Here is a 144,179-nt window from a genome sequence, read left to right as displayed (position 1 = left end):
AGCCCAGAGATAAACCCACACACATATGGTCACCTTATCTTTGATAAAGGAGGGAAGGATATACAGTGGAGAAAAGACAGCCTCTTCAATAAGTGGTGCTGGGAAAACTGGACAGCTACATGTAAAAGTATGAAATTAGAACACTCCCTAACACCACACACAAAAATAAACTCAAAATGGGTTAAAGACCTACATGTAAGGCCAGACACTATCAAACTCTTAGAGGAAAACATAGGCAGAACACTCTATGACATCAATCATAGCAAGATCCTTTTTGACCCATCTAGAGAAATGGAAATAAAAACAAAAATAAACAAATGGGACCTAATGAAACTTAAAAGCTTTTGCACAGCAAAGGATACCATAAACAAGACCAAAAGACAACCCTCAGAATGGGAGAAAATAGTTGCAAATGAGGCAACTGACAAAGGATTAATCTCCAAAATTTATAAGCAACTCATGCAGCTCAATAACAAAGAAACAAACAACCCAATTCAAAAATGGGCAGAAGAACTAAATAGACATTTCTCCAAAGAAGATATACAGATTGCTAACAAACGCATGAAAGAATGCTCAACATCATTAATCATTAGAGAAATGCAAATCAAAACTACAATGAGATATCATCTCACACCGGTCAGATTGGCCATCATCAAAAACTCTAGAAACAATAAATGCTGGAGAGGGTGTGGAGAAAAGGGAACCCTCTTGCACTGCTGGTGGGAATGTAAATTGATACAGCCACTATGGAGAACAGTATGGAGGTTCCTTAAAAAACTACAAATAGAACTACCATACGACCCCTCAACAATCCCACTACTGGGCATATACCCTGAGAAAGCCATAATTCAAAAAGAGTCATGTACCAAAATGTTTATTGCAGCTCTATTTACAATAGCCAGGACATGGAAGCAACCTAAGTGTCCATCAACAGATGAATGGATAAAGAAGATGTGGCACATATATACAATGGAATATTACTCAGCCATAAAAAGAAATGAAACTGAGTTATTTATAATGAGGTGGATGGACCTGGAGTCTGTCATACAGAGTGAAGTAAGTCAGAAGGAGAAAAACAAATACCGTATGCTAACACATATATATGGACTCTAAGAAAAAAAAAATGTCATGAAGAGATTACTGGTAGGACGGGAATAAAAGAGACTTACTAGAGCATGGACTTGAGGATATGGGGAGGGGGAAGGGTAAGCTGTGACGAAGTGAGAGAGTGGCAGGGACATATATACACTACCAAATGTAAATTAGATAGCTAGTGGGAAGCTGCCGCATAGCACAGGGAGCTCACCTCTGTGCTTTGTGACCACCTAGAGGGGTGGGATAGGGAGGTTGGGAGAGAGGGTGATGCAAGAGGGAAGAGATATGGGAACATATGTATATGTATAACTGATTCACTTTGCTGTAAAGGAAAAACTAACACACTATTAGGAAAAACTAACACACTATTGTAAAACAGTTATACTCCAATAAAGATGTTTTTAAAAATTTTTAAAAAAATAATGAATCACTGTGTTGTACACCTGATACTAATATAATTTGTCCATTATACTTCAATAAAAATATAAATTAAAAAAATACAACTGTAGAGGGAGATCAGCTTGGTGCTTTGTGACCACCTAGAGGGATGGGATAGGGAGGGTGGGAGGGAGGCTCAAGAGGGACGGGATATGGGGATATATGTATACGTATAGCTGATTCACTTTGTTATTCAGCAGAAACTAACACAACAATGTAAAGCAATTATATTCCAATAAAGATGTTAAAAAAAAAAACTGCAGGCAAGGACTTACTGTATAGCACAGGGAACTATATTCAATATCTTGTAATAACCCATAATGGAAAAGAATCTGAAAAAGAACATATTATATATATATATATATATATATATATATATATATATATGTATAACTGAATCATTTTGCTATACACCTGAAACACTGTAAATCAACTATACTTCAAGTAAAAAAAATAACTGTACCTCCTAATGCCTATTTAATTATTTTATTATAGAATTCTATTTTTATGAATAAAGGTGAGGAAATCATGCTGATGTCTGGGCAGAAATTTGTCTTAACCCAGGTGCCATCACTGTGAAATTACTGCTTCAGATTTGTTTGGAGAAATGAATAAATCTTATAAAGGTTAAATCTTCACACTAAGTATCAAGTGTCAGCAAATGTAGATACAGATTTTTTTGGGAAATGAAGAAAAATATTAAGTCTAGGTTTTGAACACATATTTGAACCAAAAAGGTAGCAGTAGATAAGACCAAAGTGAGATGCAAAAGACTCTAGTTGTAGCCACTGATATTCTCAGTTAGATAATTATTATCCTGAGGGAATAAAAGGGGTAAAACCAGCTTAGCCCATCTGTTCAAGTATTAAAAGATTCTCCAATTAAATTATCCTGTGTGAGTCAATAATGAGGTAATTCAGATAAAATCAAACTAATAAATACCTTAATATAGAACTGAAAAGAATTCCGGGTCAAAGTCAAATCTCTGCCTAGTATCCTATTGGTATAATATGTAAGACTAGGTGTGGCTGAACAATAATGAATAATGTATATGCTGGAAGTCCAACTGCTGTACGGATATTCCTAGCAAATAACAGCATTCTTTCAAACAACATCCTGAAGGCTCAACAGGATGATATTTTCCATCCCCACAAAGACGAAGTATATCATCCAAGCAAAAAGGAAAATAATATCCTGGAGGCTGAGTTAGGGATCTCAGCACCAGCGTGGAATAGGAGAGAGCTCATAACTTAGCAGACACAAGATCAAGATTACCACATTGGGGAAAACATGGGAGAAAGGGAAGGGCTGCTCTCCTAGAGGTTTGCAAAGACACGACAAAATGGAACTGTCAGCTAGGTACACTATAAAAGAATTAAAGGGCTATACAGTGATTTCTAATGAGCCAGAAAAGAAACTGGGTGGAGGGAATTGAAAAACAGTATTCTTGAAAGCAAAAAGGGGAAGAGAAGCAATGAAGAGCTCCAGATCCAGAGGCTGTGAATATTAGCACAGAACTGATTCCAAGACCTCCAAATGCCTGAGAAATTATACATGAATGAACTGGTCCTAGGCTGTAAGAAGAAAGTGAAAGAAAAATAGTAAGAACTTCAAAATGAGGATTTCAGAAAAGTATTACATAGTAACTGAAAAGGGAGTCTGGCCATATGTAATTTGGCTTTTTTGGCGCAAAGTTTACTTTGACATTCAAGTATTCTAGGTGGTGTCTTACCAAATCTGGTGGCATTAAGCCAATCACAGTTTCATGGCCACTTAAAAACCTAGAGTCTATTATTTCAGAAACAAATAAAGGATTTTGATGGCAATTCTTTCTGTAAATACAGTATTGTCTTAGATAATAATAATTATATGAAAACCTCTCCTTCTTTTCAGGGGCTAAGCATGCTGTATTGTAATCTACTGCCTGTCAGTTTCACCCAATAGACTATAGACTTCTAGAAGGTAAGAACAGTGGCTTACTTTTTCTGAATCCCAAGTGCCTGGCATATGCTAGGAACTCAATAAATGTTTGCTTCTTTAATAAATGAACAGCAAAGAAAATTTAGCAAAAATGAAAGGCAATGTTAACTTACCCACTGCGCAGGCAGCTAAATTCTGAAAGTGTTTCTTAGTAATGTCTACGTGATGACATTGAAGAAACCAGATGACGACCGAACACTTTCTTTGAGGAGGTTTGGGAGAAAAGAGTTCACAAAGGCAAGGAACCATACAAGAGAAGCACAATTCCTGTGTGACGTTCTAAGATACGATACCATTAAACTGCAACTGGTAACAAGGCTTTTCCCTCTTCCAGACTTACATCCAGCTTCCCCTTTGATCAGCTCCTCCCTGCAGTGTACCTCCTGTTTTCCTTTAGCCACACAATACCACTTGCCTTCCTGAGACAGCTTGTGCACTCCGACTCCTCTGTGCCTTGGTTCATTATATTCACTTTGCCTGGAAATCTCTTGCTTCCATTATCTTCCTGGAGGATTCCTTATTCACCTTTCCATTGCCAGTTTATCTCACTTACCTATTGCTGCATAACAAACTCCCCCTAAACTGAGTGGCTTAAAGCAACCTGATTTATTATTTCCCAAGATTCTTTGGGTTGGCTGGGCAGTTCTGTTGGTCCTCTCGGGGCTCACTTGTGTGGCTGCAGTAAGCAGGTGGGTCATCTGGGGGATGGGCTCAGCTGGGACACTCTCACACCTGGTCCTCTCTCTCCACGTGGTCTCTCTTCCCCCATGGCCTCTCTCTCCATATAGCCTCTTTCCAGCGGAGTAGCCTGGGCTTTTTTTTCCATGGCAGCTGGGTTCCAAGAGCAAAAGCAGAAACTTCTAGTTCTCTTAAGGCCTGCCTAGGCTCAGAAATCCCAGAATGTCACTTTTGCTGCATTTCACCGGTCAACGCAAGTTACACGGTCGGCCCAGATTCAAGGGGGAGAGGAAATAGACTCCACCTCTTGATAGGAGGAGTCGTAGCATCACATTGTGAAGGGACATGAGCACAGGGAGGTATAATTCACTGGAAGTCATTTTTAACAATCATACAACTGAAATGTCACCTCTTTATTCATCATTTGTGTTTTATATATATATATATATATATATATATATATATATGGAGAGAGAGAGAGAAATCACATTATCTCATTCACATTATCTCATTACCTGTGTCTATGTCTGTTTGAAGGAGGCAGGGGTTTAGGAAAACAGCCTGAAAGGACCACTTTCTGTCATCTGACTGGGGAAAACTATACTCACGAGATACAGTTGAAAATATAATTTGAGGCCAGATCGTGGGGGACCTTGAATGCCGTACTAAGAAATTTAGATTTTATTTTGCAAGCATTCAGAACTGAAGTCAAGAAAATCTCTCCCCAAACTGCTTCTCCTATATTTCCTATCTGTGTGAATGGTAGAAATAAGGATTCACATCTTCTACCTAACTTATCCAAATGGCCTCTAAGTGCTGCTACTTCTTACAATTCCTAAACACCTCTTGACTCTGTCCCATGCTCCCATCTCCACTGCCATAGCTTTAGTCCAGGGCCTCCCTCATCATTTCTCCTTTGACCTATCGTCACAGCCTATTAACAAGTTTCCCTGATACTAGTCTTGCCCCCTTGTCCATCGTCCGTGATTCCACGAGAATCATCTGCTGATGTTAGCCCCCTCATTATAAGCCTTCATGGATTTCTATCACTCTCAAGATAAAGTTCAAAGTCTTTGGCACTGATTACAAGGTTCCTCCACAATTTGGTCCCTGTCTAATCTCACTCTACTGGCCCCCTGCCCTTGCCCTTTATATTTCAGCAATACGATACTTCTTGTCGTTCCTCGACTCGTGCCGTATCCCCTTATATCTTGGTGCCTTTGCCCATGCTAGACTCTGTGTCAAAAACCATTGTCCCCTTCTCTGCTTGCGTAACTCCCAGTTTTCTTTCAGGACTCAATCTCTAGGACTACTGCCCAAACCCCCCTCTCAATCTGGGTTAGGTGCCCCTTTTCTGTGTTGCAATATCACCCAGTGCTTATGGCTCTCAGAATAATACTATTTATTGATCACTCATGTGAATAACTCAATTCTTGTATCAACTGTATGAGGTAGATTCTTATAGTGACAGCTAGTAAATGACAGAGCCAGGATATGAACCCAGGTGGCCCAAGGACCTACTGTTGAAAGCACTGTAGTATTTTCTCGCTCAGGCACAGCACTCATCACTCTGTACTGTAACTGTCAATTTACCTATAGGTCTCTCCCGCCGATTGTGAGTTTCTCGAGAATAGAAATTATGTCACATTTATCTTTTTATCCTCAGAAACTAACATAGTGCCTGCCACATAATAGGCGCTCTAAAAATAGGAGTTGAATGGATGGGTGGACAAATGAACGAATGAATGACTCCTCAAATTTACGAGTGATTCTTCTTGCTCTGTTGTTTTAGCTATTTTTTTATTTTTATTTTTATTTTTTTTTTTTGCGATACGCGGGCCTCTCACTGTTGTGGCCTCTCCCGTTGCGGAGCACAGGCTCAGCGGCCATGGCTCACGGGCCCAGCCGCTCCGTGGCATGTGGGATCTTCCCGGACCGGGGCACGAACCCGTGTCTCCTGCATCGGCAGGCGGATGCTCAACCACTGCGCCACCAGGGAAGCCCTGTTTTAGCTATTTTTTTAAAGATAAAAAAATGCTTATAGAACTAGAAACATACTTCGATAAAGACCCAAATTATATTAAGGAAAAGAACAGAGAACTGTTCACAGGTGATAAATTTTCTGTTTACTGATGTTCTGTCAGCAGTTTAAAAAATGCAAGCAAAATAATTTTATTAAGAAAAAATATGCAACAGTCTAATAAAAAAGGCACTAGATAACAGTTAACCGTTTAATTCTTCCTTCAACTCCTCCCCATTAAGGTAAGACATGAAATGAAACCTACTATTAAGGGAAGCTAGAGAGGGACACAAAGGCTGCCTAAGAAAGATATAAGCTTGACCAGAGTAAAGATATTAATAATACATAGAAATATAATACAATAATATACTGAAAGGTCTTGGTTGTAGTAGAAAGTACATACATTTTGCATCCTAATAGATATGAGTTTGAGTCCTGCCCTGGCACTCTCTGTGAAAGTCATTTAAACTCTGAACCTCAGTTTTCTCATCTGTAAAATGGAGATCATAATATCTACCTCAGAAGGATGTTATGAGGTTTTACAGATAAGGTACCATGCCTAGCCCAGTGCTTGACATAGAATGGGTGGACAATAAATGGTAGTTTTACTTGTTATTTACTTGACCTTTTATATGCCTCAAATACATACATACATATTGTTGCAAAGTGAGTTGGGGATAGAGAAAGAAAATATGTCATGAAAACCTGCAGTATACTGTGGAAAAAGCGCTGGACTTGAAGTCAACCAGACCTGGGGCTGAATCCTGGCTCGACCATTTCAGAGCTTTGTGACCCGGGGGAAATTCCCTTAACCTCTCTGAGCCTCAGTTTCCATATCTGTAAAATAGGGATAATAGTACCTACTTACAGAATGAGGGGGTTTGTTCACTTATACCCAGGTCTGAAAACCAATTTAAAAGTTAGTATTTTGGTTTGTGAGCTCTGAAGAAACAAAACTCATACTTATGAACGACAACCTAATTTAGGAGTCACAGTCATCAAAAGGCTCAAATAATTTGGTGTGATCCCAAAGACTTTGAGAAGAAATTTTTGTAAAAAGAACATGAAGTACTCTGTAAAATGTAAAATAAGAAGAATCTACCTACTTATACCTGAGGTGGCTTCAACAGTACTTGGATATTGGAAACACGGTATCATGATGGGTTCACTGAAAAAATTAGGTACTGGATATGCAGAAATGAGTTCTGGATCCAGAATTAAGTTGATTCTCTCTAAAGTACAGCCACTCTGAAAAGCCCTGTTTGGGTGGAGAGCTGGCCTCTTGCCATACCATCTCTACCTCAAGAATCTTTATCAAAAAGCATCAATTCATAAGATTACACACAAACCAAAAAGACTAGCTTAAAACTTTACAATCAGTTTTCATTAAACTAGTTTAGTTCTCTCCCATCAAAAGAATTACTGGACTTCCCCGGTGGCTCAGTGGTTAAGAATCTGCCTGCCAATGCAGGGGACACAGGTACGAGCCCTGGTCTGGGAAGATCCCACATGCCATGGAGCAACTAAGCCCGTGCGCCGCAACTACTGAGCCCATGTGCCACAACTACTGAAGCCTGTGCACTTAGAGCCTGTGCTCTGCAACGAGAAGCCACTACAATGGGAAGCCATGCACTGCAACGAAAAGTAGCCCCTGCTCGCCGCAACTAGAGAAAGCCCGTGAACAGCAACGAAGACCCAACGCAGCCAAAAAAAACTTAAAACAAAAACAAAAAACATATGTGAATGAACACCACAAGCCACAAAAGGATATGTATGATCTGATATCATTTATGTCAAATACTACAATACAATACTATGTATTTTTCTCTACCTATTTAGGTAGAAGTATTTAAAAGATTTATCTGGAAGAATGGGCATCAAACTCAAAAATGGTTATCTATGGGAAGAAAGGAGGGGAGCAAGTTGGGGAGGTGGCCAAGGGGACTGTGATGATCAGTTTCATGTGTCAACTTGAGTAGGCCATGGGGTTGCCAGTTATTTGGTCTAAGGTTATTCTGGGTGTGTCTGTGAGGAGGTTTTGGGGTGAGATTAACATTTGAATCGGTAGACTGAGTCAAGCAGCTTGCCCTCTCTAACATGGGCGGTCCTCATCAAATCAGCTGAAGGCCTGAATAGAATAAAAAGGCCGACCCTCCCTCCTGCCTGATTGTTTGAGCTGCTCTCCAAGCCTGTTTGCTCTCGAATCGGAACTAAGACTGTTGGCTCTCCTGAGCTTCCAGCTTTCCAACAGCAGATCTTGGGATTTCTCAGCCTCCACAATTGTGTTGAGCCAACTCCTTATAATCAATCTCTCTCTCTCTCCACACACACAGATATAGATATAGATATAGATATAGCTATGGATACAGATATGGATCCCGTAGGTTCTGTTTCCCTGGAGAATACTGATTAATACAAGGATTTTACCTGTATCTTTTTTCTTTTAAAATATTTATTTATTTATTTACTTGGTTGTGCGGGGTCTTAGTTGCAGCAGGCGGGCTCCTTAGTTGAAGCATGTGGGCTCCTTAGTTGTGGCATGAGGACTCTTAGTTGCGGCATGACCGTGGGATCTAGTTCCCTGATCAGGGATCAGACCCTGGCCCCCTGTATTGGGAGCGAGGAGTCTTACCCACTGCACCACCAGGGAAGTCTCACCTTTATCGTTTTAATGTCCTGATTTTTAAAAAGGAGAATAGATTCATTTATTACATTTATTATTAAACGTATCTTCAAAGAACCAGAGTATGTCAAGCCTGTATTGTTATTCCCAGTTAACAGATAATGAAACTGAAAGGTTAAATGATGGGCACAGTCCTTCCCCTTAGCTCCCCCCATCACAGTTCGCACTTGCAAAGACAAATGCAACATTATAAAATAACAGTATTTGGAGCTCCTTGTTAGAAATTAAAGGTATTATCATTTCTTGATTTTTCCTTCTCACCTTCTTTTCTCAGGTCTTCCACACCAAAGGGGTGAGCTCACACACATAGAGGAAGAGAGAGGAGGCAACAAATGTCTCATAAACATGGTAATTAACCCCATGTTCCTTTCAAGTTTTGAGGATGTGCTAAAAGTTGTCTGACCCCCAGAGTGTGGAGTGAATACTGCTTTGGAAATCGTTGACAATCAGTGCTTCAGAAACATAATTCATGGGCACAGTAGCTAGACAACAACATTTGCAGTGGAAAATTCCTCTCACTCCCAGGTTAAAGGATGGGGATAATTATTCTGGACTGGAAAAATGTGCTTTGAAATGTGTAAGTAAGAGGAAGGCAGGAAGAAAATTAAAAGGGGGAAAAAACTACACAAATATTTATAAAATATCTGCTCTCTTGACTTTGTTGTCTATGTTGCTAGGGGAAGAGATATTGATATGAAATCTGTGGGATTTTCTGTTTTACTAAGGAGGGGAAAATAAGAATAAAAGTGTTTTTTTTCTGTTGTCAACAAAACCAGAAACCCCCTTTCCACCAAATTAAGAGAAAGTTACCTCATCTTAGATTTTAGGAGGTCTACCTGAATGTCTATAAACAGGGAGATAGAACAGTCTCTCTTCTCCTCTGCCTCGCTCCAAATCAATGACTTGACCTTTAAATTAAAATGTGGGATTAGTTGTTACACAAATAAAATGTTCTGTTATTCAAATAGAATTATGCATCTTTTCAAACCTGATCTTTTATCAGGATACTTCTGAAAGCTGTTTTCAGAATCCTTCCTTTTCCTTGATTAAGTACAACTTTCTTTAAACAATGTAATTTAAATGTATAAACAACAGTATTGTATTCCAAAATGGTTATGTGGACTTCTGGTTTGAATTTGGACATGGTCTCTCAAGATACTGTATATGTTGTGCTTATATGAATGTATGCTAATAATATTTTATTGTGAAGTTTCATTACTTTAATCTGTAGAAACTAATTTTTTTAGATTGTATCACTGAGCTTTTATTAAATATCCAAGTGCATTTCAACTGAAATGAAAAAGTGTTTCTGAATTTCACAGAATCTTTATTTTGCATTATTTGTATAAATATTTAAAACTACAATCAGAATTGTTTATTACATTGGAGATCCAAGACACATACTCTGGCTTTATAATATACCTTTTCATTTCTTCTGCTTAAAACTTCTGTTTTAAAAATTATGAAATGTTTTACAAATAAAGATATATATAGAGAATAACATAATAAGCTTCATAGAGAATAATATAAGCTTCATTGTACTCACTACCCAGCACTGTCAAGTCTTAAATGTTTCCCATATTTACTGAAGATCTTTTTTTTAAAAGAAATAAGACTTTATGGATATAGCTGAAGTTTCCTGCCTCCATTCATTTACCGTCTCCCTTTCTCAGAAGGAGCCACATTTGTGGATTTGATGCCTTTCATATCCATGTATGTTTTCATATTTTTACCACATATGTGTCTATCCATAAACTGTATAGAACATCATTTTGCATATTTTAAGCTTTATTAAATGTTCTCATACAATCAGTAGTAGAGGTAGTATACTGCAGTGAATAAGAGCACAAACATTGGAGCCAAAGGTGGTCTAGAATATCTGCTGTACATGTTACCAGCTGTGTGACCTTGGAAAAATTACTTAATCTCTCTGTGCCTCATTTTTCTCATCTGTAAAATGGAAATTCATAATAATACCTACAATGTAAGGTTGTTTTAAAGACTAAATGAGGTGATACCATACAAAGCACTTAGAACATAATAAACTAAGCATGATGTGTTAGTATTATTCTGCACCTTGCTTTTTTTAACATAACATTTTTGAGATTTATCCATGTTGATGCATGTAGCATTAGTTCATTTTCACCACTGCATAGTATTCTATCATATGAATATACTGCAATACATCTACTCTTTTGTGATGGACATTTAGGTTGTTTCCATTATAAAAAGTGCAGCAATGAACATCCTTGTATGTGTCTTCTTGTGTACATATATGAGAGAATTTCTCTAGATTTCTCCATTTTTAATTAACTATTTCTAGAAAGGTACATTTTTAGGAAATATGGCTCTGATTTCTTTTTCACAGGCAAAGGAACTATGTATGTGTTTTATCCATTCCAGTGTCTTCAAAATCAACAGTGCTTGTGACTTTCTAAACATTTGCAGCTATCCTCTTGAGCATCAAAATCACTATTTGGTTGAAATAATGATGGCATGACAGCAAAAACTGGTCTCATTAATTAATTTTTAAAATTTTCTTTATTTTTTTGGCTGCGTTGGGTCTTAGTTGCGGCATGTGGGATCTTTCTTTGTTGCACAGGCTCTTTGTTGTGGTGCAGGCTCCTGTCTAGTTGTGGTGTGCAGGTTTTGTCTTCTCTAGTTGTGGCATGAGGGCTCCAGGGCACGTGGGCTCTGTAGCTTGCAGCATGCAGGCTCTCTTGTTGAGGCACGTGGGCCTAGTTGCCCCGTGGCATGTGGGATCTTAAGTTCCCCAACCAGGGATCGAACCCACGTCCCCTGCATTGCAGGGCGGATTCTTTACCACTGGACCACCAGGGAAGTCCCTCATTAATTAATTTTTGATTGCCTTTTATTTTTAACATACTGTTATCTGCAAACTGAAGGATAGAACCTGACCTCAAATCAAACAGCACACAATTTTTCTACTATGTATAAAAAATCTGATCACTGTACTTCAAAGGTTTTGAGGTCTATGTCACAACAGTTGTAACTAATTAATGTCTTTTCAAACTGACTGTTTTGTTATTTCTTCTTGGGAAACGACTGAATTGGTCAAGTGGCTGTTTTATTGGTCTTAACTTACTGAATGGTAGGCTGTAAACCTTAAGAATGTTTCAACAACTCATAAAGGAATAAATACCCCAGTTAAAAGTCTCTGATGATTGGGATCTTAGACTACTAACCTCATTAAGTTTCATCTGGTAGTCCTTTTGAAAATGTATTCAAATTTTATCATTTTCTCTTTCTGAAGATTGTAAGAAAGTGTTATGTTTTATAAATAGGGACAGACAACTTCTGATAGCCATTAGTTTTTGCATTTTCTTGTGCTACTAATTAATACACTTCTCCTTCAAGAATACCTAAATGGCTATAATGTTTTGCCCTGTAAAGTGACTTTAAATTGATTCTCAAAGTATTCTCTAAACCATATTTAAATCTGAAAGAATAAAACCTCAATAAAGACTCCAAGGCTGATCTCAGTTTATAATTCGGCACCTAGACATTTGGATGTCTCACCCTCTGGGAAACAAGTCATCTACTTTCATTGTTGGTAGCCAGCTCTTCATTTACAGCTCTAAGAAAATACATGTCAGGTTTTATAGCTTCGTAAATAAATCAAAAGGCATCTTTGAAAAAAAAAAAAGAGTACGCGAAAGGCATTCCAAACTAATGGATGTATCAAGTGCTTATTGAGCACCAAATTTTATTCATTGAGCATCTACTGTGCTAGATAGATGTTCCTACTCTCGGAGGGAGTAGGCATACTAAGTTTGGCCAGGAAGCAGAAGACTACGATCTAATATTTAAGTCGGGTCTGGCAAGTGTGTGCTCTAGTGGTGTAGAGAAGTAGCTCACTCTGTCACCGGACACTGTGCTATAACTGGGGACATTAGTCTCTTGGTCTTCAGTTTCTCCTCTGAAAAATGAGGGGGTTAGTCTGGATGCTCTTTTTTTTTTTTTTTTTTTTTGCAGTACGCGGGCCTCTCACTGTCGTGGCCTCTCCCATTGCAGAGCACAGGCTCCGGACGCGCAGGCTCAACGGCCATGGCTCACGGGTCCAGCCGCTCCGCGGCACGTGGCATCTTCCCGGACCGGGGCATGAACCCGTGACCCCTGCATCGGCAGGCGGATTCTCAACCACTGCGCCACCAGGGAAGCCCTGGATGCTCTTCTATGTACCTTCCACACAGTTCTATGAACTGTAAGGAAGGGACCAATGTGGAATGTGGTATTCAAGAGAGACCTTATGGAAGACATGAGGCTTCGCAAAGTGCCAGGAAGAATTCAGATGCTTGGGAGGCAAGCAGTGTTTGGGCGTAACTAAATTGATTTCTACTGTTAGATATGTGATTGCTTTTAGTTTACAGTGTACAATAAATAACTACAAAACTAAGATAATGTATATATTTACCTACTTTTTTTGGAAGATAAGTTTGAAAGATATTTTCAGGTGATTAGAGGATGACATATTAAAAATATTATTATTGAGTATTTAGCAGCACCAGATCTTTTTGAATGTATCAACTCAGGTTATAAGCAAATTATAATAATAGAAAAATTTCATGAATCTAGACATTATCTTTGATTTTGATCCATGGCAAATATGTTTTAATAATTGGCTCTCCAAGGGAAAAAACAGCCCTGATCTATAGCATTTGCTGATTTTCATGGTGTAAATGCTCTCAACCATGGCTGATTTCAAGCTCTCACTGTGAGGTCACTAACTGGAGCTGGGAAGATATGTATACAATCAGCTCTCGGGAGCTGGTGCTGGCAGGTTCTAGCATGCTACCATAATATATAACGTGTATATAAATAATATATTTACCTTTCTTTCTGAACCATTTGAGTGTAAGTTGCAGACATAATGCCCCTTTTATCCTTAAGTACTCCAGTGTGTATGTATCTCTTAAGAATAAAGACATCCTCTTAAGTAACTACAATTATCAAAATTAGGAAATTAACACTGATACAGAATTATTATATACTCTGCTAGACTGTATTCAATGTTGCCAATTACCCCAATAATGCCCTTTATAGCTTAAAAAGAAAAAAAAAAGTTTGGTCCAGAATCTAATCCAGTATTGTCTATATTTTGGGGATAAAATGTATTTTCTCTGAAGTTTCTATCTCTAGCCCTCTTCCACTTTGCAAATCTCCCTTCATCCTTTCTTCACACCTCTTAATCTTTCCACAAGCAGTTCTAGCATTAATTTCTAGAGTCTAACATTAGAAGTGCTATCAGCATATAACAGTAGACTTGCTACCAATGGTAGACATCAAATGTTGACAGTGGTTCTAGAATTTGAATTTTACTTAATATTCGTAGTTACTAGTAAGAAATACTGCACTTAAATTCAAGGAGTCGCCTTTGTTGCTATTAAAGTTAGTGTCCCTCTTAGTTACTAATATGACCTTGGCTTTATAAATTTGCATGCATGCCAATAAAAGAGAGTCTTATTGGAGGTTCTGGGCAATGCTAAATTTATTCATTTATTTATTTATTTTAAATATTTATTTATTTGGCTGTGCTGGGTCTTAGTTGTGGCTCGTGGGATCTTTAGGGATCTTTAGTTGCAGCATGTGGGATCTAGTTCCCTGACCAGGGATCAACCTCAGGCCCCCTACATTGGGAGCATGGAGTCTTAGCCACTGGACCACCAGGGAAGTCCCTGGACAATGCTAAATTTAACCAAATCACTTTCCGCAATATAGGGAAATAGCTAAAAATGTTTATTTGGGGTGGGTGTGTTGTTCTGCTAACAACAATGCTACTGCTTCCAAAAATTGCTATTTCTATAAAAGTGAATACCCAGCAACAGTTCCACAACGGCAACAAACAAAATGAAAAATAATGTAACCATTAAATGTGTATGGATTTGAAATGATAAATGTCTCTTGAACATATTGAAAAATCCTGCATCACAATAGGACCTTTAAAGTAACCCATAAGTTTGAGTTGATAGGTCTGCCTGTGCCATGATGTCTTTTTTGTTGTTGTTTATTAAATGTTGGCGCTCAAAATACAAGGCAAATGTCATCTGTCTATGTAAACAAGTCCGATGACATGTTTAACTACTTAATACAAATAGCTAGGATTGGTGGCAGCATTAAGTGATGAAGGTATTAGCTGCTGATAGGAATGAGTTATTTTGGCTACTATTTCTCAAATGATTTAAGCAGAAAGTAGTTTTTTCCGTGAAATTTCCAGATAGTCATACCAAGTTTCGATTTTGCTTCCATGGAGATTTGGCCATTCAGTGAAGGCTGTGTCTCTGTATGCGAAAAGGAAAAGAAAAGAAAAGAAAAAAGAAAAAAGAGGAAAATCGAATGGATCATCAAATAAAGACAAAACAAAGATGTTCACTGTAATTATCATCTTATTTCAAGCTAAAAAGCGTATATACCCTATCTAAATCCTGACTACATTTTCACTGCCACTGCTTATTTAGTCCAAGCCCCATCACCTCTCAGACTGTCTAACCCTTTCCAATCTGTCTTCCAGAGACATCTTTCTAAAATGTCAAAATGAGCAGGTGGCTTCCTTGTCTTCCTGTGGCCTGTGGGATACCGGGCTCCTTCTTTAGCGAGGCATTCCAAGGACCCTCTGGGATTGGGCTCCTGCCTATGACCCCAGCACAAACTTCTCCAGCTCTCCTTTCAATAGAGCTCTCTGCCTTCCAATTCCTAGGTGTAAATCAAATGAACTACTTGTAGTTCCAGGAGAGGGTCTCTCTGCTTTGACTTCCATGCCTTTGTTTACCCTCCTCCCTGGGCAAATCTTTTTATATTTTGTTTACCTGATGAATACTAAACTTACTTTGCTTATAAACCCTCTTCTGACTCCTGCCCATATTCACCTTTGTACACACATTCTACTTTGTCAATCTTCTATAATAGCACCTGTAACACTTGATTGGATTTATTTGATCCTGTCTTTTCTTAATAGGTTGCAAGCTCTTTGAGGTCAAGGACCATGAATTATTCATGTTTGTATCATCAGCTCCTAGCCTATTTTGTGTCTGGCACATCGGAGGTGCTCAGTAAATACTGCTGAATGAAGAACAATTGTAACCAGAATTATCTAGATAGCCATGGTCCAATACGTAGCCACTAGCCACATGTGGCCATTTACATTTTAATTAAATAAAATAAAAAATTCAGTTCCTCAACTGTACTAGCCACATTTCATGTGCTCAGTAGCTACTTGTGGCTACCATACTGGACAGCACAGATTATGAACTTGCCATCATTGCAAAAAGTTCTAATACATAGTGTTGATCTAGATAATTCTTTTATTCTCCCATTTCAGTTTAATATAAACATTGATTTTCTACTATATGCTAACATTTGTGCTAGGCATGGTGGTTATAGCAAATGTGAACAAAACATGAACACTATCATTATTTGCAAGGCATTCAAAATCTGGTAGGGAGGAGGCTTGCAAAATGAGAGAGATCATTTCCGTACTGGGACAACGGGGAAGGCTTTATGGAGATTTTCTCCTTTAAACTGGGCATTTAAAGATGAAGAGAATTTGGGAATTCCCTGGTGGTCCATTGGTAAGACTGTGTTTTTACTGCCTCAGGCGTAGGTTTGATCCCTGGTTGGAGAACTAAGATCCCACAAGCTACGACTTGCAGCCAAAAAAAAAGCAAAAACAAAAACGATGAAGAGAATTTGAATGGGGCAAATCTTAGGAAAGGAGAGAAAATAGTGTGAGAAAAGGTATACGTGGGAAAGTACTAGGAAAATGGGAAGTAATTTAGTTTGCTTAGAATATACAGTATATGAGCAGGGAATTGTTGTTTAGTTCATTCATTCCTTCAATCATCCATCGAATGTTTTTTGAGCACCTACCTTGTTTCAGGCTCAATACTAAGCGCTGGGGATACAACAGTGACCTATACAGACACTGCCCCAGCAAAGTTCACAGTTATGAGTGATGAGATGTGGATAAGACTCTGTGGAAGGCACTAAAAACTACCCTAAAGAGTTTGTACTTTGTTCCTCAGGCCCTCACACTCAAAGTGTGGACTTTAGACCAGCAGCGTGGGCTGGGCACGAACTGGGAGTTTGTCAGAAATGCAGAATCAGAGGTACCGCCCTAGCCACAGGCTCATTGAATCAGAATTTGCATTTTAGCAAGATTCCCAGGTAATTCTTAAGCACATTAGTGTTTGCGGAGCATTGTTGTTGGCCAGGTGAGCCAGTAAGAGAATATGTAAGTGAATGAGTTAGATTAAGTAAGGGAGTAAGAAAGAAGCAAGTAAGTAAGTATAAAAGTAAGGAAGTAAGGTAGAGTATTCTAATCAGGATTGGATTGGATGCAAAGGAAACTGGACATAGGACTATTACTGCAGCTCAGACGAGAAGTAGGAAGGGTTGGATGTGAGAGACTGAATCTTTCGTATAAAGATATAGCTTCAGTTCCATTAACTGATACTGGAAATATTGTATGTTATTCAAAGTAAGAAAAAAATTAGCAAATTCAGTAACATAACATTTGAGATGTCTCAGTAGGTACCAGCTATTCATTTTAGATAAGGCTTATTGGTATGTCTAGTTCCTGTTGACACCACAGTCCACAGTCTTCTCCTGAGTATCAAAGTATCAAGCCCTTAATCATGTAAGTTCATAGAATATTGATAAGGATTTCAGAAATTAAGTCATTATACCTCAGTTCACAAGAAGTTGATTTGTATATGAGAAATTCAATCTATTAATTTATAATGGAGTAATTACCTTTCTACTAACCAGAGATTTTTTCTTTTATTACCAGCATTAAATTTTTTATTACAACTTTTTATTTTGAAATAGTTTAGAACTTACAAGAAGCTGCAAAAATAATAGAGAATTCCATGTACCCTTCACACAGCTTTTCCCAATGATAACAGATTATATAACCATAGTACGATGTCAAACCCAGGAAATCGACATTGATACAATACTATTAACTCAAGTACAGACATTTGGATTTCACCATTTTTTAATACAGTCGTGTGTGTGTGCCTGTGTGTAGTTCAATTAAATTATTATTTTTTTGGCCATGCTCTGGGTCATATGAGATCTTAGTTCTCCAACCATGGATCGAACCTGCCCCCCCTGCATTGGAAGTGAGGAGTATTAACCACTGGACTGCCAGAGAAGTCCCAAGTTCTATTAAATTTTATCACGTGTAGATTTAAGTTAACATCACCACAATCAGGATACACAACTGTTCCATCACTACAAAGAAACTCTCTCCCATTACTCCTTAATAGTTACACCCTTTCCCCAACCCTGACCATTGGAAACCACTAATCTGTTCTCCATCACTATCATTTTATCATTCTGAGAATTTATATAGTGGAATCATACTGTGTGGCTCTTTGAGATTGGCTTTTTCCACTAAGCATAATGCCCTTGAGGTCCATCACAGTTGTTGGACGTATCAATAGCTCCTTTTCATTGTTGAGTAGTATTCCATGGTATAAATGTACCATAGTTTGTTTAGCCATTTACCAGTTTATAGACATTTGGGTTATTTCTTGATTTTGGCCATTTAAAGTACATTTGCCATGAGCATTTATGTACAGGTTTTTGTGTAAACATAAGTTTTCATTTCTCTGGGAAAAATGGTCAGGAGTAAGATTGTTGGTCATAGGGTAAGTGTATGTTTTGTTTTTTTTAAAATTTATTTATTTATTTATTTATGGCTGAGTTGGGTCTTTTTTGTTTTTTTTTGAGTTGGGTCTTTGTTGCCGCGCGCAGGCTTTCTCTAGTTGCGGTGAGCGGGGCTACTCTTCGTTGCGGTGCGCGGGCTTCTCATTGCAATGGCTTCTCTTGTTGTGGAGCATGGGCTCTTCGGTGTGCGGGCTTCAGTAGTTGTGGCCCCCAGGCTCTAGAGCGCAGCCTCCGCAGCTGTGGCACATGGGCTTAGTTTGCTCGGCAGCATGTGGGATCTTCCCGGACCAGGGCTCGAACCCGTGTCCCCTGCATTGGCAGGCGGATTCTTAACCACTGAGCCACCAGGGAAGCCCTGTATGTTTCACTTTATAAGAAACTGCCAAACTGTTTTCTGGAGTAATGAGTACAAGATCTTAAAAATTAACCAAGTAATACATGTTCACTGTAAAAAAAAAAAAAAAAAACCACAAAAATTAACATAACAATGTATAAAGTGAAAAGTTAAATTACAAGCCCTGGAACCCTGTACCACCTATTTCCTGAGAGGTATTGATAACATGTTAGGTTTCCTGTATGTTCTTCAGGAATGTTTTATGCCTATACAAGCACATATATGTGTTTATAAATATACATATTCACAAATGGGATCATACTATACAAGCTATTTCCAACTTGATTTTTTTTTCACTTAACCCATCCTAGACATATTTGTGTATCAGGAGATAAATACATACTTAATTGCCTTAATGGTGGGCATAAAACCCTTGTATGGATTTTGTATGGATGTATCACAATTTCCTTAACCAGTCCCCTAATGACGCCATTTCTATCATTGTCAGTTTCTCTTTATTACAAAGCTATAATGAAAATCTTCTACATAATCTCTGTATAATTTGCATGAGCATCTCTGTATGATAGATTCCTAGAAATGGAAATGCTAGGTCAATTTTTCATGTTATAACATACTTTTTAAAAAAAAAACAATTTACACTCCCACCAATGGTATATAAGAATTCTTAGTTCTTCACCAACATTGAGTATTATCAGAATTTAAGGGCTTCCCTGGTGGCACAGTGGTTAAGAATCTGCCTGCTAATGCAGGGGACACGGGTTCGAGCCCTGGTCCAGGAAAATCCCACATGCTGCGAAGCAACTAAGCCCGTGCACAATTACTGAGCCCGTGCTCTAGAGCCTGTGAACCCACAACTACTGAAGCCTGCGCGCCTAGAGCCTGTGCTCTGCAACGAGAAGCCACCGCAATGAGAAGTTTGCACACCGCAACGAACAGTGGCCCCTGATCACAACTAGAGAAAGCCCGCGTGCAGCAATGAAGACCCAACACAGCCAAAAATAAAAATAAATAAATAAATTTTTTTTAAAAAAAGAATTTAAAATCTCTTGCCAGTCTGGTAAAATTGGTATTTAATTTGCATGTTTTAGTGGTGAATGAAGTTGAGCACTATTTTATATATTTCATATATTTACTAGCCATGTGCATTTCTTGTCCAATAAGTTGACAGTTTATATCCTTTGTTCAGTTTTCTACTGGAGTATTTTTATCTTATTGATTTGTAAGAGTTCTTTGTATATAAGGAAATGAGCTTCTTTCATTCATGTAGCAAATATTTCCTCACAACTTATAGTTTATCTTTTGACTTTGTTTATGGTATTTTGATATACATAATTTTAAATTTCTGTGGACTCAAACATATTCATCTTTAGGCTTCTGGATTTTAGGTAACATATAGAATGGTGTTAGAAAATAAAAAATATATATGTATGCTGTGTAAAGTAAGAGACTATCTGGAAAACCTAATTATAATCAGAAGCTTGCTCCATTTACATGGAGTCAGAGCAAAGAGAATTGTGGTATGCTTTATTCAGACTGTAGTGAGACTGGAGGATCATCTCTGCTACACAGTGGGGTACGCATTTCTAAAGAACAAAATATTTTTGCATCAAATACTGTCTTGCCCCTTACACAGTATCAAATATTCTAACTATTCAACTTTACTTTCTCAGTATTTCTTATCAGGCACCAAAAGCTTCTGCCATTACAATATTATCTCATGAAGGACATGCTACAAATAATTAAGATTAAAGCTTATTTTACATCAGTTACATATTTCATTTGATGACATTTTCTCACTTTGTCCTCAAATTCTAAGGGTGCACTCTTGGTCTTTCACTACCCTAGGAAATAAATTCCACTTCTCAGATAGGACTGGGGCACACAGCACTGTGGTCTGCACATATTGAAGGTTTAAAAAATATTTTTTGAATGAACTCTGGAAAAGAAGAGGGGCTACTGTGAAACATTCTCAAATATTGGTATATATTTGCTATAAAATTTCTGATGTTATACCAGTTACACTTATTTTCTTCAGTGGTATTTTTTACAAAATGAAAGTAAGTTTACTAAACAGAGGAACTTTTCAATTTTGTTCAAAGTGTAAAATTGTTTAAATTAGTCTCAGTTGCTACATAGACAATCAGCTGAGAATGTTAATTTATAAAATAAATGGAAAACTATTTGAACCATGTACTATCAATGTGATGTTTGGACCAGAAACCCAGTAATTTTCAGCTAATACTAAAACGGAAATCATTTAATATCAATTGATATTAAATTGGCACAATTGAACTAAATTAATGTAAAATGATTTGGTACAGAGCCCAATTTTTCTATTACTTTAAGTGGAATTTTGCATTAACTTATATAACTGTAAATTTTCCACTACTCCCTACTTAATGTTCTAGCTGCATCATTCTGTGACTTGAATCTGTTAAAAACTGAATAACATTCTACCAAAGATGGTCTATAAAAGAAACGGAAATTTAGTTTGAACAGTATTCCACTCCCCAAAGTTTCTGTGGTAAGTAAAAATGTCTCAGATTTTATTTGTTATTGATATTTAGATGTTTCTGTTTAACTTTCATTGTTCAGTTGATTAAATATACCATAACTTTTTTAAAGTTGCAGAAAAAATTTAAAAAAACAGTGAACACAGTTTCTCTCCTATCCTAAGACACAAGCATGATAAGGATATAATTTAAGGATTGAAAATAATCATTATATTGCATTAGGAATGTTTTAGAAGCGATGTCAGGTGAATTCTCCACAATTTACACGGGGCTTGCATTATTTCTTATTTGGAAAATGTGTCTTGTTATTAAATACATTTTTTCCTTCTATTTGAAATCTAATTTAATATTAAAAGAATAGCTTAACCAAAAAATTTTAAAAAAAGAAACAAACAGCTCTTATTAACTAAACACTATTGTATAAATTTGTAACAGCAAGGGAAACACTGTAATAGGTCACTTCTTCCCGTCCTAGGAAAAGCGACGCTTCGGAGGACAAGCCGTCCCCGAGTTGATCCGCCCCCCCCCACGTTCCCCCGCACCCCCCCCCCCCCTCGTCGAGAGTTTTCGGCGGTCAAAGGTCCGGGACGCTGGATTCGAAACAAACAAAAAAATAAAGTATAAAGACTTAAGAGTTTGGGGTCGAAGGAGCGATAGGGTATCCTTTCGCATTTCAAACATCTTGAGGGAGGGGTGAGGAGGAAGGATAAGAAGGAACCAAAATTCTTAACTAAGTCGCGAGGCCGCCTCCACCCACGCACGCTTCCAGGAAGCCTGTGGATAAGCGGGGGTGGCGGGGAACACCGGGTAGGTGCTCCTCGACTCCTTCTGCCTGAATTTCCATTTCCCTCCACTTCGCTCCGGCCTGTTCCTCCCCTCCGCCCCAAGAGTGGAGAATAAATTGGTCCAGCGCCCGGCCTAGCCTAGTAGCCCAGTTCCCTAAGTCTCCTAGACCCTGGAGAGACAGACCACGTTTTCTGGGAGATGGGACTAGTGTTATACAGAAAAAAAAATTTTTTTTTTAATCCAGTGCCAGGTCTTCCCGGTAGAGAATCAGCTCGCTTTCTCTCCACACCCGAAGCAAAAAACAAGCAAAACAAAAAAACTCAAAAAACAACCCCCCTAAATCACTTAGGATCAGGTGGCCGAGTTACGCGAGTTGAGTTCTTTCGGTGGGAAGGAGTAGGCAGCGCGGTGAAGCGAGGGTCCGGGATCCAGGGCCGAAGGCCCTCTCGCTGGGGCCTGTCACAGAAGTGGACGTCGGAGGGTGATGTCCGACTAGGCTGCCACCTCGGGCTGCGCGGGGGGCGGAGAGGCCCGGAGCACGAGTCCCCAGCGAGCCCAGTTTCCGATTTCCCACAGCACGGGGGCTCCTCCAGACATTCCTACCGCCCTCCCCTCGACCCCCCCCCCCCAATAAAGAAAGACGAAACGCGGCGCGACCGGCGGCGCGGCGGAAGCGCTGCTAAACGAATGAGTAAGTGAGGCGCGGGCACGGCACCTTGTTTACCCCACTCGGCGACGCGCCCCTGCGGGCGCCTCGTTGAGAGGCGGTGTCGGAGACGCTGAACCCGGGAGGCTGTCAGCCCCGATTGGCTGGAGATTGGGAGGAGGACGCTGGGTGGGAGGGCAGGGTGCCAGGCGTTGCAGTGGCGACTCTTTGTCACTAGATGACGCTCCCTCCCAACGGGAGCCGGGCGCGGGTTCGCGGCCGACAGATGGCGCCTGCGCGTTCCATTCGCCTCCAAGTCGCCGAAGAGCGAACACCCCAAACAATCCCGAAGCGCCACCAAAAAAAAAAAAAAAAAAATAGAGAGAGAGAGAGAGAGAGAGAGAGAGAGAGAGAGAGAGAGAGAGAGAGAGAGAGAGAAAGAGAGAGAGAGAAAGAGAGAGAGAGAAAGAGAGAGAGAGAAAAAAAAAAACCCGCCGGATCCGACCGCCACTTTCAAAACCCCCCACCGCTCTAGAACCGCGGGAGCTTCCGTCCCTGAGTAGAATTCGAGGGTGTAAAGAAGAGGAAGGGAAAAATATCTTGTACCAGCCCAGGGGTGAAGAAGCCCCCGGCCTGAGAAAGAAGGAAGGAGGAGTGGGGGAGGCGAACAGTCTCGTTGCTGCCTCTGTATACGCTGAGGGGGGAGGTAAGTTATAAAATGGCGGAGGCGAAGCTTCTAGAAGTTTGGAGGGGCACCCGGAGGGCGCGGGGCCCACCGTGAGGCGCGTGTGGTTGAAACAGGGCGCGAGAGAGGAGTTGGGAGGGAAAGAGACTGGGCACTCTTGCCGTTTAATTTCCTCTCTTCTTCCTTTGCCTCCAGCGGGGCCCGCCGTGGAGCGGGCGGTCAAGTGAAGGCGGGGAGAAGCCTCCTCGTCCCCGCGTAACCCCCAGCCCTTCTTTCTCCCCTCTTCCCCCAAGTGGCTCCCTCAGCACTACCAAGGAACTTCCAGCCCCCCTTCCTCCCTACCTCCTACTCCTAGAGTGGCTTTCTACCGCAGGACTCTTCTTTTCGACTACCTTCGCTGAAGGTTTTCTCTTCCTTCCCTCGCCCCACTCTCCCTCGGGGCCTCTACGGAGACCCCCCCCCCCCAATGGGTGGCCCAAAATGGAGAACGCGGAGCAGCGCAAGATGGAGGCTCTGCTTCTCGGTGTAGTGTTAGATTTAGGTGCCTTTTCTCCGGCAGGCTCTTAAGCCTGGGAGAGCCCGAACTGGAGGTGGGGTGGGGTGCGAGCCGTAGTGGGGGAGGAAGGCCGGGCGGCCGCGGTTGGGGTGGGGGAGAGCGCGGCATCGCGGCGAGGGGAAGGAAGAGAGCAAAATGGTGGTGCTGGGAACCTAGGGGGGAGGGGAGGCGAGGAGGCTCGCTTGTGTATATTTGGGCCTCGGACCGAGGGAGGCGAGGGAAAATCTACTCTGATCACACCCCTCCCTCGTGCCCCCTCCCTTCTCCCTTCCCCTCCTTCCTTTCCTCCCTCCCTCCTCTCCCTCCCTCTCTTCCTCCCTTCCTAGAGAGGGAACAACATTCATGTGACGGGCCCCTCTGCTTCTCCCCCGCCCCATCATCTCCAGCGCGTGGTGGGGGAACTGCCGGGGAAAGCGATTGGCATCGATCTCTCCATCCCTTCCGAGGCCCGACTTCGGTCAGTTTTCTTCGGGCAACAATTTTCTGAATAGGTTGGGGTCTGGCGGTGTTGGCCCCCGCGTGCAGACCTTGCCCCGAAGGGGGCCCTGCCTGCCTGGCATGGGAGGAGGGGGGAAGGGCGGGAGTGGAAGGCTGTTTGTTGGGGGGTTTTGGCGCCACTTTTGTTTTAGTTTTAGTGCTGCTTTTCGTTCCCACCCCCACCCGCACTGTCTTTCTCAAGGCACGAACTGAGCTGATCCTTGCCCCAGGTAGGCAGCTTCTGCTTTTTCCCTCCACACTTTTATTCTTGCTTGGGGTCGACTTTCTTTTTTCTTCTCTTCACGTACCCGGTAATCTGTGGACGGCGATTTTAGGACGGAAAGGGTCGGATGGGCCATGGGAGAGAGAAGGTGTGGGAAACAGCATCAAGTAGTTCCGCAAAACTTTGAGCCCCGTTCTCATTTTCTTCTGGCCTACATTCGTAAACGTATTGTTGATTTCTGCCCTTTTTTTCCCCCGTCGCGAGAATGTCTTGTTTTGCCTTTAGTTTTTTTTTATAAACCGCTGTACTTTCGACATTTAGTTTCCGCTCCCCTTTGGTGTATATGCCATTTTATTTTAAATCATGAACTGTAATGGGTTTTATCGTGTGATTTTTCGTGCTGCAGTGTTCAGCTTTAATTTTTAATATTGCATTAGTAGTTTCATCTGGTTTGTGAGACTTTCTCTTCCGTGGCCTAGAAATGTTTTATATGTTGTTGCCTACCGCCCCCCCTCCTTTCTCTTGGATGTAGTTTGTTAATTGAGGGTCATGGTATTTGATTAAATGGTTATTTACAGTTTACGTGGTATATCTATTAGAAACTTTTGATGTGTAGGATTAGATTTAAGTAAACGAAGAGCTCGTGTTCGTTTGAAATGGTTCCTTAAAATGCGCGGGCCGCCCCCCCCCCGTAGAGCCCCATCTTCCCCTCACACTGGAGTGTAAATTCCATACCCCTTTTCTCCCACGGACCGCCGTATTTCACGGCAGCCACACCCTGTATTTGTCTCTGTGGATTGGGCTCATTATCAGCTTAATTTAGTGACTCTTAAACCACCATGATGGGACTTGCTTAAGCACGAAGCTTCTTTTCCTGTTTAGTCCTAGTGGTTAGTGTCGAAAGAGGAATAATCGAGGTTTCTTGATGAAACCTGGTGCGGTCCAACCTCTGCCTTTTTTCTGTTGTCTTTTTTCCTACTCCGGGCTGTTGGCGGTGTCAGCACCGCTGCTGGGGGCGGGGGTGGAGGGGAGAAAGAGTCGGGTTACCGAAGTGCGTCATTCCTGGCTCTAGCAGGGCCTGCTCGGGAGCTGCTGGTGTTTGTTACTGTCCTCGCAGCACTTTCCTGCCAACCTTCTCTCTCTGCGTATTGGTTAGGAGCAAAAGCAGGAGGCGGTCTCCTAATTCTGTCTGTAGCCTAGCGCGTTGCGTTTAAGGGTATATGTGAACTTATTAAAAAAAAAAATCGGCCCTGGAAAGTGGATACATTTCTCTTTAATGACATACAATTCAGGTAGTTTAGACTTGATTTCATATATTTTCCAGTGAACGGTGGGGTAATTTTGAACATTTTAAACCACTTACGTTAAAATGCCTGTTTTTTTTCCTACACTGATATCAATCTATAATTAGGAATCAGAAGGACCAGTTAAGGCATAAGTGTTCAGCGGTTTTTCAAGTGGTTGAATTGTAATTTTATGACACATTATGTTAGTCTTTTTTTTTTTTTTTAGTTTTGAGCCAAGGTGCTACGTGAATGCAAGCTAATTGTAAATGTTTAAGTTCATTTTCATCACATTTTTATTTACCCTTTTAGATGTTATTTTAAATATGTCCTTGGGATCTTATTGGCTTTATTAGATTCTTAAAGATGGGTATTTCCCTTTTTTAAAAACCGAATTCTTAAAAAAATTTACCACCTAACAAGGAGTTGTATAGGGTGGCTGTACAGTTACATTGTTAGATTCTTGACTTCTTGCTAGTCTTTGATACTTTTTTATCTTTGGATTTTTCTCTGTACATACTGAGCACAGTGTCTTCCTCTTAATTCTTTTCTGAAGATAACTGGGGGAGAGGTGGGAGGTAGAGATGAAACAAAAGTGGCCTTGAGTTGATGATTGTAGCTGGGTGATGAGTACAGGAGAGCTCATTGTACTATTCTCTCTACTTTAGCGTGTACTTGAATGTTTCCATAATTAAACAGAAAAAATTTGGAAGAAAAAAATTCAGATTGTCTTGCAATTTTGGTGTAATGACTTAAGTTTACATTTACGTATTATTTGCCTGGGAAACTTGGCCTTGTGTATAAGTAATTACACAATGTGTGACTTACAAACAAAAAATATTTAAATTGAACCAGTATAGAATAAGCAAGATAAATGGTTATAAATTGGTTGAACTTTAAATGTTTGTAACTTAGTCTGAATGTGCTCTACTTTTAGTTTCTTTTTTAATCCTTTTAAAATAGGAAAATTCCATTAGCAAATTTTGTGAATTCTGCTTGGTGTCTATTTCATTAAGTTGGAGTTCCAGTGAGTCAGTATGAAAGGGATTTACTATTAATAGGAGGGGCTTTGGCAGTTGGAAATAAATGACAGTGGAAGGGATTCGGGTGCCCTGGGGAGCATTCCTGGTAAGAAGATCGAGGTAGGAGTTGAATTCAGTTTCAGTATTTGGTGTTTAATGAATGGGTAGAGAAGAGGATTGGAAAAGAAATCTACTTCTCACCTGTTCTTTCCCACTATGAAATAACTATAGCATCCTAAGGTATCAGAGACGGGCAGTGGGGCTGGGGTGGTTTTTTAAAAAATTGATCTGAAAATGAATGTTTACATACAAAATGAGTTAAAGCTCCCCTCCCCCCACTTTTAACCATCTGATGCTATAAATAGTTAAAGGTTGATATGTAAAATATTCTAATGTTTTATATTAAGAACATCTGACCATTACCCATCAACAGTAAAGTAAAAATGCGTTGCCATTAAAACCTTCAGTCTCCTTAATTAGTGTATTTGTAAATTGCTCCTACAAAGAATTTGTAGATCATTTGAAGTTAAGTGCCTTATTTTCTGCAATTTTATGTTGTTCAGTGGCAGATTTTTTTCACCCTATAAGATGTATTTTTGAACATACGTCAAAGTTTTAAAGGGATCCGAAAATAATGGATATTTAACTTCAGTGTTTGGCGAAGTGTGATCCCTAATCATTATTAAAGCGAAAATTCCACCCTAGGCTGGGGACAGACATTTCGTAATTGTTAATATTAGTCTCTTTGTATATTTCATATTCATCATTTTAGTTTTAGAAGAATGTTAAGAGAAGATAGATTATGTATTTTGAACTCTTGTATGTGAATAATCTTAAATGTTGAGGATTGTGACTTCAGATTTATTTTATTGTGAGGCAAGAGCTAAACTACTAAAGCAACAAATTATGAGTTTGGTAACTTTGAAGTCTTTTTAGTTAGGATTTTTTTTTTTAAAGCCCAAGTACTCGAGATTTTAATGAAATTAAATTATACATTATTTTTTCATTGTTTTCTTTTTGAACCTTAATGACGTCGGTGGTCTCCTGAGAACCTATGAATTAAAATGGGTGGGTTGGGGTGGGGGACAGGCTCAGGTTCAAACTATCCTTTGGGAATATAGGGTTAGATGGGAAAATACACCTTGGACAGTTTAGTAATGCTTAATACTCTGCATGTTTAACTGATGCCACCCACAGTCATGTGTGGGAAGGGAGTAAACAGTGAATAGCATATTCTTCTTTGGGTTCTTTATAATAGATGGAAGACTTCAGTTTTTGATGCTGCAAGTTAACTTTCGAGCTTAAAATTTACATTAGATGGACGCAATGATCTATTACATTTCAGTGGGATAAAGTTCATATCTTTAATGTGACCTTTTTGTCTCATGTTAAAAAAAACTGGTTTTGTATTAGTTCTTTGACATCACTATTAGATTATTCGAAGACTTGAACACAACAGTTTACTGTGTAGTGGAGTACTGTCCTATACCTATTTTGGGAGTTGGGGAGCATAGCAAAGGCAAGGGATAGTCCCAGTTATCTAAGGGTTTCAGTATATATTGAAACACCGTTAATTATCAGAGAGTAAAGAAGAAACTTTAAAGATACAGATTATTTTAAAAGTTCTTTACATGTATTTTATTTGTGTAATTTCTACATTTGATACATATTTAGGACTTTTAATTTGTGGTTCAGTACTGCTCCTGTATAATAATTTTCTATATCTCCGGCTATCATGAGTGGCGGTTATTGCGTGTTCTCTTTGCCAAAGATACGTGAGAAAACAAAATTGTCAGCTTGATATTTTTCAGTCTCCTGAGTTGCCTGCTTTGCATTTAATTTAACCAAATTTTATATTTTGTCCGTGTGAGTGGTGTTGCTTGGTGGAGTCTTAAATTTTGTATATGTGCATTTTAAAAAAAAAACTACATCTCTTTAGCAGCTATGGTAATCTGCTACCTGAACTGTATTTTTTTTTCTGAACTGTATTTTTAATGTATGCTTGCTATAGTTCTATCTTTGCTACTAGCCAGAAGAAACCAAATCTTTACATATGGTTGGTCTAGTCTAGAGATTATTGAAATTGTTTTAAGTCCCACCCCCTCCCCCAAATGAGGGGAGGGTGAATAATGTTGATGGTCTGTTCTTTTTTATTTTAATTGGAAAATACACGACTAGGCTTGATGAGACAAACTAGAGCGATTTCTGTAAACTCTGGATAATCTAATGTACAACTCAAAGGTAAAATTCCTTTATAAAAATATATTGTTCAATCTTTGCTACTGGCTCCCTGCTGTATCCCTTTAAATTCTTCTGGAACACCCAAACACTGGTAAATATAAACAGCTTGTGATCGCAAAAAAAAAAAAAAAAATTGTTCAGATTCTGTTGAATGTTGTTAGAGGTGGGAAAAGTAGGTCCTATTTACACTTTTGCATGAATAACATTTGTTGTAATGGGATTTGACCTATCTGAGATATTCTAAGAAACTCTTAATTTAGTTGCCATTTGAGTGACTTTTAAATGCCAATAACTGTACTGAATGTTTCAACATGTATTGTTTAAACTTCTCTGCTACCTTGCAAGATAGATGGTTGTCATTTTACAGATGGGGAAATTGAGGCTCTCACAGAATAAATGACTTGTCACATGATAATAATTGACAGTCTGAATTCACACCCATAGTAGTCTGGCCTCAAAACCTTTGTACTTTTTTGTTAAACTCAGTAGTTTCTCTTAACTGTGTTAGGTCCTGGGATATCTATCACTAGAAAGCATGTATCTTTTCAGTGTTACAGAATGAAGATTTTTTTCACGTATAGTACAGGGTTAATGCAGATTTTTAATGTAGGGTTAGATGAGTTGCTGCCTGATGAACGGTCTAAATTGTGTTTTATACTAATAGTTGAAATAGTTGAAATAAATCTGAGTTTTAGTTTTGTTTGAGTATGCTCATTATACAAAAGTTTGTGGAATAATATATATATTTGTTTTAGATGGGATAATATGTTAAATTGTATTCTTGATTTTGGGGGGTCATACTATGGTAGATAGAGTGGTTTCACTGATTTTGTTTTCTTTTGTCATTTAAGCTCTATATAGAATGGAGCTAAATATGTCTGAGAATAGTTCCCCAATCATTCAGCATGTTTATCGAGTGATTTGAAAAGAGAATTTAGGTGACTCTGATAACTCATTGCTCTGATTGGTTCTGTAGGGGGATTTTTTTGTTATTTAATGGTACCTTAAAAATATTTTCTTCTAAATGTTAGTACCTTCTCTGATTCTACTTTCTATTCTAGTTCATCTTTTCACTTAATTAAAATTTCTTGTTCTTATTTTTTATCAGGTAGTAGTTAATATTGCTGCCATGGATTATTTGCTTCATTAGTGATCAGAATCTTGGTCTCAGCTTTCTTTGCTTTTCCTCTTTCTCCTTCCTGCTTGTCATAAACTATAACTAGAACTTTTCTAATCTGAAGGAATGCTAGATATCGTATAGCTGGCCTAAGATAAATTAGTGGAGATGGGGTAAAACTGAAAATATTAGTGCTTTTCACAGCCATGAGTCATATTTATATATTTTATGTTAATCATTTCCTTAAGCTTCATTCTGTAAGAAATAGTTTTTCCAGGTGATACTGTCTTCCACCCAGTCTCAATATTGAGTCTTTTCATCCATGTTTTCCCCTTTGTAGTCCAAAAATACCACTGGTGTTCTACCACAGAATTATGCCCCAAGGCATCCATTGTATATAATAAATTAGTTTCTCTCCAGTGCATATAGAAAGATACTAGCTATGTACTGTTCTTGGGAGAATTCAGGAAATTGTCACTCAAATCATTTTCTGAGTTTTGTGGTTAATAACATGAGGAACCCTGGTTGAGAAAGGTTGCTAGAATATTAAGGGACTTGGTTTGGTGCCAAACAGGGTTTTACTTTTCATGGTTTCTTTCCTGTCAGTAACCCTAATATAGCCTCTACTTAAAACTTAGGTTTGATAAAAAGTGAATGCAGTTGCTGATACTGCCATTTCTGTGGGATAAATTGGTCAGTGTTGATTTCAAGCAGTTAGTGCTACTTAGTTTTGTTTTTTGGGGGGTACGCGGGCCTCTCACTGTTGTGGCCTCTTCCGTTGCGGAGCACAGGCTCCGGACGCGCAGGCTCAGCGGCCATGGCTCACGGGCCCAGCCGCTCCGCGGCACGTGGGATCCTCCCGGACCGGGGCACGAACCCGTGTCCCCTGCAACGGCAGGCGTGCTCTCAACCACTGCGCCACCAGGGAAGCCCTACTTAGTTGTTTTAAAGAATTGAATATTGAATGTGGGAAGTTAAATGCATAATTTCATTTGTAAAAAAAGAATATTGTAGGAGCTTTGTTCATTATATTATTCAAAGCCTTTTATAAGACGTCTTTGACAGTGACTAACATTAACAATAGGTAACACTAACTGTACTCTTACTGTGTGCCGGACACTATTACAAATGCTTTATGTGTATTAGCTCACTTAGTCTTCATAACCCTCTGAAGTAGGATGACCATATGATTTTTTGTTCAAACCAGGATACTGTTGAGAGTGAAAGGGGGCACTAACTGGATGGCATGCTAGGATAATAGTATAAACTAGGACTGTCCCAGAGTAACTAGGATGTATGATGACCCTAATTAACAACCTCCCCCCCTCTTTTTTAGAAGAGAAAACCAAAGCATAGGTGGCCAAGTAACTTGCCTAGTTAGTAGTAAGTGGTAGGAAGAGATTCGTAACCCCTATGGAGATTTCTTTGGGCATGAACGTGATATAAATTACTTTACACTGCCATATTCTTAGAGTTTGTTTATTTTTACTCTTTTGGAGGAGTTTTTATTGGTATGGGGTCGACAGTAAAAGACAAGATACAGTGTTTTTAAAAACCCAGTAGAATTTCCAGTTGGCTTTTTTCAAGTGACTCTTAAGACTTAAGTGATGATGTCTTAATGTTGAAAAGCAACTTCTCTGAGTGAGGTCCTCCTAAATAAAAACAGAAAACTCCATGATAACTACTTTTACTGTTTACATCTGTATTTGTTTTCCTTACATTGTTTAGACTCCCTTTATGGGTTTCTTAGGAGGAAATGTGAATTGTATGATATTTCATGGGGGCTCTTAGATGGAAAATTTCTTCTGAGAAGAAAGCTGGAAGAGACACAGTTTTGTGACTAAGGAGAAGTAGTATTAGAAAAGAAAGAAAAAGGTCTAGTTTAGAGACTTATTCGAAGTTAAACTGATTCTGTACCATAATTTGAAAATTAAGTCTTTTGGAGATTGATGTGTCATTTTGTAAAATTAATACTTGTCTTTTCTTTTTGGTGACTTTTGCAACCGCTTTGTATTGCCAGCCTGTTTATGTTTGTGGTACACCCCCCCAAATGATTCAAATATTTGGTGAAATGATTTCAGCATAATCACAGATTTTACTATTTTGTAAAATAAGATTTTTTCCCCTCTTTTTTCTTTTAGTGAGGGTGAGTAGTAGAGAGCTGATCTTAAGAGGACTTCATACGTAGCTATTTTAATATTTCATTGAGGAATTTGGTTTTTTTTCCACTACCCAGTTCACTTTTGTAAGTTTTGTTGGCATCACTATCTTATAAACAACTGAGAGGCTATTAAGTAGGTCTATTCAATTCTTAAAGTAATTTATTTAGTTCATTAAAGGCATCATGAAGTTGGAAGGCCAGAGGAAGGAATTTGTGGGCCGCATAATGACTGGTAAACAAAAGGTTATTTTGTGGATTTGATTTATTACAGAAACTAATACAGTTGGTTTTTTAAAAAAGCTATTGCTGGGTTTTAATATGGGGCCCATGGATAGGGTGGAGGTGTGAGAACCCTGTGAAATTGATGTACAAAATGTATAACTGCGTTTATTCAAGTTCTCAAAAGAGTTCATTTGTTGTTTTTTCAGCTGGGACTTAAAGTACCTTCAGGGATGGGATATACAGTGGTAAACTACATAGTCTCTGCCCTCAGTCAATGTTGTCAGTTGAGTTTTATCACCCCAAAACGGTTAAAACTAACCCATTTTGGAAACATTATGTCCTGGGATTACTGTATATTAAAGAATACTAAGCTAAAACCAACAGCCATCAATGCAGTTTTGATAGTGTCCTTAATTTAAGATTAGTGACAAGTATTTAAAAATAAGGACTACTCTGAAGAGCGTTGGGGGAAAATAACAATTAAGGACTGTTGGTGTAGCGTTGCAGTGCTTCAGTTCAGTCTTCAGTGGTTGTTAATAACCTAAGTTAAAGGAGCCCATGATCATTCCCTGTAAACAGTTACTGTTATCCAAAGGTTGAGACCTTCTAAGTGATATTGTGCTTCTGTGTAAAAGAAAAAGAGGCAATCAACAATCACTCTGTTATATGGGACTCTTGTGTGTCTTTCTCTACCTCAAGTTGTAAATGCTTGCGTTTAAATAGGAACTTAAATTTATCCGTGCTTGTGTTTTGCTTTTTGACTTTGGATTCTTTGTTGGAGTGTTAGCTTGAAATGTCTTTGTAGCAGTATACGATATTCATTAGATTCATTGTCTACATATATATGATGATGTAGGTTTGGTATATTTAAAGTAGTATTTCCATTTCAGGATTGGGATGTATTATACCCTCTTTTCTTGGGTTTCTAACATTTTTCTCTTTTCAAAAGCAAGAATTTTTTCACAGTCACCAATGTATCTCCTGCCTTGTAACTAATTTGCAAACTTTATGGCGATTAGAATGTTACTACAAAGAACACATTTAATATTCTCTTACTAAAAAAGGCCTTTTTTGTGATTTAAAGGAGTAGTATTAAAGATAGTTGGGAACATGAACCTTTGAGAATTTCCCTTCTATGCCAAAGAAGTAGAGAAAATGTAGGAAATATTAGCAAAGCCATAATATTTTTCCTTTGGGATATGTCCCTCCCTGTTTCCACCACTCATTCAGGCCAAAAGACATTCCTCAGACTTTATTCCTGGCAGGAGAATTGAGGAAGTGGTGGTAGCCATGGCTGGCAGGGAAGTAGAAGCTTGAAGGTATGTTTTTGAAAAGCAGATTTGTCGATGACAAATGGATTTTTCCAGTTTGAGTATATGTACTTTTTTGAGTTTTGATTACATGTCAATGCATAAAGTGCTACTATTCATTGAGGAACATTCAGTGGTTGCATTCATATTTGGGTGTTCTAAATATACTTGAAAAATTTCAGAGGGATTATCTGGACAATACAGGATTATATTAGAAAAGATCGTTTAGTAGGGAATTAGTTCCTAAACCTTTGAAGTTAGACTGAAACAGTTATCCAGGTTGCTGCAGAAAAACAGCAAACCTAGGGCTTCCCTGGTGGCACAAGTGGTTGAGAGTCCGCCTGCCGGTGCAGGGGATACTCGTGCCCCGGTCCAGGAAGGTCCCACATACCGTGAAGCGGCTGGGCCCATGAGCCTTGGCCGCGGAGCCTGTGCTCTGCAACGGGAGAGGCCACAACAGTGAGAGGCCCGCGTACCGCAAAAAAAAAAAGCAAACCTAACATGAGAGATTATTATTTGTGTGTATAAATATGTAATGTGTATATTTACAATATTGGTGAATATCCAAACTTATGTCTTACAACTAGTTTACCTTTTTCAGACAAGGGATTACATTTTTATCTGATTTTGAATTCTTGTCTCATTGTGTAATATGTATCATACAGATTCTGAAATGGTAATTAAAACCTTAGATTTTCTAGAAAAGTAACCCTACATTATAATTACATTATTAATATCTCATCTTCAACACCTGTATGTTGGAAGAGTAGTCAGTTAGTTTCCTCTAGTTGGCTTTGCATTAATGATAAACTTTGTGTATCTACAAGATATCATTTATAGGATCTACTACACAGCAGGGCTCCCTAACATTTAATTTTTATTTCTTAAAACAACCATGTGAGGTAGTTGGTGGTATTTTCATTTACTGAGGTCAAAATAGTTAAGTGACTTGCCCAAGTTCACTCAGCTAGTTAGTGGCAGAGCCTACTTTTGAATCCAATTCTGCCTAATTCCAGCACACTTCTTTACACAGTGATACACTGCCTTCCAGTGGGATGATTTATAGACTTGTGTAGTGATAACTTTTGGCCGGGGCGGGGGGAGAGTAAGAGGGGGCAAGCATGCTAACTTGATGAGACTGAGGAAGTTAGACTTCTCAAAGTAGAAAACTTTTGGAAATTAGGTAGGGGAAAGGCTTATTTTCTACCAAGAGCTGTTAGGGAATAAATTATTCTCAGTCTGAAGTTAGATGTGATATGTTTCGTATTTTATAATAAGCATCAAATAACACCTAGAAGAGGGTTGGGTGGGGGAAGATGATAAAGTTTGTTACATTGAATTTGTTTTAATCCCCAGTAAAGTGACATCTGAATTAATTTTAAGGAATTAAACTTCTTATAAAATAAACTATGAAACAAAATGTTATCCAAAGCATTGTTGGCATATGTCTCACTAGTAGTGTTCCTACTAAAGGACAGTAATACTAATGGGAGCAAAATCTGTTCAGGTAAATTGGTCTAAATCCAGATAACATCATGATGCTACTTTTATGTTCTTCTGTTTTGATTTTCATTTTTCTCCGGCACCCCTTTTCTGTTGCTTTTCCATCTCCAGTATCTGTACAATTTCTAAAATTCTGCATGGAAAGTAGAACTGTTTTGATGATATTTCCTTTTTTTACTTTTATGCTTTTACTAATAATACTATATAACTCCATATGCTAGGCACTGAAATAGAAGTGATTTCAAAAATAAACCAATTTTATCCTCCCAGCAACTCTCTGAGGTAGGTACTGCTATTGTTTCCTGTTTACAGGTGAGGAAACAGGTGCAAAACGAAAAGGTAAAATTGCGCAAGGACACATACCTAGGAAAGCGTTGGAGACTTGATGTGAACCCAGGCAATCTGATTAGTGTCCCATGTTCTTAGCACTACAGTACCATACTGCTGATTGTTGACATTAATGTGAATGGTTTCCTCATCTTGGCAGTGTATTTATTTTAAGTCTTCTCCTTAATCATGAAGTATGTTTGCTCATCCTAATAGGAATTTTAGAGGTCAGCAGAGGATTGGGAAATTTTCTGATCCTCAGGTTTCCTAGCTATAAAATGGGTAATCCTGCATGCCTTATGTTATTATGGGGATTAGATAACAATACTTCTCTGAGTGTTTTCTGTATGCCAGACAATATGCCTAGGGTTTTGCTGGCATGATAGGCCCCCGGATAACTGTAATATTTTCATTTATTGAGTACATTCTGTATGTCAGATACTTGATGTAATATACTACTTTTACATCTTACATTGTATAGGGGATACTGTACTCATTTTACAGAAGACTGAGGCCTAGAGAAATTGAGTAATTTGCCCAAATATGTTCTCACCTCTTGGCCGTTGTATTTACTGTTCCCTCTGTCTGGTGCGGTTGCTCATTTCTTCAGGACATTTTGCTCACTCAAGTAATTAGCCTTTCAGTGAAGTATTCCTTGGCCATATCATGTAAAATATCTTTTGCCCCCAACACTTCCTTTTCTCCTTACTGTATTTCTCTTCATGGCTCTTTTCATTATCAAACATAGTTTTATGTGGGTTATCTCTTTCCCCACCTTAGAATGTAAACTCATTGAGGGCAAGAATATTTGACTTGTTCATTGCCTTAACCCCAGCACCTAGAACAGTGGTTGGGACATAGTAGGTTGTATAATATTTGTTGAGTGGATGCATTACGTGGTATCCCGAGACTCACTAGGCTTACTTGCAAGCTGATCCTGAATTAGACTGATTTAATCTTAATGGACCAAGATGGGCATTTTCCGAAACAGAGGTGTGATGAGGATTGTGCTTGGGGCTATTTTGGAGTGGGAGTGGGGAGGCAGTGCAGTCTCATGTTGTAGTTTTTAGAAGTCTGTTCTCATGAATTGCCTTGAATTCCGGGAGGAGTATGTGCCCTCAGGTCAGCTTCTAGGTTCTGTGAAGCCTTTTATCTCTTAGTAGAGGTCTGCTTTCCAGCTTCTTACTGTCTTAACTTTCAACCCCTCATTTTGCCTAAAGATTTGTTCATTGACCATTTATAGTGTATTAGTGTTGTGCGCAGTGTGGAGCTGTGAAGCAGGGAGTTGGCTTCGTACAGGAAGATTCCTAGCTTTGCCATAATATGTACATAAACATGTATGTATGGTAAAAAAAAAACCTGCCATGTACTGAAACTTTAAATAATTGTTTTAGTTAATATTTTGATAGCACATAAAATCATTATTTTCTGATGTCTTGGAATTCATACGTTTCTTTCTGCTTCTCATAAAATTTGTTGCAATAATGTATGTAGTTGGAACATGGTAGTGATAACACTGTACCATGCTCTTGCACTTAAATGGTAGCTGATTTTTGAGAGAAAGACAAAATTGTATTTTTAGATATTTTCAATCTTAAGCTGATATTAGTGCAACTGGAGTTCAGCAGATATAAGAGTAGGAGATAGACCTTAGGGATCCCTGTGCATACTGTGCATTGGTCTTTAGAGGGGAGAAGTTATAAATAAAGAGGAGCAGAAGGCCAGGAGTGAAAACCTTATTATTAACTGGGTAGGAGGAAGAAGTAGGAACATTGATAGACTGGTCAGGGATATAGGAGAAAATCTAGGAGAATGTAGCATAAAATCCATAAGCATCTAAAATTTGAAAAGAATCCAGATGGCATGTTCTCCCATCTGGGAGATGCTTTTAAATTGTATACAGTATAAAAACTGTTGTTTCAATTATGTCAAGATGAAATTATCTTTAAAGCTGATATAATCAATGGTTATCCTTATGTAGATTGTTTTCTTTGTGGCATCTCTTGGGAGTTGGGTTCTTCTTCCACCCTGGGTCCCAGGTTACCAGACTAAGCTGGGAAGTGGTCTGGGACAAGAAGGGAGGGCATATCTGGCTTATTGCATTCTGAAAAGTCAATGAACATTTTACTGGAATTACTTTCTATGGAGCTGTGGATAATCAAAGAATTGATTGTACTTAAATATGAGTGGTATTAATATACTGCAATTTGATGTCCTCTTCAAAATAGCTGTGAAAATTATGATTGGATTTGCTGGAGTCTATTTTGAAAAGGAAAACCTTTTCTTTTTTTCCTCTTTTCTTTTATATGAGACAAGTGTGTAGGCAACCACTTCACTTTTCTTCAAATTTTGTGGAAAAACTATCTTGGGTAGAAATAATGCCAGACGCGACTATCTTACAAAATTTTCTCACTTTTCTGCTTCTTGGGATAATATTTCAAAGAGAAATTATTGTTATCAGTCTAAAAAACTACTCATGGGCTTCCCTGGTGGCGCAGTGGTTGAGAATCCGCCTGCCAATGCAGGAGACACGGGTTCGTGCCCCGGTCCGGGAAGATCCCACATGCCACGGAGCGGCTGAGCCCGTGAGCCGTGGCCGCTGAGCCTGCGCGTCCGGAGCCTGTGCTCCGCAACGGGAGAGGCCACAACAGTGAGAGGCCCGCATACCGCAAAAAAAAAAAAAATAAAAAAAAATAAAAAACTACTCATAATTCTACTTGCTTCAATCCAAAACTTAAAAAAAATTTTTGGTAAAATATAAAATTTTACCATTTTAAGTATACAGTTTAATGGCATTAGTTACATTCACATAGTGGTCCAAACATCACCACCATCCATCTCCAGAACTTTTTCATCATTCCATAATAAAACTCTCGGGCTTCCCTGGTGGCGCAGTGGTTGGGAATCCGCCTGCCGATGCAGGGGACACGGATTCGTGCCTCGGTCTGGGAGGATCCCATATGCCGCAGAGCGGCTGGGCCCGTGAGCCATGGCCGCTGAGCCTGCGCGTCCGGAGCCTGTGCTCCGCAACGGAAGAGGCCACAGCAGTGAGAGGCCCGCGTACTGAAATAAATAAATAAATAAATAAATAAATAAAATGAAACTCTCTACCCATTAAACAGTTCCCTATCTCCCCTCTGCCCTCAAACAGTTCCTGGTAACCAGCGTTCTGCTTCGTGTTCCTATGTATTTGACTAGGTACCTCATGTAGGAGGAAGCATAGATATTTATTCTTTTGTGACTGGCTTATTTCACTTAGCACGTTTCTTTCTTTTTTTTTTTTTTTTTTTTTTGCGGTACGCGGTCCTCTCTCACTGTCGCGGAGCACAGGCTCCGGACGTGCAGGCTCAGCGGCCATGGCCCACAGGCGCAGCCGCTCCGCGGCACGTGGTATCTTCCCGGACCAGGGCACGAACCCGTGTCCCCTGCATCGGCAGGTGGACTCTCAACCACTGCGCCACCAGGGAAGCCCCACTTAGCACGTTTTCAAGGTTCATCTGTGTTGTAGCATGTGTCAGAATTTTCTTCCCTTTTAAGGATGTATAATATTCCATTTCTGTGTATACCACATTTTGTTCATTCATCTGTGATGGACACTTGAGTTGCTTCCACCTTTTGGCTGTTGTGAATAATGCTGCCATGGACATGGTATACAAATATCTGTTTGAGTCTCTAGTTTCAGTTCTTTTGTGTGTATACCGAGAAGTAGAATTGCTCCACAAATATTTGAGTGTCTATAAGTGGTAGGCACTGTGCTGCTAAGCACTGGGGATATCAGTGAACAAGACAGGCCTGGTCCCTGCCCTCAGAATTTACAGTCTAGTAGGGAAAAAAGATATTAAATAAGCAGTTACAGTTAAGTATGGTAAGTGTTACAAAAGGGCAAGTACAGAGTGCCATGTGTATATTTTATTTGGTCGTAATAATGTATATATTGTTAAAGTAAAAAATACAAAACATCAAATGCTTTTTCATATTCTGATATCCCCTGCCGCACCTCACTCGCCAACCTACCACCACATGGAAATTTTATTGTCCCCCCCCCATTTAAAAATTTAATGCATCTGGAATATATTTTTGACTGATGTGACGTAGGCCTACTGTGCTGTTGTGGTTTATAAGCAGTATATATTTGGTCTTCTCTATTTCTGGCACAGAGCTCCCCAAATCCTTCGAATTTCCTCAGTGTTCAGAGTGATAGTTATCTTTTGTTATATAAGTAAGGTGACTTTTAGAAAGCACCTTAGGGTGGGGACTGGTTGGTTGCTAGTGGAGCCAGCTGTGGTTAGAGGGTTAGAACTTTCAGCCCCCACCCCACCCCCACCTCTGGGGGCATGGGATGCAATCAACAATGGCCAATGATTTAATCAATCCCAAAGCCTCCATAAAAACCCGACAGGAAAGGGTTCAGAGAGCTTCTGGTTTGGTGAACTTGTGGAAATTTGGGGAGAATGACGAGCTCCAAGAGGGTTTGGAAGCTTCCTTGCCCTTTCCCTGTACCTTGCCCTGTACAATCTCTTTCATCTGGCTGTTCTGAGTTCCTTTTACAATAAACTGGTGATCTACTAAGTAAAATGTTTCTGAGTTTTGTGAGCCACTATAGCAAATTAATTGAACCCAAGGAGGGGTTCTTAGTGTCAAAAAAAATACACAACCTAAAAGTTGAGAATTATGTTTTATTTGGAGGAATTTCTGAGGACTTAAACCTGCAAGACAGCCTCTGAGATAGCTCTGAGGGACTGCTCCAAAGAGGTGAGCGAGGAGCCAGGATAAATAATAAGAGTTTTGCAACAAAAAAACAGGTAGTTAGAACTTCAAAAGATTACTGTTAGTTAAAGAAAACCTGACATCTCAAGTTAATGAATTTAGCACTTTTCTTGTATGGGAAGATGCAAGAGTCTTGGCTCATTGAATTCATTACTTTGATAGGCACCTTAACTATCTAGGGCCAGTATCCTGTTCTTTCCCATCCTCAGTCCCCTCAGGGTGCACCATCGCTGGGTGACTGCTCTGGTTGAGGGTTTGGCAGCCGGAAGCCCTTTTGTCTCCATCCTGAGTTCCCTCAGGGCTCACTATCGGGGCAGCGGTAGTGGCTGGTGGCTTGATGGCTATAGCATCCTTTGTTTGCTGATAAGGCAGGCAACGTTTTTCATTCACGTTAGGAATCTCTAACTTACAGCTGGTCCGGTCCGTCAGAAGTACTGGTAACAACCTGGACTTGCGACTACCCTCTGAAGTGGGGTTGGGCTGGGGCAGTCCTATAGGACTGAACCCTTAAACCTGTGGAATCTGATGCAGTCTCTGGGTAGACAGTGTCAGAACTGAGGTGAATTGTAGAACTCCCAGCTGATGTCTGGAGAATTACTTGGTGCTGTATGAGATATCCCCACCCCCTCACCCCTGCCCCCAACACAACATTGGAATTGGGACTCAGAACCAGTGTAGCTCTACACATTTTTGTCTTTTTGTGTGTGTGCCATACCATCAACTACCTAATTATTTTCCTTGTTGTACATTTGTCTCTTTCCTCCTCTATTTTAGAAGGCACAGCTTCTATGAGTAACTTTGTTGTTTCCCCTTATCTAGTTATGTCCAGCAGTGGGATCATGCTGTCATTGAGTGTAAATTTTTTGAAGCTCCTTGTAACTGAAGGAGTGTTGTTTTCCAGAGGGTTGTACCTACCTTACAGTCCCACCGTTGCTGTCGTGTATGGTAACCACATTATCCCTGCTTTGGAGATGTTATTTTAAGCAGTTTTGCTAGTGGTATCTCAGATTCCTTTAATTTGCATTTCTTTGATTAATAGCTGGAATGAACATTTCCCCTTATTTTTGAGCAAGGTATTTTGAATGTGACAGCTAACACTTAAGTTTAACCTGAGGACCTTTTAATTATGAGTATACAGTAGTTTTCTGGTTAATTACTGGTAGTGATGGTTTTTAGTATTAAGTCTCAATAGAAGTATCTAATTATTTTAAATTGGATTTGTGTATTGTTTTGTAATGTCTGTTCACCTTATTCGTGGTGTGTGTTCATTTCAGTTTACGAACAGCAGTTGCTTAGGAAACCTGCAATAATCTATCCATCCACTTGTCTAGCCCAGGAGTGTTAAGTTGCATTCAGTGGACAGTTTGTGGATGAGCTGTGTGCTCAAGTGTTTTGTAAACAGAGTATGAGAGAACCAGTGGGAAAAGCCCAGATTTTTTTTCTCACTGCAGTGTAATCTTCTTAGCAATGAAGCCGACAGTGAAATTAAATTTTTATTAGTAGTTCAGCCTGTTTTTCTTTCTTTTTTTAAAAAAACATTAATTAGATTATTTTTGGCTGCATTGAGTCTTTGTTGCTGCACGCGGGCTTTCTCTAGTTGTGGCGAGCAGGGGCTACTTTTTGTTGCGGTGCGTGGGCTTCTCATTGCGGTGGCTTCTCATTGTGGAGCACGGGCTCTAGGTGCACAGGCTTCTGTCGTTGTGGCTTGCGGGCTCTAGAGCGCAGGCTCAGTAGTTGTGGCGCACGGGCTTAGTTGCTCCGCGGCACGTGGGATCTAACCGGGCCAGGGCTCGAGCCTCTGTCCCCTGCATTGGCAGGTGGATTCTTAACCACTGTGCCACCAGGGAAGCCCTCAGCCTGTTTCTTGGTAGTAACGATTATTCTTAGTCATGAGCTGGGTAGATAAAGTGAAATTGGCTGTTCGATGTCATTCTTTTAAAAAAAATAATTACATGATTGCATTAATGGTTGTGCCATGTAGTAGTCAGTCTGCAGACTACTTCCAGATAGTAAGTTCATAGACTTCTCCTATTGAGAATTTGTCAGTGTCAAGGCATTGTGAAACCAGTGGTAAAAGATACTCTTCTTTAGATATCTGAGAATGTTCTGGACTGTCTAACTTTAGAGTGATTAAAGATACATTAGCAGCTTTGTAGTGAAAAAATGTTCAGGTTCAGGGAGAGAAGTTCAGGGCAAGTGGAAATATAGAATAATTTGCAAGCATTTTTGGGGGGATTAGGACTGACTTTAGTTAGGAACATAAAATGTATTATAGCTTTAGTTAAAATGATCATGCATGTTATATTACGTTTAAATGTAGTGAATGGATCCCTGCTCTCCTCTCAACACAGTCACCTTGTTTTATTTTCATGGTAGCTTTACCACTGATTGGTATTTTCTTATTTCTTTGTGGTCTTCGCCCTACTGGAATTTAAGCACCATGGGAACAGGGGCTTTACTGTTTAATGCTGTTTTCTAAGTGCCTGGTCTATAGTAGGTCCTTAAGAAATACTTGTTGAATGAATGAATTATTCACTAATTTAGCTGGATATGATTGAAATATTCAGAAATAAATTCAGTCCTACTTGTGAATGTAACTAAACTTCTGAACTTAAGAATGTCTCAGAGTTTTTTGTTTTTTTATTTTTAAAATCAATTTGAGAAGTGGGAAAAAGATCTGAGAGGCTTGTCAGTGTTACTGTAGAATACAAGAAATTAGAGGTAAGGCTAAAAAGGCACCAGTCTCCAAAGATCATTAAGTAAATTTTTTGCTGTGTGTAACTATGTCTGAACTCATTATGTGAGCTATGACTATTAGCATATTTTCTTATCAGTTTTATCTTCACAAGTTAAGACAAGCTTTTACTCTTAAGCATCTGATATGGTGTGTTTCCAAACTTAGACAAGTTTCTTTTACAAGTTGCAAAAGTTAAGAAACCTGAAGCAGGTGAGAAAGGAGTAGTTAGAAAACTATATTGCCGTTTTGCCACCATCTTGTAGGGGGATTGACAGAGGGGGAGGTATGTTTGCTTTCACTGTGTTCTCTGTGTTGAACCTATTACCTAATAACAAATTCTGAGTGTGCTGGTCATTACATGTGTTAGTCAAATGTAAGAGTAGTGATGATTCCATCATATTTTTAGTGCATTGTAGAGTTTACATAGCACTTCCACTTTGTTCTCATAATAATCCTTTAGGGAGGGAGGTCTTGTGGTATTCATGCTATTTTACAAATGAGGAATTACCCTTCTGGAGGAGCCAAACTACACGGCCTAAGGTCACACAACTAGAATTAGTAAATTAAACACTAGAACATACATCTTATGTGTTCTGGTTCTGTGTTCTTTAGAACCGTAGAATTTTAGATCAGGAAGAAGCCTTAAAGATTCTAAACTATATATATACATACATATATATACACATATATATGTATGTGTATATATATGTATACACACACACACACACACACACACACACACACACACACACACACATGAATTTAACATTAGAAAGCTGATGTGCGAGGATTCTAACCCAGGTCTTCTCCTCGGATCGGATCTGTATTGTTTCTAGTCTTCCCTGTCTTTGATTTTGGAGATGTGTATGCTACTGGATGACCTGGCTGGCTGATAACAAAGGTATTTGGGTTTCTTAATATTTTTCTGATTCACATCTATATTTGTAATGGTGAATAGCTTCCAAAAACATTTAAATGTATTTTGAGGCAGCTTGAGATAGTGGAAAGAACATAAGCCTTAGAGCCTAGCAGATTCAAGTTGGATTCCTATGACTTCTTTCCTCATTAACTGTGACTTTGTGGAAATTACCTAACTTCTTTGTTTCCTCATCTATAAAATGGGCAGGATATTACCTACCTTGAAATAATCAAAGGTAGTGTAGTATGTTAAGTTCCTGACACATGGAATATGCTCGATGTTACCATTGTTTTATTTAGCATTCATACAAATTGATATGAACAACTGTTAATGATCTTAAATGTTAGTGGATATGAAGTTTTCAATATTATTACTACTACCTGTTGATTTTTATTGGGTGCTAGGCACTAAGTTAAGTGCTTGATAAATCTGTCCTTTTATTTTATTTATTTGTAAAATATATTTTAAAATACATTTATTTATTTTATTTTTATTTATTTTTGGCTGTGTTGGGTCTTTGTTGCTGTGCGTGGGCTTTCTCTAGTTGCAGCGAGCAGGGGCTACTCTTTGTTGCGGTACGCGGGCTTCTCATTGCAGTGGCTTCTCTTGTTGCAGAGCACGGGCTCTAGGCACTCGGGTTTCAGTAGTTGTGGCACGCAGGCTCAGTAGTTGTGGCTCACGGGCTCTAGAGTGCAGGCTCAGTAGTTGTGGTGCATGGGTTTAGTTGCTCCGTGGCATGTGGGATCTTCTCGGACCGGGGCTCGTACCCATGTCCCCTGCATTGGCAGGCGGATTCTTAACCACTGTGCCACCAGGGAAGCCCAAATCTGTCATTTTAAATCCTTAAGCAGGAACCACGCAAAGTACAGGTGCAAATCTCCTCACTTTACAAATAGCAAAAAATTGTAGGCATGCACCTTATCTCTAACCAAGAACCCTAAAATAAATGTTGATCTACTTGGATTTAATAATGATAAGATAGGGAATAATTAAACATAAAGTATGCACACAGGAAGCGGTATTAGTTGTAATGAAATACTGGGGTCAATCTTAATGTCTAACAATAAATAAGTAGGTTATAGTACATCACGTGTGGTGGAATTTCATGAAACTATTAGTAGTTTATTACGAATATTACAGAAATGGTAGAAATGCACATAGAGATGAAAAATTATGCACAGTTACATCCATTCTGTGGTTATAGTTTTGAAAATTTTACACCTAGACATTCAGGCATGCACATATGGACAAAGCCTGGGAAGAAAAATGAGAAAAAGTGATTTATTAATGTAATGGATGCTATATGATTATTCTAAACGTTTTAAAGGTAATTTCATGTGTCATTTTGTGGGAACCAAGGTCATATGCTTCCTGTGTAGTGTGCACTGAAGGACATTGATTGCCCTTAAAACATTCAGTGGGTTTGACCTAGATGACAGGGTCCAGTATAATGTTTCTTATACTTTGTGGACACGTTAAGTAATCTCAACTATTGGCTTTTTATTCGTTTAGTAAACTCTCAGCACACATTATCATTCAACCCATTGCATTTTGCAATGGAATTTTAGTTTTTTTTTTTTCTTCTCCTTGTTCTTGAATGTGATAGCCACCACAAGTAGACCTACATATTATATAACTACTTTTGTACCTTAATGGATTTATTTGAGAATCTTCAAGTTCTTGGGCTTTAAACCCCAGATATATGATATGTCCCACTGCAGTATTATGAGGGAAACCATCCATTGTAATCTTTTTTGCCCATTGCTTTTTCTTGTCAATCAGCAAAGCAAATACTTTATTGCTCTCTGCCTTCCGAATTACTTCATACATTTTATGGTTGATATATTTTATGGTATGTGTGGTTTTTTCTGTTTCATTGCTTCCATAAAAAAGACTGGTTTAGGTGTTAGTTAGATTCCTTCTGTTTTTCCATTTATCTGTGAGTACTACAAGAAACAGTGCACCATTGATTCTTGCATTTCTCATTTATATTCTGATTTTAAAACAAGCTTGTTAGAAAGAATTTGCCTGGATAAATGGTATGATGGTCTTGGTGGTTTGAAAAGCTACTAGAATGCTGCTTTTTCAGTTGTTTCCAGTTAAGGGTTGATTCTCTGTGTGTCTGTCTGTCTCTCTTATTTACGTATTCTATTTATTTATTTATTTATTTATTTATTTAAACTATTTATTTATTTAGGCTGCATTGGGTCTTCGTTGCTGTGCGCAGGCTTTCTCTAGTTGTGGCTGGCGGGGGCTGCTCTTCGTTGCGGTGTGCGGGCTTCTCATTGCAGTAGCTTCTCTTGTTGCGGAGCATGGGCTCTAGGTGCGCAGGCTTCGGTGGTTGCAGCAGGTGGGCTCAGTAGTTGCGACACGAGGGCTGTAGAGCGTGCAGGCTTCAGTAGTTGTGGCGCACAGGTTCTAGAGTTCAGGCTCAGTAGTTGTGGCGCATGGGCTCAGTTGCTCTGTGGCATGTGGGATCTTCTCGGACCAGGGATTGAACCCATGTCCCCTGCATTGGCAGGCAGGTTCTTAACCACTGCGCCACCAGGGAAGTCCCTCCCTGTGCCTTTTAAAAATACAGAATTTTTCTGGGCATAGGACATACATATAATTTAGTGTTTCTTATTCCAGAAAAAATGGTATTGTAATTATTTGTCTATAATAAGTTAGCTTATTATTATTATTATTTCTCTATAATAAGTTAGATATTTTTTGTTGTTATCGTGTTGGGAAGTTCATGGGGATGTGATTGAGGGCGTATTTTATGTCAAAAGAATAGACTTTACTATACAGTTGTCCTTTGGTTTCTGTGGGGAGTTGGTTCCAAGACCTGCTGTGGATACCAAAATCTGCGGATGCTCAAATTACTGTGGTCAGCCTTCTGTATCTGTGGTTCCGCTCCCGCAGATTCAGCCAACTCTGGATCATGTAGTACTGTAGTATTTACTGAAAAAAAAATCTGCATATACGTGGACCCGCATAGTTCAAACCTGTGTTGTTCAAGGGTCAGCTGTATCTTTTCAGAGTGAATTGTATATAAGATGCAGTTTTTGTCCTCAAAGAGTCAACAGTCAATACAGAAGGTAATTAAGGAAACAAAAACATTAAAAATATAGGGTCATTAGGAACAGAAAGAGGTAGTGATTATCTGGGAGACTTCAGGGAATGTGCCTTACAGAGGGGAGGATAGTGATTGAGGTTCAGAAGGAGTTGACCAGGGCATTCCAAACCAACCCCCCACCCCATACATTGCAGTAGTATCGAACTGCTCTCAGTTGTCTTAACATACCATGAGTTTTGATGCCTCCATGTTTCTTTGCTTGAGCTGTTTCTAATGTGTGGAATGCTCCTGCATCCAGTTGCCAGCATACTGTGCATATCATTCTAGATTTAGGTCACCTGGAAACCATGTCCGAGCTCCCCTTACCCAGTTAAGAGCCACTTCCCTAGGGCTTCCTGTGCATATTTATGCCAGTGTACTTTCTTTTTTAAATTTTAATTTAATTTTATTTTTTTGGCCACACCACATGGCTTGTGGGATCTTAGTTCCTCAACCAGGGATTGAACCTGGGCCCTTGGCAGTGAAAGTGTGGAGTTCTAACCACAGAACTGCCAGGGAATTCCCAATGCCAGTGTAATTTCTTTCTTTTTTTTTTTTTTTTTTTTGCGCGGTATGCAGGCCCTCTCACTGTTGTGGCCTCTCCCTTTGCGGAGCGCAGGCTCAGCGGCCGTGGCTCACGGGCCCAGCTGCCCCTGCAGCATGTGGGATCTTCCCAGACTGGGGCACGAACCCATGTCCCCTGCATCGGCAGGCAGACTCTCAACCACTGCGCCACCAGGGAAGCCCTCTTTTTTTAAAAAAAAAAATTTTATTTATTTACTTATTTTTTGGCTGCATTGGATCTTCGTTGCTGCACGTGGGCTTTCTCTAGTTGCAGCAAGTGGGGGCTATTCTTCGTTGCAGTGCATGGGCTTCTCACTGCGGTGGCTTCTCTTGTGGCAGAGCACGGGTTCTAGGCACGTGGGCTTCAGTAGTTGTGGCACGCAGGCTCAGTAGTTGCGGCGCACGGGCTTAGTTGCTCCGCGGCATGTGGGATCTTCCCGGACCAGGGCTTGAACCCGTGTCCCCTGCATTGGCAGGCGGATTCTTAACCACTGTGCCACCAGGAAAGTCCCCAGTGTACTTTCATTGTACTCAATTGTAATTGCTTATGTGACACCTTCACTGTTCTGTAAACTCATGAGGTGGGGGGACCACAATGTTTTTTTCATTTCCCCCAACATTTTATTATGAAAAATTTCCAGTATATATAATTGTACAACAGTCACCCATATACCCATCACCTACATTCTATCTTTAACATTTTGCTATATTTGCTTTGTCAAATATCCACCCGACCATTGCTCCCTTCTATCCATTGATCATCCTTTATTTTTTTGATGGGTTTCAAAGTAAGTTGCAGACATTAGTGCTTGTCAACCCTACAGACTTCAGCATTAAGGTCATTAAATGGAGTTCATGTTTTATTCGTTTTTATCCTTTTATTTACATTTTGAAAATTGTGCCTGTTATTTTTATCATCAGGGCTATCGCAGTGCTAGTACAGAGGTGCTGAGTGATATTTGAATTGAAATTCTTAATTTTGTGAACTTAACTATAAGTGTATTGCACTTAAAAGGAGCAATTCATTAAGGGCTGGAGTAGAGAAAACTTAATAGAATAAGGATAATTATTATGGTTATTAGAATAATTTATTGTTCTAAGATTGAAATAAATGTTAGGGAAAAAGAAAAGGGCAGTTAGGCAATGGATTTAGGTGATAGGGTTGGGAGGAATAGCTAAGTTGGAAGGATACCAGGAACTGACTGTGCTAGGATTTTAATTGGGCCTTAAAGAACGATTTTAGGTTAAGTAGAAGGGGGCAGTTATGGTTATAGGTTGGAGAAGCAGAGATGGGAATGAGCACCTTTCATGGAATACTGAAACAAAAATTGTGATTGCAGCTGTAGGTTCAATTTCATTAATGAAAAAAGCATTGGTTTGTGGTCTTTGCAGGATCTGATCAGGATTGCGAAGGGGCTTGGTGGTGTTAAAATATAACAAGTGTCCAAAGAGTGTCCAAATCTTGTATTTTTCTTAAACTCACAGTTTTAAAACTCTTTTTAAAAAAAATTTATTTATTTATTTTTGGCTGCGTTGGGTCTTCGTTGCTGTGCGCGGGCTTTCTCTAGTTGAAGCGAGCAGGGGCTACTCTGTGGTGCGCGGGCTTCTCATTGCGGTGGCTTCTCTTGCTTCAGAGCACAGGTTCTAGTTCTGTGGACTTCAGTAGTTTTGGCTTGTGGGCTCTAAAGTGCAGGCTCAGTAGTTGTGGCACACGGGCTTAGTTGCTCCGTGGCATGTGGGATCTTCCTGGGACTAGAGCTCGAACCCGTGTCCCCTGAGTTGGCAGGCAGATTCTTAACCACTGCTCCACCAGGGAAGCCCCTAAAAATATACTCTTTAATGCTTTTTTTCCATTTGAGTAAACTTTTGTCTTGGGTTATTCAGAATTTCTAGAAACTAGCAGCTCCTGGTGTTTCTGTAGAAGATAGAAATTGGAAAGAAGAAGATCCCAGTGGCAAATTGAAGTCTATATGGAATAAACTTCATGGAGATTTCAATCATGGTTAGCTTAAACGTGGGCAGTATCTTTTAGGAAAGGCACATTTCTTGTGGAAAGAAGAGTGGTATGGTGATCACTGGTGTCTTAGACTTTGGGAAGCTTCTTAAGGACATTCTGGGGGAAATGCATCATTGAGCTGTGGGTTTCTGGCATCTGTGTGAATAAGGTTCAGATGATTAAGTGGCCCAAGAGGAAGGGGGAAGTGTGTTTGCTTTTCTTCCCTAACTACTCATGCCTTCTCTGTCTCTAAAACTGGGTCATTCTGTATATCAGAAGTTGCTTATTCCATGACTTAACAGCAGCTTTTCTTAAAGTGGGATTGGACCCACCTACATAGGGGATTTGTGAGTAATACAAGATGCCTGACACTTGTATACAGGTCTACTGAATGAGTCCCTAGTTGTGGGTCCTGTGACCCTGCATTTAAACAAGCATTTATATGATTCTTACGCCCACTGGAATTTAAGAGAAGCACTCTCTTATAGATAGAATTTTCCATTATTTATTATGTGATCACCTATAAGTATGGTGGTGGAGCTACTGTTCCCCTTTGGGGACGTACAGTTACAAATAATAAGTGCTTATTTGCTTTATAAGATTGATGGTAAAGTGTAGCTGTTGGGGATTTTCTGCTGCTCAAGATTTTGCTAGAGATCATTTTGTGTACACAAGTAAGGAAAAAATATTGTTTTTATTGCATGTATTGAACAAGGTGTGTAAGATATTTCAGGGGTTTCCTATGTGATAGTTTTAGACATTTAAATAAACATAGAGGAGGGAAACTAACACCTCTCTTATATTTGAAATTGACTGATTCACAGGACTTGTAAGAGCATAATCTCATTTGTCTGAAGAGCTGATATGTGGATTATCCTAACAGGGCACCCATCTATTTGTGAAGCAAATATGCAGAAGGCAGGTTCAAGCCCAGAGTTTTATCTCTTACTAGCTGTGTGACATTGGGCAAGACTTTTAATCTTTTAGAAAATAATCTTATGAGTGTTTAGGGGAAGTTAATGATGTGTTATGGAAACCATTTCATTACTTAAGTATTTTGGTAAGAGTTCTGGTCTTACCATGGTGGTGTGAGGGTGTTTTTCTTCTTGTGTCTAATATAGAAATAACAAGGAGAACAGAAAAAAGCCCTCTGTAACTAAATTCCTTTTTTTCTTTTTTACATACTTGGAGACATAAAACGTTCAAATCACAAAAAATGTGTAAGGGTGGGGGTGGGTAGTGCATCAAAAAAGCATGGAGAGTAGTGAGCTAGTTAGCCCAGTGATGGCTGATCTGAGAAATCTCAAGTGCAAAAGATAATAACATCCTTTGAATGTGGCAATGGGAGTAGATAAGGAGGTGAGCGGGCTGGAAGATAAAGCCCTCGTGGACAAGGTCAGATTAGGAGAGATGGTAGGGCAGTATGTAATAACTATTGCGCAAAGACACCATTATAGCAGGAAGTGATCTGTCTCCTTGGAAGCAGTGGAGAGAATGTTTTGCTTTTTGAAGTCAGCAAGAAAGAGGTCATCAGCCCGTTAGGAATGTGGACAAATGACATGAGCAGGGAGAGTTTATGGAAAAGACAGTAAGAATGGATCTTAAGTATAAGGAAATTAGAGAAGTGCAAATTAAAACTACAAGTATTGCTTCTTAGCCAGACCTATTTGGTTCCTGATTTTTATTAGTGGGCAAATACTGCATTATCCATATCTTCTGGTTTACAAGTTTTGAATAACAAGGGATTTATTGAAAATGTATGGGAAAATGTATGTTTGGTTTCTGAGTTTGTGAAGTAAAATTTTGTGTAGGGAGATTCACCTATAACCTGAATTATCATTTTTCATTTTAGCAGATTGGCAAAAATTTGGAAGTCTTAACAGTGCTCTTAGCTGTACAGAAACACACCCATACATAGGTTGGTTGCTGGTGGAAGTACAAATTGGTATAACCTTTGTGTGTGGAGGCCAATTGTAATATTATTTGTTAATATTACAAATGCATATGGCTTTTGGCCAAAATCTACAATCATGTACCAGTTGGTATGAGGGACAGCTTATGTGTTAATTGACTAAAATGACCAGAGCAACATGGAATTAAATATTGTTCAGGTGGTTAAAACAGATAGTTTTGGTGTTCTAGTATAGAAGTTGAAGAAATTAATTGGAAGAAAGCATTTGGGTGGTGGTGGGGGGAACAGCACTGATGGACACAGATTTAAAAATTTTTTATTAAGATATCATTTACATAAAGTCCAAGTCACTCTTTTTAGTGTACGGTTCTGTGAGTTTGGGCAAATGCATATAGTTGTATCACCATTATCACAGCAACATATATTACAGTTCCAATATCTCTACCCCCAAATCCCTCCAAAACTCCTTGGTGTGTGTTGCTCTTTTTCCCCAATCTGAGCCCCTGGCAGCCACTGATCTATTTTCCATTCATAGGTTTTTTGCCTTTTCCAGACACAGTAAGCAGCCTGTTGAGTGTGGCTGCTTTCATTTAGAAGAATACATTTGAGATTTGGCTGACTTGATATATGTGAAGTTTGTTCCTTTTTTACTGTTGAGTAGTATTCCATTGTATGGATATAACATAATTTGCTTATCCATTCACCAGTTGAAGACATTTGGGTTGCTTTCCACCTTTTGGTGATTACAAATAAAGCCACCCAATTTTAGGGCTTCCCTGGTGGCACAGTGGTTAAGAATCCACCTGCCAATGCAGGGGACACGGGTTCAAGCCCTGGTCCGGGAAGATCCCACATGCCGCGGAACAACTAAGCCCGCAAGCCACAACTACTGAGCCCACGTGCCACAACTACTGAAGCCTGCGCGCCTAGAGCCCGTGCTTCGCAACAAGAGAAGCCACCGCAATGAGAAGCCTGTGCACCACAATGAAGAGTAGCCCCCGCTCACTGCAACTAGAGAAAGCCTGCGGGCAGCAGTGAAGACTCAACGCAGCCAAAAATAAATAAATTTTAAAAATCATTAAACTATTTTTTAAAAAGCCACTCAATTTTATAGTTGAAGGTTTTTACATTTGAATCTAGGATTCATTTTGAGTTAATTTTTGCATATGGTACAAGGTATGGATTAAGGAACTTTTTTGGCAAATGGATATATAGTCGTTTGAAAAGACAGTCTTTCTTCATTGAAATGCCGTGGTGCCTCTGTCAAAAAGTGAGTGACCATATGTGGTGTGGGTCTATTTCAGGTCTCCATTCCATTGATCTGTCATAATCACCATTTACAATGTCTTGATTACTGTAGCTTTATAGTAAGCCTTGATACAGTGTATAGTCTTTCTCCAAATTCGTGCTTTTTCAAAGTTGTTTTGGCTTTTCTGATTCCTTTACTTTTTCATCTAAGAATCAGTTTGTTGATTTTTTTTGGAAAAAAAACCTTACAGGATTTTGATTAGACTTTTTTTAAAAAGCATATGCTGACTGTATCTCCCTAAGAAGGTCCTTTTAAATTTATTTATTTATTTATTTATGGCTGTGTTGGGTCTTTGTTTCTGTGCGAGGGCTTTCTCTAGTTGTGGCAAGTGGGGGCCACTCTTCATCGTGGTGCGCGGGCCTCTCACTATTGCGGCCTCTCTTGTTGCGGAGCACAGGCTCCAGATGCGCAGGCTCAGTAATTGTGACTCATGGGCCCAGTTGCTCTGTGGCATGTGGGATCTTCCCAGACCAGGGCTCGAACCCCTGTCCACTGCATTGGCAGGCAGATTCTCAACCACTGCGCCACCAAGGAAGCCCCTTGATTAGACATTTTAAAGTTTGATTTTGGTATAATTAATACTAGATTCATAGGAAGTTGCAAAAACAGGAGAGAGGCCCCATGTATCCTTCACTTAGTTCCTACCAATGGAAACGTCTTGCATAACTGTAGTTACAGTATAAAGACCAGGAAATTGACATTGGTGCAATCCACAGTGTATTCAGATTTTACAGTTATATGTGTGCTTTTTTGTGTGACTGTCTTTGTGTGTTTTTAATTTTGTGCAATTTAACACATGTATAGATAGATGTAACCACCACCACCATCAAGATACAGATCTGTTCCATCATCACAAAGATCCCTCATACTACTCCTTTATTGTTACACTCATCCCACTCTCTCACCTTCTTCTATTCTGTTCCTAATCCCAGGCAACCACTAATCTGTTCTCCATAATTTTGTCATTTTGGAGGCTGTTCCATAAGTGGAAATCATACAGTATATACTGTTGAGATTGACTTTTTTTCACTCAAAATAATTCCCTTGAGATTCACGCAAGTTGTTGCATCCCAACAGTTAATTCCTTTCTATTGATGACTCATATTCCATGTACCATGGTTTGTTTAACCATTCACCCATAGAAGGATATTTGGGTTTGTATTAGTTTACTTGGGCTGCCATTACAAAGCACCACAAACTAGGTGGTTTCAACAAATTTATTGTTTCACGGTTCTGGAGGCTAGAAATCCAAGATCAAGGTGTCAACCAAGTTGGTTCCTCCTGAGGACAATGAGAGAGAATCCATTCCATACCTCTTCCCTAGCTTCTGGTGGTTTGCTGGAAATCTTTGGGGTTTCTTGGTTTATAGAAGCATCACCCAGGTCTCCACCTTCATCTTCACATGACATTCTCACTGTGTGTGTCTGTCTGCAAGCTCCCCCTTTTATAAGAATACCAATCATACTGGATTAGGGCCCATCCTGATGACCTCATTTTAACTTGATAACTTTTGTAAAGAACCTAACTTCAAATAAGATCATATTTCAAGGTACTGGGGGTTAGGACTTCATAATAGGAGTTTGGCGGTGGGGACACAATTCAACCTATAACAGAGTTGTTTCCAATATTTGGCTATTACAAATAAAGCTGCTATGAACATTCGTGTACACATTTTTGTGTGGACATAGATTTTCAGTTTTCTGGGATAAATGCTCACAAGTAAGATTGCTGGTTTTTATGGCAAATGCATGTATGGTTTTAATTTTTTATCAAAATAATCTATATATAACGTTGAATAAGTTTAAGGTATTACAATGTGCTGATTTGATACATTTATATATTGCAAATATGATTACCACAGTAGCTTTAGCTGACACTTCTATTCCGTTACATAATTATCATTTCTTTTTTTTTTGTGGTGAGCTGTATGGTTTTTAGAAGAAACTGCTAAACTCTTTACCAGAGTAAAGATAATAGCTGAGACTACCTTACATTGTTCAACCAAATACTTCAATTTTTTAAAAATTAATTATTATTGGAGTGTAGTTGCTTTACAATGTTGTGTTAGTTTCTACTGTACAGCAAAGTGAATCAGCTCTACATATACATATATCCCCTCTTTTTTGGACTTCCTTCCCATTTAGGTCACCACACTGCATTAAGTAGAGTTGATTTTTTTTTTAAAGCTAGATATTTCTTTGACTGTTTTGCCATAAAGATACAAGCTTTGTTTCCTTTTTACTGTATAAATAGGAGACAAATACAGTATTCTGAGTGTAGATGTCAATTGTCAGTGTCTTAATTTATAAAATTACATTTTAAAAGATATCAGTAGTTATGTTGTATAGTATGCTTGTTCACTAGAAAGGTGTTCTCAAGTGATTGGTAAAATCTTGTGAATATTTGATACAAGAGACAACTTGCTTGATAAAAGGGTTTAAATTTAAATTTTTTTATTGTGGTAAAAAAACCCATAAAGTTTACCATCTTAACCATTTTTAGGTGGACAGTTCAGCAGCGTTAAGTAAATTGACATTGCTGTGAAACTGATCTCCAGAACTTTTTCATCTTGCAATTCTGAAACTGTACCCATTAAACACCTTCCCCTTTCCTGCCCCCCGCAAAATGTGGTAACTACCATTCTGCTTTCTGTTTCTATGAATTTGATACTTTAGATACCTCATGTAAGTGGGATTGTACAGTATTTGTTTTTTGTGGCTAACTGGCTTATTTCATTTACAATAATGTCTTGAAGGTTCATCCATGTTGTAGCATGTGACAGGACTTCCTCTTTTGTTAAGGATGAATAATATTCCAATGTATGTATATGCCATATTTTGTTCATCTATTCAGCTGTTAATGGACATGTGGTCTGCTTCCACCTCTTGGCTACTGTGAATTTGCTGCTATGAATATGGGTGTGCAGATATCTCTTGGAGACCCAGCTTCCAAATATTTGGGATATATACCTGGAAGTAGAGATTTGCTGGATTGTATGTCAGTTCTATTTAAAAAATTTTGAGGTACCTCCATACTGTTTTCCAGTGCAGTCGCACAATTTTACAATCCTACCAACAGTGCACAAGTGTTCAATTTTTTCCACATCCTTGCAGGCACTTGTAGTTACGTCTTTTTTATTCTAGCCATCCCAGAGGGTGTGAAGTGGTATTTCATTGTAGTTTTGATTTGGTTTCAATTCAGGTACTTTGTCCCTTTTAAAATTTGTGTTATTTGATTTTTTTGTTGTTGAGTTGTAGGAATTCTTTGTATATTCTGAATATTAACCTCTAATCAGGTATGATTTGCAAATCTTTTCTCCCATTCTGTAGGTTGCCTTTCACTCTGGTGGTTGTGTCCTTTGTTGTGTAGAAGTTTTTTTTTTTTTTTTTTTTTTTTTTTTGCGGTATGCTTGCCTCTCACTCTTGTGGGCTCTCCCACAACCCGTCTGGAGCACAGGCTCCGGACGCATAGGCTCAGCGGCCATGGCTCACGGGCCCAGCCGCTCCGCGGCATGTGGGATCTTCCCGGACCAGGGCACGAACCCGTGTCCCTTGCATCGGCAAGCGGACTCTCAACCACTGCGCCACCAGGGAAGCCCATGTGTAGAAGTTTTGATGTAGTCCCATTTGTCTATTTGTGCTTTTGGTGTCATATCCAAGAAATTATTGCCACATCCAGTGTTATGAAGCTCTTCCCCTAAGTTTTATTCTATGAGTTTTATAGTTTTAGGTCTTACATTTAGATCTTTAATCCAGTTTGAATTAATTTTTGTATATAGTGTGAGATAATGAATGATCCAACTTCATTCTTTTGCTTGTGGATATCCAGTTTTCGCAGCAGCATTTTTTTGAAGAGAAACCCCATGGAGTGGTCTTGGCACCTTTGTCAAAAATCATTTGAATGGGGCTTCCCTGGTGGCGCAGTGGTTGAGAATCCGCTTGCCGATGCAGGGGACGCGGGTTCATGCCCCGGTCCGGGAAGATCCCACATGCGGCGGAGCGGCTGGGCCCGTGAGCAATGGCCGCTGAGCCTGCGCGTCTGGAGCCTGTGCTCCGCAACGGGAGAGGCCACAACAGTGAGAGGCCCGCATACCACACACACAAGAAAAATCCAAAAAACCACATTTGAATGTGTATTCAAGGGTTTATTTCTGGCCTCTCCATTCTATTTCATTGGTCTGTATTTTTATTTTTTAATTAATTAATTTTATTTTTGGCTGTGTTGGGTCTTATGTTGCTGCGCGTGGGCTTTCTTTAGTTGCGGCGAGCAGGGGCTACTCTGCATTGCAGTGTGCGGGCTTCTCATTGTGGCTTCTCTTGTTGTGGAGCACGGGCTCTAGGCACGCAGGCTTCAGTAGTTGTGGCACGCCAACTCCGTAGTTGTGGCTCGTGGGCTCTAGAGCACAGGCTCAGTAGTTGTGGCTCACTGGCTTCGTTGCTCTGCAGCATGTGGGGTCTTCCCGGACCAGGGATCAAACCCGTGTCCCCTGCATTGGCAGGCGGATTCTTAACCACTGTGCCACCAGGGAAGCCCTGTATGTCTGTCTTTATGCTAGTATTGCACCTTTGTGATATGTTTTGAAGTCAGAAAGTGTGTTTCCTCCAACTTTGTTCCTTTTTTCCTAAACTGTTTTGGTTATTTGGAGTCCCTTGAATTTTATGAGGAATTTTTCTATTTCTGCCCAAAAAGGGTCTTGGGATTTTGATGGGGATTGCTTTGAATCTGTATATTGCTTTGGGTAATGTGGACATCTTAATATTAAGCCTTTTAATCACTGAACATGGAGTGTCTTTCCATTTATTTGTGACTTCTTTAATTTCATTCAGCAGTGTTTTATAAATTTCAGTGTTTGAGTCTTCCACCTGTTTGGTTAGGTTTGTTCCTAAATATTCTTTTTGGTGCTATTGTAAATGGAATGGTTTCCTTTTTGGATTGTTTTTAGTGTATAGAAGCACAACTGACTTTTGTGTGTTGACTTTATATCCTGCAACTTTGCTGAATTTGTTTATTGTAACAGTTTTTTTGATGGTGGGGGTGAAATCTTTAGAGTGTTCTACGTGTAAGACTATATCATCCGTGAACAGAGATAATTTTGCTTTTTTTTCTGATATGGGTGGCTTTTATTTCTTTTTCTTGCCTAATTATTTTGGATAGGACTTACAGTACCATGTTGAATAGCAGTGGAGAGAGGGGGGCATCATTGCCTTGTTCCTGATCTTAGAGGGAAAGCTTTTAGTCTTTTACCATTAGGTATGATATTAGCTGTGGGCTTTTCATAAGTGTTCTTTATTATGTTGAGGTATTTTCCTTCATTGTCTAGTTTGTTGAGTGTTTTTATCATGAAAAAGAGTTGAATCTTTTTATTTATTTATTTATTTTTGGCTGCGTCGGGTCTTCGTTGCTGCGCGTGGGCTTCCTCTAGTTGCAGCGAGCAGGGGCTACTCTTCCTTGCGGTGCGCGGGCTTCTCATTGTGGTGGCTTCTCTTGTTGAGGAGCATGAGCTCTAGGTGCGTGGGCTTCAGTAGTTGTGGCAAGCAGGCTCAGTAGTTGTGGCACATGCATTTAGTTGCTCTGTGGCATGTGGGATCTTCCCGGACCAGGGCGTGAACCTGTGTCCCCTGCATTGGCAGGCGGATTCTTAACCACTGTGCCACCAGGGAAGTCCCAAGGTGTTGAATCTTATCAAATGCTTTCTCTGTATCAGTTGAGATGATCATGAGGGGTTTTTGCCTTTCATTCTGTTAATATGTATATTACAGTAATTGATTTTCATGTGCTGAACCAGCCTTGCGTTCCGGGAATAAATCCTACTTTGGTCATGGTGTATAATAACTTTTAATATGCTATTGAATTTGGTTTGCTAATATTTTGTTGAGGATATTTGTATTGGTGTTCGTCAGGGATATTGGTCTGTCGTTTTTTGTAGTGTCTTTATCTGGCTTAAATTTAGTTTCTAAAAAGTAATTTACATGTTTTAATCTTTATTTAGGAAAGCTTAAGTTTAGAGAGAATTAAAATAATTTTGGAGTACAACATATATTTGACCCTCCTGTCATTGTCATTGTGTAGAATTACCAGCCTTTTAGATTTGAAATGAGAAATTGGAAGTACCTATACTGTGTTCATAAACTTTATTTTGAAAACATGATTTCTGAACTTTAATGTGAATATAATTCAAGCCTGTGAATTGTGTACTTTGGATGTTAGTTAGTAGGAAGGTTAGTGGTTTATATCAAGTGGATGCGAATGCTAGGTATTTTAATAAAGTGTTAACCTAATCAGAAGTGGAAGGGACAAGAAATATTAAATATAGGACTTCCCTGGTGGTCCAGTGGTTAACACTCCACGCTTCCACTGCAGGGGTTGCGCAGTCCCTGGTTGGGGAACTAAGATCCACATGCCACGTGGTGCAGCCAAATAAAAAAAAGGTATTAAATATGTAGCATGTATGTTATGTTTGCTGCCATAATAAAATGAATAAAAAATACTGTGCTTTGTAGTAGTAACTGCAGTTCTAAATTTTAGATTAAAATTTCCCACTGTCCTCTATAAAGTGATTTTTTTACACTTTGTCTATTAACCGAATTGTATCTAAGTTAGTTGTGTCTCCATCTTCATGTGAGTTATTAATAAACACTCAAGATTTCATTTAGTCACTTTTTAAGTGCCTTGAATAAATGTGAAAGTTTTTTTGGTGTAATCAGTCTGAGAGTATATGAAATAAAAATTTGGATTTCCCTCAAAATCTGGGCGGGATTATCCTGTCTTCAACTTTGTTATGAAATCTGCCTTGATAACTGCTATTGATTGATATCTGCCAGTGAGCCAGTGGTGCCCAGTGTGAAGTGGATTTGATGGTAATGATGCACTGCTTATATCATGCTGTATACCAAATTAGCTCGTTGTTGTAAATTTGATTTTCAGATATAGACATTCATTTATACCAGCTAATTTTGTCTCACCTCTGAAATGTCGAAAGCCACTACACCCAGTAGTAATTGCTGCTGTTTACTCATGTCTTAACATACGGAAAATTATGTCAGTGGGGCACATACATACTTTAAGTTATTGCAGAAGGCTAACTTCAGAGTATGATACTCAAGTATAAGTGAGATGAAGAGTGAACATTGACAGTACTTTAAAAAATGAGGTATGATTATTTATTTATTTATTTATTTTTGGCTGCGTTGGGTCTTTGTTGCTGTGCACGGGGCTTTCTCCAGTTGTGGTGAGCGGGGGCTACTCTTCATTGCGGTGCGTGGGCTTCTCATTGCGGTGACTTCTCTTGTTGCGGAGCGTGGGCTCTAGGCGCGTGGGCTTCAGTAGTTGTGGCTCAAGGGCTCAGGAGTTGTGGCTCGCGGGCTCTAGAGTGCAGGCTCAGTAGTTGTGGTGCATGGGCTTAGTTGCTCCGCGGCATGTGGGATCTTCCTGGACCAGGGCTTGAACCTGTGTCCCCTGCATTGGCAGGCATATTCTTAACCACTGCGCCACCAGGGAAGTCCTGAGGTATGATTTTTGAGGTGATAGTATATGATAAAACAAATATTTACCTGTTTTGATAATTATTTTGTGATAGGACCAGATAATGTCTAGTCAACAGCAGCTGGTTAGGCAAACTGGGGAAGTAGCAGACTTGGAATTAGATAGTTTATATATGTCCACTGTATCAGGTATGATACGGTATCCAGTGTCTAGCAGCAGTCAGTGTCAGTATGGTAGACAGATGAGAGGAGGACAGTATTGTGGCATTTGGATTAAGGCAACTGGAGAGACACAGGGAGACTTTATAGGGTAGGTATAGGGGCAGGATTCCAGTTCCTGGGATGGAGCTGGTAGATATATTACAGCAAGAACAAGGCAGAGTATTGATCCTTGGATGACTAAGGCACAGGGTACGACTGAGTACAGAGTGACAGAGTGTAGTGGGTCTGCAGGAATAAGGCAGAAGCCTTTTCTTATCTCCCGTCTTTTCCCACCTCCTCAAAATGGTAGCACTCTGTGCGTGTGAAGTTAACGATGGAGTGCTAGATTTTCTAGAGAAAATCAGAACTCAGAACTGATGGTGGAGAACTGGGGCAAGCTGAGTAGGTTGGGCCAGGTGATCCTAATTGTGGTTAGTACTTGAGTCACATTTGGAAAGTATTGGGGAATGTGGGTAGACAAGAAAATAAGGAAGATTGCTGAGCATATACTATCATATATTTAAAAATAGGAGGGGAACAGGTGGATGTTTCCAGTTCTATCTGGCTTAGTTTCTGGCAGTGTATAGTGATGCCAGATGTGTGTAGACTGTGCCCCGGCTTGCTCCTTCCCCTCTTCCTGAAAGTAAAAGTTGTTTTTGAAGTGTTGTGGCATTAGGTGTGTTCACTTTGTCTACTTAGTTATTTTAGGAAGTTTTTTTTTAACTTTTGGCCTTCTCTTTCTTCTGTATATTATTTTTTAAGTTTGTAAGGACAGATATTTGACGTCTTCTAAGGTTAGTTAGGAAATGTAGACAGGATTATTAATTCTTTTACATATTTAGATTTCTTCTAGTCCTACCTTCTCCAGATTACCTATTCCTGCAGTAGAGCAGGTGCTTCCATTAGAAATTCTTTAGGACTCCTTCCTAGTTTGTGGAAAGGAGAATACATTTGCTAATGATTTATGTGGTAGGTGTAATGTGAGTATGCTATCAAGAAACACTTAGGTTAAAATTGTGTTGCTGGCCTGAATATACATGATCATTGTTTGATTTGTCATTCTTTTCACCCTGTCGTTTACTTTAGAAGACTATTGGCAGAAATTAGGGAGATAAACAGAAGGAGGAAAAATATCTTTTTGAGCAAGGAGAAATCTTTTTTAAAGGCTTTTTTCATTTCTTGCCCTATCTATGTACTCAAAGTTGCCATGTATCATTTGACATAAGGAATGATAGTGACTTTCCTGTTTTGATTAAATAACTCCAGGAACTAGTCTCCCTTTTCTTTCACAGTCTCATCCTAAATGAGACTTCTGTCTGCTATCTCCTAAGAAAGTAGATAAGCCAATAAAAGGAACATACCTTTGGGTCTTGTCGGGAGTTCATATGAAAGTTTCTGTTCCCTGCTAATCTTGAGTAGGTGAACATATTTATTTATTTATTTTTGGCTGTGTTGGGTCTTCGTTTCTGTGCGCAGGCTTTCTCTAGCTGCTGCGAGCGGGGGCTACTCTTCATCGCAGTGCGCGGGCTTCTCATTGTTGTGGCTTCTCTTGTTGTGGAGTACAGGCTCTAGACGCGCAGGCTCAGTAGTTGTGGCCCACGGGCTTAGTTGCTTCGCGGCATGTGGGATCTTCCCAGACCAGGGCTCGAACCCATGTCCCCTGTATTGGCAGGCAGATTCTTAACCACTGCACCACCAGGGAAGCCCGAGTAGGTGAACATAATAAAGATAATTTTATGATAGAACTCAGTTTCTCTTTGTAGATGTGTAACTTTCTGACATTATGTATCTGAAATGTGAATAGATCAGGTTTCAGCAGCAGAGATAGTTTTGTAGTTCCTCTCAGTTCAGATTTTAAGAGAAGACATTGAAAAATAAATTTCCACTCTCATAATTTACTTTTTTTCTTACTAACGATAACATCGTAATTAAAAATTTACAAATCAACCACATTTTCACCACTCTGATATGGTAACTGTTTTCCTTTGTTTTTTGGTTAATATTGTATACTAATATAAGGCTTTTAAGTTATCAGACTTTACCCATGTTGCTACACAGTCATCATATGTAGTTTCAGTGTGTGAATATGAATTATATTTTTGTACCGTAAGTTAATCCATGGCTGGGCATTTAAGTAGTTCCTATTTTTAAGTGTTTGCGTTATAATGATGGTGGCATTTCAGAAGAGTATATACATTTCCAAGATGTGATCCTTATAGATAGAAGAACATAACCCTTTTGGGCTAGTGTTAAGGTAAGGGTGTGACGTGTGGTATATGTGCTGAATTTGCTAGCTTTTAGCAGTTGAATATTTCTGCATTTTTAGGGAAAGAATTAATACACCGGCTACTTTAAGTGCTCACCCACACCCCAATAACGTGGGTTCTGGGGGACCTTGTTAGTTTTGTAGCTTTTTATTTTCTATCTTGAAACCACTTGGGATTGAATTAAAGGAACTTTGAAGCAATCATTCTTCTATAAAAAGAAATCAGAATTTCTTTAAGTTTTTTAAACAATATCGAAGAAAAGGGGTTGTTTTTTGTGTATTTTTACTTTTTTGGCAGTGGTTGGATAATTTTAATTAATTAAGTCATTTTTTGGAGTCAAGGATCCAAGCATAATTATATATATTTAGTATATATTTGTGCTTATGTGCTAGAGTAGTAGGTATCCAACAGGTTTTCAGAAGTGGAAGAAGAAAGTTTTTTTGTTATTGAATTAGTTAACTCGGGATCTAAACTGAGTAACAGGCCCTAAACATAGATTCATTATAGATAACTTGAAAAGTATGGTGATCAAATTTCAGCTTTTAGATCTCTGTTTATATCAAAAGCATTACTGCTGAGAGCGTTTACTTGAATTTAAGGTATAGAATTAAAAAATATATAATCACCTATTTTTAATTTTAATAAATCTTTAATGGCAGTGTATTACACACTTGAGCCTAAGGAAGTGGTTTTACTTTAAAGTATGTTATTCAACCTATCGATAAATGTGTTTGCTTAGTTTTCAGTAAGGAGAAGCAGAAGCTAGTTGTTATTGGATGTATTTTTTCCCAAAAGGGAAATAGTGATTGAGAGTTAAAGCAAATTTTATTTCTGTGCTTTATCCTCCAAAACTGTTGGAATGTTAACTCACTTATAGTAGTTATAGAGTATTGGTACAAATGCTAAAAATCTCAGAGCTTTTCTTTGACATTAGGTGAGAGCTCCACCTTGTGATCTTTGAGCATATTTCTTAAAAATTAATAACCTACATACAGTAGGCCAGAAATGGTGTGGTGAGTTTGATTATTAAACTTATACTTTTATTTGAGCATTATGTATTCTTACAGTTTGGGGATTCCCAACTTAGGTCAAATGGCATTAAGTACATTTAAAGACCTTGTTTGTGAATTTTTTAATGAGAATCTTTGGGGGGAGCAAATTGCATTTATATATAGCTGTAGACATTTAAAATAAAAAGGGAAAAATTCGAAGTTCTTCCTGCAGATAAAGTTTATATTCTTGAAGGAAAAAAACCGCAAACCAATGCTGACATATCCATCGTTCCCCCTACCTCTTTAAATTACAAAACAACTTTAATATATATAATTTTTTTGATCTATGAAAAACTGTTTTGGTAGCAAATTGGTTATTTAGAGCATGATTACAGTAGTAAAAGCTCAAGATACATGGAATTTAATATTATGTTTAATAATAGGTTGCAATAGAGGTAGATGCCTTTTCCTAGAAATATATTTTCACATTTACTGTTACAGGTAGTTCCATAAGGGCAAGGATCATTGCTCTTCTGTTCACTACTGTATTCCCAGTGCCCACTGCTGCATTTGGCACATGGTAGATACTTTTACTTGGTTGGATGGATTTTTAATATTTAGAAACTTTTAAAAACAGGTGTTTCACTGGGATAGGGAGTTGGCTAGTTTAATAATTTTTTTCTAAAACTATCAGACCCTGGCATGATATTTCTTCTTAAAATACAGACACCTTGTCTGGGAGACTCACATCTTTATAAATTCTGTTTTTCTTTTGTGTTTTCTTTGGTTTCTCATTACCAAGTACATGTTAGTATAGCTGTACTTTGAGAAAAATAATTTGACCTGGCAAGACTTCTTGTACACTAGAAATTAATTTTGTGCTATTTAGAGGAATGTAGTATATCATACAGTACTTGTTTTATTTAGTGCTCTCTGCTTTTCAGAGCTGATTCATTCTTTATGTCCTTTAGTAGAATACATTTATGAACTATCTTTAAAGTCTGCTTAAAAACTGTGTTTAAGGAATGCATCAAGTTTGGTTTTATAAAATGCTTAGAGAGAGAGGGGAGGGAACAGGTAGGCAGACAGACACAGCAAGCTCTTTATTTCCATCTTGCCATCTAGATGACCTGATGTGTTGGTTAGAACTTATTATCTCTGTACCTCTCCAGCTCACTTATAAAAACAAAATTGGGGGCTTCCCTGGTGGCGCAGTGGTTGAGAATCCGCCTGCTGATGCAGGGGACACAGGTTCGTGTCCTGGTCTGGGAAGATCCCACATGCCGCGAAGCGGCTGGGCCTGTGAGCCATGGCCACTGAGCCTGTGCGTCCGGAGCCTGTGCTCCGCAATGGGAGAGGCCACAACAGTGAGAGGCCCGCATACCACACACACAAAAAAATAATAAAATAAAATAAAAACAAAATTGTTTTCTTTTTAAAAAACAGTTTTCTTTTTTAAATTAGTTGGCATTTTTAGGAGGCTAGAGTGTATCCTACATGTGATGGCAAGTCTCAGAACTCTGATATACTACTTAGATAATTCCTTAGATTACAATAAAAATAAAACCAAATTAACAATTAGTGGTCTTGGAGGGGAACAATCCTGGGGCCATGATTTAGTGCGAGAAGACTATACTAACAGTGACATCTAAATAAAGATTTTACAATATGAGTATTCTTCAGAAAAAAAGAAAAAGTGGTGGTATAGACAACCCTTGATTAGCGCTTAATTTGTATATTATTGATTCTTGTTTCTCCTCTTCATTATTTTGCTATTCATAGTAGCCTAATTAGAGTGAGCAAGGAAATGCAGTGTTGTGAACTTTTGTGTGTTAATTACGTATTAGTAGCCATTTATGATTTTTCGAGATTTAAACTTAATGGAAAAATTGAATGATCAGTTTCTTGTATAAAGTTACTCTGTTGGAAGAGATCATTAGAAGTTCATCACTATGTGATATTTGAATATTTATTATTAATTGGATATGTTTAGTCTTTGGGTGGCCACCAAGTATGAGATTTGCTTGGAAATAAAAGCATAAAAGTTTAAAAGAAAGTTATACATAAGATTCAGAGCTTCAAACCCAGTCTATTTTCTCTTTTTTGTTACAGACTTGTCATTTGCTTTTAGGTCACTCTCTTGTTTAGGAACTGCATCTTCCTATGGCCAAACTTACTTACTTTGGTCACAAATGGCATTCATCTGTTGTCCATATGACATTATTGGTATTTAAATTGATTTTAAATTCCTTGAGGGAATGGATCAGAGCTAACATTTTTTCCCCTTTCCTGTTCAACTCAGGTGGTATTATCATGAAGTGTAGTTATTTATTTATAAGCCAGGCTTTTGGACCGTATGTTTCTTCTATGGTAGAAGAACCTGCCTTCTAAAGTATTTTAAAACCTACCTTTTAAAGTATTTTAAAATTATATCTTAGATTTTTTTATTAGCTCCTTTGTACTGTACATCATAAGCAGAAAGCTATAGAATTTTCAGGTGTCTTGTATTATGGTTTAAACTTGTCATAAAGATTTTAGGATGAGTAAAAGTCACATTCTGTTCCTAGTTAGGGCATCTGTCTTTTTAAGCCAGGCTGGAGAATCATAACAAATTAAAAAAAATAATTGTAGTAGAAGCTTCTTTCTTTGTATTTGTTGTTACTATCGTGGGGCTACAACAGTTGTAACAAATCTGTATCTAGAAAAAGCAGTCAAATGCAAGGGAAAGAAATCCTTATTTACTAAAACACATTAGCAGACACTTGGAAATTTAGTTTTGGGGTAGATACCCTTCCCAAATTATAATAAATATGACGTTCTCCCCCCCCTCGCCCCCCTGTCCCTTTTAAAGGAATTGTCTGTCTTAAAAGAAAGAAGCAAACCATCATTTTACCCACGTAAATATATGAATATATTTCTGACATTGGGGCGTTCCAGAAGATGATAAAGAAATGATAGCAGCTCCAGAAATACCAACTGATTTTAATCTACTTCAGTAAGTATATTATGATAATTTCTAAATACTTGTTTTTTTCCACAAAATGGGAACTGTATTAACTTCAGTTAAAGTTACTTCTGCTTGAGAAGATACAATGTTTCAGTATAAAATAGCATGCATACTTGGAAATAGTTTATATCAATGCTTATTGGGTTCTGTAACAGTAATTCCATGCCTTTTTTTGTAGTATATTTTATAATTTAGATCCTGGAAAATTTATTATTTTTGCTGTTCAGTTCTTTGAGTCCATTCTTGGTTTTACAGTAGCAACTGTTTTGAAGGGAGTGTCATGAAATTCTTAAAATGTTAAGTGTTCTCATTAGTAAGGAATATATACTGTGCAATAGTATTTAGGATGTAATGTCAAATTTCTGTTTAAAATCAAATGACAGGCTAAAACAAACGTAGGAGGGTAGGAAATGCTTTCCTTTTTTTTTTTTTTAAAACCCCCAGAAACAAGTTATATGCTCATTGGTCCATAAAGTGACTTCAACATAGCTATTTTCTTTACCTTTGTCTTAAACGCTACTATACTCCTTATTCAGCTTTTATTCTCATTACTCTTTGGTGTTTTGATGTAGGAAAGAATTTGAGCTGCTATATGCAGTAGTGGTTTTCATACTAAGCTCCAGTTTCATGAGGTACCTAAGTGAAGAGTGAACCTTTAAGCTGCTCGTGGACCCCATTAACTTTACGCACACATATACCACATATTAGGGTCTTTATAAGACTTGATTTAAAAACAGTCTGGTTGCTAAAAATTTTGAAAACAGCAGATATCCTTTTACATAATGGTGGCTAGTGTCTGCTTTTGATGTTTTAGATTTTCGTTTTTAAAATAATTTTATTATTTTCAGAGTGCTATGGGTCTGCTGGGATATTGCCAGTATTTCAAAGTATGATTTTTAATGTGATTTTAATCCCAGTTTATATTGACTTTACTTTCAGATTCTTGAGGAAAATTTCTTGTTTTTCTTTTTGTTTGAGGGAGGATATGGGATAGTCTGAGAAAAAAATTAATTTGGAGTTTGACTACTATAAAATTATCTTATGAAATTTCTCAAATACATTAATACAGTAGAGGTAATTAAAAAGGTTTGCGTTATAAACTAAGACTGTTGACCATTAGAATATCTCGAGTAATTAGGGCCTGAAATAGGATAATGGATAAGAGGGAATTGGGTATGTGAGGTGGGGGCCGGGTAAAGAGAAAGGAGCGGAAGATTCAGTCATGTGATGGATGGTTCATGAAGTTTCCAGCCACTAAAAGGTGAACCCAGTATAACCCATAAACATATTAGCATATGTTAATTTCACGTAGGATAGGTTTTTGTTGTTGTTCTTTTGATCTTAAAAACAGAAGGAAGCATTAGAGAAAGACTCACAAGAATATTTCTTCTCTGGTTGGGGATATTTTAGACTCTTATTACCCCATTTACTCACTTCAGTTTTCTTCAGAAGATTTTCCAGTTAGTAATTAAGCCTCTAGTGGCTCATTCTTTTAGTTGGGATAGCCTGGAGATGAGGATTAAGAATGTAATCGAGCCTTTGATTACTCTTTGGCCATCAGAATATTGGCAAAGACTAGTGATTGCAGACTTAGAGCATTTACTGAGCTGTCTAAGAGAGCTAGTGTCCCACAGATATCTTGGGGAAGAAAGAAGATTACTTATACACCAAGATGTTTAAAACCATTTTCAAAATTTTTTTTGCAAAGCCATATAGGCATGTGGGAAGATTATTGATGGCAACAGTCTTCTTAAGATGTGAGAGGCATGAGTTTCAAGGTTAATATTAAGTAGTCATTCAGTTTTGGGTGCATTAACTATGGGAAATGGTGTTTATTACAGGCTCTTTTCCTCGCAACATTATAGGACATAGTTAGGATTGCTGCTATCTTCAATACATTGTTTAAATAACTTTGTAGGTAAGTGCTATAAATAGTAATTTTTTCCCCTGCTAGCATCTTAACCATTATTTTAGATTTATAAAGTATTCCTAACTCACAGCCTCTGGACAACTGGTTATTACAGCAATAAAAATGGAAATAGAAGAAATCTAGTTAGAGAAGACTAGCTTTAGAAAGATAGTCTTTCAGTTTGATTCTATTTATTTTAAACGAAACCGACAATAGTTTTACACATTTAAAATGGTAAAACCTTTATCTTTTACGTGTGCTTTTCAGTTCTAAAATCCATTGTGACCCAAATACTGATACTAAGTATGCCTTGCCTTAAGCATTTAAGTGTGGGTCTGTTACTACTATTGAGATAGATAGACCCATGTTTACATATATAGGAAACATCACACATGTATTTAAATTGGTTTACTTCCATTTTGCCTTAGAAAATCCAGATTATACAAAGCACCCCTCCTACTCCAAAATGAGGGACAGTTTCTTAGAACTATAAATCTATATTTTAGAGATTGAAGAGACTTCAGAGATTCATTCTTTCCTGCATAAACATTGTTTGTAGATGAGAAGGTCGAGTGGTTGTCAGTTGTCCAAGATCACACAGTTTCCTGGTACCGTATTAACTAGAACCAGTTTTCTTGACTATAGCTCAACAGCTTTTTGCTTCATAAAGGATTTTGATCAATTAGCACACTTCCCTACCCTGTTTCAAATGATTTAGTTTGTAAAAATGTTTTATGTATATTCTTTCAGAAATACATGTTTTGTATAGTTACACTTAGATTATGAATATTTTTGTGTTATATAGGAAAGGTCATAAGATCCTTAATATTGCTAAAGTTCCCTAATAAAGATTATCCCATACCTAGTTTTACCTGAACACCATGGTCTTTGAATCAGAAAATGAAACCAGCCATTCCAATAGAACACCACGGTTCCTGGAGTTAAAAGTTTGAGAGCCCCTGGTTTTGTTGTTATGCTTTCGTTAAAAATTAACAAAATAAAAACATGCTTAGACATTTGTGTTTTAGATTAATGTTTTTGTGTTATATAATTTTAAATGTTTGGTAATACGCTACGATATGTTGCTTTGGGAAAGCATCTTAATTACATTTAATGCTAATATGGTTTTGTAATGAGTTAACCAAGCCTTTCTTTTAGAAAATATGGCAAAATTTAGAAACTCCATCTACATTTCTAAGGAAGGTTTTAAATAATTGCTTATCTTTTTGTCATAGGGAGTCAGAAACACATTTTTCTTCTGACACAGATTTTGAAGACATTGAAGGAAAAAACCAAAAGCAAGGCAAAGGAAAAGTATGTATAGAATATGTGTCTTTATTTTGGTTCTTACAGTCATAAATATACATATATGAATAAATATAATTATATACTATATATAGTTGTTTTAGTTTTGTCTCAGATGTTGTTGTCTTTTAAAAATGCTTTTTTCCCCTGACTGGTATGGCAAGCCTTTGAACACTTCTACTACTATAAAGTTGAAATTAATACATCATTGTTTCTAGTAGTTTATTTTATAAAGCATAGTATGCTAAGCAAAATGTGGTATTCTGTTGGCTTTATTTTTATTTGTACATGAGTAGTCCAATGTAAAGCAAATCTGTAAATTTCTTATTCTAAAGCACCCTAAAAATGTAACCTACAAGCGTTTAAGTCTAATGGGTTACTGTTGACAGTGACTCTTTATAAGTAATGTCAAGGATAAAAACTAACACAGTGAAGTTCTGAGTCAATAGAATGCAAGTTTAGAGTATGAGTGGGTAGCCTGAGAGGTGTGGGTAATTTAGTGAATGGTTAAATCATTTTGCTATTTTGGAAAGTACATTTGACTCCGTGCATGTGTAAATACATTGTGCAAAAGATGAGTTGCCTTTGTTCAGCATTTTCTTTGCCAAAATGAATTTTGGATTTATATTTCCTCAGGACACATTTACTTTTTTTTTCCTCTATTTTTTTTGATGATTCTCTTATTTATTTTTATTGGGGTATAGTTGTTTTACAGTGTTGTGTTAGTTTCTACTGTACAGCGAAGTGGAGTTCCCTCTGTATACAGCAGGTTCTTATTAGTTATCTATTTTATACATATGTATATATATATAGTCAATCCACATTTACTTTTAAAAAGTCCAAATAATGCAGAAATGTACAATGAGCAAAGTAAAAATTTCCCATTTTAAATATGTAAACATTTTTGCTGAACATACACATGTATATATACACCTATATATAAAAATGCACATAGAATTTTACTTAAATGGAATCATACTGTGCAAACTGTTTCTTTTGCTTTTAAAACTTAATGGCATGTTGTCAGCAGCTTTCCTATCAGTGAATTTTTCCTGTCTGTAATTTTTAATGGTGTCATAGGATCCCATTTTATGTATGGAACATAATTTATTTAACTAGTCCTTGGAATGTCTTTTTAGAGTGCACATAATCCATGTGTTTCATAATTTCGTATGCATTCTTAGTCCCTTAAAAAGTGGTAGTTTGGCGGAGGGGAGAGAATGTGAATGAATACAAATGTTAACTCATGACTATCCAAAGACAGCCATAATTCTAGTGGGTAGTATGTGCTTATTCATTAGAAAACCACTTTTCCTTGTTCTGCAGTCATCTTTCAAAACCAAAACTCTGCTTTTGGCTTTAATTTGCAAGCTGGGATAAGACTTATAGTGGCATCTGAATAGAGTAGCCACTGCTGTGAGTGAGGTGTTAGGTGTCAGATCAATGATTTATTATAACAATAATAATGTTTTGACCCTATACTATTTTGTTCCATGCACTGTGCTAGTAATTTTACATCTTATCTAATTTAATATTTGAACAACTCTGTAGATTAGAAAATTTAATTTTTATAGATAGGAAACTGAGGTCTAGAGAAGCTTAGTCATTAAGGATTTGAGCCCACATTTGTTGAAAGGTGGTATACTCTTAATCCACTATAGTATACTACCTCATAGTCTTTTTTTAAAAAAATAAATTTCATGTATTTATTTTTGGCTGTTGGGTCTTCATTGCTGTGCGTGGACTTTCTCTAGTTGTGGCGAGCATGGGCTACTCTTTGTTGTGGTGCACGGGCATCGCAGTGGCTTCTCTTGTTGCAGAGCACGGGCTCTAGGCACGTGGCCTTCAGTAGTTGTGGCTCATGGGCTCAGTAGTTGTGGCTTGCAGGCTCTAGAGTGCAGGCTCAGTAGTTGTGGTGTACAGGCTTAGTTGCTCCGCAGCATATGGGATCTTCCTGGACCAGGGATTGAACCCATGTCCCCTGCATTGGCAGGCGGATTCTTAACCACTGCACCACCAGGGAAGCCCCTGAAGTAGTTCGTAAGAGTAGGGTGGTTTTAGATTCTTGAAGAAGGAGAAAGGGCCCTTTATGGAACAAAGTATAGAAACATACAGACTGTCAGTGGAAATAAATGTGTAGATCTGGCTATAGATCAGGGATCTGCAAACTATGGCTTGTTTTTGTACTACCCACGAATTAAGAATGGTATTTACAGTTTTAAAGGATAGTAAAAATAGTGAATATGTGACAGAGACAGTATGTGACCTGCAGAGCCTTAAAATATTTACTATCTGGTACTTTACAGAAAGTTTGCTGACTGTTGCTCTAGATCATAGAAATGTGTAGATCTAAAAGAGACCCTCGAAATCATCTATTCTAACCTGTAAAGATATTGATACAACTCTGGCATTTTAGAAATGAGGACTCTGAGTTGGGGAATGACTTTTTAAAAAATAATAAGGTATATATGCTTTGGGGAGGTGTTTTATATCTGAGGCATGTAGGCAGCCTTTTCACTGATTTATGAAGTCCCTCCACCCAATGTCAACTTTCTTATAAAGGGGCTTCATTTCCATAGTGTTCGTTAATTGAACTTTCATGATAAATAAGTGTTGGAGGGAAGGCATAGAACAAGAAAGAGGTTGATATACCTATTCATACTGTTTAGAATTCCTTTGTCAATGCACTGCAGTGATTTATAAGACTAACAATAGACATCAAGTTAAAATGTTGAACTAATTACGAGTTACTTATTTCATAGAGTTTTGTTATTGCTGCCCACTACAGTCTGCACCCTAAAGCAACAATCCTATGAAGTAGGCATTTTTTTTTTTTACTTTTATCCTCACTTTACAAATTAGAAAATCTCTCTGAAGCACAGTGTGGTTAAGTAACTTGCCCAAGATCACTCAGCTAACAGGAATAGAAATTTGGGATCTATGCAGTCTGTCAGTCTACAGAGACTGTGCTCCTAACTGCAGTGTCACATGAGGTATATGGTAGTATAAGTTAAAAAATTGATACTACAAAGAGGCTGTCACAACCATATCATTTTATTATGACACATGTGTATGTCGCTCCCCTTTAGGTTAAGTTTAAGTGTTTTATAATTATGCACGCTATCAGCTGCTCCTGCTGTAGCTTTATTTTGAACTCTCAAGGATAAGGATATAACTTAAGCAACTTGTATTTTTATGCAGACTTGTAAAAAAGGCAAAAAAGGCCCAGGAGAAAAGGGCAAAGGTGGAAATGGAGGAGGAAAACCTCCTTCTGGTCCAAACCGAATGAATGGTCATCACCAGCAGAATGGAGTGGAAAACATGATGTTGTTTGAAGTTGTTAAAATGGGCAAGAGTGCTATGCAGGTAATGTTTATTGTGTTCTTCCTGGTTCATTTGTACATTTTGAACTTAAGTGAGTTATATAAAATATATCCCTGATTTTTCTAATTGTGTTAAAAAAATTTTTAATACTGCATATTAGAAAAAAGCAACAAACTAGTTAGAAAACAAGGGATCTGTCTATTCAGACATAAGACCTTTAAGCTGTGTCTTGAGTCATTTTCTGCTGCATTATCTTCTTTTAATGGCATATAATAAAAAATATGTCAAAAAATATGCTGATGTAAACCCTGACTATGACATTTCAATTTCCTTTGAGTTTATACAGTGGCTGTTAAAACATGAAGTTCTTTGCACATGCAGAATTCTTGGCTGAGTGACCTAATGTAATCACTGTCCACTTTAGTGAATTCTTTTGATCAGTGTTGTCTATTACAAATTTTATTACTTGTGCTGTTTCTTACCAGAAGAGTACAGAGTTGGAGTCATATCCATGTCAAATCATCCTAATTTTGTTTCTTCATAATTTTATGACAGTAGAAGCATTTCAGCTTTACACTGGAGGCTAAACCCATATGGTTTAAAAAAATTGAATGAACACTATACTCAATATACACGCTTAATGAAATTATTATTTAATTTATAAAAGCTATAGGGAATAGTTTTTTTCCTTCATGGAATTAACTTTCATCAACAAAAGGTGCACATGGATGGTTTAGGGAAGGCTAGCCATTAAACTTTTTGTTATTAATGAATAACTGAAATGTAAATCTTGATTATAAATATGCATTTATCTAAATATGTATGGTTTTGTAAATAAATTTTAAAATATCAATTGGAACAAATAAGGCACATGTTTTTGCACGTAAAATGAAAAAGAATTGTTAGCTTTTGAATTATCACCAATTGTATAGTGCAGCGTATTTTCTGAAATTTGAATTCACTGTCACTTACCCATATATGGTTAGCTTTCATAGGGTTGTGATTAGGATGTGGATTTTATTTCTTGTTTAATGTTTTAAATGTTTATTTTGTGTACACATTTGAAAGAAATAATGTCTTATTATATTACTGTGCTATGGTTTATTTAGTCATTTCCTAATTTAAAAAATTATCCTCCTCTCTGGTTCCCATTTTGGGTTAATTTTATTGAAGGGATAAGTTATCTGTTAAATTGTATACCATTTTATTACTTTCCTTTTTATATTTATATTATACTTTTCTCTATAATATTTTGTTCTAAGTGGTTAAATGCATTAATTTTTTTCTAATATCTTATCACTTTTGTTAACATCAGAAATCTCAACTTATATCTGCAGCTAATTAGGCTATTCTATTTTTGTCTAGTCTGTAGGGTTTGTTTTTTTTTTTTAACTTTTTGGCTCATCAGAATTTTTTAATAGAAAATGTGAGGGCTTATCTTTATATTTCTTTTTGTTAATGGTATCTCAGTGTTTAAAGAGTGAACATTTTCCTTATTTTTGTGTTGCTTATGGTTTGTCATATGTTAAGATTGTACCTTTATGCCATTTGTTTTTCTATTTCTAAGTGTGCTTTCCCGCTTAAAAGCAGTATATCCACAGTATCTCTCCATTGATTTCCCTGAATCATCTCTCCACCTCCAGTTTGTTTTGTGTACTCCCACTTGTGTTATCTTTCTAACACCAAATTTGATCAAGGAAGTCTCCTGTTTACAAACTTCTAAGAGTTCTTCCTTATCTAAAAGTTCCAGCCCAGATTTCCTTATGGCATACTTGCTGTTCTCTAGCCGCCATATGTTCTTTGCCCCTAGACCTTTCTTTTTGTTTTTCTTACTGCCTGGAATAGTCTTTATTTTTCTCCCTTCCATATCACAGGATTGAATAATTCAAATGTCACTCTTTTTTGGTGAAACATTTTTGGACTCTATCTCCTTCTCCCCTTGAATGTATTTCTTACTCTTCTCTTTCCAGTATAGCACTTAGTATATTGTATTATAGTTATGCACATGTCTGTATTTGCTTCTAGATTGTTAATTCCTTGATTGGGGACTGTGTATTATTCATTTTTTTGTATCCCCAGGATATCCCTATTTCGGTGATTATGAGTGAGAGTGAATAAGTACAAGACTCACTGTTGGTTTTAAAATAGTTCTTACATTTTAAGAAAGAAGAAATAATGCATGTGCCCCTAGTTCTATTAGATAATAGATGTTGAATTTTATTGAATGAGTTTTTAGTATACTATTTGATGATTAAAAATTTTAAATATATTTCATTGTGATAGCTTGTATTAGTTTTACTATTTGTATTTTATTTGTATTTATTAAGCAGCCTTATATAAACTCTAATATAAACTCTTCTTGATCTTCATGAATAACTTTTTGATGTGATGTGATTTTTTGGTAAGATTTCATTAAATATTTTTGTATCTTTATTGATGAGGATAGCCCTTGTTCTAGTTATCTATTGCTGCATAACAAACCACCCCAAACTCAAGTGATGTAAAAGAACAACCATTTTATTATGCTTAGTGATTCTGTGGATCTAGAATTCAGACAGAGGTAAATAGGGATGTCTCTTCTGTGCTTCCATCCATGATGGCTGGGGTCTCAGCTGAGATAGCTTGAATGCCTGGAGGTGACAAAAACAGTTAGGGACTATAATCATCTGGAGACTTCTTTATTCATGTTTGGTATCTAGTCAGGAGTGATTTGAAGGCAGGGCTCAGCTGGAACTGTTACCTGGAGTACCTACAAATGGTCCTTCCACTTTGGGTTCTTATAGTATGGCTTCTGGGTTTGGAGAGACTATGCTGAGAGGAAGTATCTAGTTCTGTAGTGCTGCAAGAACCCAATGCAGAAGTTGAATAGGCTTCTGTGACTTAATCTTGGAAGCATCATTTCTGCTGCACTGTGTTCTGGAGAAGGGGACATAGACCTCACTTCTTTTGGGGGAGCAATGTCAAACTACTTGGGGCCATGTTTTAAAACTCCCATATCATGTATTATATTCTCTTGATATTACCCATATCATATTTGGGGATCATCTTAGAAACATTTCTTTCATAAATTGAGTTGGTTAACATACCCAAGCTGCTATAAAATATAGAAAAGGACTGAAATCTAGAAATTAAGCAACATTTTAGAATATGTCCAATAAATCTCTATGAGCCAGGTGATTCTTAAATAATATTTTCTTTTCATGTGATCATATTATCTTTTTTGTACATCAAATCGTACATATTTTATTCATTCAGTTCATACCCAAATTCCGTATTTATTGGTATATAACTTAAAACATTTTCCCTCCTGACTTTTCGTTTTTTATTAGCTGTAATTTATCATCTTAATTTTTAAAATTTTATTTATTTAAAAATTGTTTTTATCTGTTTTGTGGTTTCCTCTTTTGTCCACGAAGGAATACAGTGCTGCTTTTATTTTTTAGTTCTGTTTTTTTAAAAATTGCTATATTGAAATATACTTCACAAACCATAAAATTCACCCTTTTAAAGTGTAAATTCAATGATTTTTAGTATTGATACATTCACAGAGTTGTGCGGCCATCACCACAGTCTAATTTTAGAATTTTTTCAATACCCCAGAAAGAAACCTCGTGCCCATTAGCAGTCACTTTCTCCTCACTTGCCCCCAGGTCTAGGCAACCATGAATCTACTTTCTATAAATTTGCCTATTCTGGACATTTCATATAAACGAGGTCATATAAATATATGGTCATTTTTGAGTGACTTCTTTGACTTAGTGTGTTTTTAAGGTTCATCCATGGTGTGGCATGTATTATAGCTTCATTCTTTTTTATTGCCAAATAACATTCCATTGTATGGATATGCCATGCTTTATTTATCCATTCATCCCTTGATGTACCTGTGGTTTGTTTCCATTTTTTGGCTGTTGTGAATAATGCTGTTATGAGTATTATTGTACAAGTTTTTGTTTGGACATACGTTTTCATTTCTCTTGGGTAATAAATACCTAGGAGTTGAGTTCCAGGGTCATTTAACTCTTTAGCCTTTTGAGGAGCTGCCAAACTGTTTTTACAAAGTGGCAGCACCATTTTACTTTTTTTACAAGCAGTGTTTTAGCATTCCATTTCTCCAAATTCTTGCAAGCGCTTATTATTGTCTGTGCTTTTTTATTATAGCCATCTTAGTGGGAGTGAAGTGGTATCTTATTGTGGTTTTGATCTCCATTTCCTTTGTGGCCAGTTACACTGAGCATCTTTGCATGTGCTAAGGGCCATTTGTATATCTTCTGTATAGAACTGTCTATTCCGATCCTTTGCCTATATTTTTAATTGGGTTATTTGGCTTTTAAAAATTATTGAATTGTAGTTCTTTATATTTTCTGGGCACAAGTTCCATATCAGATATATGATTTGCAAATATTTTCTCCCATTCTGTGGGTTGTCTTTTCACTTCCTTGATGGAGTCCTTTCAAGAATAAAGTTTTAATTTTGAAGAAGTCAAATTTATTTTTTCTTTTGTCTCTTGTGCTTATGGTCTAATATATAAGAAGGGTTTGCCTAACTCAATGGTTATGAAGATTTACTTCTGTGTTTCATAGGTTTAACTCTTACATTTAGGTATTTGATTGTGTATGATGTGAGATAGATATACAGATAGATGCATACAGATATCCAGTTGTCCCAGCACCATTTGTTGAAAAGACTAGTCTTTCGCTATTGAATTGGGTTGGCATCCTTGTCAAAAATCAAATGACCATCAATCTAAGGGTTTATTTCTGGACTCTCAGTTTTATCCCATTAATCTACGTATCTGTCCTTATGCCAGTACTGTACTGTCGATTACTGTAGCTTTGTAGTAGGTTTTAAAATCATGAAGTGTGAGTCCTTCAACTTTGTTCTTTTTTCAAGACTGTTTTGACTATTCTGGATACCTTGCATTACCCTAAGGATTTTAGGATCAACTTTTCAATTTCTGCTAAGAAGCCAGGTGGAATTTTGATAGGGATTGCATTGAGTCTGTAGATCAATTTGGAGGGTACTGTCATCTAACAATATTAAGTTTCCAGATCCATGAACTATCCTACTTTCTTTTGATGCTTATTTCTTATTAATATGGGACTATTAGTGCTCACTGTTGAGGAAAGATGTTATTTTATTTGCATTTCCTCATTGACCCAGGCATTCACTTCCTTTTAAAAATTTGTAAAATTTTCATTCCATTGCAGTGTTAATATTTAGATAGTACAATATTTTAGTCAAATATCAGTATTTTCTATGATATCTATAATATCACTAAGAAATTTCAGTTTATAGAGTTGGGTCCCATATTTAGTTTTCAGATTCCTTTTAATGCAAAAATGAGGAAGATGGATCATTTATGTACAATCAGGTGATTAATTTACTGAATTTGATTCCATTTTATTCTTAAAATTTAACTTTAAATTTTAGTGTACAAGTGTATATATTTATTGAACTAATGTGATACCACTTAATGTTGAATCCTAACGACTATAATCTGACTTAATTAACTCTTAGAACGTTAGAAAAAGCTAATGATTCTTTTCCCCCTCTGCTGTAGTCGGTGGTAGATGATTGGATAGAGTCATACAAGCATGACCGAGATATAGCACTTCTTGACCTCATCAACTTTTTTATTCAGTGTTCAGGCTGTAAAGGTAAGATATATTTATTTTGGAAGCAGAATGTTCTCAAATGTTCTCTTCTTTTTTGTTTCACCTAAAGATTATTAGCACTTTATGTGGAAACTAATGCCACGATACTGAGTTATTTGCATTATAACCATACAAAACGTATGTAAGGAAAAAAGAGCAAAGAACAAAGAGAGAAAGTCTGTTGAGACTGTTATATTCATATGTGAAAGTTAACTAAAAACTTGGCAATTTATAATTATTATGTTACTTTGTTAGATGTATTTCCCACTTTCAGCATCTGGTTTTAGGAGCAAAGAAATGGATTAAGAGGGAGGAGAGGGGCTTCCCTGGTGGCGCAGTGGTTGAGAATCCACCTGCCGATGCAGGGGACACGGGTTCGTGCCCCGGTCTGGGAAGATCCCACATGCCGCAGAGCGGCTGGGCCCATGAGCCATGGCCACTGAGCCTGCGCGTCCGGAGCCTGTGCTCCGCAACGGGAGAGACCACAACAGTGAGAGGCCCACGTACCACAAAAAAAAAGGGGTGGGGGAGGAGGAAAATAATGAAGAGATACAGGTTCAAGTGGCAGGGAATTGTAAAGTGTAGGGAGTTAAAAAGTGCCATGAATAACAGTGAGTAAGTAAGTAGGTAAGTAAGTAAGTAAAGTAAGGTATTGGTGACATTTACAGGGTTTTTTTCCCTAAAAGGTAGAGAAACTGGAGTGGGGAGTGGGGTCTTTTTTAAAGTGTTTATACTTTATTTTAAAAGATTTTGAAGTAAGAGTAGGGAAAATATAAAATGTCTTCCCTGAGACAAAAACATGTAGCACACACATTTGGCCAGGGGGACAAAATTGTGTAAGTTGGGGAGTCATACGTCCTGATTTGGATCAGTAAATGAGTTAGTCAAGATCATGGGCAGGTTCTGATTTATTCTGTGTCTCCCTAATACTTGGCCCATCCTTGAAATTCTAGAAGATGCACAGGCTAATAAATGTTACAGAGTTTTCCAAGGGTATTACATTTTTTAATGAAAGTGGCACCAAAAACATGGGCATTAGAAGTTAGGAGGAGGGAAGATTGCCTAAAAGTATATCTAAAAAATTAAGGTGCTAAAGAATGACTGATTTAATAAACAAATCTGAAAAGAGATCCCAGTGAACAATTTACTTATGTCTACTTTAATTCTTCAAAACTTCTTTTAAAATCCTGTCATTGGAATTGGAAAAAAAGTAACATTTTAAGAACTGTGTATTTTATGAGGTCGATCACAACTTTCAGTGCAGTCTGCATGTTAAGTGTTATATATGTGAGGCCTGATAACAAATTTATTAACTTCTTGAGTCTATGGTCTTCATAATGCCATTAATATGGCCTTTTTTTTTTTTTTTGTGGTATGCGGGCCTCACTGTTGTGGCCTCTCCCTTGCGGAGCACAGGCTCCGGACGCGCAGCCTCAGCGGCCATGGCTCACGGGCCCAGCCGCTCCGCGGCACGTGGGATCTTCCCGGACTGGGGCACGAACCCGTGTCCCCTGCATCGGCAGGCGGATTCTCAACCACTGCGCCACCAGGGAAGCCCCTAATATGGCCATTTATGAGAAATTGTAATGTCTTGTCTTTAGAGTGCAGAGTTGCCTAGTTTACTTCTTAGCTAAAGGTAGCTGTAAATCAGTATTAGAAAATTCTACTGAATCTGCTTAGAGAAGTGTTGTAGTAATGATAGTATGATGAACCAGATTAACTCTTTAGAAAGTGAGATATGTTGATATTATTTTTTTTGTCTATGTCCATTCCATCTTTCTGGAGTAGAAGGGTACAAGTACCTGTTTGTAGTGTTATGTAATCAAAGGCAATGTCCTTTCTCTTTAGATTCTTTGAAAATGGAAGGTTGATTGCAGAACAACTGAATAGGTGCCAGGAATAATTTAATGAGTTGAAATTCTAATTTTTATATTCAGTCTTACCTATTATTACTATAGTTTGATCAGTTTTAGTTTCCTAACTAGGCTTCTGAATTGCAGTTTTAAAACAAAGCCGTAGTCAGAGCATTCCCCTTTATCAGATACATTCCTTTTCTGGCCATCACTGTATTTATAAATCAGGAGCTTGCCCATTAAACATTTGGACATACCTTGTCACAAACAAGGTTGTGAAAATTTTGAAAAATTGAAGGTGTTGAAAACTTAGGTAGATTTAAACACTGCTATAATATTTATTTTAGAAGCAAGGAAGCTTCATAAAGAGGAATTTACAATGTAATCAAAGTTAAGGTCATTAAGTACTTACAAAACATACTCAAAAATATTTTGGTAGAATTCTTTTATAAATGAGTTAGAAACATGCTTAAGTATATACAGTGTACCTTTTCCTGTGGATTTAGGATTGTTATTATGAGCATCAGTTATTTTACTGTAGTTATGCCTTCTGAAGTGTTGAGGTATGTGGAGAGATGTTTGGCCCTACACCGAATGGCTCCAGACTGCTCTGTGGTTGGTGATTCTGTGGCCAGTTGTTTCCTTCTTTCTTTCCTGGTCAGCTGTCACTTTTCAGTTTACCAGTTTTTAAAGCAGTCTTGCTTCATGTCCCCCACACTTGGAAGGCAGTGGGAGCTGGCCTGATGTCCTTATGGCACCTTTACACCTGCCTCAGGAGTTATATGCATGGAGTTTGTGACGGCTAGTTTGTTTTCTGCTTATATTTGGGCTTATGGCTGTTACATGGTCTATGAGATGAGAGGAGGAGCTTTAGAAGTTTGTCAAAATGTACGCAATATGTTTACTTTGCGATTTATTTATATATAAATGCTTATTTCGTAGAAATTATTTCAGGGATTGAGTTTATTTGTCCTTCTCTAGCGCTGCCAAATTTACAGTACCTGGGTATAAAGTATGAGAAGGTTCTGGAGATACATCCGTGGCTCTAGATATAAATTAAAAACCCCTCAAAAGGTTTTTGAGAATGTGCTTCTTTAGTCAGGGAAATCATACTTTCTTTCATATTTGTTAATATTTTTAAACAATCATTTGGTTTTTTAATGTGGTAAGTAAGGGCTCTTTCACAGTACCAGTAGAAATTGATCTCACCTGGGGCTGGGCAGCAAGATGTAGACTAATAATCTCATACAAATTATTTAACTTCTCTTTGTCTTAGCATCGGTTTCCTCATCTGTAAAGCCAGTATTATAGTACCTCCTATATAGGCTTGTTACCAGGGCTGAAGTTGCTGGTGCACATGCGGCTCAATGGATGTTAGTTCCTATTCTACTCCTGCTGGTTTTGTTATGCTACTGGAAGGTCTTCAGATTGCATGCCCATAGAGAGAGGGAGCTCACATAGCGGTTGTTCTTTTCAGAGTTGGGGTTGGAAAGAGAGTCAGATGTTCTATTGTTGTTTTAAAATTTATATGCACACACACATGTGCATGCATATATAAAATAGAGCTTGGTCAATTGAAATATATCTAACTTTTATAATAAATCTCACATTCCTGTACCAAGACATTCTTTTATTTTTAAATTAAAAATTTTTTTTTTGTTTGGCTGTGCCGTGCTGCACGTAGGATCTTAGTTCCCCAACCAGGGATCGAACCCATGCCCTCTGCATTGGGAGTGTGGAGTCGTTTATTTTATTTTATTTTATTTATTTATTTATTTTTTTGCGGTATGCGGGCCTCTCACCATTGTGGCCTCTCTCGTTGCGGAGCACAGGCTCCGGACGCGCAGGCTCAGCGGCCATGGCTCATGGGCCCAGCCACTCTGCGGCATGTGGGATCTTCCCAGACCGGGGCACGAACCCGCGTCCCCTGCATCGGTAGGCGGGCTCTCAACCACTGCGCCACCTGGGAAACCCCGGGAGTGTGGAGTCTTAACCACTGGACTGCCAGGGAAGCCCCAAGACATTCCTTTAGATGTTACTATATTTATGGTATTCATAGTGATTAGACTGGCAAAGAATAAATAATCTAGCATTAGAAATGTGGTTTAAGAAATTCACTTTTTACATTTTTTCTTTTTTTAAAAAAATCTGACACCCCGTCAGTGGAAATTCATGTATGACTTCTTTCATTGTCTCCTACTCATAACTTTTTCCTAAAAACCCCTTTTTTGATATTTGACCTATACCTGGCTAACTTTTACTACTTTTTTTTTTGAAATACAGTTGATTTACAGTGTTGTGTTAATTTCAGGTGTACAGCAAAGTGATACAGTTATACTACTTGTAATGTGCATCTTTTCTCCTCACCTCTTCCATACTCCTTTAAAACTCTAAATGTCCTTATAAGAAACACCTACTTATCCAGATCTTTTTTTTTTTTTTTTTTTGGTCTGAGCTGTAGCCTTTCTTGGCTTTTCTTTTTTTTTTTTTTTTTTTTTTTTTTTTTTTTTTTTTTTGTGGTACGCGGGGCCTCTCACTGTTGTGGCCTCTCCCGTTGCGGGGCACAGGCTCCGGACGCACAGGCTCAGCGGCCATGGCTCACGGGCCCAGCCGCTCCGCGGCATGTGGGATCTTCCCGTACCGGGGCACGAACCCGTGTCCCCTGCATCGGCAGGCGGATTCTCAACCACTGCGCCACCAGGGAAGCCCGCCTTTCTTGGCTTTTCAACTCATTTGGGCATTTATTATGTACTAACTTTAATACTTTATTTTTCCCTTTCTCTCTGCTCCCCCCCGCCATTATTCTTCGTTTAAACTTACAACTAGATTACAGGCTTCTGGATGAGCAGGGACTACAGCTTACTATTTATGTTTATTTGAAGCCCTTTAAGGGGGATGATGGGATGTAGTTGCCTTACGTATTGTACTTAATAAAGAAACCTGGCTAAAGTGAAGTCTACCTGTTACTCTTTCCCTTATTTTCTTCAGGTTCATCCTCAAGGTTTTAAATGTTACCCTGGATGCTGCCTCATGCTTGATGACATATGCTTTATATTAAAGGGTCTTAGTCATGCTAGGCATGAGTAAAGTAAGTCAAGTAGAAATGGCTAAGGTTGATTGTTCTAGGAAGAAAAGATACCTGTCAGAAGTGTGGGGCTGTTTTCTTGTATATGTTGAGAATGGCATTTGTGCTTTATAGGGTTGAGTAACATGGTAAAGATCAGGTGATATTGAAGTACACCTTATTGTGTGATTGTAGACATTTTAGTGTTAGAGATGGACTTAGAAGTTATTTTTTAAATTTACCATTAACTTCTTACACTTGCAAATTTCAGGTGTTGTCACAGCAGAAATGTTTAGACATATGCAGAACTCTGAAATAATTCGAAAAATGACAGAAGAGTTTGATGAGGTAAGTTATTACCCTAAATGTTATAATTTTATGCATCTTGATCTTGATTTACTCTTCAGAGTATTAAATTCTAAATGTTAGTGTTGTGGGTAAGAGCTTTGGCAGTAGAAATCCAATCAAATGATGGCCATGTGAGCTTGGGCAAGTTGTCTTAGCATCAGTTTCATCATCTGTAAAATGGAGCTAAAAATACTTACAAGGCTGTTATGAAAATTGAATGCAGTAATGTTTGAAAAATTCCTTAGCATTTTACAATGCCTGGCATATAGTAAGAACTTAATAAATGGTAGCTGTTTTTATTTGTCAAAAAATTGAAATTTCAAGGAAGAATAAAATTAAGTGCCTACAAACATACCTTAGAATGTTGTAGAAGGAAGATTCGATAAATACTTGGGGAACCAGGGGGAAGCTTAGGCAAAGGAAAATACATACATACATATATATATATATATATATATATATAAAATTGTTTAAAGTCTTATTTATGTTTCAAATATGAGTAGTAAGAACAATACAAATCCATAATAAGTAGTAGCTTAGACTTTAGTTGATCCTTTATCACAGTGATGTCTTTAAAGTATTGTTGCCAATAAAGACATATTTAGATTTACTATAATGTAAACTCCTTCAGGGCAGGGGTTTTTGTTTGTTTTGTTCACAGCTATATTCCAGCACCAGTAGTTTTACTCTTTAAAGCTTTTCACCATGAATTTTCAAGTAGAAAGCCCTGTCTTGTTTGAGTTTTATTTGATTTTTTTTTTTTTTTTTGCTTACTCAGATGAAGGAGCTTTCAACTATCATTCTAAAAGATAGACAAGAGTTGTTAAAATGGCTTTGATGATCACTAAGTGCTATTAATCAGTCTCTAAGTAATTGAGATATAATTATGAGGAATGCTATTATTTTAACTTTCTGATATTAAGTGTTTTAGTGAGAACTTTCTTTCTTCTAAACAGCTATTTGAAACAAGAATCCTGAAATAAGATTTGAAAATATCAGCAAACCAAGTTGCTAACAGCAATTAAGATGACACTTTTCAATATAGCACTAAATGAGCCAATCAGAAAATGTGGAAGAAAACCTTTTTGTGGAGTATTAGGACCTTATTCTCAGATGAGACATAGTTCAACTTGTTTATGGCATGACTTAAAATTTTTAAAAATGTATGGCTCTAACGACAAAATTTAATTGTTAAAAATTTTACTAAACCATACTGATAAAATGACCTTAAGTTCCTAGGACATTCTTGTCAGAAACTCTTACTTTTAGAGGTTCTGTGTAGTATTGATCTGTTTTTATCTTTATGACTTGCTTGTTTTTAATGATTTATGGAGGACCTCAATATATCTTCATTGGTGAATGCCCCATCTTATATACAGGAGTACTTGAGTACCTGTCTTTCCAGGTCATTCTAGCTACATTTCCATTTGTTAAAAAATTATGTCATTGTTTACATCTGCTGACTATTTGATGTCCTGAAGCTAATGAAAACATACATTTTAATCCTTCGATTATTTATAACTCATACATCAATCCATTAGACTGGCTAAGAAAGTGATTTCATCATTTTGAATCCATTAAAACATATAACTTTGGTTTGATGTTCGTTTGGTTTTGTTTTAAAGAAATTTAGTAACTCTACCTTTGCTTATCAGAATAATGTTTTGTTTGATGGGAGAGGCTTTTCATTTTGGTATGTAATTGGTATCCGTTTTCATTGGTTAGAGTGAATTCAGAATATCCATTTTGGTTTTTTTAAAGATTTATATATTTATATATTTATTTACTTTGGACTGCATCAGGTCTTAGTTGCAGCATGCGGGATGTTTGTTGAGGCAAGTGGGATCTTTATTTGCGGCTCACGGGCTTCTCTTTAGTTGTGGAGTGCAGATTCCAGAGTACGTGGGCTCTGTAGTTTGCGGCATGCGGGCTCTCTAGTTGAGGTGCGAGTTCAGTAGTTGTAGCTTGTGGGCTTAGTTGCCCCGCAGCATATGGTATCCCAGTTCCCTGTCTAGGGATCGAACCTGTGTCCCCTGCATATTGTAAGGCAGATTCTTTACCACTGGACCACCAGGGAAGTCCTATCCATTTTGATCTTAAATAAAAGAGATGTGTTCAAAGGTACCTTTACCTTTGCATATTATTCTCCCGCCTACTTTGAGGATTTATTATAGAAGAAAGATGAGATAAAGGAGTCTTTCCTTAAAAAATAAATTTGTTTATTTATTTATATTTTATTTTTGGCTGCATTGGGTCTTCATTGCTGTGCGCGGGCTTTCTCTCATTGCAGCAAGCGGGGGCTACTCTTTGTTGTGGTGCGCAGGTTTCTCATTGTGGTGGCTTCTCTTGTGCAGGGCATAGGCGCTAGGCGTGTGGACTTAAGTAGTTGTTGCACGTGGGCTCAGTAGTCGTGGCTTGCAGGCTCCAGAGCACAGGCTCAGTAGTTGTGGTGCACGGGCTTAGTTGCTCCGTGGCATGTGAGATCGTCTCGGACCAGGGCTCGAACCTGTGTCCCCTGCATTAGCAGCCGGATTCTTAACCACTGCGCCACCAGGGAGGTCCGATAAAGGAGTCTTTTCAGCTTCTGCCTAGGGTATTTGAAAAAAAAAAAGTAAAAGTTTATTAAGTCATGTGTTTTAAATGAAATTGCTGTTTAAAATTTCTGTTTTAGGATAGTGGAGATTATCCACTTACCATGGCTGGTCCTCAGTGGAAGAAGTTCAAATCCAGTTTCTGTGAATTCATTGGCGTATTAGTACGGCAGTGTCAATATAGTATCATATATGATGAGTACATGATGGATACGGTCATTTCACTTCTTACAGGATTGTCTGACTCACAAGTCAGAGCATTTCGACACACAAGCACCCTGGCAGGTCAGTATTTAGAAATATTTTCTGTGCATTTTCTTAGGTTAGAGATGAAAATGATTTTCGTTAAAAGAAATGAAATAATGGTGACAAATTAATTTTGTTTATTAAGTAGCCCCTAAGAGGACACTCTCCCCTCTCCTTCAACCCTCACGAATTACTGGGAATGGAGTGATATTTTCAGTTTTGATTCTCTGAAGGCATACTACAGTTAATTTTCTTGTGGTAAACCTACTTGATTCCTATCCACCTCTTCTCCCTTTCTGTGGCATAGTGATCTTTTGGGTTCTTGAAATATGTTTTATCAAGGAAGGTATTGACAGCAAATTTGGGGAACAGTCATTTTGGGTATGTAGTTCTAAATGACCTTTATGCATAGTCTCTGCTAGCATAGTCCCTCCTGGTATGATGGTCACTACAGGATGATGCTTCTTTAATCACACCACAAAAAGTTGATTTTTCTTATGCTTCTGAGTAACTTTAGGCTGAGTCAAATTCTTTGATCTTTAAATTTTAATGAAATGAGTTACATTTTTAAGGCTCACATGATTAATTCTAGAACAGTGGTTTTTAGTGTTGATGTTGATAAAATGTTCTGGTTTCTCTTTTGTGCTGAAAGTACTGTTATTGAAAATGTGCTTTTTGGTTTGAGTTTGAATAAATCAACTAGGCTTTACTTGTTACTATAGTATTCTAAGCCTTAATGATAGAATATTTTGATTTCTACAAAATTTTTTCTTTCTCTAAGTGTGGGATGTTTTTTTCCTTTAGAGTATTTCCTCAGAGAATTAAAGCTATGATTAAACATGTACTTCTGCTCAGCCCTCCGTTTAAAAAAAATAAAATGCATACAATCAACCTGTAGGTTTTGCTTTTAGATTTGAGGTCACAAAATATGAATGTGATCTTGCTCTGTGAATTTAGGTAGCTTTGATGTTAAGAACTTGAACAGTTAAAGTAAATTAAAACATATATGATGGGGTAAGGTGGGTAATTTTAGATCAGAATGACAAACTGGTTTGCTGAAGGTATGGAATAGCTCAGAGCAGAAGATTGGGAATCTCTTTTCAAGAGAGCCAGCCAGTAGCCACAAATTAAGGTTTAGTTTTGTGGTGTTCTATCACGCAGTGAACCAGGTCTGAGACATAGTCTGGACTAAGCTATATTAAGCATAAAGTGTTCAGATATTTCAATTAATAAGTTTGAAGTCACAGGCAGTGAGTCTTGTCTCAGTAGCAAGAGTTCAGTAACAGAAGGTAGAGATCTGGAGGAACTCTGATAAAAAGCACTTTATTGAGTGATATTTTACTCTTTGTACTTTTGACTTTTCATCTAGATCTGTCCTTCATAATCGCACCATTGTCTTTATGATGATATGTAATAGAGTAAAATTAAAGGAAATCAAATACTGATAAAACTGTCCAACATTTCTACACACTGTACTTTGATAAAAAGCACTTAAGTTCCCTCCCCCTTTGGTTACTGGATAGCTAAATGACTGCTGTATGAATCAAAATTTATTTAGAAGGTGAATTGTGGTCATTGTAGGGGACATATATATCAAAGTATAGTGGAATTTGAGCAAAGTCTAGAGTCAGATTACCTAGTTTTCAATCTTGGTTTAACTATGTATATGAACTGTGTAGTCTGAGGCAAATTTCTTAATCTCCCTGAGCTTCAGGTTCTTCATGAATGAAATGAGGATAATACTTAACTTTGAGGGCTGTTGTAAGGATTAAGAGTTAATCCATGAAAAGTATTTAGCATAGGTAACTGACATAGTAAGTATTCAATACACATTAGCTGTTGTTTTACTATTGTTGTTGTCATTTGTAGCAGCTATATTTTTCTTTTCTGTTAGAAGTGGAACAGCCCATCTTGTTTTTAATTTCTCTTAATTTGATCTTAACTTGTAAATTTTTGTGTCTGTGAGACTAAGTTCAACATTTTCCATTTAAAAATAGCTATGAAGTTGATGACAGCTTTGGTGAATGTGGCACTAAATCTTAGCATTAATATGGATAATACACAAAGACAATATGAGGCAGAACGGAATAAAATGATTGGAAAACGAGCCAATGAGAGACTAGAACTCCTGCTACAGAAGCGGAAAGAGGTACGTACACTTTTGCAGTGAATATTTAAGCTATTAATCTGTAACTAACTTGGTCACCATTAATTATGATATAACTCTGCTAGTTCATCAGATAAATTTTTTTGAAAAATTTAAGCAACATGTTTCAGGTTGTTTATACATCTAACTTATTTTTGTTGATTATTCATGCCAACAATACCTTCTGTGTATATATTCTTACTGTGTGGACTAGGATTAAGAGTTCAAGGTTTCACATAAGGAGTCCTGGGTCGGTCTGACAAGCTGCTTAATGCTTTAGTGTTATTCATCTCTACTGTGAAAATCTCTCTCCTAACTTCCTCCCTCAGCTTATTGTCAGGATGAAATGAGGTTTCACTTATGTAAAGTCACTTTGAAAAGTAACTTATGAGCTATTTATGCTGTCATAATCTGTGTTTTGGGTTTTTTTGTAGTGTAAGAGGCACTTGGTTAACATTAATGACCACCAAATTCAACTTTGAATGAGGAAAATATATTTTTTCAGTTTTATGCTAAATAATAATAAATAAAATCTTTTGATGTTGTGTTTTTTGGTCATTGTTGTTGTTGTCTCCCCTGCCCCCATGCCGTGCGGCTTGTGGGATCTTAGTTCCCTAACCAGGGATTGAACCCAGGCCCTGGCAGTGAAAGCGCTGAGTCCTAACCACTGGACTGCCAGGGAATTCCCTTGATGTTGTGTTTTTGATTTAAATTCCTCCTTCATTGGTGATGTAATATTTTGCTATCCGATATTGGGGATGTTTATTTTTATTTCTAATAGGCAAAATCTGATGTTTCAGAAATATTACTAATGCAGTTGAGTTACAATATTTGCCGTGGTATTCCATAAATTACTTACTTGAGTTTGACATTTTGGGGGGGTAGTGGTAACTATAATTTAAAAGTTGGTTATTTCTGAGATAGCCAATAACTTTTTAAAATGCCCCCTGCTCAAGAAAAGCCAGAAAAATCTTGCCCACATTTCCACCATGCCTAAACTCCTCATCTTTTTCACGTACGGTTGACCCTTGAACAATACAGGTTTGAACTGTGCAAATCCATTTATACTTGGATTTTTTTCAGTAGTAAATATTACAGTACTTACATGATCCACGGTTGGTTGAATCTTCGGTTGTGGAACCTTGTATGTGGAGAAACTGTGGATACAGAGAAACTGCATATACGGAGGGCCGACTATTAAGTTTTATTTGGATTTTCAACTGTGTGGAGGGTCAGCGTCCCTAGCCCCTGCGTTGTTCAAGGGTCAACTGTAGTTGAAATGAAGAATTGACCTTTTTGCCCCTTAATTTAGTTAATAAATTGCATTGGATGCTTTACTGGATGAACATAATGCATGAAATTATGGCCTGATTCTAAGATTCTGAACATAGAATGAGTGGATATAGGTGAAAAGGGGTTTTGAGTTTAAAATTCTTGTACAATTATAAGATATTAATACTTCTAGCTTGGGTTAAGTTTTTAAACATGTTGAAAGACCACCTGTGCCTTTGACTGTGCTAATGAATACAAGTGCATGCCCTTGTTAGCATTATTTGGAAATGTGAGATTATATTCATGAAAAAAACATTTTACAGAAACATAGAATATAATCTAAAAGCTAATTAATACTTAGTGTGTGAAAGATTTTCCTTGTAATTCTCAAGCTCTGAAACTATTTTCTCTTAACTCTCAAGCTCTGAGTTGAAAATATATGGGAGTAAATAAGTCAACCAAGATTTGAAATGTTTAGTTGATTATTTCAAGTGAGCCTTGTTTCCCTCAAAAATATTTAGCAGGGAGACAAATTTTTTGCCAAGTTATTTTACTCAAATCGTTTTTGTTCTTTGAGCAGGCACTAGTTAACATGACTTTTTATTTTTTTAATTTTTTAATTTTTTTGCGGTACGTGGGCCTCTCACCGCTGTGGCCTCTCCCGTTGTGGAGCACAAGCTCCAGACGCGCAGGCTCAGCGGCCATGGCTCACGGGCCCAGCCGCTCTGCGGCATGTGGGATCTTCCCAGACCGGGGCACGAACCCGTGTCCCCTGCATTGGCAGGCGGACTCTCATCCAGTGCGCCACCAGGGAAGCCCAACATGACTTATTTTTCAGATGCTAAAGACCAAGATAATGAAATATTGTTATGCTTTTTTGATTATATGTTATATAATATGTATTATAATAAACTACATAACAGATTTCTTTATGTACATTTATACAATGAAAATATGTGACCATTTAAAAAATTAGTCTACCAGCTAAACATTAAAAACCAAGTACAAATATTCCAGGTATCAAGGGACTGGGGCTACCTGATAGACAACAGCTGTTAATTTTTGTATGTGGACACTTTTCGTTTAGTGGAATTAAGAATTGGGTGCTCACTTCGGCATCACATGTACTAAAATTGGAACAAGAAGATTAGCATGGCCCCTGTGCAAGGATGACACGCAAATTCGTGAAGTGTTCCATATTTTTGTTATAAAGCAGAAACTAACACACCATTGTAAAGCAATTATACTCCAATAAAGATGTTAAAAAAAGGAATTGGGGGTAATAACCAAAACACTGGAGAAACCTGCATTTGTGCTTGTAACAACTTTTAGATGTCCTTTTGGTTCTCTTCCATTACAATTGAAAAGAAATGATGTGTTCTTTTCAGCTTCAAGAAAATCAAGATGAAATAGAAAATATGATGAATGCAATATTTAAGGGAGTGTTTGTACATAGATACCGGTAAGTCAGGACAGTTTTTTTTTTAATGTAACTCTTATTCTGTTCAAGTTTGGATATTTAGTGGTTTAGGCAATATAAATTTAGTGGAAATCGTGTTAGAGTAAGATCAGTGTTAGAATCTAAGCTCTTCCACTGATTGAGACACTCTGTGCAAGTTACTTAACTGCTCTCAACTTTGTTTTCTATCTGAAAATGGGGTAATGTTGTGCTTGACTTGTAGATGCCCAGAAAATGGAAGCTACTGCTGTTATTAGGAGTCAGGGTACAGAATACTTAATTGATTTTGGAGGTACTATGTTAGTAGAGACTGTACGTTCTGATTCCTGACTCTTTCCTCTTCCATTTGAATATCAGTGGGAAAAGCTGGATAGATTTAAGTGAGATGTTTCCCTTATTTTGAATGAGTAGAGGAAAGAAATAGGTAATCTTACCACCATTTCTGCTGTAACCTATTCTTTAAATGTTGGTGGCATGTTTATTTAACTTCTCCGTCATTTCCTTAACTTGGCAGTTATTGAATCAGGTTAATACTTCCTTTGTAATATCCCTTTGTCTATTCTTACCTTTTTATTTCTGTTGTCACCATTACCTTAGTCTGTTCCCTCGTCATTCTCATGCCTAGAGATTATTGCAGTTGTCTTAAAATGTTCTTTTGTTGCATCATTATTCTGCTAAAAAGCCTTGAATGACTTACCATTACCTACAGGATGAATTCAAAATAATTTAGTCTGACATTCAAATCCAAATTGAGCTTGGCCTCAATATTAGGTGTAACTAATTCTCACCTGGAAAATATTATCTAACCAGACTAGTGTTCCTGCTGTCTGAACACACCATGCCCAGGAGGTGTGAACAAAGGCTGGGGTATGGCATGGTATAAAAGGTGGGGATTGGATTCTGTTTGTAGGTTTATTTAACTTTAAATATTTATATGGTGATAATTATGCTTTGACAACTAGACTGTAAGCTCTTGGCATTCGGGGGCCATGCTTCAATTCTACTTTTAAATCCCCAGTAATACTTAAGGTAGTGGTATATTCATAGTAGGTATGAAGTATTTGGCGCTGCTTAAATAAACCACAAGCCCTGTGGTATACTGGCACTAATATGCATAATTTTCCTTCCTCCGTGCAGGGATGCAATAGCTGAAATCCGAGCTATTTGCATTGAAGAAATTGGCATTTGGATGAAAATGTATAGTGATGCCTTTCTTAATGACAGTTATTTAAAATATGTTGGTTGGACTATGCATGATAAGGTAAGATATGCTTTTCTTATCGACTGCTTTTCTTTTTACTCATAGGCATAGCTATCTGCTGCTCTCATTCATAGTGACTTATCTGCATATAGGTATAACTGGGAGCACATTCCTATAGGCCTCTCTCCTTTATTCTTTTCTGTCCGCTCCATGAAAATATGGTCTCTATCACATAAAGTACCCTAGTTTTTTAAATCTTGGCCACTGATTTAGCCTTCAATCTTGAAACAATTTTTGTACTGAAACAATTGGATCATGTAGGTGATGGTGGTGGTGGTGAGACATTTCTTAGAGCAGTAAGAAGAATTCTTAACTCTGTTAATATGTAAGTGCTATATATATTTTTAAATTTCTTTAATTTTGATTCTCTTGATAAACATGTATCTTAGCCAGATTATAGGTTACAACTTGGCTTCTGACCTTTTCAATTTTTTTAAATTAATCTACCTTTCTCTTAGTCTGCCTCTTCACAAGCCTTGAAGTTCTTTGTATATATTCCTTACAAATATTACTTTCTGTAAAGGAAAACTTACTGTGAAATATGCTACTATCGTCTTTCACAATAGTATTGCTCTGAAAAAATTTTCAAAAAATTTTCATTTGACCTACAGCAGTAGTAACCCCAAAGGTATTTAGTTTTAAATGTTTATGTATTGCTTCCTATTTTTGCATTATCAAAGATGAGAGTTTCTGAAGAAATGCTATTGTATAGAACATATTTAAAGTAGAAAATATTGTAAGTATCTTGAATATTCAGGTTGAAAATATGCAGAGTTTTAATGCATTTTCTCCTCTTGTTTCATTCAGCAAGGTGAGGTAAGACTCAAATGTCTCACTGCTCTACAAGGGCTTTATTATAACAAAGAGCTTAATTCCAAACTGGAGCTATTTACCAGTCGGTTCAAGGTTAGTATTACTCTAAGTATTTAAAAATTACCTGTTATTTGAAAGTATTTTTTCTGGTTTTCCCTTTAAGAATATTTTAATTATTTTTGTCCTTAGGATAGAATTGTGTCTATGACCCTTGACAAAGAATATGATGTTGCAGTACAAGCAATAAAATTACTCACTCTTGTTTTACAGTAAGTATGTTTTTTTTTTTTTTTTTTTAAAATACTTATTTATTTATTTGGCTGCCCTGGGTCTTAGTTACGGCATGTGGGATCTTTTAGTTGTGGCATGCGGGCTCTTAGTTGTAACATGCACGTGGGCTCTAGTTCCCTGACCAGGGATCGAACCTGGGCTCCCTGCATTGGGAGTGCAGACTCTTAACCACTGGACCACCAGGGAAGTCCAATAGTAAGTATGTATTTATTGCATATTGCTAATGTCTAGTTATCTAAATAATACATTAGAATATTTGGTTTAAATTTATCTAGATCTAAATTTTAATAACGGGGTTTTACGGCAAGAAGTTTAATTTTTTTCATGTAAAGTTGAGAAAACAGGAGGAGAGAACCATTGGACTAGAAAATTCTGAGCTAGGAATTCATGTGTTCTCATTCTCTTGACTAGTTTCCTTTCCATTTTACTGTCTTTAGATGCTCTTGAAATAAAGTTAAACACTTGAATGTGTTAAATATGCCTATCATATTTTGTCACACTATTTTTTAAAAGATTTTATTTATTATTTATTTATTTATTTTTGGCTGTGTTGGGTCTTAGTTGCGGCATGCAGGATCTTCGTTGAGGCATGCGGGATCTTTCGTTGTGGTGCGTGGGCTTCTCTTTAATTGTGGCGTGTGGGTTTTCTCTCTCTAGTTGTGGCGTGCAGGCTCCAGGGCGCGTGGGCTCTGTAGTTGTGGTGCATGGGTTCCAGACTGCATGGGCTCTGTAGTTTGCGGCACGTGGGCTGTAGTTGAGGTGCGAGAGCTCAGTAGTTGTGGCGTGCTCGTTGCCCCTTGGCATGTGGGATCTTAGTTCCCTGACCAGGGATCAAACCTGTGTCCCCTGCATTGTAAGGCAGATTCTTTACCACTGGACGACCAGGGAAGTCCCTTGTCACACTTTTAGAAATTAGTATTTACTGAAACTTATCTGTAAACAATCTGAATTTAAAACATATTCTATTATGTTAAAATGTAAAAGTGATGGAATTCACTTTTTTTCTTTTTAAAAAGGTGTGATGATATATATAAGATTTACCATTTAAACATATTTAAGAGTACAGATCAGTGGAATTAAGGACATTCATATTGTTGTGCAGCCATCACCATTATCCATCTCCAGAACCTTTTTTATCTTCCCATACTGATACTCTGTAGACGACTGCCAAGTGTGATTTTAAGTCATATTGTCTACTCTTTATCTCTGAATTTGATTATTTTAGGTACCTCATATAAGTGGAATTATACAATATTTGCCCTTTTGTAGCAGACTTATTTCACTTAGCATAATGTCTTCAGAGTTCATCCATGTTAGGTTATGTATCAGAATTTTATTCCTTTTTGAGACTCAGTATATTCCATTGTATATATAACACATTTTATTTATTCATTCTTCTATTAATGGACATTTAGGTTGTTAACATGATCCAAATAATTGCAAAAGGGCCTTTTCAAAAAAAAATCATAACATGCTAATTCTGATACTCATATGTATGGGAAAGTCATCATGTAAGAGTAGCCAGCAAAATTCTGATAAAAACTAATGAGACACAACTACCCAGTATGATTTTAAGTCATATTGTAAAACCACAGTAACTTTTATTATTATTATTAATCAAAAAATTGAAGTATAGTTGATTTACAGTGTTGTGTTAATTTCAGGTGTACAGCAAAGTGTTTTGGTTATACATATATATAGTAGGTCCTTGCTGCTTGTATATTTTATACATAGCAGTGTGTATATGTTAATCCCAAACTCCTAATTTATCCCTCCCTCCCCCTACCATGTAACTTTAAAATTTTGGCACTGGTATGTGAATAGACAGAAATCAGTGTCATAGAATAAAGAATAGAGACAAACTTAAATGCATCCAGGAACCTAGTGTAGGGTAAGGGTCGTTTCCTATCAGAAAATAAATGGTTTTGTGACACTTAGGTTCTATTTGGGGGGAAATTAAATTGGATTCATAATTCGACCTTATATAGAAATGATTTCCAGGTGGATGAAATGTTTAAATGTAGATAAATGAGACCATTAAAGTGCTAGATGAAAACTTAGGGGAAGATTAAACATTTATATTTTATATGTAAACTGAGCAATGTCTTTCTGAGCGTGACATAAAACCTAGACATTAAAAAATACTGAATTTTAACTACATGGAAAACTAGAAGAAATAAAAACTAGAAATGTGTATATGACATAAAATATAAACAAACTCAGAAAACAAATGACAGACTGGGCAAAATATTTGCATCATAGGAGTCACTTTCAATAAATCAATAAAAAGAACAGAAACCCAATAGGAAAAGAGTCAAAAGTTAGGAACCACATCATTGACAGAAAATAAAATAAAAATTTAAACATATGAAAATATGTTTAGCCGTACTTAGAGACATGTATATTAAAATGAGACCATCTCTTACCTATTTCTTGATAAAGCTACAAAATGTGTTTGGTAATACACTATGTTGGTAAGGCTTTGCAAAAACAGACCCTTATACATTATTGATGGGACTATGAATTGGTTGGTATAACCTCTTTGGAGCAAAGCTTGGCAGTATCTACTCAAAATATAAAATGCTTACATTCTCTAACATAGTACTATTTGTAATAGAATTTTGGAAATATTCTAGATGATTATTAATAGAGGAAGAATTAAATTTATATATAATAATTAATAGAAGCATCTCATAGGGGTTATCTCATTTAATGCAGCAGTCCTGTGTGAGGAGCATAGTTGTTAACCCCATTTATATGAAATGGACTACATTGCAGTCATTAAAAAGGCAGCTGTACCTCAAAATTTAAATTAGGTGTTTGGGATTAATATATACACACTACTATATATAAAATAGATAATCAACAAGGACATACTGTATAGCACAGGGAACTTTGCTCAGTACTCTGTAATAACCTATATCGGAAAAGAATCTGAAAAAGAATAGATATATGTATATATATAACTGAACCGCTTTGCTGTACACCTGAAACTAACACAACATAGTAAATCTACTATACTTCAATATAAAATAAAAATTAAATTTAAAAAAATCAAAAAAAAAGAAGGCAGCTCTGGATGCACTGACATTTTCTGAGAATTCACTTAACTGGGGGGATTTTGAGCAATCTTAACAACTGCATTTTTCTTTAATTTTTAATTGGATTTAAAAATTATATGCACATGTTATAAAAACATTGAAAGAATCCTGAAGTAAATAAGAAAGTAATAGTGCTCTACTTATACTATTGCATTTTTCTTTAATTAGATTTAAAAATTATAAATTATTATATGCACGTTATAAAAATATTGAAAGAATCCTGAAGTAAATAAGAAAATAATAGTATCCTACTTATATTTCTACAGCTTCTCCCCTCTTCCTCCGTAATACCCTGTGGACATCTTTTTTTTTGTTTCTGGCATTTTAATGAAGGGTAATGGCCATTTTTGTTGATTCAGCCATGTATATACCTAATAACTGAAACTTGTCAGGAACATTCCTTATTGGTTAAAATGAATGAACTACTATACATTTACTATAGTTTCATTGATTTGATTCAATATATATGTATATGTATATATTTTATTATAAGATGGCACAAGTGGTTTTTCTAAAAACGATCCAGTATTACACATCGAGTTAATTTAAAGTGCTTTTGAAACTTTTAACATTTTGGTTTCATTTTTCTCAAAAAGAAGTAATACTTTCTTAGACATCAGACTTCTGGAAACCTTGTGCACAGCAGAAAACCAAAAAGGATCTGAGCTCTTGAACTAACCATCTACTATCCTTAGGCTTTTTTCTCTGATGGTGGTCCTTTGGTTCCTAATTTACATTTAGTGGTAAAAACCTAGATTGTTTATCTCACAATAGACTAAAAGCATATTAGGAGGGAAAGAGGTGCCAGAGGTCAGGACTTAGAATGCAGAGTCCCACTATGGAAGCACCCAACAAGGTTTACCCTGGGGTACTTTGGTTGATGGGCCTAATAATGACTTTGATTTACCAAGATTTTGTTAGGTTTATTTTGTTCTTTTAAAATAAGGTCAGTAAAATGAGCACTGCATTTTAGTAAGATTTTTTTAATGATACATTGTAAAGGTCTTTGGCACTTAAATTTTAATTATTTGCTAAAATGCTTTTGCATTGCCTTATATGGTGTTTAGTACATGGTGAATGAAGTGTTATTCTTCATTGTGAGATAACTGGGGTGTTAGTATATTTTAATGTTGCAATATTGTCTCTTGCCTTAATATTACTATGAAATACATGCAAAATGTTCTCTGATTATTAACTCCATGAGCTCTTAGCATACCACCACTTTTTTTCCTACGTTAGTTTATATTATTTTGTCTTCATTTCCCTTTAGCATATTTGTCACATTGTTATTTCTCTTAGTATATGTTTCATTATACTCGGTATTCACTCTAATTTTACCTCCCATTGATCTTAGGTGTTAACAAAATACTCAGCTGTTTTGTCAGGGGATGCTTTTACTGATAGATGATAATCAAATAAGGTTGATTTCTTCTTTCAACAGAAGTTCTTAATGAAGGTTTTTTTTTTTAACACAAGTTTAAAAGTGAAAGTGTACTATTTTTTAATGTGTGAATATGAATTTTTGTAATCAGTATGCTTAAAATTACAACATTACTTTGAAAACTGCTATTGCTTATTTCCTTTTAGGAGTAGTGAAGAAGTTCTTACTGCAGAAGATTGTGAAAATGTCTATCATCTGGTTTATTCAGCTCATCGGCCAGTAGCAGTAGCAGCTGGAGAATTTCTCTACAAAAAGTAAATCTGTATTTCTGTTGTTCATTTTTCTAAAGTATACTTTAATGGAAGTAATTTATTGTGTTATAATTCATATTAATATATATAACTTATTAAAAATTATTCAGTACTGGTCTTAAGCCTATTTTTACATTACAAAAAAATATTTTTCAAAATAATAAAAGGTTTTACTTCGAGTACTTTGATAACAGTTTGATACAAGAACCACAAGAATCTTTAAGTCTCTTTACTTTTATGTTGCTGTTTAACACCTCAGATTAGGTAGTATAGATAGCAGTGTGAATATCTAATCACCGAAAATATTTAGCAAATGTTACGTAATGGTTTTTAAAGAGAACAGTTTGAACCACTTGGACTAAACTAAGATTTTAAGATTGTAAAATCTTAAAGATTTTATTAAAATGCTCATTTGAGGTGAAGCATTTATTAGAAAGAGTACATGGTGTAACACATTTACACTACAGTTTTCTATTCATTGTTATCCAGTGATAACTTTTGTTGCTTATAAGGAAGAATGATCATGATACCCGTAGAAAGAGGCCACTAAGTTCAGACTTTGGGATAAATTGTGCAAGAAGGATAGAAGGAAAAGACATGTCATTTTTAAAGAGAAGAATGTTTATCATAGATTTATGTGCATAAATGGTATAGGTTAGTCATTGTGATACTTTTATAAAAAGAAATGCTTGCTTAAAATGCAGTAAGGGTTTTAAAAAGAAATAATTCACAATGCAGCTAACTTGAGAAGTTAATTTAAAAGGATTTAGAAGTACCACCAAGTGTGAAGTGTAAAAGGTTTATAGCAATTACTTAGTATAAAGTTGGAAAATACTGTACCTACCCAGCTCCCATGCACTCCTTTGTTAAATGCTTAAATATGGAATTCAGACAGTTTTTTTAAAATTAGGAAATTTTTGTTTGTTTTAAAAGTAAGTATTTTGCATTTATCATAGGCTCTTCAGTCGTCGAGATCCAGAGGAGGATGGAATGATGAAAAGAAGGGGACGACAAGGTCCAAATGCCAACCTTGTTAAGACATTGGTTTTTTTCTTTCTGGAAAGTGAGGTTAGTTGATGTTTGTGTTATAGTTATGTTCAAAACAATTTGGAGGTGGGGTTCAAGTGATGTAAATCTTAAAATCTTCCAAATATCACAGTGAATGTTGGATAAAATAGAGTTCTACCAATTCCACACCAAAAAAAACCCCTTTTTCTGTGTTAGTAAGATACTCAAATAGTATATTTATATGTAGTGCTAAGAGCAAGAATTTTGGAGCCAGAAAGACCTGATTACCGATTGGGCTTCCCTACTTATTATTTGTATAACCTTGATTCAGTTACTTAATCTTTCTAAGCCCATTTTCCTTGTAAAAATGTGGATAATAATTTCTTAGATAACGCTGAGATAATCCATGTAAAACTATTAGCACAGACCTAGCATTTTGTTAGTTCTCAATATTTGGTACCTGTGATTATTATTGTTGTTGCAGATACAGATTTACATTTAACATCAGCTCTTTTAGGTCTCCCTTAGGTTGAAAACCTACATGTTCACCAGAATTTGAGAGGGCCCAATATACATTTTTAGTATATGTGTATTATTTAATCAGTGTTAGGGCCTTTTAATTAGATTTTCTAATTGTTTCTGTATATAGAAATACAGTTGGTTTTTGCATATTGACCTCTTATCTGCAATTTTGCTAAATTCACTTTTTAAAGTAAGTTTTTAAAAAAATTCTTAGTATTTTCTATAATATCCAATCAAGTCATTTGCAAATAATGATGATTTTACTTCTTCCTTTCCTACATTTATGCCATTTTTTCCCCAGCCTTATTGTACTGGCTAGGGCATCCAGTAGAATGTTGAATAGAAGTGGTGAGAGTAGATAGCTTTGGATTGTTCCTGATCTTAGGGGAAAAGCATCCAATATTTCAACATTAATTACGTTGTTAGTTATAGGTGTTGTGTAGCTGTTTATTATATTGAGGATGTTTCCTCCTATACCTTTTTTGGCTGAGAAGATTTTTAAATTTTATTGAAATATAGTTGATTTACAGTGTTGTGTTTAATTTCTGCTCTGCAGCAAATTGACTCAGTCATACATATGTATATTCTTTTTCATATTTTTTTGTTATGGTTTATCACAGGATACTGAATATAGTTCCCTTGCTGTACTAGGACCTTGTTGTTTATCCATTTTATACATAATAGTTGGCATCTGCTAATATCCCAGACTCCCAGTCCTTCCCTCCCCCACCTCCCCTCCCCTTTGGCAACCACAAGCCTGTTCTCTGTTAAGTCTGTTTTTGTTTCATAGATATGTTCATTTGTGTCATATTTTAGATTCCATATATAAGTGATATCATATGGTATTTGTCTTTCTCTTTCTGACTGACTTCGCATAGTATGATAATCTCTAGATCCATCCATGTTGCTGCAAATGGCATTATTTCATTCTTTTTTGTGACTGAGTAATATTCCATTGTATGTTTGTGTGTATACACACACACACACACACATACACACACACACACACACACACACACACACACACACACACACACACACACACACACACACATATCTTTCTTTCTTTCTGTTTTGTTTTTTTTCTTTGGGCCGCCCCGCAGGGCATGCAGGCTCTTAGTTTCCTGACCAGGGATCGAACCCGTGCCCCCTGCAGTGGAAGCATGGAGTCTATTTTTTTTTAACATCCTTATTGGAGTATAATTGCTTTACAATAGTTTGTTAGTTTCTGCTTTATAACAAAATGAATCAGCTATACATGTATCCCCATATCTCTTCCCTCTTGCATCTCTCTCCCTCCCACCCTCCCTATCACACCCCCTGTACGTGGTCACAAAGCACCAAGCTGATTCCCTGTGCTATGCAGCTGCTTCCCACTAGCTATCGGTTTTACATTTGGTAGTGTATATATGTCCATGCCACTCTCCCACTTTGTCCCAGCTTACCCTTCCCCCTGCTCATGTCCTCAAGTCTGTTCTGTAGTAGGTCTGCATCTTTATTCCCGTCCTGCCCCTTGATTCTTCATGACCTTTTTTTTTGCTTTAGATTCCGTATATGTGTGTTAGCATACAGTATTTGTTTTTCTCTTTCTGACTTACTTCACTCTGTAGGACAGACTCTAGGTCCATCCATCTCACTACAAATAACTCAATTGCGTTTCTTTTTATGTCTGAGTAATATTCCATTATATATATGTGCCACATCTTCTTTATCCATTCATCTGTCAATACCACATCTTATTTATCCATTCATCTGTCAGTGGACATTTAGGTTGTTTCCATGTCTTTGCTATTGTAAATAGTGCTGCTGTGAACATAGGGGTGCATGTATCTTTTCAAATTATAGTTTTGTCTGGGTATATGCCCAGGAGTGGAATTGCTGGATCATACGGCAACTCTATTTTTAGTCTTTTGAGGAACCTCCATACTGTTTTCCATAGTGGCTGCACCAGTTTACATTCCCACCAACAGTGTTAAGAGGGATCCCTTTTCTCCCCACCCTCTCCAGCATTTATTATTTGTAGACTTTTTAAAGATGCCCATTCTTACTGATGTGAGGGAGGGGATACCTCATTGTAGTTTTGATTTGCATTTCTCTAATAATTAGCAATGATGAGCATCTTTACATGTGCCTCTTGGCCATCTGTATGTCTTCTTTGGAGAAATGTCTATTTAGGTCTTCTGCCCATTTTTTGATTGGGTTGTTGGTTTGATATTGAATTGTATGAACTGTTTGTATATTTTGGAAATTAAGCCCTTTTCAGTCGCATCATTTGCAAATATTTTCTCCCAGTCTGTAGGATGTCTTTTTGTTTTGTTTATGGGTTCCTTTGCTTGCAAAAGCTTATAAGTTTGATTAGGTCCCATTGTTTATTTTTACTTTTATTCCTATTGCCTTAGGAGACTGACCTAAGAAAACATTGGTGCGATTTATGCCAGAATGTTTTGCCTGTCTTTCTCTTCTGGGAGTTTTATGGTGTCTTGTCTTATATTTATTAAGTTTTTAAGCCATTTTGAGTTTATTTTTGTGTATGGTGTGAGGGTGTGTTCTAGCTTCATTGATTTACATGTGGCTGTCCAGCTTTCCCAACACCACTTGCTGAAGAGACCGTCTCTTCCTCATTGTATATTCTTGTCTCCTTTGTTGAAGATTAATTATCCATAGCTGTGTGGGTGCTGAGACGTTTTATCATGAATGGATGTTGAATTCTGTCCAGTGCTTTTTTCTTCATCCCTTGAGATGATTATTTTATCTTTCATTACATTAATGTGATGAATTATGTTGATTGTTGTTTTGAATGTTGAATCAACCTTGCATTCCTAGGATAAACCCCTAGTTGGTCATGATCTGTTATCCTTTTTATATATTGCTGGTTTTAGTTTGCAAATTTTTTTTTTTTTTTTTTTTTTTTTTTGCGGTATGCGGGCCTCTCGCTGTTGTGGCCTCTCCCGTTGCGGAGCACAGGCTCCGGACGCGCAGGCCTAGCGGCCATGGCTCACGGGCTTAGTTGCTCCGCGGCATGTGGGATCCTCCCGGACCAGGGCACGAACCCGTGTCTCCTGCATCGGCAGGCGGATTCTCAACCACTGCGCCACCAGGGAAGCCCCAGTTTGCAAATTTTTTGAGAACATTTTCTCCATGTTCATGCAGGGTGTTGGTATATATATATATTTAATTGTAATGTCTTTGATGGGTTTTGGTATCATGGTAATGCTTGTCCCCTAAAATGAGTCGGGAAGCTGTAGGGCCTTTTTAAGCTTCACAGAATGAAGAGAAATGATTTAGTTATATATTGAATTGATAAGTAATCATGTATTTTGTATTTTAAGTAATCGTTACAGCTCCCATTAAGTTACAATAAATTTATAATATATTTTATAACTGAGAGTAGTTCACCCCTGTAATACAGTTGGCCCACCATATCTGTGGGTTCTGCATCTGTGGATTCAGCCAACAGGGGATTCAACCAATAGTGGATTGAAAATATTTTTTGAAAAATTTTGGAAAGTTCCAAGAAGCAAAACTTGAATTTGCTGTATATTGGCAACTATTTACATAGCATTTACATTGTATTAGGTGTTATAAGTAATCTAGAGATGATTTAAAGTATATGGAAGGATGAGCATAGGTTATGTGCAGATACTACACCATTTTATATAAGGAACTTGAGCATCCTCAGAAAATCTGAGGGGGGTCCTGGAACCAATCCTCTTTAGATACAGAAGGATGACTATATTGAGTCAGGTACTAAATATGCATGCATATAATCTCTTCAAAAATAATTTTCATGTGAATGATTTAATGATTATTGTGAGAAATGTTACTGCCTAGCAGGGTTTACTTATACATAGCAAGCTAAGGCAGTTCTTCTCTGTCCTTCTTCCATTTGACCTCAAAAAACAAATTGTTGTTTGAGTTTGCACATGGTGCCAACAAAGCTTCCATTCTTTTGATTAAGGCTAGTATGATATTTGTCTAAGAGCTCATTGCACTTTTTAAATTTTAGTTACATGAGCACGCAGCATACCTTGTAGATAGCATGTGGGACTGTGCTACTGAGCTGCTGAAAGACTGGGAATGTATGAATAGCTTGTTGCTGGAAGAGCCACTTAGTGGAGAGGAAGGTAAGGATGTTTAATTATGGTATTTTTGTTATCTAGATAATTTTGAAAATAGTTTACTTATTCCATTTCTTTATCTTTTAGCATTAAAATAATGATTCAAAGTCTTTGAATAATTTTGTTTTCATACACATGAATATTATGCTATGTAGAAAGATGTAGTTGCTGTCAATATTCTTTATTTTGTTTTATTATATATTTTTTTGTATCTGTTCATATTTTCATTTCTCAAATTGTGGAGCACTGTTTTACAGATTTGTAATGCTTAGGAAGGTTTAACTTGTTCTGATCCTTTTTGTGATATAGTAATGGGATTTTCTTTAGTACATTAGGTCAGATTCTGTCACAGGCAGAAGGAACTGTTATGTAATATTATAAATGGCATATAAAAAAAAGAAATAGGTTAACTTTCTGATTTTTTTTTTCAGCGCTAACGGACAGACAAGAGAGTGCTCTGATTGAAATAATGCTTTGTACCATTAGGCAAGCTGCTGAATGTCATCCTCCTGTGGGGAGAGGGACAGGAAAAAGGGTATGCCAACATATTTTCAGTATTCTAAATTATATGTCTCTTTTTCAATATCTTTTTTAAAGTTCTTATTTGTAACCATATAATCAAATTTTTGAATCTTAAATTTTATTTTTCAGGCGATCTTTGCTTATAAATATGTGTTAGAAGTAAATTTTAAAGCATTAGCAATTTGCGAAATCCTCGTTTCTTCCATAAGATAATTTGTGAGTTAACTACAGGAGATGCAGTGGTTGACAGTAACTACAGGAGATACAGTGATTGACAGTCCTTGCCTTTAAAGACCGCATGTTGTGCAACATTTTAGAATGGTGTATTTGTCTGTTTTGGTTTATTTATAGATTTGCTTTCTTTTTCTTTTAATAGAAGTTAGAAATAAAGACAGGATAATCATTCATTAAAATGGGGGAAATTCCTATTTCCTGGGATTTGATTTTAATGCATTATTTCAAAGTTCACATATATTTGTATTGTAGACCAGAATTGCACAGGCTTTCAAACTTTGTGAAGCACAAAAATACATTTTTATATTGTGACCTAGTATACATCTCTATATATGTGTTTGTGTATAACTGAAACAGAATTTCATCAAACAATACTGCAACTTATGTGATGCATTCTATTTTCCTTTGTTTTCTTTTCGTGGTTTATTTTCCTTGTTTTTCTAATTGCTGGTCGTTACTTATGTTGAATTCATAACTCATGGATCATGGCACAACTTATAGTAGACTGAAATCCTACTCAATCCTAAAGCTCCTAAACTACATTTCCTAACTGCTTCTCCTTTCATCCAAAGTAGAGTTAGTTAATCTAATTGGGTATTGATTTTGCCTCTAGACCTATTCAAAGTGTTGCTATTTTTAAAAAATATAATGTGCAAGCTATTCTCTTTGTTACTTTTGGGTTTCAAGTTTTATAGTAGAAACTCTTGTATCCATCATTTAAAATGTCATTTTATTACTTATTTTGGATATCTTAACTTAAAGTTGAGCACCTAACAGTGTCCGTGGGCTTATTAATAAATACTTAGAAACTTTGTTGTGTTAACCTAGGTGCTAACAGCAAAGGAGAAGAAGACCCAGTTGGATGACAGGACAAAAATCACTGAACTTTTTGCTGTGGCCCTTCCTCAGTTATTAGCTAAAGTAAGTTTGTGTCAGTATCAGGAGTGTTACTAAGAAATTACAAGTTTTGTTTGGAAGTGCCACACAGAATTTTGTACTTATAATATTTACTTACCATTCTTGTGATGTTTTTGACATGATTTTCTTTTTTTTTTTTTATTTCAAAGTACTCTGTAGATGCTGAAAAGGTGACTAACTTGTTGCAATTGCCACAATACTTTGATTTGGAAATATATACCACTGGACGATTAGAAAAGGTATGGTGTTTCTGTGTATAAAAAACTTTGAAGAAAAATTGGTGTGGTTTTTCTTTTTTCTTGGCCTCTCCCGTTGTGGAGCACAGGCTCCGGATGCGCAGGGTCAGCGGCCATGGCTCACGGTTCCAGCCGCTCCAGGGCATGTGGGATCCTCCCAGACCGGGACACGAACCCGTGTCCCTGCATCAGCAGGCAGACCCTCAACCACTGCGCCACCAGGGAAGCCCCGAAATATTGTTAACTTAGTTCATCCCATCATATTGTTTATTTATATTTTTGAAATATGTTTTTGTAACTTTTAATGTAAAAGGAAACCTGTATCTTGTATGCCATATATATTTTAGATAAGGTGGATTTAGAGAATGGCACTAATGAGGTTTTCCTTTGATTCATGCCCATATCCATACCATCATTGCTAGCCATTATGTGACTATATCACTGAGCATTTATGGAGATTAGGGGTGGGTAACTGGATAATAACAAATGCAAAATGAAAAGCAAAATGAAAGCAGCTAATATCCATTGAATACATTTACTGTGTTCCAGGAACATATGTATTTATATGTATTAACATCTCACCAAGGCCCTATGAGATAGGTAATATTCCTGTTGAAGTTGGGGAAGTAAGTTTGGGTGGGTCAGTGCATTTATTTATTATGATTAGAAGAACTTAATGTATGCCCTGCTGGTTGTAAAGTCACTGTGTTTGAAGCTTTTCATCCCGGTTGTGTAGTCATTTTATGCCTATCATATATACCTTAGTTTTAATGAAGAAAACTTTGATTTTGCAGCATTTGGATGCCTTATTACGACAGATCCGGAATATTGTAGAGAAGCACACAGATACAGATGTTTTGGAAGCATGTTCTAAAACTTATCACGCACTCTGTAATGAAGAGTTCACAATTTTCAACAGAGTAGATATTTCAAGAAGTCAACTGATAGACGAGTTGGCCGATAAATTTAACCGGCTTCTTGAAGATTTTCTGCAAGAGGTATATATTACAAGTATCTTGTCAGCTGTGCCCCACTGCGCACCCCCCACCCCACCCCCCGGAATCAAATTAGTCACCAGTCTTGGTGATAATCCCTAGTAGTCTGTTGAAAAGTCATTCAGACTTTTTGTTCTATGATTCATCGTGATACTATTATTCATCCACCAAAATAGGAAGGTGGCAAGAATCTGCGACTAAGAGAAGGTGAAAGCAAAGCTAACATCTTTCCCCCTTTTTTTAATTTAAAGAAATGATCTGGGAAGTTTCCAGGGTTTAGTTGAACAAGAGGCTGTTAGGGAACAGGGTGTTAACAGAACAGAAAAGTTGAGCTAGACTGTGGCCATGTAACCTCAAAAATTGGGGTTTTTGTTTTGCGGTAGGTGGGCCTCTCACTGTTGTGGCCTCTCCCATTGCGGAGCACGGGCTCCGGTCGCGCAGGCTCAGCGGCCATGGCTCACGGGCCCAGCCGCTCTGCGGCATGTGGGATCTTCCCGGATCGGGGCACGAAGCCGTGTCCCCTGCATCGGCAGGTGGACTCTCAACTACTGTGCCACCAGGGAAGCCCTGAAAGTTTATTTATGGTCTTTGATATTATAAAGCCTTGATAAATTATAGCCACTGTCCATTTTGTTGTTTTGTTGTTCTGTTGTATTTCCAAAGAGGCTTAAGTGTGGTACTCAAATACACTTGTATTTTTATTGTGATTTTTATCTTTTCTGGAAAGGTACACTTAACAGTTTAATTGATTTGCATAAAGTAAAAAGTTGTGATTCTCAAATTAATGCATTTAGCCTTTTCCACATCACTTTTGTCATTAATGCTATAAAAATGATATGGACTTTTATAATTTCCAGTTATTTTGTTTAGCCGTTACTTCTTTAACTTCCTTATTTCTGTGTATAACGTTTCATGCTTATTATGTTTTGCCTAATTGGAGGTTTGTGCAAATATGTTGATGTACAATGATCACATTCTTAAAAATTGTAATGGCTCTACTATTGGCTGGATATGATTCTGATTAGGACAAGTTAATTTAAAATCAAGCTATGGTTTGTTAATTAAGTTTAATTACTTACCTTGTATAAAAATTGATGGTGAAAAACAAGCAGTTTTTTGAGAGACCTGGGGTTTAATACAGTAAGTTCGATAGTATTTTTTAAAATTTGTAAGTTTCTTATAATGAAACTCATAAAATTTTCAAAAACTTAAGTTACTCTAAATTGGAAAGTTGATACCCAGAAAAAGGATTAGTATATCTAGTCCTTATGCAGAGGATTTTTTTCCAAATTAATTTTAATTGGTCTGATATATCTTTCTTGAGCACTATGTTTCATTTACTTAGTAGATTTTTGTCCTTTAGGTATTATCTTTTATGATCTCTTGCTTGTCCTCTAATATATTTCTCTTTATTGTCCCAATGCATTTATTACTGTGAAAGAGTAGATGTCTTCGTTGTTTTGTGTCAAGATCACTTAAAGGAAAAAAGGAGAATGTCATTCAGTTTTTCTCTCTTGGGTATAATGTATCTGTTACAACAACTCTGTGTTGACCCATTATTCTGGCCACATTGCTTTAAATTTGGCCAGGTCTAAGTATTGAATGACAAAGTTTTTTTGTGGTTTTTAATTAGGTTATTCTTTATTTTCAAGGTGTGGAAATCACCAATGTGATAGCCTAAGATTTTTCACTTTTGTGGTTATTAATGTTTAATATGATATAATTAACATTCATAGGGTGAAGAACCTGATGAAGATGATGCATATCAGGTATTGTCAACATTGAAGAGAATCACTGCTTTTCATAAGTAAGTTGAATCTTAAAGTTTCTGATTTCTTAAGACTGTAGCAAAATCAGAACCAAATTGCATGTTTTGGGATTATAGTATTAGATTTTTTGCTGGATTTCTTGTGCTTTTGGGAAAAAAGTACTTGATAGAGTCATGTTGTAAATTGGGGAACAACAAATTATCAACTAATTTACTTTTTTTAAATACACATTTTTTTGTTGTTCTTGTGGGCGCATTTTAGAAAGTTTACTACATTTTACTTTAATAGTATTCTGTTAACACTCAAGTCCAGAACAAGTGTGATTAAGCTTAACTTTTTAATATAACTGAATTCTTTTTTACAGTGCCCATGATCTTTCAAAGTGGGATTTGTTTGCTTGTAATTACAAACTATTGAAAACCGGAATTGAAAATGGAGACATGCCTGAACAGGTTTTTATTTATTTACAAGTTACATATTTAACTTTGAGAAAGAAGACTTGTGACTTTTAAAATTTAACTGTATTCTCTTTGTTCTTTTATAGATTGTTATTCATGCACTGCAATGCACTCACTATGTAATCCTTTGGCAGCTTGCAAAGATAACTGAAAGCAGCTCTACAAAGGTTTGTGGTGGTTCAGTGGCGTCTTTATTAAATAGCATTAACTTTTCAGCAAACTTAAACATAAGACATATCAATAAAATCTTGCTTATTTCTAATCTACTGTTTAGGCATGTGTACTTTTAAAAACAGTTATTTGTAGTTTGATGTATATTCAGTGAAAGAACGTTAATATGTTTTGTTTAGGGTATGATTCTAAATTTAAAAAATCACATTTGTTCGTGGCATAATTTATGGATTTCCATATCATTCTCAAAAGTGCTGGCTACGTAAAGAACTACAGATTTTGTAAATCATGACCAAGAGCCTTTGAAACATACAGATACAGCTATTGGGTTATATAAATTAATTACTATAAACCACCTGTCCCTAGATCTTATGCCTTGTATTGTTTTGGGATCTCCTTATTCATACTCAGGATCAGGATCTCTGTACTGATGTTCCACACTCATGATAAATCACTTTCTGGTTGAGTGTAATGTGCCAGCTACTAGGTCATAGTACTTTCAAATTTTTATCTGTAATGGTAATCCTTGATGTGTTTAGTAATTGAACTAAACAGTACTGCCTTTTTCATTTGTAAATTAGAAACTTAAACTCGTACTTGTAGTAGTAAATGTTGCCTTAAATATTATTTGGGCACATTTTAATAAATATTAAGTAATTTCTATAAGCTATAGAATTTAGCTGTTCATAGTTATTTTCCTCAGAAAGGAATCCTCTTGATAATCAGTTTGTTTTGCATAAAATCACAGAATAATTTTAGAATTTTTTTGAGGTTTTTAAGCACAAGATGCAATTATATCTACCAATGGATATTTTCCCACTTGAAAAGACAATGTAGTACTGTTGTTAAAATAGTGTACTTTTTGTCAGACACCCAAAAAGTTTTTAATTCAATATCAAGCTTGTAGTAGGAACAGTGACTGTATTAGCAAATATGATTGCTCACCTAAATCAAAAGCATTGAGTTAAAAATTAACATGGGAAAAAAGGTAATACTTTTAGTAGAGGAAAGAGGGTAAAAATGAAGGTTATTAAATGCAAAAGTTATTTCTACTGAAGCTTGGATGAGTTTTCTTCACCAAATCAATCTCTAAGTTAAACCTGTTTTTATTTAACTTGCCTATTACATATACCAAATGTATACTGATACTCTATCGTTTGGCATCCAGTATCAGGAGACGGGCCACAGGTTATGCCTTAAATAAATTAGTGTGGCTGATCTTTATAAAGTAGTTTTCTATTTTAAATTAACTGGTGTAAATATTTAGAAAAAGAAAAAAATTCTTAAAAAAATTTAGAAAAAGAAAAAATTCATCCTTTTAGTGTAGGTTTATGAGACATTAAAATTTTTTTTTTCTTAAGTGGAGTAATACCACAAAACTAATTTTTCTTTGGTCCCTCTCTGTTTTTAAAAAGCATAACCACTATCCTACAAGTGAAAAATGAAACATGCTGTCCCTTTTTTATCATTTATTTTATTCCATTCATCAGTCGGCCACCCATCAAATTACAGAGCAAGGATGGAACATAAATCTTTACTTGTTAAGCATTGTGACGTAGTGGATTTATATGGATAGCCATATATAGTCATATAAGTTTTCTCATTCTAAAGGACCCAGATCATGTAGGATATTATCCGTTAATATACCTGGTATTTTTTTTTTTTGAGAAAATTTTATTCTTATATACAGATGCTTTTTCTATATTATGATATTTGGCTTTGAGTGAATATTCTAACACTCAGCTTTGTGAAAACATATATTTACTACACCACCAGTATTTATATATTCATTAATGATATACATGTACTAATAGTCTGAGGATTTTAAGTACTAGGCCTACAATATTAAATACATAGTAAATTAAGTGTATTACAGAATGAACAGAGAAATGGAAATTGAAAAAGGCTGAGTTAAAGATGATATAAACAATGTTTTTAAATGGCAGCTAATTATCAGGAATATACCTGGTTTTTTTTTTTTTGCGGTACGCGGGCCTCTCACTGTTGTGGCCTCTCCCATTGCGGAGCACAGGCTCCGGACGCGCAGGCTTAGCGGCCACGGCTCACGGGCCCAGCCGCTCCGCAGCATGTGGGATCTTCCCGGACCGGGGCATGAACCCGTGTCCCCTGCATCGGCAGGCGGACTCTCAACCACTGCGCCACCAGGGAAGACCCTGTCTTTTTCTTTTTAAATAAGTTTTACCATTTCTTTTTTTTTTACTTTTTTAAAAAACTTTATTTTATTTATTTATTTAGGGATGTGTTGGGCCTTTGTTGCTGTGCGCAGGCTTTCTCCATTTGTGGCGAGTGGGGGCTTCTCTCTGTTGCGGAGCACAGGCACTAGGCGCACAGGCTTCAGTAGTTGTGACTCGCAGGCTCTAGAGCACAGGCTCAGTAGTTGTGGCACATGGTCTTAGTTGCTCCACGGCATGTGGGATCTTCCCGGACCAGGGCTTGAACCCGTGTCCCCAGCTTTGGCAGGCGGACTCTCAACCCCTGCGCCACCAGGGAAGCCCTACCTGGTGTTTTTAAGGCTGCAATTTGTTGAGATTTTAAAAGTGGTTTTTGTTTTCCTTTTTGGTAAATAATAAAGAATTTAAATCTGATGTACAAGCAGAGTTAACATAGTTAAATATATGGTGATGTTTTATGTAATTTAAAATATCTTAAATACTGAATGAGTTTTTAATACAGTATTTTAAAATGCTCATGTTAAATCTTTTCAAGGAGGACTTGCTGCGTTTAAAGAAACAGATGAGGGTATTCTGTCAGATATGTCAGCATTACCTGACCAACGTGAATACCACCGTTAAAGAACAGGTTAGTAATTACTATAGATAGCAGTCTTTTGTAAGCAACCCTGAATAAATATCTGAACTAATATAGAAAATTTAAGAACTACTGAAATTGGGCAAAGTAGAAATATCTTGTATCTGTCTGTGTATATACCATGCTCAAAAAATAGATTAACATTAATTCCATGTGGAGCATTATAGATTACCCTCATATTGCAGTTATTCTGTTATTGTTTCTTTATGCCACACATGGTAAACAGACCCATATATACAAAGTAGGTGTATGCAGTTACATAAATTATTCCTGAAAGCAACAAGTATAACAGGTATGCCTCAGGGAGGAAAGGTCCATCTGGTTTTGTTATCTCTGAGAGTATTATCAGATGTTGGCATTCCTGCCCATCCTGATTGTGTGAGTTATTTTTTCTTATGTGGACTTTGAAATAAAAATTTCAATCACTTCCGTCTTCAGAGTGTTACCTTCCCACCCCATATGCCCTCTTGATTCCATTGCTGCTAAGCTTCTCAATCTGGAAATACATTGTTACTTAGTGCCATGGCTAGTTTTCCCATCTGTAAAATAACTTCTGATCCTGGGACCAGGAGCGTATTTAGTTTTGAACTGTAACAATAAAGGACTTGGGACATTTTCTTCTCTACAATTCAGATAAGAGGGACAAAATTTCAGAAGGTAGTAAAATGAGATTATAGTTAATGTCTTAGAATAGGATTTCAATGAAGTATACACTGATCCAAACTTAATACATGAAGTATTACTTGATATATTTTCATAGGCCACCAAGATACTCAGCTTAATATTACATATTTCTTACAGTCTTAGCACATAATTCCTTATGGGTTATTATGTACAATCTCCTTTATATATAATCTGTTGTTCAAGCCTTGGAGATTAATTATTTGGTCATTAAATAGCCTGTGTACTAGTCTTCCTAACAGCTTCCAGGAATATGTCCTGGTTAGCTCACAAGACCTGTCAGTTCACCTAATTAGTAAATGTCACCATGCTTATCACTGTGTGTCCTTACTGTGTATGTTGCAAACGCTTTTGTAAACTCAAATATCTTGATAGGTCTAAATTGTTACTATAGTAGTAAAATGAGAGGAAGAGACCAAAAGAAGAGGTAAAAGCATAGAGAAAAAATAAATGTGGTTAGTTCCAAAAAGGCAAAGCTATTATTAAAATCTGCTTTGAGCTCTATATTATAATCTGTCCTTCTAGTAGTAGTCTTCCATTAAATGTAATTTTCTGTTTGACTTTGTGATCACAAAATTTTATTTTCCTTATCCCTTCCCAACAAATAATTAAATTGTTTCCAGTTACCTTCTGACTACTTTTACCAGTGTTTGACTCTATTTAAAACTCCTGGCAGAGTTTTTATAAAGCTCCTCAAGATATAACTTCTTCCCCCCCCAAATATATATATATATAACTTCAGCTTTATTTATTGCTTGCTTTATTTATTTATTTATTTATTTATTTATTTACTTAGCTGTGCCAGGTCTTAGTTGTGGCACGTGGGATCTTTAGTTGTGGCATACGAACTCTTAGTTGTGACATGCGGGATCTAGTTCCCTGACCAGGGATCGAACCCAGACCCCCTGCATTGGGAGCGTGGAGTCTTAGCCACTGGACCACCAGGGAAGTCCCACTTCAGCCTTATGTTTATCATACTGTCAGGTTTGCCTGATGATTAGTAAGCAGACCCACACTTGGTTATGTTTTTTTTACTTAATCATCACATACACTGACAATGAGAGTGCTTAAAAAGTCCTATAGATTTTGTGATCTTTCTTCTAAGAGATCTTCTAGGAGATATTCATCTTCTTGGTATAAGTGTTTTTCTTCCATAGAAGAAAAGAATGGTACCAAGTTTATACATTATTTGATATTTGAGAATGTATACCATGAGACATTGTGGTATAGTGTAAAGGGTGGGGTTTGGAGTCAGAAAAGCTGAGATTGAGTCCTAATTGCATGTTTTGATGATGTTAACATATTGTACAAATCACTTACAAAATTAAAAGAAAATTGCTGATAATTAAAAAGAATATTTGTGAAATTATCTTGCAGTTAGTAAATCACAATGCAAATATCAGTTATTGTTGGAAAAAATTACACTCTTCACTTTTAAAATCTTAGGAAAATACTAGACATTGCTTTTTCTTATGAGTTTCAAATATCGAAAGTTGGATTTTATTTCCACATTAAGTATGTAAGTTACTTGTGACAGTTCGTGAAAAACTTTGGTTTATGGCATGCTATCCTTTTTTTTTTATTTTTTTTAATTTTTTTTTTATACTAGGCCTTCACTATTCTATGTGATATTTTGATGATCTTCAGCCATCAGATTATGTCAGGAGGGCGTGACATGTTAGAGCCATTAGTTTACACCCCTGATTCTTCATTGCAGTCTGAGTTGCTCAGCTTTATTCTGGATCATGTCTTCATTGAACAGGATGATGACAATAACAGTGCAGGTAATTTTATTGCCATCTTTTTGTTAAATCTGTGTATCTACTATAAATCAAATTTAATTAACAGCAATGTAAAGTGTTACACTACTGTTTGATATTTTATTCTTAAAACATGAAACACAGGTACATTTTCCAGTGCAATTTGTGTTCATTGCTTGTAACATTGTAAAGACAACGTGGTATCATAGAGCATAGGCTTTGGAATCAAATCTTTGTTTCTCACTAGTTGTGAGCTTGATTTTCTAATTTGTAGCTACCTTACAGAACTGTACAAGTTAATTAAATTGAGCAAAGTGACTAGTATAGTGCCTGGGCATGTAGTAGGTAGGTACTCAACAAAATTTACTTCTCTTTCCCCTTAATCATTGGTAATACCAATATTCAAGTAATTAGAGCAGAATAAAGTGTTTCTTTAAATGACCTTTTTGTTGTCTACTTTCATAGCATAATTTTTCTGTAAAAGTCTGGGGCAGTACAGAATGTTACAGGTAAATAATGAAACCAACCTTGCCTAGTGTTAAGTTACTCTTTGCACCCTAATTGCATACACAGATGCCTTACTTGAACAAGAAATCGTGGAAAAACAGTTAGTATTTGGTGACTTCTTCTGGGGTGTTTTTTTTTTTTTCCAATTTGAAGTTAAACTTGAAGGATATATAACATCAGTATGTGTATGTCCATACATAAACTGGCACATCACTGCAAAGCTTTTAACTATATATAATTCTAGACATGGCTTGTAGCTTATTTTTTAATCAATAGAGAGTTTTGTTCTCAAGTATTAAAAACTTAACCAGAACAGAATTGAGAAACCTTAGTAGCCAAAACAGATATCAAAATCCATGTACTAAAGTTTATATACTTAGAATTTTCCACCATTCACTTTCAGCTATTGGTTTAGTTACACTTTATTTTTAACATTCATTTGACATTTATTGGTCAGCAGGCAGTATACTAGATGCTATGAATATCAAAAAAATGAGACATGGTCTTTTCCTTTAAGAATTCAATTCAAGTGGAAAAGACGTATCTAAAAACAAGTAATTATAATGTGATTTGATAAGTAATAGAGGTAGGTACAAAGTGTTGTGGGCATGTAGAAGAAGTTCTAACTGTTCTGTAGGAGTCAAAACACCATTGAAATAAGCTAACATCAGAAATGGAAAAGAATAAAATGTAACACATTTGTATATACTGACCACCAGCATTTATCAAATTTTGCTCTGTTTGTTTCAGATTTGTTTTTTAAAGGAATAGATAGATACAAAAGAAGCCCTTGTTTATATCCCTCCCCATCCCATTATTCTTTTTCCCTAGAGATAACTGCTATCCTGAATTTGCTGTTTATAGTGCGTTTGCATTTTAATTTTATTTTACTAGGAATTTATGTATCTTTTAACAATATGTAGTTTATTTTCTGTTGCTAGCTTCCACATAAATGGTATCATGTTGAACATTTTATTTTTCATAAATGGTATCATGTTGAACATTTTATTTTTCATCTTGCTTTTTTGAGTTAACATTATTTGTGAAATTTGTCAGTATTGACGTGGTTATAGCTTATTCATCCTGACTGCTGAATATTATGTGATATGAATTAACCACACTTTATCCATTTTCATATTGACGAACATTTAGATTGTTTCCATCTTTTCTCCTATTATAAATTGTGTTACAAAAATGTTCTTATACTTATCTCCTTGAGCACATGTGCAAATGCTTTTCTAGTGTGTACAGGCATACCTCCTTTTATTGCACTTCGTAGATACTGTGTAGTTTTATAAATTGAAGGTTTGTGACAGCCCTTCATCACACATGTCTGTGGGTGCCATTTTTCCAATAGCATTTGTTCTCTTCATGTTTCTGTGTCTTTTTTTGGTAATTCTTGCAACATTTCAAACTTTTCCATTATTATTATATTTGTCATGGTGATCTGTGATCAGTGATCTTTGATGTTACTACTACAACTCGCATGAAAGCTTAGATGATTAGCATTTTTTTAGTAATGAAATGTTTAATTAACGTATGTACATGTTTTTATTTTTTATTTTTTTTAGATGTTGGGGGTAGGAGTTTATTAATTAATTTATTTATTTTTGCTGTGTTGGGTCTTCGTTTCTGTGCGAGGGCTTTCTCTAGTTGTGGCAAGTGGGGACCACTCTTCATCGCGGCGCGCAGGCCTCTTGCTATCGCGGCCTCTCTTGTTGTGGAGCACAGGCTCCAGATGTGCAGGCTCAGTAGTTGTGGCTCACGGGCCTAGTTGCTCCGCGGCATGTGGGATCTTCCCAGACCAGGGCTCGAACCCGTGTCCCCTGCATTAGCAGGCAGATTCTCAACCACTGCGCCACCAGGGAAGCCCTGTACATGTTTTTAGACATAATGCTATTGTACACTTAGTAAGACTACAGTATAGTGTAAGCATAACTTTTATATGAACTGGGAAACCAAAAAATTCATGTGACTCATTGTAGTATTCCCTTTATTGCGGTGGTCTAATCAAACCTGCAGTATCTCCGAGGTGTGCCTGTCTACCTAAGAGTGGCATTGCTAGATTATATAGTCTATGTGCATCTTAAACTTGACCACAAGTTGCCAAATTATTCTCCAAAGTGGTTTTATTCTTTTATCCTCCCACCAGCAACATATGATGGTTTCCATTGCTTTTCATACTCATCTAACCCCCGGTATTGTAGACCCATGGTTATTTGATTTGTTAGCCCACATCAGACTAGAAGGGGAGAATAAAATAGGGAATGCTTCTAGAGGCACTGGCAACACATAATATTAATGGCAACTGACATCTATGAAAGGCTCAGTGTGTTAGACACTTCTCTAACATTCTTTAATCCCCACAAGAGAAAAAGGAGGCTAATTTTTGATAAGTAAGAAGTGAAGAAACCTAAAAATCAGGGCTCAAAAAACTCTTAATATCTGGGTAGCTTAGTCTGTAGGGGGAATAAGTCTGTATCCCTCTAGTTCCTGAGAACATTACCAAACAATGATTGGAAACAATATTGTATAGAAATCCATTATAATCACAGGTCATTAAGAAAAAGTTAGTTTGTATGTTCAGTATACGCTTTTAAAAGAATGAACAGTACGTTTTAGGTTTCTAAGCAAATGACTTTGGCATTCTGGAATAGGCACTTTTGATAACAGAAACTTCGGATTCGGATGGTCTGTCTTAAACAAATTCCTATTCTTAAAATTTGGTTTTTATTTACTAGCAGTTATCAAGGATTATCAGAGACAGGGTAAAATAAATACTTGTTTAAAAAGAGTTCTTATTTTATACACAGTATTTTTTATGTAAGTAATTTCATTTGTAAAATTTGTCAAGAGGAAAATTCTTTGCATAGCTTTTTATGTAAAAGGCTTCATTACAATTTTATGGACAGTATCAAATAATTTCAGAATCCTTTGGCAGTACTTGGAGGCTGTAATCCGGCTTTCTCAACTATGAATTTGGAAATAATTTTGTCCCTTTGATAACTGAATATCAAGATCTCACATAATGGATCAGAGCAGATATATGTGAAGTTACCTTAAAAAGACAGAATGGTTTCTAAGCCAGTCTAACTGAATATCTGTAATATGTATAAAGGAAGTATCTGTCAATAAAAGTTGGGTTTGAGGTTGGGTGGGGTCATCTTTAGAAGGGATAGGAGAATTTCTGAGGTTGTCTGCCCCTAGGGAAGAAAGAGCCTTACCCAACAGATACTGAATATGCAGGTCTCATCGTTAAACTATCCTGCTAGGGAAGTAGATTAATGTGTTAGGCAAGCTTAGCCTGATTTCACTAAACATCAGTTCCTCTCATTCACTCCACTTGTTCCTGTTCCATGTTCACTAAACAGCCTTCTGATTTGACGTCACAAAAATTTTGTGTATTGGAATAAATGGGCTGGTCATTCATGAAGATATTGAGTGATTATAATTTTTATTTTATTTAAATGTTTTTTCCCTTATTTTTCAAATTCTCCAAAATAAAGATGTTTTGTATTGAATTTGTTGTATACACTCACATGCGCGCGCGCGCGCACACGCACACACACACACACACACACACACACACACACACACACACACACACACACACACACACACACACACACACACACACACACACACACACACACACACACACACACACACACGGCTGAAGTAAAATACAGATGGCTTAACATTGGAAACCTTTTTCCCCAGATGGTCAGCAGGAAGATGAAGCCAGTAAAATTGAAGCTCTGCACAAAAGGAGAAATTTACTTGCAGCGTTTTGTAAGCTAATTGTATATACTGTGGTGGAGATGAATACAGCTGCAGATATCTTTAAGCAGTATATGAAGGTAAAGTTGAAAAATGGATAGTGAGATATTTTTACGTCGCTTTTATGTTTGGTTGCCATTGAATTTTTTAATAGTAAATTACTTTTCTAGTGTAAAAAATCTCTTGAAATATTTAACATTTTCAGTAAATTTTCTCATACCTCCGATCCTCCATTAATGGACAATTTGGGTTTATTGAGTTCATTTGTGTTTGGAATATTGCAAACAGCTTGTCTTAGGTTAACTGTCACTAATAGAAATTGCTTTTGTGATTTAGTTTAAAACAACAGGATGGTGTCCCTCCCCTGCTTGATGTAACAAAAAAGTGTTTAGGAGTCAGAGAACCAGATAATACAGTTTTGGCTTTGTTACTATGCAGCTTGTGACCTTGAGTAATTCAGTATCTTTTGTGTCCTGCGTTTCTTCATCTGTTCCACTGTGATAGCTAAGGTTCCTTAAGCTCTGAAAATCTGATTTGAGTCACAGTGGGTTATTCACACATTGTCATAAATATACGTGAGCTTTTTTAACTTTTAAGTAGTAGTAGAAAGGATATTGTTGTTGTACTAACAGAATGTGACTAAATACGGTGTGGTGATTTTTCTGTAATCCTTTTTCAAGTAAAATCTAATTATAAATGTAAACTTTTTTAAGCTTTTGCTTTTACGGGATAAAATATGTAATACATTTATCAATACCTAGTTAATTCTCTCTTCAGAATATTTTCCTACATGATAGAACCATTAATAAAGTACTTTGGAACTTAAGTTATTTGGCCTGATACTTGTTAGATTTTTTTAAAACTAAGGTTTTTGAAGTCATTTTGCAAATTTTAAACTTTTAGACTTAGGTATTCTAGATTAAAGTCAATTTTGTTAGTTATATAGGGGCATGGTTATCGTGTTAATCTCTGGTAGTTGTTAATGTATGCATTTTGCGGTACGCGGGCCTCTCACTGTTGTGGCGTCTCCCATTGCGGAGCACAGGCTCCGGACGCGCAGGCTCAGCGGCCATGGCTCACGGACCCAGCCGCTCCACGGCATGTGGGATCTTCCCGCATGTGGGATCTTCCCGGACCGGGGCACGAACCCGTGTCCCCTGCATCAGCAGGCAGATTCTTAACCACTGCGCCACCAGGGAAGCCCCAATGTATGCATTTTGAAACAAAATCTTAAATTAGAAAAAAAATTCCTGTGCAGTGTGTAATGTAAATGCCACATACAGTAAGTTTTCTTTTAAATGTTGTTAACAGGCTGTTAGTTTCTATAAGCCAAATCAATAAATTTGGAAACTGCTCATGAACTACATGCCATTAGCAATGAATAAGTTATGAAAGTAACTGATTACATTCATTGTCTTAATAGTTCACAAAGAGCACAAGAACTTTGTTTCTGTCCTTTGTTTTATTTCTGAAAATATGTATAACTTAATTATTCTTAAACAATATACCTCCTTAAAACCAGCTGTGGAGCTTAATGTGATTAGATCTTAACTCTGATATTTCTGAATTTACTGATGTTAGGGATTATGTGTTTAAAGATTATAATCAAGTTTTAGTAACATTCTTTCATGTCTTTGAAGGCATAATTCTAGCTAAATAACATTCTTGTGATATGCTTATGTGACTAACCTAGAATTAGTCTTATTGTCCAATAGTTTTAAGAGACAAAGGCCTAATTTGTACAAATTTCTTTTCTAGTATTATAATGACTATGGCGATATCATCAAAGAAACAATGAGTAAAACAAGGCAGATAGACAAAATTCAGTGTGCAAAGACCCTTATTCTCAGTTTGCAACAGGTAAGACATGAAGAGTACCAGGTTTAGGCTAACAAAATAAGCACTTAATAGTTTTCAAGGTAACAGTTGAAAACTGGGCAAAGGATGCAATAGACAGACAGTTCATAAAAGTGGAAACGAAAAATACTCAATCTCACTAGTAGACATTGTACAAGTGAGATCATTTTTTGATTTGAAACTGGCAAGGTATGGGAGAAACAGGTTCTGTCAGCAAGGTATATTGGTTCAACCTTCCTGGCAGGCAGTTTGGCAATACATTTCAGAATTTATAATGTGTATGCGATTTGAGGCAGCAATTCTACTTCTGGAAGTTCGTCCACAGTGGTAATAGGATAAGTTTGCAAAAATGAGTGTAGAAGATTATACATTACAAAGTTATTTATAATAGCAGGAAATTAGAAAATAATCCAAATGCCTGTCGATAGGATATTAGATGAATATATTGTGTAGTATATCTCTGCAGTGGCTGTGTAGCACTTAAAATTGGTGTAGGTCTGTATTCATTAATTTGTAAAGATCTCTACAATATATAGTTTGAGAATAAAAAAAAGATTGTGGTATAGTATCTCTATAAAATTGTGCACATCTCTGTGTACCTATTTGGAAAAAATAATCACCAAAATGTTAGCTGTGGTTAACTTGCTTTGGTAGGTTTCAGGTGAATTTTACTTTATTCTTTGTACATTTGCACATGTATTTTAATGAGCATTTATCAACCTTATAATCAAAATGTACCAGTCATTTTCATTTTGGCAGTGTCAAGGCAGGTTTAATTAGGCAAAAATCATTTGCCTAGTATACTTTTGTCTGTAGAGACCAAATGCATGCAGAACATAACCCAACCCATTTCACTTTGATAAACTTTCTTGCTTTTTTAGAGATCTAGGTATGAAACTTCTTAATTTCATTTGCATATTTTGATATTCTTTATTAAAATTAATATAACTTAAAAGGTTTTAAAGGCAGCATTTAAATAACTTTTGCTGTAAAATAATAGCTGTTTGCTGTAGAAAGTTTAATAGGAAAACTAGAAAAAATATAACTTATCCTTAATTTTTTTCACTTAACAATGTTTTAATTTTTAACTTCCTAATCTTTTTTATGCCTATGTGAAATCTTATTTTACAAAAATAAAAAATCATATTGTGCATTGTCTTGAAATCCTGAATTTCTCATATTAATAAATCCTGAACACTTTCATGCCATTAAATACTTTCCTCTGCATTTTTTTAAAAAAATAAATAAATAAATTTATTTATTTATTTTCGGCTGCATGGGTCTTTTTTTTTTTTAATTTAATTTTATTTTTTAAACATCTTTATTTGAGTATAACTATTTTACAATAGTGTGTTAGTTTCTCCTTTACAACAAAGTGAATCAGTTATACATATACATATGTTCCCATATCTCTTCCCTCTTGTGTCACCCTCCCTCCCACCCCTCTAGGTGGTCACAAAGCACAGAGGTGAACTCCCTGTGCTATGCGGCAGCTTCCCACTAGCTCTCTAATTTACATTTGGTAGTGTGTATATGTCCCTGCCACTCTCTCACATCGTCACAGCTTACCCTTCCCCCTCCCCATATCCTCAAGTCCATGCTCTAGTAGGTCTGTGTTTTATTCCCATCCTACCACTAATCTCTTCATGACATTTTTTTTAGATTCCATATATATGTGTTAGCATACGGTATTTGTTTTTATCCTTCTGACTTCACTCTGTATGACAGACTTCCTCTGCATTTTTAATGACTGTGTGGTATTCCATTTTATAGAGGGACTATAATTTAACCAAGATCTCTTCTCATTTGATGTTGAGGTTTTTTACAATTCTTGCCATTATAAATAGCACTAAGACAAACATTTTTGTACTTATGTATTGTATACAAATACTACTGTTATCATTCCTTTTGGATAAAGTCTGATAATAACAATTGCTTACTCAAAGGCCATGGAAATTCTAAAGCTTTCACTACATATTGCCAGATTGCTCTGTAGAAAGAAAGGTTATCTCAGTTTATGTTCCCAGCAGATCAGTGCCCATTGCACTGTATTCTTAAGTAGTAGCCATTATCTGTTAAAAATCTTGGCAGCTTGATAGTTGAAAGATTGTATTTTGTTTTGCTTACTTTATGATGAAAGTTCTTGATGTGAAGATCCATCATTTAAATGTCAATAAGACCATAGTTGTTAGTTGGTTTCCTTTTTCTTTATATTTTTATATGCTATTTTAATATCCAATTAATACCGGCAGAAAAGAATTCTGTCATAACTAATCCAAGGAGTTTCTAATGTCAATAACTACCTCTAGTCTGAATATATGAAGTGCTACAATTTTGGTCATTTGTATCATGTTTTTAAAAATCCATGTTTTAGAATGAAGTACAATGCCTTATTTATAGAACATCAAGTATATTTTAAATATAAAATATAGTATTTTAAAATTAGATGTTAATAATCCATAGTTATTAAAAAACTTTAACATGCTTTCTTTCTTTCCAAACAGCTTTTTAATGAAATGATACAGGAAAATGGCTATAATTTTGATAGGTCATCCTCAACATTCAGTGGCATAAAAGAACTTGCTCGACGTTTTGCTTTAACTTTTGGACTCGATCAATTGAAAACGAGAGAGGCCATTGCTATGCTACACAAGTAATTTCCAAATATTTTATTCAGCTCTTCTGTTTGTTAATCATGAAGTTTTTTTGTATCTTGCTCTTTTGTTTAGAATAACCAAGTTCAATTGATGCTTTATTACTTGTTCACAAATCTGTGGCATGTCTCCTTTCTTAAGAACCGGTTATAGTGCTATCTCTGTTAACACATGAATTGGGACTAAAACACCTTTTATAGAAATGTCTTTGCTTTAATTAAAACCATACAAAATCTTTATAAATTATGTGAAGAAAAGCAGCATATATTCATCAGGTATTATAGAATCTCTTTTAACAGTTTTTGTCATAATCTCTCTTGCTGGGTAGATAATTTTTTGAGATTTGATTTCTTTGTTTCAAGTTTTCTGTTTTTGGTTCTGTTCTCTATTTTGTAGTGACCTTTTCTCTTGTTTTGAGCCACAGTCTTTATGTTGTCTGCATGTTTTCTTTGCCTTATCAAAATTGGAAATCATCTGATTTTATTTTAGGCATGTAATTTAGTGATCAATTATACTTTTAAATATATTTTAGAGCTCTAACATAACCAACATGTGGTTATTAATACCCTTTATGTCTTTATTGTGGATAAAGAGCCTTGCCTTTGGAAAAATCAAGAGACTTGGGCTCTGTTTCATTGAAAGCTCTCTGTTTTGTGTCTTTTAAAAATTCCTGTTGCTTACTTAATTATGAAGTGTTAAATGTCTCCCTTCAGAAATTGTTCTGCTCTTTGTTAGTCCTATACCTTCCTCAACTTTAATTTACTCTCTCCTTTTCACTTTGCTCTAAAAGTCTCAAATTTCTTTTTATGCCTTTTAATACTTCGGATGAGAATTTTAGGTAATATTTAAGGACCACACATGTAGTAATTACTTTGAGAAGTAATATCTTACTTCATATATATATATATATATATATATATATATATATATATATATATATATATAATGTTGGGTAGTTGTCTTGATTAATAGAGGTATTTATTGTTAAATAAATATAAAGTGGGCCCTGAGTGGAGTTTAATTTTAAAACTTTATTCTTAAGTGGGTCATTACAGATAGTCTTGAATCATTATTTTTAAGTTGATCCTGTGTGTTATAGTCAATCTCCTTTGTGTCTTGAAAAATACAAAAAATGTACTGATCATTATGTGAAAGGATTTGGGTTATTTTCTATGGAAAAGAGAACTGAGGAGAGAATGTAGATATATCAAACCACATTTTAAATAAAGACCAGCTGGTATGTGTATGTGTGTATCTGTTTTGTTTTAAAGAAAGTAACAGTTGGGAGTTCCCTGGTGGTCCAGTGGTTAGGACTTGGCGCTTTCACTGCTGGGGCGAGGGTTCAGTCCCTGGTCGGGGAACTAAGATCCTGCATGCTACATGGCGCAGCATGGACGCCCCCCCCCCCCGCCAAAAAATAAAAATAAAAACCAAAACAAAGTAAAAGTGGCATAAAATGTAAATATATTTGCTCATTCTTGCACTATAGCCTCCTTTTTCTCTCTATTCCTCAGATTAAATGCATGACAAAGGAAACATCTTAGTAATGGGATGAAGTATAGAGAAATTCCCTAAGTTATTCAATTTTGTATTGTAGTCCTTTAAATATTTGTCTCTTTTTGTTGTTGTTTTTGTTGCAGAGATGGCATAGAATTTGCTTTTAAAGAGCCTAATCCACAAGGAGAGAGCCATCCACCTTTAAATTTGGCATTTCTTGATATTCTCAGTGAATTTTCTTCTAAACTACTTCGACAAGACAAAAGAACAGTGTATGTATTTGCTAGAAATACTCTAATTTTGTTTTGGAATTCTTAAAGATTAATTGTTATACTTGGTTTCCCTCTCAGATTAGATTAGATTTTTAGGATTGCTTTAATGCACAAAAAGCTTTATACTTCAGAAATTTTATAATTTAAGGATTATAACTGTTTATGCATAATACTCCATTTTAATTCTGTGAGTTCCCCTTACAGTGTAGTTGTGGCTTTAGAGGTGTAACTGGAATGCTTTGTGTATTCCTATTTGAGTTCTTGGCTCAGCCTAACTAAGGAAGGAGCATTTAACAGATAATAATATCACAGATCCGTCAGGAGCATCTTGGTCTGTGTCCTGAGCCGTGACTACACTGGAAAGTAGAAGTCCCCCTCTTTTATCTTTGTACTTTAACTACAAGTCCTGTTCTCAACAGGCGATTTAAACAGGATACTTTTATGGGTTGGTCTTCTAAAATGGTGACTTACATTCTAAGAGAGCCTAACAAATGGAATTAAAGTCTCAAAATCTTCTTTCATCTCTTCCACCCCCACCCTCCAACCCCGGGCTTTGAGGTATAAAAAGACAGAAGAATATGAATAACTCATAGGTAATGTCTTCTGAAAGCCCACCAGTATTTTGCTTTTAAAGATTGTATAGATCTTGGGGACTTCCCTGGTGGTCCAGTGGTTAAGACTTCACCTTCCACTGCCGGGGGTGCAGGTTCAGTCCCTGGTCGGGGAGCTAAGATCCCACATGCCTTGTGGCCAAAAAACTAAAACATAAAAAAGAAGCAGTATTGTAACAAATTCAATAAAGACTTTAAAAATGGTCCACATCAAAAGTCTTAAAAAAAACCCAACATTGTATAGATATTATATGAAATTCTAAAGCAGACAAAACGGTGATAGAAATCACAATAGTGGTTACTTCTTGGGGTTGGGGAGACTGAATGGGAAAAGGGATACAGGGTACTCTGTAGGGTCATAGGAATGTCCTGTATCTTGATAGGTGTATGGGTTACATGGCTGCATTCATTTGCAAAACTGATCCAACTTTACTGTTAATTTCTGTGCATTTTATTATATATAAATTTATCTCAGTTAAAAATTGCATTGAGGAATTACCTGGTGGTCCAGTGGTTAGGACGCCACGCTTTCAGTGCCAAGGGTCCAGGTTCAATCCCTGGTCTGGGGACTAAGGTTCCACAATCTGTGTGGTGCGCCCCCTGCCCCCCCTAAAATTGCATTGACACTATTAATTAGAGAAATAAAAATTAAAACAATAAAACAAAACATTTCTCATTTAGCATATTAGCAAAACTTAAGACGTCTGATAACGCCAAGTATTTCCAAGGATGTGGAGCAACAGAGACTTTTATACATTGCTGGTGGCAGAGTAAATTGGTACAAGACCACTTTGGAGACACTTGGCATGTCTAGTAAAGTTTAAGATTCTCCCTACCTCATGATCCAGTAATTCTATTCATAGGTAGATGCCCTAGGGGAACTCTTACACATGTGTAGAAGGATAACTATTAAAGTATTTGACTGTTGCATTGTTTGAATAGGGAAAAACTCAAAACTGACTAAACATCTATCAGCTAGAAAATGGTATCAATAGATTAATATACAATGGAATACTATACAGTGGTCAAAATGGTTAGATTTTTTAAAAGTAAACACAATTCCTTAATTTTATTTAAAACCCATTTAATTGTTCAAATTTCTAGTATCAGATGTCATCAGGGACTTTGAATTGGGATTGAAATAACATTCACACAATCCAATTGATCTGCTTTTAAAATCTTAAACATTTTTTTCAAGTTTATTGAGCTATAATTGACACATAAAATTGTAATATATTTAAAGTGTACAACATGATGATTTCATATACATTGTGGAAGGATTCCCATAATCAAGTTAATTAACATTTATCACCTCATATTTATCATTTTTTTGATCAGAACACTTAAGCTCTACTCTTTTAGCAAATTTCAATTATATGGTATTATTTAAGTATACAGTATCATCAACTGTAGCCACCATGTTATACATTAGACCCTCAGATCTTGTTCATCTTAAAAAAATTTTTTTTCTGACTTCATTGAGATATAGTTGACATATAATACTGTGTAAGTTTGAGGTGTACAACATGTTGATTTGATACACTTACATTATTGGAAAATGATTGCCACCATAGTGTTAGCTGATGTCACTCTTCCAAAATGGTTAGATTTTAAAATTATAATGTTGAGTGCAAAAAGCTAAGTACAAAATGGTGCTATGATGTTTACAGACAAATAGGTATTAAAACATTACAAATGGGGACAAAAAATAGCAAGTTCAGGTTAATGGCAACCTCTGTGGCTGGAAAGAGGACAAAGGGAACTAGCATCAGGGAGGGCTACTTATCTGGAACGTTCTATTAAGCTTTGTGGTGGATACATAGTTGTAAATCTCTCAACTAGTGAGTATATTTTGGCTCAGACTGCACATCTTGTGTCAGGCTGGTAAGTTCTCAGACTAATAGCCAACTTCTAGACCACACTTTGATGAGTACTGTACTACTGTGTGTAGCTGAAATATGTTTACAATATATACAACTAACACTAAGCAGTATGTTTGTAACTCATCTCTCCTGTCCTTTCTCTTATGGTGTTCAAAACTGGTGATTCTGAATTGATTCGAATTAGCCATTATTATGACAGCAAAATTTGGTTTGCACTTTACAGTTAGTTGATGAAACTTGTGTGAAGCATAATTTACACAATCAAGCGCTGAACTCTTAGTGTCAAAAGCCTGGGATTTGAATCATGGTTAAACTGCTTTCTCATTTTTATGACCATGGATATATTACTTAACTTTTCTTATCCTTTCTCTCCTTATCTGTCAAAGGGGAGAATGTCTCCCTCACAAGACTGTAAGAGTAAGGTTAAAGAACGTAAGAGGAAAATGCCTAGCACACAGTAGTCACACAAATGTTAGTTGATTTTTGATTGCTATATTATATATAAGTCATAAAATCCTTGTGATACTTGAATCCAAGGGTAGATGTATGACTTCCATCCGGCTGAAAATACTGTGCAGGTAGGGACCATATCTGATTGACCTTTGTATCTATCCCCATTGCCTGGGACATAGATGGTCAACAAATAATAAGCTGAAATGCTATGAATTATTTCATTTAATGTGAGAATCCTGATAGAGACAAAATTGTTCATCAGTGTACTGATGAGGCTTAGATTGAGTAGTGAAGTAATATTATTAGCCTATGCTCACACAGCTAGGGGTTGGTAGAACTGGGACTAGAACCCAAGTTGTGTAATTTTTAAATCCAATCCTCTTTCCAGAAGTATGACTCAGGATTGTTCTTCTAACAGAGGACTTGTAAATGTTAGGATAGAACAGAGACGTCTCGAGAAAGAGAACGCTAATAATCCTTCAGTTGTTACTGCATGCTTTGAGGAAATATAGACCCATCAACCATTATTTTCATTCTAATTTACTTTTTATTTAACTCTCATTAAATCATTGTATGTTCCATTATAGTGTGTGAGCCTATAGGAATAAGCAAAAAGCAAAAAAAAAAAAAAAAAAAAAAAAAAAAAAAAAAAAAAAAGCTATGTCAATTTAATGTATCAAAGCTAATGGTTTCTACTCCTTTTTAAGGTATGTTTACTTGGAAAAGTTCATGACCTTTCAGATGTCACTCCGAAGAGAAGATGTGTGGCTTCCACTTATGTCATACCGAAATTCTTTGCTAGCTGGTGGTGATGATGACACCATGTCAGTCATTAGTGGAATCAGCAGTCGGGGGTCAACCGTGCGGAGTAAAAAATCAAAGCCATCTACAGGAAAACGGAAAGTGGTTGAAGGCATGCAGCTCGCACTCAGTAAGAATATAGTTTATTCTCTTTATATTTGTCCTTTATGTTTACCGTAAACCTTAATGACTGAATTGTCATTAAGGGTCACCTTATTTTTAAATTTGAGATATGTGTTGTTAAATAATATCTTGAACAGTGTGTCCTCCGATTATGTGTAAATGTACTGTTCTAAGCATTTTACATACATAAATTCAGTTCTTACAGCTCCTTAGGTACATACTCATTTTTCAAATGTGAAAGCTGGTACAGAGAAGTTAAGTAACTTTTACCTAAGGTCACACCAATATTAAGTAGCAGAGCCAGGCAGTCTCACTCTAGAGCACCTGCTTTTAAATCACTGCACTATACTCTATATATAGGGATATGGACTCAATATTTTAGAGCTAATCATTACCTAAGAGATCAAATCATCTAGTTTAAGTGGTGCAACAGATTCAGAGAGGTCCCAACTTTTGAATTTCTAGGAAGAAGAGCATTAATCATAAAGAACTTGATAGAAATACAAGTTGCTGTCTATAATCTTAGGGTTAAGAATACATTATGACACTTGAATCTCTTGGACTCTTAGTACTCCAGGGTTGGTTCAGAATGGGTCTGGGGACTTTCTTCCTCTCCTTAGGAAACTTTAAACAAATTAGCATAGTTGCCAAAATTTGCTCCAGCTATTATTCCTGAGTAACAAACTACCCCCAAAACTTACGACATAGCAGGGACATGATGTCTGGTGCTTCCGCTAGGAATACTCACAGGCTGGTGACATACGGAGGCATCTTCACTTACAGATGTATGTGATATACTGGCTGTCAGCTGGGACCTCAGCGGGATTGTCTGCCAGGACCACCTTACACATGTCCTTTCCAGGTGGCTATTTGGCTTCCTCATAGCATGTGACTGGGCTCCAAGAGCAAGTGTCTCAAGAGACAAGAACTCTGGAAGCTGCCATTTTCTTCAGGCCAGGAATTGGCATAGCATAATTTCCATCATATTCTATAGACCAAGCAATCACAGGGCACAGATTCAAGGGAATGGGACATCATCCCCCACCTGTTAATGTGAGGAGTGTCAAAGATTTGGGGGCCATATTTTAATTTTATTTATTTTTTTAGGGGCCATATTGTTAAATTGCCACATGGATTAATGGTTTTAGTACTTTTTGTCCAATAATATAAATGCATAAACTCGTAACTTATAACTTAAACTTGTAACTTAGATTTGGACTTGATTGGTCATATAGTCTCAACATCCCAGTCTGTGGAGAAATCTCTCTTACATCCCTGACCAGTTAAAATAGTTACGGCTTGATAGCAAGTTAACATAAAATTTCCTTTTTTTTTTTTTTTTTTTTTTGCGGTACGCGGTACTCTCACTGCTGTGGCCTCTCCCGTTGCGGAGCACAGGCTCCGGACGCACAGGCTCAGCGGCCATGGCTCATTGGCTCAGCCGCTCCGCGACACGTGGGATCCTCCCGGACCGGGGCACGAACCCATGTCCCCTGCATCGGCAGGCGGACTCTCAACCACTGCGCCACCAGGGAAGCCCCAAAATGTCCTTTTTTTAAATAGAAAAGTTATCAAATTAAAAGATGTATTCCCTGCGTGCCACTATAAATTTTAAAGCATTCTGAACCTCTAACTCACCTAGTCTACACAGTTAACCTCCTAAGTGGCCTGTTTGCTTACTAGTCTTCATATTCTTAAGTTTGTCCTCCACACTACCACTACATACTTTGTCTAAAACATGTAACTCACCACATTGCTTCCCGTAAAACCTTCAGCAGTAGTTCCTGTCACCTTAGCACAGCTTATAAGACTTTGCATAAATTGATACCTGACTCTTTCTTTATTCAGCCTTACCTTTTGCCATCTACTCCAGGAGTACTAAACTCTTAGTTTGAACCATATGAAATTACCATTTTTGCAGGTAAAAAATTGCTGAATATCAGCAAATTAGTATGGTTCAGTCATTGTTGTTTCATGCCTCGGTGCTTTTGCTTATGTCCTCCCCCCTGCCTAGGAGACTTCACAGTCCACACAGTTATCTACTCTAGTCAGAAGTAACTTCTGGGTAGCTGGCTCTGATCCCTCTCATTGTTCCCATTCTACCTGTGCTTCCCTCTCTTTTAGCACTTACAACACTGTGTTATAATTGCCTGTGTTTTCTTTTTCCACAACTAGGCTGTAAGGGCATGGCAAGGACTGCACCTTACATGCCTTTGTATCCTTCTGTTCCAGGCTGTAGCATGTGGAAAGTAAACAGATGTTTTTTTGACCTGAAAACATTGTATCAGACACTTGGTTAATCAAAATTAGTGACTGAACTTCATTGCTGTTAATTTTCTTTCTCAGCTGAAGAAAGCAGTAGTAGTGACAGTATGTGGCTAAGCAGAGAACAAACACTGCACACCCCAGTTATGATGCAGACACCACAACTCACCTCAACAATTATGAGAGAGCCTAAAAGATTACGACCTGAGGACAGTTTCATGAGTGTCTATCCAATGCAGACTGAACATCATCAAACTCCTCTTGATTATAAGTAAGTGCATTTGATCATTTTCTGTACTATAACTTTATTAATTACATAGAAAAAAGTTAAGTTAAAAGAAGAATAAAATTCTCCTTGAAGCACGCAGGTAACATGGATGTTAGCTCAAAGACAACAAGAGGAAGCAAGGCAGCAGCAGGAGAGAGCAGCAATGAGCTATGTTAAACTGCGAACTAATCTTCAGCATGCCATGTAAGTGAGAGTGCCTTATTGTCTGAGTACAGGAGTTCACTAATTCATTTTAACATATTTTAATGTGTGCCTTATCTAAAAATTTCAGCAAACTCTCTAGAGTAACTAAGCTGAAATAATCAAGGAACTAAAAATTGGTCTTTCCAACAGTAAAAAAAAAAAACTTTTAAATATTAACTAGTTAGCTAAAGGACTGATTGTAGGTTGATCTGTTGGAAAAGTTTAAATATGAATCCTTGTTTATTTTGGTACACAGAACTATAGCTAAAAATTCAGTTTTGTTACATCTTAATTGATCCCTACCTTAGTTCAGGCCCTCATCTCTCACCTGAACTATTATATTAGCTTTCTAACTCGTTTTCTTCCCTCAAATCTCCCATTTATCCTCTCACCAACCCCTTCCCTCACTCCCCTCACCACCACTCCATCTTTCACACTGCCATCAAGAATTGCTGTTCTAGAATAAAAATCTGATAATGTAACTCTTTTCCTTAAAACCTTTCCATGGATCCCCATTGCCTGCAAGATACAGTTCAGACTCCTTAGCTCATGGCATGCAAGATCTTTCTAAATATGGCCCCTGCCTACATTTTAGTATCATATCGTATTCCCTGGCAACTGGTAAAATCATCATAAAAGAACAAGCTCAGGTGTCACCTTATGTGAAGCTGTGGTGTCATCTATGCTCCCATAGCACTATGTATACTCCTATTTCTTATAGCACTTATGACATTGTATTGTAATTTGTTTATGAATTTGTCCCTTTCTCTAGACTGTGAGCTCCTTAAGGGCAGGGACCTCTTTCTTTCTTTCTCTTTTTTTAATTGAAGTATAGTTGATGTACAATATTATGTAAGTTACAGGTGTACAATTTAGTGATTCACAGGTTTTAAGGTTATACTCCATTTATAGTTATTATAAAATATTGGCATTTCCCTGTGTTGTACAATATATCCTTGTAGCTTATTTTATACATAATAGTTTGTACCACTTAATAGGGACTACTTTCGTTTCCTGTTAGTGCTCAGCACATTAAAAAGTACTAAGTAAATGTTCATTGAATGAATAAATGTCCAATGCTAAAAAAAATTGTAGTTTAATTTTCAAATACTTTGTTTTTACTGGAATCTGTATGAGTTTTATAAATCTTTATTAGCTTTGGCTCCAAAAGAAATGGCATATAAGTAGTCTTTAGATGACTGGTACAAAGGGGGAAGATCTGATGATTCTGATTAAGTTTTTTAGTTTGAAAGGTTTGTATTTGTAACATAATGTGGTATATGTTTTAATGCTGGGAGATAATAATTGTTACCTTCTTTTTAAAATTTATATTATGTTTCATTTTATTGGTTTTTGAATGATGAGAATTTTACCTATATTTCTTAAGAAATGATCATTTACCACATGAGTGGTAGTCTATTTAAATTCACTTTAGTTATGTGTAGTGGTGTTAAGAACCTCTACAGACAAGGTATACTTTATCACATCTATAGATTCTGATCCGAGTATGTCTAATATGTTCATTCTCTATACTATCCCTTGATTCTGTCCCCTATTTTGTTTCTATAGCCACATTCCCTTTAATATATGTTCTTATTTCACACTGAACTCAACAAGTGATTTCTTAGCTTCTGACCAGTCACCAGTCCAAACACTTCAGAATTCTGCCATGCAATCATTTGGTCCTTAATGTCTCCCCTGAAAACTTTCCCGCCGGTGCCCAAGATCTTCCACAGCATCTCATTACTAAGTACCATTTATCATTATTCTTTTGTTTGTAGATTGATTGAATAACTTTTTCTTCAAGTTTTATGGAGATAAAATTGACATACAGCACTGTATAAGTTTAAGATCTTCAGCTTAATGATGTGACTTACATACATCCTGAAATGATTACCACAACAAGTTTAGTGAACATCCATCATCTCATATAGATACAATGTTTGTAGTTAGTTTTAATTCTTCTTAGAGATAAACTTCCTCAGGTGACTAAGAAATTATCCCAGTTAAATAATTATTGCCAGAAGATCCTTTTGGTTGTTGTACCATAAGTGTTCTATTGCCTGAGACTTTAAAATATTTCTGTTTTACAACAATTGTTCTGTAATGGTATCTGCCCTATAACTGAAAATACTTCCAAATTCTCCCTCCCTCTCTCTCCCTCTCCCTCCCTCCCTCCCCCCCCCCCTCATAGTTTGTATCACATGTATCTTTCTTATACTTCAAATGAAGTGCAGAATGAATTTCTGTTTTTCTATAACTTGAAATTTGAGTTTTTTCCTTATAATAATGTGATAACAGAATTTTTGGTCTTAATTTTTATTTTATTTTTCTATATATGTCTCAGTTTTGAGTTTTATAGGATACAGAATTCAAGTTTCAGCATAAATGTTGCTCATTTCTTCCTGAAGGAGAATTAATCTCTTCTTTCAGTATATCTTTATAGCACTAAAGGCATATTTCTCTTGAAGTATTTATCACACTTTGTCATAATTAATTATCTCTGTTTCCCAGAGTAGACTGTGAGCTCCTTGAGGGCAGGAACCATGTCTTATTCATCTTTTATTTTGCATCCATAGGACACAGTAGAAGCCTGGCATATAGTAGGTACTGTGTGAATGAGTGAGTGAGTGCCTGGTACATTTTAGGTACTGACTGAGTGAGTGAGTGAGTGATGGGTAAAAATTAACATTATATGTTCATGAAAATATATGTATTCTGAAAATGTCATTTCTTTGGTCTCTGTTTTATACTTGTTTATTAATTTGTACCCTGCCTACTTTCAAAAAGGATTTGAGGTATCTTGTCTGTTCCCATGTGGGAAATTCTCATTGAACTTCTAAATGGGATATCAGAACTATCAAGCTAAATGTATTAAAGTAATATCGAATAAACATAACTCCTTAGCATTTTTAGACAAGTGAACATTGGGGTTTTGACATCATTGATGACATGATCAATGCCTAATCATTTTCCCTGACCTTTAATTCCATCATTTTCCATTACACTTGAATAGACAGAGCCACATAGTTGCTGCCAATATATTAATAGTCACAACTTTGGTTCAGATCTTGACCTTGTTTTGTATTTCTCTAGTCGGCGTGGTACAAGCCTAATGGAAGATGATGAAGAGCCAATTGTTGAAGATGTTATGATGTCCTCAGAAGGGAGGATTGAAGATCTTAATGAGGGGATGGATTTCGACACCATGGATATAGACTTGGTAAGATACAATGATTCTGTAGGATTTTCTATTTAGATTTTTTGGAAATTAAGTTGGATATTTACTAGAGGATAGAAATACTTGCTATGAAAAGTAAGTTTTGCAAAATTCTTAAATAAAATAGTTGCCAGGAGTTTAGATACATGAGAAGGGATTGAGGAAGAGGGTGAGGTTGGTGGGGGTGTTAGGTCTTAATTTAAGGTGATGAACTTTCAGATTAATTTAGGAATATATAGATGTAAAGGATTTATTTTGCTTAATAGTATACTAAGTATAGTATCACCTTATAATTTGCCATCTTTTTACCATTATCAAAATAATACATTGTTAACAAGATCTACCCTGTTATTGAGATCAACTTCTGTATCAGATAATAAAGTAAAATACTTTAACTTGGAAATTTAATATATATGAGGGTATATTCTTTGATAATTACATCATATATACAATTAGGGCTTTATTATATACAAAATGTTTGTACATATTTCATTTTGCCACACAGCTCATTCAGCTTTGTGAGGTAGGTTGAAAGGCTTGAGGATATTGAAGCTTAGACCAGCCTATGCAAGGAGACAAAACTAGTAAGCAGTAAAGCTGAGATTCATTATAAGCCAGGTTTTCTGATTCTGTTTCTCAGTATACCTTGGTGTATTCTCCTTAAAGGGAAGAAATAATTAAATATGGCTTCTCTTCAGAATAGCATAATTCGGTATCTTGAAAGGAAAGTTGAGAGACATTTTTAAAGTAAAACAAAAAAATTGGTTTTCCAGTTTTCATCTTTAAGAATAATTTTCCACGAATGAATTGGTTTTGCATATTTAAACAGTCTGTAGTTTGAATATATAGCATTTGAAATATTGTAGGGTACAATTGCAATTACATGGACCATGTGAACACCTAATGATTATTTCAATATTTTCAATTACTATTTGGCTTATTATAGATATGACAATTGTCAACTAACTTTCTTTTTTCTCCCTTAGCCACCATCAAAGAACAGACGAGAGAGAACAGAACTGAAGCCTGATTTCTTTGATCCAGCTTCAATTATGGATGAATCAGTAGGTTTAATTTAAATATGCCTCAAGATTATAAAATCAAAAGTAATAGGCAGTCCCTAAGTCTGAGTTGAAGAGCTGGGACAATACATTGAGAATGGATAAAAACAACTGGACAGGAGGAAAAGAGGCAGGCAGGAGGGATTTCAGAGTAGGGTTGGGGAGGGGTTATGCAGTGGTGGTAATAGATTCAAAGTGCCTTTGAATCCCTGGCCAACTGGGACGTGATATGTTAAGGAATTTGGACTTTTCCTGTAGGCTTGAGCTACATATTGAAGGATTTTGAATGAGGGAGCGGCATGATCAGCATTGTGTTTCAGAAAGATTTCCTTGGATAGGATGAAAGAGAAGAAAAATAGTCATAATAGTCATAATCATAATACGAAGGCATGGTGAAAAATAGAACTTGAACAGAGGCTTTGGTAATAAAGATAAGGGGATTGAGATAATTGGTTATTGTTAGGTATTGTCAATTCTGTTTCTTCTATCAGTCCCTGTTACCATGTTCTCCCTGAGAATGCCTTGGTTCAAATCTTATAGTTTCTTTCAGACACACTATGCTCTTTCATGACTCCATGACCTTGTAAAAGCTTTTCTCTCTGTCAGAATTGCCCCTTTCCTTTTCCTCGTAGTGAATTCTTTCTTCAGTAGTCAGTTTGGACATTACCTGCGAGTTTTTCCTAACCTTTTTAGATAGATACTTTACTCTCAGTTCCCATAACACTTTTTATATATTTCTATTTTGATAACTACCAGACTGGTGTAGTGAAATAAGATTACATTTCACTCAATAGACTGAACTCCAGGCAGTGATGATTTTTATTCATTTTGAGTTTTGCCTAGCTTAGTAGGTGTTTAGTTTTATTTGTCAAATTAATAAATCGGTGAAGTGCCCTTCTGTCTCACTTTTCAGTGTCTACCCATTTATGCTCCTTCCTAACACCTCCTGCCTCAGGTGACTGTTGTATCATCCTCTGTGCCCCTATGTCTGCCATTCTCTCCTTGCCCTCTTCTTGCCTTATAATCTGCTTTCAGATAGCTCTTGGAAGAATTTTGACTAACTCATGCTAACATGTTTATATTAATAAGGCCAGCTATTTGAGCTGAAAGACAAATATTTCATAGATCAACGGGTATAGAAATCTTTGGACAAGCCGCCTTGGGATCCTTTAAACCAGTGTTTCTCTATAAGGTGCATATGAATCATCTGGAGATCTTATTAAAATGTAGGTTCTGCTTTAGTAGGTCCAAAGTGTGGCCTGACATTCTGCATCTCTAACAAGACCATAATTTGAGTAACATAGGTGACGTAGGCCTACCCTTAAGTCTGTAGTTTAAGTGCCTATTGAAGTATGTGGTTTCCCTGATAATCTAGGAGTATGTATCTTCCAGTTCGTTAAATAAAACACTTAGGTAGTGATTGTGATGAGGAATAAAAGAGAATCTTTTCAAGCAGATATGATGAAATGCATTAATTCTGCAGTTTATCGAGTTGGAAATTGGTACTAAAATGAATAAGATGCTCCCCCTGCTCTCAAGGGGTTTGTATTCTAGTCCAACTGTACTATCACTTTGAGGTGAAAAGGGATGGAAGCTAGTATTTGAAAACTTATGTGCCTGACACTATGCTAGGCACTATTTAGTTTGATCTAATCAGCAACCTTGTAAGAAAGGTGGTGGGATCCCACTTTTACACTCAAGCATACTTGGACTGAAGAGGTGGTTCAGTGACTTGCTCAGAGTTATACAACTTTAGTGTCAGAGTAGTAATTTGACCCGAGTTCCTTCTGATTTAAAAATCTCATGCTGCCTCTACTGTGGAAGAAATACCAAGAAAAATATTTTAGAAATTGGAATGATTAACTGTAGTCAAAATTGACGTGGGCAGAGATCTCCTTATTTTTTCATGTGTTCATCTAAAGTCAGGAAAACTGTAGGCATTTTTTTCCTTAGTCTCTTACTAGATTTGCAAAAAGGTGCTCTTCACTTCAGGTTACTACAGTAGTTGAACAGCAATATAAATGTGTGTATATTTTTGACATTTAACATTTAGGGAAAACTATAATCTGAGTGAGGCCAAAGATAGGGACCTAATATTTGTTATTTATAGAAAAATTTTGGCATTCTTGTGTTTATTGAATATGTTATAACTAAGTGGATAGTTCTGCTGCTTCTAAAATTGGGGAAATGAGCCCATGCGTCTGTACCTGTAGTTTTATAGTATTACCACATGATGGCAGCAGTCACATAACTGAGTGCTCAATATCTTTAAAAGTGCAGGTATCTTTAGATGTCTGACATATATATACGTATATATATTTAAGTTAAATATATATATATGTTTAAGTTAATACTAGTTTGTTTTAAAACATACATTAAACTTTACCTCATTATCTCAACAATAACTTAAGAAGTGGAATAATAGAAATATTTAAATGTAAAAATCTGCATTTGCTTTTCTACAATAGCTTACAGCTGTTTTTACTCAAGCCTGTGATAAATGAGTCATCAAAACAGTAGTAAAACTGGGACTTTAAATCCTTTTATACTCAGTTCTAAGATTCTCTAATTTTAAGTGAAGTAACCCAAAGCATCCTACTATAGATACTAGCATCCTAGTATAGATACTAAATAAATCCTAAATGTGTTTTTCATAACATGTTATCCATGTAGTTCAGAAGTGGTAATAGGAAAACTCTGAGCATATCAGTTTGGGCTTGCATATATACAACATTCTAGATTTATGATTTATTTAGTTTCATATTTGGAAACAGTGTCAACATTGGTTTATCCCATTGTGCCAGTGGTTGCTTTCTGCTACTAGTGGGCCAGTATTGTCTCAACACACCAAAGCTTGCTATTGGTACTTTTAAAGTATATGCTTAAGTGGTTATTAATGTTAACACCAGAAACAGGTGTAGCTTATGTTAGCACAGAAAGATAATAAGTATCACTAATATCATTCTTCTGTGTTGAGACTCTTATTAGAATTATCTGTGGTATAAAATTGGTAAAAGAAGGGTTTGGTATAATTGAGCTAATTTAACTGTTCTAATAGAAGAATCTACTTATAACCTAGTCTGTACAAACACAGGAGAAAACAAAAAAAAAACCTGTTCAGGCCATTTCTAGGTAGGCACTTGGTTTGGAAAGAACTTGAGTTCATCTTCATGCCACACTCTACACTAAAATTGCTAATTAAGATTTTATCCTTTCATTCACCATTAGATCTTCCTTTACCCAGAGTCACAGAGTGTTATGGCTAGAAGGGATCTTTAAACATCACGTATCACCTAGGCCTCTTTGGTGGAAACATTCTAATCACCCAAATTCTGACTCTAACCAAAAAAGGAGAACCCTGAAACTTGGGTGGGGGTGGGCAAGGGGTGAGTAGTGGTGGTGGTTTTGGTGGATGACAGGTAAGAAATGGGGTATATTAATTCTCTATTGCTTTCATTACTGGGGATTCCAAACACTTTATTTGATAATTTACTACAATGAGCCTGCAATGAGATAGATATTTGTTTTCTGGTCTGAAAATATACAATTCCTTCAATTCAGATCAGAACAATTCGTGAGTTCTATGACTTTTGTTAAAGTGAGGTTTTACAAGTAAGAGCCCTTTGTAATCTCAGTCTTAGCTCATTACCTTTGACTTTAATATCAGGTTTTTACTAGTTTATTATAGTATTTAAAAATATTCCTTAATTGTCATAGTAAGTGCTGGAATTTTAATTGAAGAGCCTAACTTTTAGTATATACAACTGAAGGTTATAATTTTTGTTATTTAATGAACGAGAGGGAGTTGCTCCATTTATTACCTGCTTTTACTTTTTTAAGCTAGTGACAAGTAAATATTAGATTTTACTTAACATTCTTTTCCCAACTGAAATGTAATGAAAAGCATCAATATAACTTTGTTTGCTCAGATTTTACCTTACTTATTTGATTTCTTAAAATTTGTAGTCCTGTTCATTCACTCAGAAAGCTTCCTATTTTCTACATATTTATATTGTTTTTGGATGTTTTTGGTCTACATGTTCAAATGCCTTTTTAAAAACTATACCCACTTCACAGTGCAAATGACCGAGTTTGCCATACATCTTGTGCCAGAAGTGTATGTCAAGAAGCACATTCATTTGTTCATTCAACAAATGTCGGGTGCCTATGTTCAGGGCATTATCTAGGCATTAGGGGTGTGTATAAACATGTAAATGAGACATGATCTTTGCTTTTAGTTATATTTGTGAGGTAAGTAGCATTGTGACTAGGCCTGATGTTATTTCATTATATGTTAATGGTAATTATAATTTTAGAATTCTATATCTGAGGAGAGGGGAATTTTTCAAAGTGATTTTTAGCATGTTATTAAACTTAATATTACCAAGTATCAATGTAATATATTTTACAAAGAAATGAATGACAATTTTAACAAGATTTTTTTTCCTCTCTCTCATTAGGTTCTTGGGGTGTCAATGTTTTAATACCAGTACACAATTAAATCTGTGGTGAAGTCATTTTCTAAGTGGAAGAGGAAATTTTAAAATAAAGTGTGGTAGATACAGTGAAATTCTGTACAGATTTTTCTCTAAGGAGAATATGACGTGCTTATACTTACCAAGATCAAGTGCATTTGAGGGGCAGTTTTGTTTGCCTGAAAAAAGTAAAGGACAAGTAAACAATTTGATGATAAGCTACAGTTTTCTTAGAAAGTAAATATTTTATTTATGCGCTGTTAGTTGGCTTTTGAATCAATTATTTCATGCTTTTTTTAAAGAAAATATAACAATCTGAAGAGGCATTTGGTACAGACATGAATCCTCTCACATTTATTTACTGGGTGTACTAAGTAATGATGACCTCTGCTGGATTTCTGTTTACATCCAAGAAACAAAGTTAAGGATGAATTTATTCCCCTACCCTGAAATTATAGGATAGAATTGTTTTTAGCATTCTAAATTTAAATGCTTGAAACATCAATCAACAAAGCTTTCTTTTAAAATATTGTAATTGTGGAGAAAAGTAAACTTATAAGCAGAACTTTTACAATTTTTTCATCTAAAATGTATTTTAAGATATTTTTAAAATCCAAGAGCTTCTCTATACTTTTCAGAAATACCCAGATGCAGTGAACTGCCAGAAGGTAACCAGTCTCAAACATGCTTATCCCATTATCAACCCTGAAAGTTTGCTTGTCCTTTAAGATAAAAATGTAATGTTGTGATATTCCTTCCAGTAGTGCCACTGTATTTTGTCTCCAAATAAAAGAAGCTTATTGTAGTATGTTTGCAGAAAAATTCTAAACAAAAATTATACAGCTTATTAGAGTGTGGGAATAGGGATCTAAATTTTAAATAAAATTATATATATATATAAATTGGTGCTGATTTTATAATTGCGCAGTTTGTTTAGTTTTTTCTTACTTTTAAATTCCAACTTAAAATTATGAGGTTTCAGAAATATATTGAAAGTTTAACAATGTTTAAAAATAGAAAAGCATGAGTGTTCATGCTTTAAAATGATTTTTAAATTTGTATTTTATATTGTTTTATCTATCTGTCTTTGCAAGCAGTCTTCAGGTTAAAGATACTTCTAACAGGTTACAGTACATTTCCTCTGTATGTAAATTAGATGGGATAATAGAATTCATAACCCATAATATTCTTTGAAAGCTAAGCTTTAAACTTCATTTTATGTCCTTTCACAAATTAGTTTAAAACAGAAAGTGGCTACTTGCCATTTTGACATCAACTCATTTTGCGAGGCTTAGGCAGCTAGACATCGTTTAAAACAAAATATTAACTTATATTACATGTGTATCTTATCTTTTGTCAGTCGTCTCTCAGTTCTTGAGGTATATTATTTTAATCATTCCATGCCTTAATATGCTTGCAATACAAGAATATCTTCAGATGGGTGAATACCAAAAGGCTTCCAATTCTTAGAGTCAGAAATCAACAAGCATTGGGCTGTGGTAGCCAAAAACCATAGGTTAGCTAAAGATCATGATAAAATACAATTATTTTATTAAATCATGGTTAATAACAAATGAAATCAGACTTGTCTAACAGATTTTCCATCAAATATTGTTTTGTGCAAAAACGTATTGCCTATGTTGTTTTTCACACCACTGCATTTACTAGAACTGCTGAGAGGACTGTATATATGATTTTAAACCTAAGTTGATTTTTTTTCTCACTCTTGAAAGGAGTACTTCTTTGTGAAAGCAGTTCTTACAGCTTTGTTTTCAACCAGCTAAAAATGTTTTATATATTACTCTAACCTGTTGTCCTCCACATTCTATTGTCCTAATTGTACTGTTTTCTGATTTGTATTTATGTCTTGAGACAGTAACTTTTTGAATAAAAATAAACCTACAGTATGTTGTATGTTTTATCTTTTGTAATTGAAGGAGGAGGGTGGCTATAAATGGTTTAGAAAGTGTACCTGTTATATCTTTTAACATGTTTGGGTGGGAATAATTTATAGAAAACATTGCCATTTTATATTTTTAATAAATCATATTTTTAAAAATGAGACTAAATCCCTAATTGGGTTATTACTTTAAAATAGAAACCTGTGACCATTATCACTTTAATTTTGATCTGGTGTGAGTTAAACGCTCTTTAAAATATCTGCATTGTTCATCCAGGATACATTTGGGTGCCTGCTATGTGCTAAGGCATGTGTTAGAGATCTAGCAGTGAACAAGATAGACAGGGCCCCTCCCTCGTAGATCTAGTGTGGAAAACAAATAAGGAAAGAATCAACTAAAATAATTAAACTTGTAATAAGTGCTAGGAAGGAAACCAGCAGAGTGTGCTGAGCTAGAGACTGAGAGAGAGAAAGAGTTTGTGTGTGTGTAAAACCTCCCTTAGATAAGGGACTGATGCTTGGAGGTGAGTGAAAG

The 144,179-nt window shown here is 36.6% G+C and overlaps 1 protein-coding gene and 1 pseudogene across 4 annotated transcripts; both read left to right on the top strand.

Annotated features, from left to right (window-relative positions):
• Positions 1-23,188: 23,188 nt before the first annotated feature.
• On the top strand, positions 23,189-143,798 carry STAG2 (STAG2 cohesin complex component). 4 transcript variants are annotated; one of them, XM_059050056.2, is made up of 34 exons: positions 23,189-23,590; positions 67,108-67,251; positions 70,408-70,486; positions 73,679-73,843; positions 79,362-79,458; positions 84,644-84,720; positions 87,392-87,596; positions 89,555-89,706; positions 92,364-92,437; positions 93,572-93,695; positions 94,503-94,601; positions 94,698-94,777; positions 99,488-99,595; positions 100,549-100,660; positions 105,129-105,246; positions 105,672-105,775; positions 106,825-106,917; positions 107,064-107,153; positions 107,945-108,148; positions 109,882-109,952; positions 110,279-110,366; positions 110,459-110,539; positions 113,271-113,363; positions 115,663-115,837; positions 120,041-120,180; positions 121,859-121,960; positions 124,462-124,610; positions 126,252-126,380; positions 130,035-130,258; positions 132,598-132,787; positions 132,878-132,988; positions 136,085-136,211; positions 137,195-137,272; positions 141,730-143,657. In XM_059050056.2, the coding sequence occupies exons 2-34, from the start codon at positions 67,208-67,210 to the stop codon at positions 141,751-141,753; spliced, it is 3,807 nt and encodes a 1,268-aa protein (XP_058906039.1). In that variant the 5' UTR covers positions 23,189-23,590; positions 67,108-67,207; the 3' UTR covers positions 141,754-143,657. The 4 variants fall into 4 exon arrangements, with proteins under 4 accessions (XP_058906039.1, XP_058906042.1, XP_058906036.1 ...); XM_059050053.2 differs by lacking the exon at positions 23,189-23,590 and adding an exon at positions 24,217-24,582; XM_059050059.2 differs by lacking the exon at positions 132,878-132,988 and having other exon boundaries at positions 141,730-143,650.
• On the top strand, positions 92,079-92,179 carry LOC131749031 (U6 spliceosomal RNA; annotated as a pseudogene).
• Positions 143,799-144,179: the final 381 nt, after the last annotated feature.

The sequence above is a fragment of the Kogia breviceps genome, chromosome X (assembly GCF_026419965.1).
Source record: "Kogia breviceps isolate mKogBre1 chromosome X, mKogBre1 haplotype 1, whole genome shotgun sequence".
Classification (NCBI taxonomy): Eukaryota; Metazoa; Chordata; class Mammalia; order Artiodactyla; family Physeteridae; genus Kogia; species Kogia breviceps.
The sequence above is the reverse complement of the archived record's forward strand: the minus strand, read 5'-3'. Positions and strand labels throughout refer to the sequence as shown.

Excerpts from the sequence above, each read along its gene's own strand:
- STAG2 (XM_059050056.2), top strand. The coding sequence starts at position 67,208 with ATGATAGCAGCTCCAGAAATACCAACTGATTTTAATCTACTTCA. Across the intron at positions 99,596-100,548 it reads GGAGAATTTCTCTACAAAAA|GCTCTTCAGTCGTCGAGATC; the intron begins GTAAATCTGTAT and ends CATTTATCATAG. Across the intron at positions 108,149-109,881 it reads TTGAAGATTTTCTGCAAGAG|GGTGAAGAACCTGATGAAGA; the intron begins GTATATATTACA and ends TAACATTCATAG.